The 144,179-nt window shown below is 38.0% G+C and overlaps 3 protein-coding genes and 1 long non-coding RNA gene across 7 annotated transcripts; 3 read left to right on the plus strand and 1 right to left on the minus strand.

Annotated features, from left to right (window-relative positions):
- The first annotated feature begins 866 nt into the window (after positions 1-866).
- Positions 867-14,309, plus strand: LOC100923670 (zinc finger protein 853). The gene is made up of 3 exons (XM_031962500.1): positions 867-1,661; positions 6,121-6,230; positions 9,369-14,309. Exons 2-3 carry the CDS (start codon positions 6,152-6,154, stop codon positions 10,247-10,249), a joined length of 960 nt encoding a protein of 319 aa, XP_031818360.1. The 5' UTR covers positions 867-1,661; positions 6,121-6,151; the 3' UTR covers positions 10,250-14,309.
- Positions 14,310-30,933: 16,624 nt separating this feature from the next.
- On the plus strand, positions 30,934-35,731 carry LOC116422808. The gene is made up of 2 exons (XR_004233345.1): positions 30,934-31,556; positions 34,491-35,731. It is a non-coding gene; the product is annotated as an uncharacterized LOC116422808 (long non-coding RNA).
- A 14,633-nt stretch (positions 35,732-50,364) lies between these two features.
- ZNF316 (zinc finger protein 316) lies at positions 50,365-96,864 on the plus strand. 3 transcript variants are annotated; one of them, XM_031962481.1, is made up of 7 exons: positions 50,365-50,912; positions 54,660-54,796; positions 55,827-56,616; positions 56,919-57,010; positions 59,911-60,037; positions 61,117-61,230; positions 86,434-96,864. In XM_031962481.1, the coding sequence occupies exons 3-7, from the start codon at positions 55,854-55,856 to the stop codon at positions 88,605-88,607; spliced, it is 3,270 nt and encodes a 1,089-aa protein (XP_031818341.1). In that variant the 5' UTR covers positions 50,365-50,912; positions 54,660-54,796; positions 55,827-55,853; the 3' UTR covers positions 88,608-96,864. The 3 variants fall into 3 exon arrangements, with proteins under 3 accessions (XP_031818341.1, XP_031818347.1, XP_031818334.1); XM_031962487.1 differs by having other exon boundaries at positions 54,660-54,780; XM_031962474.1 differs by lacking the exon at positions 54,660-54,796.
- Positions 96,865-107,080: 10,216 nt separating this feature from the next.
- Positions 107,081-132,337, minus strand: ZKSCAN2 (zinc finger with KRAB and SCAN domains 2). 2 transcript variants are annotated; one of them, XM_012543341.3, is made up of 7 exons: positions 130,965-132,337; positions 130,300-130,486; positions 122,354-122,445; positions 121,867-121,990; positions 120,334-121,011; positions 115,608-116,096; positions 107,081-109,866 (listed from the first exon to the last, which is right to left on the minus strand). In XM_012543341.3, exons 1-7 carry the CDS (start codon positions 131,373-131,375, stop codon positions 109,016-109,018), a joined length of 2,832 nt encoding a protein of 943 aa, XP_012398795.2. In that variant the 5' UTR covers positions 131,376-132,337; the 3' UTR covers positions 107,081-109,015. The 2 variants fall into 2 exon arrangements, with proteins under 2 accessions (XP_012398795.2, XP_012398797.2); XM_012543343.3 differs by lacking the exons at positions 121,867-121,990; positions 122,354-122,445.
- Between the last annotated feature and the right edge of the window lie 11,842 nt (positions 132,338-144,179).

Consider the following 144,179-nt stretch of genomic DNA (forward strand, 5'->3'; position numbering starts at 1 on the left):
AACTTTCTAGGGAGCTCTTTCATTAATTGCTCATCTAATTGAGAGTTAATTAACTGCCAATTTGTATCAAGAGCTTGACAATGCCTGGAGGGTATCTATTCCCTTTCACTGTGAGTTGCCCTCTGGAAAGAGAATTCAGATGAAGATGACCCAGAGTTCTAACTATAGTGTCCTGCATCACACTTCTCCCCACCCACGCACGGATTCGAATGCACACACACTTTCTGACAGACACACAAACACGCACTACACACACTGACCCGGATATGGAAAAACACAGATACACTAAAAGATATTGACGGACACATGCTAAAAAGCCCTCGGAAAGACCCGAACCAGCAGTGGATCCACCTGCACGAGGTACCGACTACACAAACTAGGCGAAGGCGCTGACAGCTCTACACAAACACTCAGACCCACACTTACACACGTGTGCATTGCATCAGAAACACACGCATCTACACTGGTGAACACATGCATAAGCACACAGCATGAGGATAGTGGGCGGGGGCCTCGAAGAGAAACTCCTACAGGCACGCCTGCCAGACACAAACTCACGGCAGACAAACACACACTCACACATCTGCCTGGCTCCCAGTCCCAGGGTTGGCCTCGAATCTCCTCGTTCCAGCTTCTAGTCTCAACCCTAGTTCTGCTCCTGGAGCCCGGCTGCCGCATTTCAGCCCCAGACCAGACTGGCAGCTAGGCTGGGGGCCTGGAGATGCGCGAGGATGCGGAGGGCGCAGGAGGGGGGGGGGCGCTAAGTGGCGCGAGGCTTCGAAGGGAGCGAGGCTGGAGTGGAGTGGGGAACACACGGGAGGGGCCTGAGAGCGTGAGGCTGCAAAGGGAGAAGGGGCGGCGCTGCAGGCGCAAGAAAGGGAGCTGGGGCGGCGCTGGAGGCGCCAGGCGGCAAGGAGAGCAAAAAGGATGCGGGAGGGGCCTGAGAGGTGCGAGGCTTAGAGGCGCATGGGAGGGGCCCGGAGGCGCGAAGCAGCGAGGGGAATAGACGGGCGCGGAAAGAGTCTGAGAGGCTCGAGGCAGTGAGGGGCTCGGGAAGGGCGCGAAGCTCTGTCAGGGCCTGGCGGGGGAGGCGCACTGGGACATGTGTCGGTTCTGGCCGTCCTGGCATTGTATAGAAACCCACTGTGTCCAGTTCGGGGTCGCGGGGCCGGGGCCATGGCCAGCTAGAGCAGCGAGGGCCTCAGTAATCCAGGCGGCAGGCTCACGGAGCCAGGCAAGGAAGGGTTAAGCCCACCGAGCTCCCGCGGCGGTGCAGCCTAGAGTGGCGGCGGCTGGGGCTGCAGCGGAGGCTGGGCCGGGCGGAGCAGGAGAAAGGGGGGGAGGTGAGGAAAGGGGGAAGTATGGAGAGGAGGGGGGACGGCTGCGGGGCCGGGGCCGGGCCGGGCGGGGACAGGATGCCGAGGGGGAACTTCCTGTTCCCCCAGCCCCCCGCCCCCCGCCCCCGGCCCGGTCCCGCCGCCGCCTCCTCCGCCCCAGCCCCGGTGCCAGTCCTGGTCCCCGCCCCGGCTCCCACTCTCCACGTTGGGGACAGACGGGGACCAGCCGCCCGCAGCCCAGCCCGGGGAAGCAGCCGAAGCCGGGGGGAGACGGGGGGAGCCCGCAGCCCGAGCCGCAGCTGCCCGTCCCCCCTCCTCTCGCCGGTGAGTTCGGGGCCCGGCGGGGGCGGGGCTGGGAGAACAGACAGCGGACACACATCACTCGGCACCGCATCACACAAAGCTCCCAGTCCCGTCTTCGCTCTCCTCCCTTCCCCCAACCTAGCTGGGTCCGGTCCGGCCTCCGCCGCCGCTGCTCTCCTCCCTAGCGGCCAGGCCTGGGCTTGTTCATTCCCCTGTGCTGGGGCGGACCTGCTTCGATCTCGTGCTGCTGCCACCTTTCCTTCTTTCAGCTTCTTCGCTCCCTTGCATATTCTCCTCCATTCCCTTTCCTCATCACCTTCTCTACTTCAATTCTTTTTTCATCCCTTCATCTATTTCCTCTCATTTCTTCATTCTATTTGCGTCTCCCACCTCTTTTTTTTCTTTATCCCTTCATCTTCTCCCCTTCTTTCCTTCATTCCCTCATCATCTTTTATCAATATAGTTTTCTTTCCTTCATCTCCCTTATTTCCCTCTCATCTTCCTCTCAATTCCTTCTTCTTCCGTTCATGTCATTCTTTCCTCCTTCATTTTCTCTATTTTTTTGCTTCCCCTTTCTTTCCTTTATCCCTTATCTAATTCTCTTCAATTTTTTTTTAACCTTTTCCCCTCCCTACTTCATATCTTGTCCTAATTCCTTTCCCTGTCTTTGATTTTCTTTCTCCTTTCTTGAGTCTCCTCTTGATTCTTTCTTTTTACCCCTTCTGATTTCTCTTTCATCCTTCAAATACTGCTGTCATTCCTGGAACTTACTTTTCATACAGGAGTTGAATTTCTCAACCTTTTAGTTCTCTCACGTCCTGTGCCATCATTTCTTCCCCTCCACCTACCTTTGTACCCTTCCTATGTATGCTCTAAGTGTGTTGTGTGTGTGTGTGTTTTGGTACTTATGTATCATTTTATTAAGTGATCAATTCCTTAAGAGAATTATCTAACTTTGTATTTCTCCTGACAAGCAAATGCATTGTAATTAATATTAAATAAAATCGTTGGTTAAACTGAATGACCATTTCCCCTTTGGTCATTTGACCACCTGTTCCACCTCTTTGCTTTGGGAATGGCCTCACTAGGTGCATACTGCTTGTACCTTCCTTCTTTGCATTTGGACCTATCCCATTGGTCTTCTTTCCTAATGGTCACCTCTTCTTCCCACGAAAACAAAAACAAGAAATTTACACAACTACCTCATTTCATCCCCATGTCCTTTCCCCTCCCCAAGCTCTTAAACCCACTTCATATTTGATTTATATTAAATTCAGTGGTCAAGGCTTCTATTGGGATTGGATGGCTGGAAGTCTTTGATGTATTAAATAGACCAAACTGGAAAGAAAGACTAAAAACTATTGGAGAAGTTGTCTAAGTCTCCATTGTAATTTAAAAAACAAAAACAAAAGCAAAACACGCTGAAGATTTATTGGGCCCAGGACATTATTAATTGTTTTTTCATGATATGGAGACATTAAATCCTAGATCTTTTAGGAGCTTACCATCCATGAAATTAAATATAAATATTTATTGAGTGCTTATCACTTAAAAAGCACTATTACTAGTGCTTAATCTTTTGAACATTCAGCTTGCTCTAAATTCTTTTCAGTATAGATTCTTTCTCTTCTACCATGTAATATGCAACAACTTCCTTATGACAAAATCCAAAAATTTGTTTCGAAACCAGTGTTTCTCTGGCTTTTTTTGTCCATGAACCTTTGAAAACTGACATTCTCAAAAAGTGCTAGAACTGATCCTCATAGAACTTGAGGTGGCTGGTGGGAGTAACTGTGAGCTACCTTAGATAATAAGGGTAACATACATGAGACTAAGCTCTGAACCCTTGGTAAAATTCCCCATGATTTCATAATGGTCCCAATCTCTATTAACTCTGTATAAAATGAGAGATCTGGATCAAATGAAGTCTATGATTCTTCCAGTTCTAAACTGGAAGACCTAACTTCTTCTAAAACCTAACTACTTGTACATTTAATATGGCCATTGGCCTAATAAATCCTTTAACCTCTGCCTTCTTTATTTGCTTCCTGATTCTATCTGTGTTTTGAGTGTCTCTCTATTGTCATAGTAAATCATAAGGTTGAAAGGGCTCTCATAATAGGCATAATAGGCAACCTATTGGGCATTGGGGAATGGCTCTCTTGGGATTCTCAGTATCTGTTTTTGGCTTCATTATGTAATTCAATAAGTCTTTATTGAGTGCTCCATATTATACAATGAATTGTTTGCTGTGGTTAATACAAAGATAATTATAATATGGTTCTTATTTTCTGGAAACTTATAATTTAGTTGTGAAATGTTTATATGGCAGTGCTAAGTGGATCTGATTAAGCACTAGAATAGATGGTATAAATAAATGGTAAGGCTATGAGAATTTAAAGAAGTTAGGGATCAGTGTGGTGATAGCATTAAGTATTCACTTTCTAGAAGAGACGGTCCTTTCTGAAAGTTTGAGTTGCCCTGTGTGCAGTAATCAGTTCTCTAGGAATATAAATCACTAGAGACACAGTTCAATATAGTAGGAAGAACAGTGAATTTAAAGTAAAGCAGGTCCAACTGATAGTCTTGACTCTGTTTCTGTGTAATACTGGACAAGTCATTTAATTTTTCTGGGCTTTAGTTTACTTATTTTTAAAATGAAGGTGTTTCACTAGATGTTTTCTAAAGCTGTCTAACATTAATATAATGTTAGATTCATATAGCCTAGGACTCTTTTTGCTAGGCCAGGACAGTTCTTGCTGCCTGCAGGGTTCTTTCCACAAAGGTATTTTATTGTCAGTGGAAATTCATTCTAGTAAAATTGAAGTATCTTTGCTTTCTGCCTTCTGTTAGCTTCCTTCATCATCTAGATTCTTATATTATTTATCTGTTGACCCTGTAATTAAGAAACATGTTTTGCCTTCATATCTTACAGCTATGTCCAGTCTTATCCATTACCATGTCTTTCTGCTTTTTGCACCAGTGTTTTATTTCTGTTCCTTCACCTTTAATTAATCATCAAAACCTTTGTCCTACTCTAATTTAGCTTCATGGATTTTAGGACCTTTGCCCTTCAGAATTTTATATTTGCCATAACCAGAATGGCCTCAGAAATGCAATTTACCCAGAATAGAGCCCTAATGTAGTTTTCCCCAGTTATTCCCAGCACCAGATCCTATGTTTAGGTGTTAGAGAACTGCATCACCCAGTACCCTTTCTATGTAACATCTTATCCTGTGTTCCAAACAGTTCTCTCAGTAATTGCTAAACAAATCTTCAAACTGTTTTTACACATATTGTTACTGTTTCTTTCCCTTTCCTTTTAAGATCCCTCCAGTCTTGTAGACTCTAATTCTATATCTTCTATGAGAACCCTTCCAACATTAGCTACTCACTGAAATTTGCAAATTCTCATTTTTATATGCATTTATACAATTTATTTTTTCTTTATATGTGTTCTATTAAATTTACATATCTCCTCTGCATTCTGTCTCCAAGAATTCTACATTCCTTGAGAATATAAACTATATCTAACTCAAATAACTAAGACAGTGTTATGCTTTTTTGTTATTTAATAAGTTTAAGTTTTTGGTGAAATCACATGTTAAGCAAAGCTTGAAATAGGAGGTTGGGGGATGGTTTCATAGAAACAGCAAGTGTGGAAGAGAGCTTTAATAGAAGAAGCCTCTTGAATATCAGTGTTTTGCAGAGAATTGAGGCAGGTAGGACAAAGAAGCAGTGTTTTGGGGGAAGAGCAATATATAGACCAGAAGGTGGATCTCTTCTATTTGTGGGTTTTTCCCAAGTCTGAAGGTCTCCAAGAAATTGTTGCATAATCCTTAGGCTCAGAAGAGACTTCAGGATTTGGAAAGCAGGGTTATAGATTACTAACTGAAAAGGCAGTGATATATATTCTCTGTTCTGATGGCTCTAATCTTACCTATTTCTTAGGATCCCACCTACTCACCTCACTTTAATTTATAGTTATATGGCACCTGAGCTTGGAGAGGAGGTGTTAACACTTTTGTGCATATTCCTTAAATAGCATCTCGACCATGCAGTGTCTGGCAGCTTCTGTTGTTCTGTGCAGAGCTCCATCATAACCTCTTCCTTCTGGCTTTTCTGAAAGTTCACTGATGAATATTGATTTTGCTTTTATGTGTCTCAGTTTGATGTGGACAAAGAGGTGGCATTTTTGTGAATTTAATGGTTCTTCTTTTGATGGATTTTTTTGGGGGGGAGGGAAATAGGGAGAGACTAGGAATAGTAATGTAGCCGGATTGCCTTTTATCAAGAGACTGACCAGTAACACATGGATTTATTAGGTCCCTTCAACAGTTGGTTTATGAGAAAGTTGGTCAGCATTTCTCCTAAGGGAATGAAAGGCCACATAAGTACTAGGATGAAGGAGCTCTTTGTTTCTTGATTCACCTCAGAGAGAGTCAGTGATTTGAGTTGTTTCCTTCCTCCCTCTGAGCAGAGCTCCCTGGAAACTCAACTTGACCTCCAAGATGGAGCGAGGGGATGAAGCATGTGTGCTGGACCTTCGGTGCTCTGAGGACAGGGATATCCCGCAAGGAGTTCATTCAGGTGAGGGAAGAAAGTAAAGAGGCCATCTCCCCCAAGCCTTTGAAACATTTCTTTGTAAGGACTGGATGATGGTCATTTTCATACAGTTCCAAGCCACTCAATGGCAGAGACAGAGAGACTTAAGGGAAATGGGAACCCATTCAGGTTAAGTTTGGGGGTCTTTAGCACAGTCTTTTCACAGGGTAGAAAGTGATGATGATACCTGCGTGACAAAGAATCAGGATATTATGGCAATGTAGATTTGGGGATGGATATTTACAGACTAGAAATAGACTAGGCTATACCAGTATATACACATATATAAGATATATTATATGTATATTACATATGTGTGTATATTATATATGTGCACATATATATGTGTATATACATGTGTACACATACACATATGTATTGATATGTGTATGTATGTGTATATATATATATATAAAATCTCAAAATTGGTAAATGCCAGTGGCTTCTATTGACTGATCAATCTATTTTGGCATTCATATATTTGCAAAGAGAGAAACTAAGACACAGAGAAAAGCATAAATTTCCCTGAAGGCATAAAGTTTTACAGATCTGGGCTCTCCTGTTTATGACTGGGGCTTCCTGGCTACCTTCTCCTAAATATGCTTGGAAGTGGAAATGTTTTTCTGTTTGGAAATAGGTTTCTTTTCATATTCCTTTCCTTTCTGTATGTGTATATATGTATGTATGTAGGGGATATGAAGAAAAAAATCTGGGTCCCTCCCATCATAGATGGGATAGATTACATCATAGATAATAGTATGTAATATAGCAACTTTCTGACAGATGCATCCTGGATAACTTGAGCATAATCTAGAAAAAAATGTCAAAATTGTCCAAAACAAAGAAAAACTTTAGAAAGAATCCTAGAAGCTCAGATTCAAATTCTAGTTGTGCTACTTCATTTGTGATTCTGAGAAAGTCACTCTAATGGGCCTCAATTTCCTCATCTTCAAAATGAGAGAGTTAGACTAGGTGTTCTCTAATCTCTCTATCATCCCTAAATTTGATCTATGTTTGCTATTTCCCTTTATTTCTATTCTTTCTTACCTATTCTTGGTCTCTACTCTTTGCCTTTCTATTTCATTCTTGCTTAATTCATAAACCCTCAGCAGTATTTCCTACATTTGTGGGCTTTTTTTTTTTAGGATTAATAGCTTTTCATTTATGATATGCTAGCTAGAACCCTGTAGTGATCATTTTAGCCAAACTTTAGTTTGCCACCCACATACTGAAGGAACAGAATTTCCTTAAGAACCCTAAATGGCATAGAGTGTAGTTAGAAAAGCTTAGTGAATGAAAAACTGCACTAGGATTTTAGTTTTGACTGTGCTGTTGAATCTTTTTGTTGCCTAGGATTCATCTTATAACTTTTTGGTGCTTTACTTTCTTCATCTGGAAAATGGGAATAAATGATACTTGCCTCTCTTTTCCTTACAGGGTTGTTGTGAAACTAAATTAGATAATCAAGTCAGCTTTCAAGTATCCACATGCAGATTATCAACTTTGTAGATTATTTATCGTGAAATTTTTCAAGGGCTATCTTCACCCTCCACACCCCATTTTGCTGTTAGTCTAAGGAAAATATAAAGAAAATTTTGCTGAAAGAAAATCACATGCAGGTATAACCAGGCTTTGGTATGCTTTATTTTATGGAAGAGAGGTTTTCCTGAAAAATTTTGCAGTTGAACAAGATTTATGTTTATCGAATGACATTTTTCCTATTGGGTTTTATCACAAAATTGAAGATATCCTTTAGGGAAAAATAATAAAAATCACATTTATGAATTTAGGAAATCTTTTACGATTATATTCTTTGAAAAAAGAAAGAATGATAATTTCTGATAAAACATCAAGTATAAGTCATAAAATATAAGATATTGTGCTAGAACTAAAATATTATACCTGAAACTGCAAGCCTATGGGAAATTACGGATGCAGAACATTTTAAAAGTATAAAGTGGTATATCCACTGGCATTACTATTATCAATTATTCTTTTGGGGTAGTCCTGAATCACAGTAAATTGTGTTGTGTTTGTTTTACCATTCTGTAATTCCAAGTTTTTAGTTCTAAATAGACTTATTTTGTCCTTAGTATCTCCTGTTATTTTTCGGCCCTTATGAGAGCTATTAGGTATTTGAAAGGGCAGTAATTTTGTTTATTTATTTATTTAGTATTCTTTGTAAGTTCTTTTTTGGTAAACGTTTCTACACAGCAATTTTTACTAACCAACTTTGAAACAATTCATTATTTTGGAAATAATTAAATTTGATTGTGGAAATAATGAACTTTCCTTATTTTTTATGAGGGATTTTCTTTATTCTAAGAATACCTATTTCAGAGCTGTCCTGATTAATTTTAATTATCATCTTGTAATTAATCCAATCCCTTCTTTCCTGTTATTTAGAATCAAAAACAGATTTGAAAGCACTTTGTGTCTTTAGCTTATCAAAGGAAAAATGGCTTGAAATGTGGAATTTTTTATTTTGTTTTGTTCTGACTTGGCCAAAGATTAATTTGAGGTAGAAATGGAAATAGCTGGATCAAGTAAAGTGAGGTGAGAGAATGGTAAAAAAAAAAAAAAAAAGTAAAGTCAGGACTATGAATTGATTTCAGAGGAGAAAAATATGTGCTTTAGCCTTCCCCTTCCCCTCCCCCAAAAAAGGATCAGGGATTGTTTTGTAGCCCTTGATCTTTCATTTCCAGACATATGGCTGACATTGTCACCCTGCCTTCCTCCTTGTGGTCCCAGAACTTTTCAGAAAATTAGCTTGTAGATGGAGGTACTTCTTTCCTTGCTTAATCCTTTGATTAAGATTTAGCCTTTGTCTACTTGAACACTCAATTTCTCCTTTCCATTACCTTACCAATGACATTTGTGTCACATTATTATTTTGAACATAGACCCACAATTATTTTATTCAGTCCCTACCCCAAAAAGGTTATTATTTTGGCATCACGTGCAGATATAGCTAGGTTGGGGCAAAGGACGAGTGGTAGAAAAAGAAGGTGGGAGGGGATGTATAGAAAGATCCCCAAATTCTCAATAGCGGACCAGACTGGTTCAGTGGTCTCGAGACTGCTAGCCGGACTCTTTCCCTCCATCCTACCCTTTCCCCTTTAGGAGTTGGGAGTGAGAATGAGGAAGAAGAGGAGGAGGGGAATGGCAGCCCACAGCCGCTCTTGGCCACAACTCCATCCGGGGATGGTGAAGAGGAAGAGGAGGAACCTGAGCTACGGCAGCCACGGTTGCTTCGTGGTGTGGGGGCTGGTCGGGGTCGGGGCCGGAAGCTGGCGCCCCCTGCTCCCTTAACCCCTGCCCGCGGCTATGAAAAGCTTAAGGAGCTGATGGTTTTGCCTCCGATGGCAGCATCAGTCGCAGCCCCTCCTAGTCCTGGCAGTGGGGAGCCCCAGATCCCACCTCGGAAACGCCGGCGGCGGAGCCGGGACCGGCCCACTATTTGTGGGGAATGTGGGAAGGGCTTCAGCCGAAGCACCGATCTAGTCAGGCACCAGGTGACGCACACAGGTGAGCGGCCCCACCGCTGTGGGGAGTGTGGCAAGGGCTTCTCGCAGCACTCCAACCTGGTCACGCACCAGCGCATCCACACGGGCGAGAAGCCCTACGGCTGTGCGTACTGCACCAAGCGCTTCGGGGAGAGCTCCGCTCTGATTCAGCACCAGCGCACGCACACAGGTGAGCGGCCCTACGCCTGTGCGGACTGCGGCAAGCGCTTCAGCGTCTCCTCCAACCTGCTTCGCCACCGGCGTACCCACTCAGGGGAGCGGCCCTATACATGCGCAGACTGCGGCGAGGGTTTCCGCCACAAAGCTCAGGCTCGGCGACACCAGCGGCAGCTCCACGGGGGAGGAGGTGGCAGCGGGTTGGGGTTAACAGGACCTTCCGTGGGACCCGGAGAGCCTGGGCCACAGCTGGTGGATGAAGAGGGGATAGGGGACATTGGGGAAGGGGGCGAGGGTAGCCCTGATGATCAAAGAAGCTGAATGAACTTTGGGAAATAAGATCTGGGGTGGGAAGGGTGGGAAAGGGCAGGCTGGCCTGGGTGGGGAAAGGGATCCCAATGGGAGGGTGCGGTGGGGAGCAGGGAGTAGTGACCATTCTAGGCTGAGGAGTAAGGGATCTGAAACTTTAAAGATAGTGGTTCTGGGACCGGAGGTTGGGTTCTCTTACTAGGGTTGTCAAGGTTCCTGAAAAGGATAGAAATGGCGACCGATCGTTAAAAGTATATTAAGGTTCTTTGGTCCGGGGTTCTTTAATGGTCTAGGGAGCAGGTACTTGGAGAAGGCAGGACTTTGGGAACTAACCCTGCAGTGATTGAGTTTGATCTCTTAAGAGGTAAGGTGTTGGGAATGTCTAAAATAGACTCAAGGGTTGGACCGGGAACACTGGGGCATAAAGATAAGGGGAAAGGGAACCTAATCTTAAAAGTTTTCCCTAATAAAGCAGTGGAGGGGTAGAGAGAGAGAGAATATAATTTATTTCCTCCGAGGTAGCACAAGATGTGGAATTTTGAGGTAAGCATTATAATTTCTTTTAGTGACTTTTATTTTGGAGGGAGAGACATTTATATTCCCCTCCTTTCCCTGAATGGTCAGGTAGAATAACTACTTTGTCCCCCGACAATCTTCTCAGAATCCACCTCCTAAAGCAAATTATGTAGAGAGGAAAGAGGTCTTGTGCTAGAGCGGGAGATCTTTAGACTTCCTAGCAGTGGATGGATTTATTCTAATGAACATTTATTAATAACTGGCAGTATGCAGACCACTTCATTAAACTTGAAAAAGATAGATAGTAAGTAAGCTATGGTCCTGCCCTTAAGGATCTTTAAGTCTGGTAGATAATACTGATGACTGAAGAGAAGACAAGCTTGTGTGAGACCAAGTCCATATTTTCTCTGAAGAAAGATTCTACCCATGGGTCTGCTCCTGTAAACTAAGAGCAAAAGGAACAGAAGGCCTTCCCACTTCCTGTTCCCCTTTTCCCCTATAAGTTCATTGTGAAAGAGGCCATGGAAAGAAGGGATCAGACTTATTGTTTGATTGGGTAGCTGGAAGGGCTGAGTCCTTGGAATGGATGAGTAGGACTTGGGGATAGTGGAAATGATCCTTGACTTTTAAAAAATGCATCGAGAATTCAGCAGCAGAATTGTGCTTAGAGCTAGTGACATTTTGAATAGGGAAGGCCCCTTTGGTGGATTTTCTTCACCTTCTGCACCCAAACACCACTCTGGCTCTCTTCCCTATTCTTTCCTTTCCTCTTCCTCTGTTACTAACCCTCTTTGCACACAACTTGTAATGTTTATACAAAAATGTTAGGCAGTGAGTAAATTTTACAAAAAGAATAAAAGTTTGAGTAAATAGAGTATCTGTCCTTGTCTTGCTGTTTCAGGATAAACCATCTCTATCTTTAGGCCCTTATCTCAATAGTCCTTGACTCTTGTTTACAATACAAAGGACTTTTCCCTGTTAAGTTGGGGGTTGGGGCAAGGAATTGAGTCTTGGTAATTTTTTTTTCCCCCGTATACAGATACTGATCTTTCAGAATCAATTGTAACTTAAGGCTCTTGGCCTGAAATATCTTAAATTTTGAGCCATATGGGATGAGCTCAGGTGGTTAGGTAGAGAAAAAACTATGTGTTGCCTGGGGGATGGGAAAGATCTAAATCCAAGTGTTTTGATATTTAAAAACAAAACCAAAAAAAACCTTCAGAACATAATGACTATTAAGTTCTGGGCTGAAATCATTCACAAAATTGGGTCCTGTTGTTCAAGGACTTATATACTCACAGCTCTAAACTGGTTTTTACCTGACCTCGGTACTACAGACCTGAAAAAAAATGGAGTAATCACTAGGGCTTGGTGAATAGTTGTAACTTGAGGATGAGGAAGAAGAAAGAAAAAAAATGATCCTAAGTTTTTAGATCTGGGTGAGTAGAAAAATGATAGTACTTTTGACATATGAGTAGGGAGAGCTGAGCTTGAGAAACTTGATGACTTATCCTTGAACATATTGAATTTGAGTTAATGGCTGGGCATTGAAATGGAAATGGACAGCAAGTAGTTGTAAATATAAGATTGCAGAAGAAAGAACAAGGCTGGAAATACATATTTGAGGATTAATTACATACATTGGACAAACATTTATTAAATATCTGCTGTGTGCCAAACATCTAATGCTAGGGATATAGAGACAAAATGACAGTTACTTCCTTCAAGAAACTCATGTCTACTTGGGGAAATTATATACACAAATACAAAATATATTTAAAATACACAATATATACAAAGTAAACACAAGATTTTATGATGGGAAATGGAATACCAGGACTTGGAAATGTCAAAATAGAGCTCATATAACAAATGGCACTTGAGTTGAATCTTAAAAGGAACTTAAGGGTTCTAAAAGGAAGTAAGAAGGGAATTCATTCTAGGCATAAAGGATAATTGATACAAAGACATGAAGATGGGAAATGAAATGTCATGGATGAAGAAAACAGACTGATTGCATTAGAATGCAAATGCATTAACCCTGGAAAGCCAGAAAGCTGGAGCCAGATTGTGAAGAGTTTTAAATGTCAGACAGAGGAGGATATATTTGAGCCTAGAGAAAATAGAGAGTTATCAAGCTTCTTGAACAGGGATAAATCAGAACTAGGCTTTAGGAATTTGAATTAGGCAATTGTGTAAAGGTTGAATTGGATGGGGGAGAGACTTGAGTCAGGCAGATGGATTAAGTAACTTTTGAAATAATACAAGTGAGAGGTGTTAGGGATCTAGATTTGCATGGCAGCCATTTTAGTGGAAAGAAGGGCATGCATTTAAGAGAAGTGGAAGTAGAATCAAGAAAACAACTACTGAATGAGGAATAGGGGAAGGAGAGAAAACAATCAGGAATGACTCAAGATTATAAACCTGGTAACTGAAAAGATGGCAGTGCCCTCAAAAGAATTAGGGAAAATGGATTGGGGAGGGATAATTGTAGTTTTGTACATGTTGAATTGGAAAAGTCTGTGGGACATCCAATTAGAGATGTTTAATAGGCGGTTTGTTGGTGATGTGGGACTGGACCTTAGAAAAGAGACTGGATTTGAATATATAAATTTTGGCATCATCTGAATAGAGATAATAATCAAACACATGGGAAGGGATGAGATTAGCAAGTACCATAGTATAAAGTGATAAAATAAGAGGGCCCAAGAGAAAACCTTGGGGGACATCCACAGGTGGTAGAATTATAATTGAACTCATGATAACTGATGAGATCACTGAGGGAGAGTGGAAAGAGAGGGGGGTCTGCTATAGAACTTTGGAGAATGCCTATAGTTTAGGGATGGGACATGCTTGGTTTCCAAGAAAGAATGAGAAGTGACAGCTAAACAAGAAGAGATCCGAGAGAGCACATGAAATCTCAGGGAACGGAGAGAATAAAGGACAATGGTCAATGGTGTCAGATGTTGCAGAGAGCATTGCAGTGATAACTGAAGACACATGAGCTCCTTGAAAAAGAAAATCTAAGCAAATACCAGAGGACAAAGATACAGGCAGCATCCAGTATGGGCTTGGGAGTTTGATAAATTGTGTTTCAAATATCAGTTGGTTATTTTGAGATCAGAAAATCTGTTCCATTGGATTCATGTTATAATGGTGACAAAGTTCCTAGTCCAGTTCACGAACCTGCTTGACTCATGATGTTACTATAGTGATAGTCTCTTATCCTGAGACTTGTCCTGCAGAGTTCTGAGGCCCAAATCATGAGTCCCTTTGAATCCTGAGCTCCAATTGAAGTCTATCTGAGCACAGATCCACTAGTCTTGACCCATTTAGTTTCTAAAGGTAACAAGTCCTGAGCTTGAGTACTGAAATTCTCCTAACTTTTAGGCTTCAATAGTTTGATGTTATGGAATATAGGTGTGATCATGGATTCAACCCATAGCAGAGCTTCCATATTCTAGGATCAGGAACCCTTGTAGTAGCAACATTCTCCCTCTCCTCCCTCCCCTTTACCCTTCCTCCCCCTCCCTTTCTGTCTCTTCCTCTCCCCTTCCTTTCCCTCCCCACTTCTCTCTCTCCCTGTCTCTCTCTGTCTCTGTCTCTGTCTGTCTTTGTCTCTGTCTCTCTCTCTCTCCCCCCCTTCTCTTTCTCCTCCCCCTTTCTCCCCTCCCCAATATGTACATATTCATGATTCATTGCTTTCCATAATGGTACTCAGTTAGGTTTGAATTTGTTCAGAGACTCTAAAGTAACCAGTGCTTGCAATTTACATTATCTCCTTTAGGTGGGGCTGGTGCTCTATTAGGTAACGTAGACTCATCAGGTATGTTTCACGACAACTAGCACACAAAGTTAAACATGTCTTTAAAAATATAAAAATAAAATTTATAAAAATTGAGTCACCCCAAGAGTTCCAATGAGGTGGCTGCTTGGCAGTGGATAGATAACCTGCCGAAAAGTTATGAGAACTTGGTTTCAAGTATGCCTCTGACAGTTGGTGGCTCCTTGTCCCCGTGTCACACTTCAGTATCCCAGGTACTTTCTTATAAATTAGTTCTGGGGGGACTGCTACTTTGCATTTTTAAGAGTTTTCTTACCAACAGTTCTCTTTACCAATGAAGTCTTGAATCTGGGTCAAAAATAAAACCGGCTTCAGTAAATAGCAGAAATATCTTGAATAACAATGAAACAATAAAAACATACATTTGAAATGCTTTATGGATGTCACTACTGCCTATTCTAGCTGTAATTGTTCACTTTATTTAAGGCTGCAACTTATCTAGAATTAATTTGGAATCTTTCTGGCTTTGTAGACTGGGTCGTGGTTTATGTACAATGGTTTATGGACTGGTCCTTCAAGCTGATGTTACTTCAACTCCCTACTTTCCTGCCATCACTCCTACCAAAAAAAAAAAAAAAAAAAAAGAGAAATCTCCCGACCAAAGGACCAACCTTTCGGGATGCTTTGACTATGAAATCTTCAAATCCATCCATAGTAATAAGACTATTTAAAATGACTTACATTCTATTGATGTGAGCTGCTAAATAGAATGTCCTTAATTAGTTTGCATAAATTATCAGAGAGTGACATAGAGATTATCTTCATTATTTGAAAGACACAGTAGCCTTTTATGGGAGAGAACATTCTTTTCTGCTTTTTTCTATAGTATCAACAGAAAACTTCCTGCTATCTCATCTGTGATACCTGTGAATCATCAAAAAAATCTCCAAAGATCATGGTTCAGCAGCATGAAAAAGAGTTTCTGAAGGAGGGATAAGTCCTCAAATCTACCATTTTTAAAGTTTCCTTTTATCTATTGGTTAATTTGCATTTTACTACTGACATTATATCTCTGAGACTGGGTTCTTGCTAGGTCCCTAGAGCAAGGGTTCTTGACTTGGGGTCTTTGAACATAAAAAAATTTAAGAGCCTCTGCTTAGGAGAAGACATTTTTTTCCTTTCTTGAATCAACTAACCAATTTGAAACATATTTGGCACATAACTGTTATTTTATCAGGCAAAGAAAGCCCTGTATAGGAACTCCCACCACTGATGTAGATTTAGAGATTGTAACTGGCCTTTGCCTTTGTAGAATGTGTCAGAAAGACGATTTGAACCTAGATCTTTCAGATTAAAAAGATTGTACACTATCCACTATGACCACTGCCTCTCATTTTTTGGCCTTAGTAGGACAGTTTTAAAATAGGAAAGTTTTTTTTTTTCCCCATCAGATCTGCATCAGATGCAGATCCATTCATCTCCCAAAGGGAGAGAATCTGAAAGAAGAAGGTAGTAGTCAGCAGATCAGATACCATACACTAGTCAGAAAAAATGAAAACTAGGTAAAAGCCACAAAAAGTTATGATTTTCAGAAGTCAAATTATAAATGAGAGCCCTTATACTTCTTTCATTGATTGTGTTCTTTTTTAGACTCTATAGACTTCTTCCAAAGTTACTCTTTTTTTCCACTCTTTCTAATCTGGAGATGTCTCTAAGGACAATTATCTTCTTTGCACAGATTGACAGGAAAGGGTTCATGGCAACTTATTGACTCTAAAAGATGGGTACATAGGAGATCAGGTTGGGTATCTAGTGCATTCATCTTATATCAAAGTTTCATATCAGCTTTTCAGGGTCAGATGGCCCTTCTTAAGTTACCAGATTCCAGGGGTACTGATTCCATACCAATTAAACTCATCACAAGTTGGTTTACAGGCTTATAGTAGAAATGATACCCATTATTAGAATTTGTTAACTTCATGAATTACCTCTCTCCATATTGGGTACCTTTTGTTTTAAAGAACTTAATTTTATTATTTTTTAATAATAGCTTTTTATTTTCAAAATACATGCAAAGAGTTTTAAACATCTACTCTTGCAAAACCTTATGTTCCAAAATTTTCTCCCTTTTTTCTCTCAATCCACCATATGGCAAGTAATCCAGTATAGGTTAAACACATATAATTCCTTTAAATATATTTCCACATTTATCATGCTGTACAAGAAAAATCCAATCAAGTTCTAATAATCTTGTGATGAAGAGAGCCATCTACACCCAGAGAGAGGACTGTGGAAACTGAGAATGGACCATTACATAGCATTGTCACTCTTTCTGTTGTTGCTTGCTTGCATTTTGTTCTCTTTCTCAGTTTTTTTTTCTTCTTGATCCAATTTTTCCATGTGCAGCAAGATAGGCATATAAATATGTATATATATATATGTTGGGTTTAACTTATATTTTAACATATTTAACATGTATTGGATTTCCTGTCATCTAGGGGAGGGAGTGGGAAGGAGGAGGGGAAAAGGTTTTGTAAGGATTAATGTTGAAAAATTACTTATGCATATGTTTTGTAAATAAAAAGCTTTAATAAAAAATAAAGAAAATGAAAAAAAAGAAAAACTCATTCAAAAAGGAGAAAAATGAAAAAAAAAAGCAAGTAAACAACAAAAAAGGCAAAAATACTATGTCGTGATCCACATTCAATCCCAGCAGTCCTCTTTCTGGATGTAGATGATTCTCTTCATCTCAAGTCTAACATAGAAAATTATAGTCATATATTATAATTTATTCAGCCATTCTCCAACTAATGGACATCTACTCAGTTTCCAGTTCCTTCCCACTACAAAAAGGGCTGTCACAAACATTTTTGCACATGTAGATCCTTTTCCCTTTTTTATGATCTCTTTAGGATACAGGCTCAGTAGAGACTGCTAGATCAAAGGGTATATATACACAGTTTGATAGCCCTTTGGACATAGAAGAACTTAATTTTATTAAGATGTAAAAAAGAACAGCATTGAAAACATCTTTTTGCCTGGATAATATAAGAGATAAATTCATATTATTTGACTCTCCCTTTTCAAGACTCCATGTTACCACTCCCTTCTGTTATTACATTCTCTTGGACTTACTATAGTACAATTGAGTACATAGCTTTCTCTAAATCAGTTGCATTCCAAGCATGTTTTTATGAGGAAACGTTGGGGTGGGGAGGGGCAGCCTGATCTCTTTGATGGAGTTTTTAGGATCTGCTCATCTTAGAAATGGAATTCAAGAATCAACATTGGAAGGGAATTTAGAGGTCATCTTGCTCAGGCTGTGGAAGTTCAAGAGATATTCACAGATCTGGTACCACTGCTGATTAATACTGTGTTGGTCCACCCTCTCTTAGGCAATCTGGTAGTCCCTCTTCTGCCCTCATTCCCTGAGTCTGACTGTATTAATGCTTCATTTAATATGGACACCTGATTTGCATAATCTATTACAAGTCAGAACTTTAAATTTGAGCTTTTAGCCTCAGCCTCCCCAGTAGATCAGATTATAAATGTATACAACCATGCCTAGCTCAGCTCATTCTTTTAAATAAAAAAGGATTGATTTTATCTTTTCCTCAGTTCTACTTATCCTTTGAAGGAAAAAGAATAGAAAATACCTTATAACAAACATGTGTCAAACAAAATAAATTCTTGTATTGGCCATATCAAAAAAAAAAAAAAAAGATTCTTATTCTTCATCTTGAGTCTACCACCCATCTCAAACTATTTTTGATCAGGTAGGATTTCAGCTTAAGTCAGCAAAAGCATTATTTCATGTTCAATGATGTGCTTGTTAATGTTTAACAACTGATTCTCAAAGAAAATGGAAAATTTGTCATTTTCTTAAAAGTTTAGACAAAAATATCAATACATTAAGCCCTCATGTGTATTGTTTGCTGAATTCTGTTAATTTTGTCAAACTGAATTTTTATCAAATTTAGATTGATTTTTTCTTTTGGAGAATATTGGGAGACATTAATTCACTGATAAAATACTCACTCTCTTGTGGAGTGGGCTATTTGTGCAACTGGCACAATTCTGTCAGTTAAAGAGGCTTTTTAAAAAACCTTGTCCCTAGAGACAGCTAGTTGGTGCAGTGGATAGAGCACCAGTCCTGAAGTCAGGAGGACCTGAGTTCAAATTTGACCTCAGACACCAACACTACTTAGCTGTGTGACCTTGGGCAAGTCACTTAACCCCAACTGCCTAAACAAAACAAAACAAAAAACCCTTGTCCCTTCAATCTTATGGAGAGTGGAGATGTTGCCATATCTTATTTTTGAAGAAGTATTGTATCTTGTATACTGACTTTTGTTGACTTGAACTTCCTGGTGAGAGCTAGGAAAATCTTTTTGATACAGAGGTAACATAATTTCTTGGCACTACAACTAAAATCTTTTGGATAAGTCTTTTCCCTATACACTAATGGAACCACATACTTTCCAGTTACATTCATCTTTATTAGGGTCCATTCTCTAGAATGGTGGGAAAGGGTCCACAGGAAGCAAAGGTTTAGTATCAGGTAAATTTTAGGACTTTTGGGGAAAGGCCTTAGGAGAGAACACATTTGTAATTTTAAGGTGACTTTGTGCTAGGCTCTAAGAGTAAGCTATCTAAGGACATTATACCATTCAGAGAACTCTTATTTTACTTATGGCTCTGAAGGAATAAGCATTAGAAACAGACTCAACTCAAATCAGCCTCCTGCAGGCGGCCTTTCCTAATAACTCAGCTGCTAGTGTCTCTCCTATTAGAACATAAACACCTTAAGAGCAGGGATTTTGGGATAATGGTATTTTTTAATACTCTTAGCACAGTGTTTGGTGCATAGTAAGCACTTCATAAATGCTTGATTAATCTTGAAGGACACCTTGAAGTCTGTAGGATATTCCCAACCTGAGAAGAGGAGGAAGAACATATAAGATGCTTTATCTGTCATTAGAGGGTCCAATAAGGTGACTAATTCCAGAGGTGCATTCATACCTGAGTAGCAAGTATGCTTCTCTGGGCTAGTTAAATGTCCTTTCAATGTGTTTTATTTTATTCATTTACATCATTGAGACTGGACATAGTGGCATACATCTATAATCCCTGTCACTAGATGACATGGAGGCTGAGTTTTGAACTGCAATAAGTATAAGGCCCATTTAGTGTCTGTACAATCTAGTGAACCTCTAGGGGTGAAGGAACACCAGGCTATCTAACAAGGGACAAACTAGCCCAAGATGGAAATTGGATGAGTCAAAACCTTTGTGTCAATCAACAATGGAGTTGGGGTTTGTGAATAGCCACTGCTCTTCCAGTCTGGGCAAGATGAGGAGACCCAGGCTCAAAAAAAAAGGTCTAGATATCTTAGGATCAAATTCAGACATTGCTTTGATGTTGCAGTGACATTTGGAAGCAACTTTTAAAGCATCAAGATTAATTTCAAGGTAAGCTTTCCACCCTGTATTTCTTTGTACTAGCAATAAGTTCCATATGTCTTAATGAAAATAATTTTGTAAAATCAATAAAGATCACCCCAGGTGGAAAGGAAGCAGGTTGTGATTCAAATATATTATATGTATACTGCATATATAATATGTACTACATAATGTACTACAATACTCTCTTGCAAAATATTTGAACATGAACATCTTTGCCCATGAGTGGAATTTTTTAAGATCAGAGAACTTGTCATTCCCTGCCATCTAGCATTGGCTAGGTAATAGTCTGTGGCTGGGTAAGTAGTAAGTAGTACTCAGTAAGTAGAATCAGAATGGGGGAAGAAGGTGCAGAGATGAGAAAATAGTGGTTAAACTGTAAGTTAGAAAGTCATCACACTAAAAAGGGTGAGAAGTGGAGTTGGAAGTAGAGTTGTCATCTACATGAGTAGGTAGCCTAGGCTAAGATGTGCATGAAGATCCAAGATAAGCTGGTTTTGGAAAAAAGCCAGGAAGTATGATTAAGCTGGAAGCTCACTCTAACAGTGAAATCAGCTTCTACTACTAGCCCACTCACCACAGTGTCTGTTCCAAACCTTTTGATTCCTCCTCAGTCCTCCTACTCCCACCCTCTCAGATGAGAACTTTGCTTCATATTTTACTAAAAAACTAGGCCCTTTGCCAAGCTGCTTCTTCTCTCCTTTTCATCTTTGTCACTCAAAGAACTTCTGTTACTATCTCCTTCACATTTGTCTCACTTGAAGAGGTGACTTTCCTTGCCAAGGCTAACTTTGTATGCACAAGTGATTCTATTCCATCTAGTTTTTTCCCCAGTAGATTTCCCCCTCTATTTATTTCTGTTTCACTAACTTTCATTCTCTCCCTTTCAGCTAGTTGTTTCCTTTCCTGCTGTCTATTGACACACCATTTTTTTCTTCCATCCTCAGAAAGCATCGTTTGATCTATTCATTTCACTAACTACTCTATTATGGCAATTCTCTCTCATGGCTAAATTGCTTAAGAAAACCATATACAATCAACATTTCTATTTTCCTCTAATTCTTTTAACTCTTTGTAGTTTGGATTCACCTGATCATTCACCTGAAATTGCTATTTCCAAAGTTAACAATAATCTCTTATTTGCCATGTCTAATGACCCTCTCTCATACTATCCTTCTTGACTTTTTTTTCAGCCTTTGTCAATCACCCTTTTCTTGATAACTCACTCTTCTCTAGGTTTTTGTGACACTATTGTCTTCTGGTGTGTCTCCTATCTATTTGGTTATTCCCTTTCATTTTTTTTTGCTAAATCTTCATCCAGAATATACCCATTAACTTAGTGAATGGCCTTATACTTATTCAAATTGCACTGTGCACTAGACTTTTGGGATACCCCATACATATTTCATTAAACCTCATCAATTCCTTTTCTTTCCATGGCCAAAAATTACCTCATCATTCAACCGAAACTTCTGTCTGCAAAATTACTAGTGATCTCTTAATTGCTCAGTCTCATGATATTTTTTTTCTCCTTATCTTTCTTGAATTCTCTGCACCTTTTGACACTTGATTATCCTCTTCTTGCTACTCTCTTAATACTCTCTTCTGGTTTATCTCCTATTTCTCTGACCTAAAATGCAGCTAAAAAAACTAAAATGACTAACCTTAGATTAAAAACACCTGTTCCAGAATTTAAACTATTCTTTGAATATTATGCAGGAGGCTAATTTGTAAAATGAAAATGAAAAGTCTTATCTAGTAGTTAGTTTTCTTGAATGAAATCAGTTATCAGAGGAAATATATATCCATCCTAAATATCACAGACAGTTCAGATACTAATACCTGACACTTATAAAGTGCTTAAAGTTTGCAAATTTTACAAATCAGATACCTGAAGTCCAGAGAAGATAATTGTCTTATAATTGTCTTGTCCCAAAGGTTGTTGTGAGGACCAAATAAGATTACTTGCCAAGTGTTCAGCCATAGTACTTGGCATAATATAGTTGGAGCTTAATATTTAAATACTTGTTCCTTTCCCCTCCTCTTCCCAGTTCACATAAGAATGTCAGAAGCAGGATGTGGATACCACATCTTTTTGATTCTGGGTTTAGCATCCTACCTTTTACTCCATGCTGCCTTTCCTACTTAAAAATCATATTAGTAGTGAGGACCAATAATTCATTGGTGATATTTCCAAGAAGAAAGCAATAAAATTCTAATGTCTGTACAACCCCCTTCTCCCACAAAACATATCTTAACAAGAAAATTCAAGTCAAGAAACATTTATTTAAACACTTAATATGGGTAAGATTGTGCTAGTTGAATGCAACTACAAAAAGGAAAAGCTGACCTTGACCTCCATAATCGTACATTTCAAAGAATGGGGAATGGTACACCATAAGAACAAATAAGTAAATACAAGATAATTTGAGGAAGGAGAGAAAGCACTAATAACCAGCATATGACATGGGAAACAGGAATCCAGAGAGTCTTCTGTGTAAAAGCACCTGAGCCAAGTCTTTAAGTAAGCTGAGGATTTTAAGAGGCAGAGTTGATGGAGTCCCTGAGCATTGGGACCAGCCTGTGTAAAGGTGTGGAAACAGGAGATAGAATGTTGAGATTGAGGAATAACAAATAAGCCAGTTTGGTTGGTACATTGAATGTATAAAGGAAAATCATGTAAGATAAGTTTGGAAAGAGAGATTGGAGTCAGACAGTGAAGGGTCTTAAATGCTAAGATGAAAAGTTTGTACTTTATTCTAGAAATGGTAGGGAAGCACTGAATTTTTGAACACAGTTGTGAAATGGTCAGACCTATGTTTTAGGAATATTATTTTGGCAGTGGTGTGGAGGATGGATTAGAATAGGGTGGGAAAGGAAAAGCTGGAAACAGGAAAACCAGGTAGGAGGCTAAGGCAATAGTTCAAATGAGAAGTGATTTAGGGAAAGATCTGTGTGAGTGGAGAGATGCTAGGGTAAATTTGATAAGATTGACAACTTAATAATCATGGGGGAGAAGGTGTAATGCAAAGTGAAGAGCTGGTTGATTAGAAGGCTGCTGATTTCCTCAACAGAAATAAGTAAATTTGGAAGAGGGATATTAGTAAGGGAGAAAATAAGTTACATTTTGGATATAGTGAATTTGAGGGGCTTACAGAACATTCACTTGTAGATATTTACCAGGCAATTGGTGATACGGTATTAGAGTTCAGAAGAAAGATTTTAGATATAAACATCCAAGAGCCACTTGAGTAGGGATGAGAAACAAAGCCCTGAGAACTCAGGAGGTCACCAAGAGAAATTGTAAAGGTAGAAGAGAAGACCTACAAAAGAACCTTGGCAGACACTCATGGTTAGGGAGTAGATTTGAATGATGATCCAACAAGGGAAACTGAGAAGAAAAGTGGTTAGACAGGTAGGAAGAGAATGAATCTGAGATAAACCAGAAGGACGAAGTAATTACTAATATTATTGATTGGCAAGATGGATCTTATGAGTGTAATACAGCTATTGATTGTTTTTTGCTTTTTTTGTTGTTGTTCATTTGTTTCAATCGTGTGCAGCTCTTTGTAACTCTTTTGGGGATTATCTCGGCAAAAATACAGGAGTGGCTTGCCATTTCCTTTTCCAGCTCATTTTGCAGACAAGAAAACTGAGGCAAACAGGATTAGCTGACTTGTTCAGGGTCATGCAGCTAGTAAATGTCTGAGGCTGAATTTGAACTCAATTGAGTCTTCCTGACTCCAGGCCTGGCACTCTATCCAGTGAGACACTTTAGTTGCCTTATTGAATAGTATGCCTTATTCCAAAGGAACAGATTAAGGGGAAAAGAAGGATGAAAGAGCATTTAATATTAGAATATACCAGTGTGAAGAAATTCAGTGGGGAAGTATGGCTGAAAGCATTTGAGTATGGTTGAATGGAGAGAGAAATATAAACAATATTGTTTTGGGAGTAAGCTCCAGATCATTTAGGAAAAGTTTGTAGAGTAGGTCATAAAACTGTCATGGAGGCATGATACATTAGTGATGGGAGATTTGGGGAATATAAATGTCCTTTTTTAACAGTAGAACATCTAATCATTTCTTGATGTGTTTTGTTAGAAGTGAGAAAGACCTGTTTTGGACTTGATTCTAATCAATATAGAGAGATTCTTTGCTTAAGTAGAAATGAGAGAAGGCTTGAGAATTTTTTCACTTCTGGAGAGACATTAAAAAACATTCACTTCCTGATTCACTGCTTTGAACTGGATAAGGAAGATGCATTGCATAATATTCCTAGGGATTCCTAGGAAGAGTTCCATCTTCTTGACTTGAGAAATTGTTTGGCTTGTTTAAATTATAAAAGCAGAGATAAAATTTTCTAGGTAAAAATGTAAGTAAATTGGATGTTTCATCTGAGATTTACATCTGGTGTCAACATTCAGGATCCTCCACAATTTGGCTTCTACTTACCTTTTCAACCTTAACACATTTTACTCCTTCACTCATACTTTATACTCTAATCAAACTGAACAACTCTTCCCTCCCAATATATTTTGCACTTTTTTGGGCTTTTATCTCTGTTTATGGTTTTTCCCATGCTTCCCTTCTTCCATCTTCATCTTTGAATTCCTGCTTATCTTTTAAAACCAGATTCAAATACCTTCTCCAGGAATTTTTCCCAGATCCCAATCTACCTCTGTCCTTTCTCTACTCCCTCCTTTCTCTACTCCCTACCAGCACCTTCAATAAGTATTTTCCTCTAGATTTCATATGCAATCTGTTCTACATCTCTTATGTCCTATTAGATAGTATAGTTATCTGTGCTTGTATTTTATCCTTCCTCTAGATTGTGAATTCCAAAAGGACAGAGGACATGTCTCTATTTTGTATTTACCTGATGGCCTAGTAAATGTTTGTTTTATTAATAAATTAGCCAATGTTTTAATTATCAATGATTATAAATATGTTTACTAATTTATTATGTTATATAATTGTTATTAATAAATCAATAAATAGAAAAATAGTTTCATCTATATCAAAATAGCCATGCCATCACAGATATGCTTCAAGCAAACTGACCCTCAACTCTGAGCTGTGAACCAAGTATATCCACAGCATATATTTTATATTGGGGGAGAAAACAAGACACAGTACTCTTAATAGTTCCCTTTTACAGTGCTGTCAGTTTTTTCCCCTTTGGTCAATACATTGATGCATGTAGAAAAACTCATTGTGGGATACTTCATCTTACATATATTCACAGCTTCACCCTTCCTAGAATCTGAAAGGTTAGTTTTATTTTCTTCCGCTAAGCCAATTTTGTTGGAAGGCAAATATGTTTTTGCAACAAATCTTACAAAACACATTAGCAATAATTATTCTTCTTAAATGCCAAAGCCAAGCCCTGTGTGTGCCTTCAGTTATATGCAGTGTAGTTCATTTTGCACATTGGAGCTCCAATGAGTTTTCCTAATTTATAATACTTTGAAGTACAGGGTCATTATATGATATCCATATTCTAAAAACATACCTGTTCCATCTTTGGAATTCGAATCAGAACTGTTTCTATTGAAAATATTGAAATAATGGGTATTGATGGAGGAAGAATCTTAGAATTTAATGTGTGATTAATGTTCCTGATGTTACTGAAAATGACAAAAATAGTCAGAAGCACTACACAGGATGCCAAGGGATTCTTGGAAGTTTTGAGGGATCTGTGTGGATACTGCTTCCACTAATGTATATTGTAGATCTTCCACACTTTTTTTTTATCTACTACCATTCAAATGAACTTTCCAACTTTGTTAATTATTCTCTTGTTAGGTTGTCAGTAAGCCTGTATTAAGCCTTTACTATGTAGTTAAGCTCTGTGCTGAATTTTGGGGAAACAAAGAAAGTCAAAAACACATTTCCCTCGTCTCAAAGAGTTTACAGTATAATGAGGGAGATAATATGCAAACAATTATGTGCATGCAACATATATTCAGAGTGAATGAACAGTAATCTCAGAGGAAAGGCACTGGGTGGAGGTGCAGGGTGAGAAACTGAGCAGAAAAGGCCTCTAATAAGTTACATTCTCAATGTTATTCATCGCTAAATAAAATATATTTTAAAAAATTTAAGTACCTTTCAAGCTGTTTACTTGTTTTCTTTCATTCTAATTAAACAACTGAAATCCTATTTTTTATGTTCATCAAGGATAGAGATTAGGATTAGACCTCAGATTTCATTGCCTTCTACAAATGTAGATCAAGACCTTCTTTGTACCTTATAGCTTTAGACTCATATAATTTAGACTCATATAATTCTTCTATATGATTTTTCCTGATTTACACAACCACATGTGCCAGAGATAGGACTTAAATGCAGGTCTTTCATCTTTCTATGTCATGCTGCCTGTCTAAGATAATATAGATCTATAATAAGATTCTTACATTCCTGTTTGACCTGTTAGTAATTTCTTGCCGCCTACTTAGACTCACCATGTGTCTTTCCATAGAGGTATGGGTTGTCTATCATTGTAATTCTTCTAAGATTTTTCTTTCATAATGGGCAGTCATCATCATGGGCAAGCAAGACTTCTGGTGTTAGAGAAAGACCTTTTCAAAATTGTGTAGTCCATTTTTCCAATGCAGTCTTGTGTAATATCTCCTTAATCACTTTGAGATCCAGTTGGTTGAGATCCAGTTTGAGATCTTCAACATCTAAGACACATTTGTAATGGAACAGTTTGATAAGTTTTATATCTAGCCGAATGTCATAATCTGGTCAACATGAATTTTGAATCATAAGAAATCTTGAATTGAAAGAAACTTTAGAATTCACCTAGTCTTTATAAATGAGGAAAGCCAGACTCAGAGATTAAGTAAATTGATCATATCATTAAGGTAGTAAGTGGTAGGGCCAAGGTTCAAACCCAGGTTTATGTTTAGTGTCCTTTTCATCATATTATGTCATACTACCTCTCACAAAACATCGTTTGTTTTTCCAGTGTTGATGGTTAAACACATTTATCTTGCATTTCTGAGTATTTTAATGAAGTATTTTTGTACTTTTCATCAGAACTTGGTGAAATTAACAGGATGTCATCTGTGAATACAAACATTTGGAGAACTTGCTAATGCCTGACACTTCGTAGGTGTTGACTGTTGACTGATTGATTGACTGAAGGTACTGTGTCTTCCATGACACTGAGAAATATATTTGTTTAATAAAATACCTCACTTACTGCTTGTATTCTTCAGATTACCAACACAAAGTAATTGCTGTAAAGTTGTGTCTTGTATCATTTTAATATACAAGATTAACTCCCTGTATCCCATTTGTGACTTGGTAAAGAGTGAGTTGAATTGACAGGAGTATATTAAACAATAACATAAAGTTGTTATCACATAGCTTCATTTTTGTTCCAAAATGTTAGCAGGAGTCAATCAAGTTATTGTATGAGGCAGGAAGGTGTTGCCAATAACTCCAACAAGGACACCAACCACTTTGTGGTTGCCTAAAGGCAGCAAATAAAAGCAGAAAGATGCTAAGCTTCTGGGTTGGTATAGAGGCTGGCCCATTATAATATAGTGGTCTAGCAGTGTGTTTTGGGAAGAAGAATAGCAAGGGAAGCAGGTGACAACTTTTTAGGACAGTATGGTAACATTTGGAGGAATCTAATTACCTAATTGACTTTCCTAGCATTTGTTTGTTGTTACTTTGGGAAAGGGTTATGTGTTAGACTTTATGTTGAACTCTACTGTAGGCTAGACACAGAATGACATCAAAGAGCTAGATAGAGAGGGCCCTGTGTTACAAGATCAGTAAGAATTACATTCTTTAATTTAAAATTTTTTTTCAATGAACAAGAATTCTATTTTCTGGCCCTCCCACTTCTTCCCCCTATTGAAAAAATAAAAGAAAAACAAAACTATTGTAACAAAAACATATTGCCAATAGTTTCATCCTTTACAACACCTAATTCCTTTCCTGTTCTTTATGCCTGTGTTTTATGTTATGGATCTTTATACCAAAATGTTTATTCTTTGCACAAAAAAGTTACCTTTAATAAAATTTAGGCATATTGCCAATAAATGGGTGATAAGATATCTCAATCATGTACACACTGCAAGACATTAAAAAAACAAAACAAAACAAAACAAACCCCAAAGCAAAACCTTTCTTAAGTTGATTGCTTATTTATTGTTTTAGCAGCTTGACATTTTGTTGTCAGCAGTATAAGTCTTGATTCTTATACCATGCTGACAGTCATCTTCAGGAGACATTAGAAAGCTTTTCTGCTGGGAACATGACTAAGAAATCTTGCCTTTGACCCCAGAGTTTTGACCTTTCATTGTTTTTTTAAATATAGGTTTTCCTAGGTAAGAAAAAAGAAAAGGAACTGAAGGAAGAAGAAAGAGAACAGAGGAGATCCTATAAATAATCTATTTAACTTTGTATCAAAATCTCCATCAAGTAGTTGAGCCTCAATTCTTATTAAGGCATGCTTGTTTGGCTTTCCAGGCTTTCCAGATTTTCTCATAGATAAAAATGTTATTTTTCCCAATTGCCTGGGATAACCTGCCAATTTGTCTATCTCTGATTCCCTTTTTCTCCTTTATACATTCAGTGATCTAGATCTAGAAGGAAACTAAGAAGATATCTAGTTCAATTTCTCTTCCTTCTTATTTTACAGATAAGGGAACTGAAGCTTAGGGAGGTGAAATGATTTATTTCAGATCAAACAGAGAATAAGCGAGATGGGATTTGAACCAAGGGCCTCACCCTTGTATGACTCTATCTTCCCCTAATTAATAAGGAGGGAACACATTTGTCAAGTCACTATATATTAAGACTGAATCTTGTTATGGGAGCAATCTGCTAGTAGCTGTTGGGGATCTACTTCTGACTAGCAGAATAGATCCCTTCACGGGAGAGGATGATAACAACACAAAGAGACTGAGAGGCAGTTGGATTCTCCAACCTCTCTCCTCTTCCCTCTTGCCTCTAATTTATTCCATTCCCAATTCACAAGCAACATGTGCATCAGTAAAGCCTGATTTGCAATTCTTTCAAGTGTGTTATGTTTTTCTCAATTAGGCTAGTCCTTCTGATCTGCTGGGCACTTTTCCCAGGAAGAGAGAGGAATTTGGACCTCAAACCACTCTTTTTTATCACCTTCCCTAGTATCTATTCATGTAGGAATAGTTCTGTCTCTCTACCCTTACATAATCTGAAATTTAAACCACTTTTGGAATCTGTTTGTATTCAATCACTCTCCTGTGCACTTGGTTCAGTTTATCCACTTGGCCCCCTGACCAGTAACCATCATACATATATGGACATCTAGTTTGCACATTGAAGACTTTATAACCTTAGATCAACTGGTAACAAAAGGTAACAAAAAGCCAAAAGGAAAAACACCTCAGTTCCTTACTTTTATCCCTTCAAAAGATCTGTTATCTGTGATCAATCTCTGTCCAGGAATAATCATTCAGAACTTCCACTGAACACCTTTCTTTCTACTGTACCTCTCTGATTTAAGCCTGAGGATCTATTATCTAGAATAGGGGTCTATGAGATAGAATACATGCAAAATGTTCATTGGGGTGGCAGGAAGAAAATACTAGAACTTCCAATTTATATTTATTTTTACTTAAAAATTATTAAGCATTATTAATGTTTATTATACTGATTGACACTGGCATCTTTATTTGTGTCAGTTGATAGATTACCTGCCCTATTGACCTTCCACCGTTTAAAATCTCTGCAACTCAATAAACCTTGAGAAACCTCAGTAACTCAGAGTGGGGAACTGAGTATGCTCAGGGGCCAGGGTTAATTTTGAGCTCATGGTAGAAAGTTTGAGTACTTTGGCAGTCAGACAATCTGGATTATTCTGGTATTAGCCTTTTTTTTTTTTTTTTTAACTACATCTCCTCAGTAATAAAGGGAGAGTGGCCTTTGCAATTCCTGCATTGGGTCTTGGACTCAACCTTCTCTCTTTTTTCATTCCCATTCCTATTTCTCCCTTCCTCTTGAAGTCCCTCAAGGCAGAGTTGGGTCTGCTGGGATACTTCTTCTGGGTTGGGTAGGGCTGAATCATATCTTTGGGGAGGAGAACTGTTGGCAAAGTGTTAAGGAGTTGTTGATCTTTTGAAGGGTGGGAGGGCTATTTGGAAGTTCTGGAAATAAATTGCTAGGTGACACCCTTGTTTTTCCTGATTTCACCCTTCCCTGGATCACTAAAGGCTCCTCTTAATTTCCCTGTCTATTGCTTCTTTTCCCAACCTCACTACCATCTCCAGTGTCCCTCCTTCACTTATGTAAAGGAATCTTGGAATAGCTGTAAAATGCAATTGCTTTCTGTTTCTGGTGAGAATTGAAGGTGTGTGTTTAATCATTAATGCAGTGAGCTGAAAGATATCAAATTCAGTCAGTAGAAATTGTATGGCGCAGAGCCCAGACTAAAATGTGTTTTTGTTTATTTGGCCCTGTTGGTGTGATCTTTCATAGTATGGCCTTTTATTTAAAAAAAAAAAAAAAGCTAGAAATTTATTTCCTGTTGTACATTGTCATTTGTTTCCTAATACACGAAGACAGGTAAGATTTGTATGATATTTGATGGGCATCACTTAGATTTCCAATTCTTTGTCACCACAGAAGACGTGCTATAAATATTTTTGTATATATGGATCTTTTTCTCTTTTTAATAATCTTTGGGACACAGATCTAGTAATTATATTGCTGGATCATCATTGTTGATATTCAGCCCTTAATGATTAGTCTTTATGTCCAATCATTTAACCAATTCCTATTCCACCAAATAGCATCAGAAACCATGTTTCTCCATCTTGTCCACAAGAATAGCATGTAAGATTTAGTCTACTGCTTTTCAAGAGGTAGAGTGGATAGAATCCCAGTCAGAAAGACTCATCTTTCCAAGTTCAACTAGTTTTATGACCCTGGGCAATTACTTAATCCTGTTTGCCTTAGTTTCCTCATCTATAAAATGAGACAGAGAAGAAAAGGGCAAGCCACTCTAGTATCTGTCCAGAAAATCCCAAATGGGGTCATGGAGAGACAGGAATGACAGAAAATTACTGAACAAATAAATCTTATGTACAATATTTCCTCTGATCTCTACTATTTTGACAAACCTGTCAAAAAAGTTTGTCATGATCTATTTTTGATAAAGCCTTACTGGGCTGTTTTTGAATACAACTTCTTTTTCTAGGCTCATTAAGAATCACTTTAATAATATGTTCTAGAATTTTGCCAGGAAATGAAGTAGTTGGGGTACATGATTAAAAGGGAATGCTAACATGCATCAAGAAACAATAATTATAGTGTATACAGAGAAGCATGGAAACTTAAATGAATGGATAATCAATGAACAAAGTCAGGAAAGCAATATATACAATGACCACAACAAGGTAAATGGAAAGAATAGGAACAAAACAATCAAAATGAAATCATATGAAATTGTAATAACCAAGTCTGTTCTCAAAAAAGAGATATTTTAAGGTATGTTTCTTGCTTCTTTGCAAAGGTCAGAAATTATGGCGATGTATCCCCCTGCACATAAGGTAAGTTTTTTGTATGTGGTGGCTAATTTAACAATTAAAAAAATTCTTTGTTATAAGGGGAGGCTTTCTGACGATAGGGTGGGAAAGAGAGGAATGCATTGGGAAAATGTGTGATTTAAAGGCAAAAGATATTAATAAAATTATTTTTTTAAAAATCTAGCGATTTTTCTGTTTCTGAATGGAACTCAAGTCAAGACCTCATATTTCTCTTTATCAAAACTGCATTTCTTTATGTTTTCAGAATTTAATTCTTGAGCTTTCTATTCCTCCTAGGCTGATTTTCTCTGTAGAGAACCTCTCAAAGCTTATTTTCTTCCTCAGAAGCTATATGTTATTTTTTCATCATTGTCCTTGTCTGTTATCTCTCCCTCCCTCAATCTGTCTTCTCTCCTTTGATTTGTTTTCATTATGCAGAAGTCAGTATTTCCTTTCAGAATTTATTTTCTTCTATGAAATCCTGACCTAATTCATTTAAATTTTTTTATTGATGCTCTTATTAAAAATTTTATCCCTGTCACTTCAGAGTGACTCCCCTTCAACCCTACAGAAACCTTGCTTTTGCAATAAACAAAAGTTGTATATTTCTTCCCAATACTTTCAAGTTGTGCATTTTTCTTTGTGTCCAGTTTCTTATTTCAATTTCTTTTTTTTTCTCTCCAAAGTTTATTAAAGCTTGTGAAGCTAGTAAGTGTTGAGAGTGGCATTAGAAACTACAAATTTTCAAATTTCTCCTTTTTTCATGTTGTTTTTGTTTCTTTTAGTACAGGGGGTTGTCACCTTTTTGTGTGTCCCTTCTGGAAATCTGCTAGCCTATGCCTCCCTTCTCAGAATAATTATTTGTTGCCTACATTTATAATTTGTCTTGTAGTTATTGTTGCTGTTTTCATTAAACTGTTCCTTGAGAGCAGGGACTGGCTTTCTCCCCTTTTCTTCCTTTCACCCCCGCTTAATTCCCTTTTGATTCTTTGTATCTCTAAAGTTTAGCAGTGTTTAGCATAGAGTAGGCACTTAATAAATACTTTTTGACTTAAGAAGAAAAGTAAATATCAAAGACTCTGGATTTTGTGGTTAGTATTGTTGACACATATTGTATCTCTTTTAAAATATAAGGCCTTAGTAGGATGCCTGAGGCACTAAAATGTTAAAGACCTTTCCCATAGGCACACAGTTAATTAGGTGGAATTTGAACCAAAATTTTCCTTACTCTCACCCCAACTTTGTAGATGCATTGTCATGGGGCCTGTGGTAAAGAAATAAACCAAGAAATTCAGATAGATATAACATTTGATACATAATAATTTATATACAGATATAGATCTCATACTAAATTTTATAAGGTATTTTATGTAATTTCATTTCATTCTCACAGTTACCCAATTATGTTTAATAGCACATTGCATTTATTTACAAAAGGTAAAACTGCAAGAAAATGATAGGTCTTAAAAGTAGTATTTGGTTAAAAAAAAAATCCCTGGAGGAACTGGAACCACCTATATTTAGTAGGGTTATTGTGAAAGCAAATGAAATAATATTTATAAAAAGTTGTTTTTAAAAAAGGTGCTAGTACATACAGATGCTTAATAAATATTTATTTCCTTCTCTTCTCCCAATTAAGTTAGAATTGAATTATGTTAAGGAAAAAAAAAAGCTTGAAAGGAAATGATGAAAAAATTCACCAAAATAGAGAATGTACTAGAAACCCCAAATTATCAATCAAATTAAGAGCAGAGTTTCTCCAGAGAATATAGCACGCAGGGATTTGAGTATGCATTGGAAGCTGAAGGATATATTCATTACCTGATTAATTTGGGGGAAACAAAAAGATCTAGAAGCAGCATATCACCTGATAAATTAGGGAACAGATCAAGGAAGGGTGACCTCAACATTTTTAGGGGCTTGGAAAACATTAACAAGGAAAGTAATTTAATAGGATAGCAAAAAGTGACCCCAAAATGATTCTCCCTATGTAGACAGGGATGTCTTCTTCCAGAGGTTCTCTTACCATAAGTGTGGGAGGGAACACATTCAAAGAATACTCATGGCTAAGGAACATACATGGAGGGACCCAAAGAACATATGATCAAAGAACATGCAGGTAGGGACAAATACAGAGATCATGTGTGATTAGAGCACAAGTATAATTGGGGCAGCTTATGTCTCCAGTGCTTCTGAACCACAGTGACCTCTAGTTATATTATCGAGTGAACATTTTTCTCCACCGAGTTAGAGTCCTCTTGATGCTCTGTTTGGTTGCTTTCTCTGTTCTTTTGGCTGGATTGCTCTCTGCTGGGTATTTCTGTTACTGCTACTATACTTTACTAACTAGATGTTGGATTGCAATTGTCATGTAGTTTCTTGGTTTCTTCTTTATTTTGGGTTGTTCTCTTGTTCCAAAAATTCATGGCAACTAAAGGTGTCATGGAGATTGAAAACAATTTCCTTATCCCATCTTCTTTGCAGTTTTGCTATATGAATTCTCTATGCTGATTTGAAAAGCACCCATTCTTCTAAACCAAGAAATATGAGAGAAGATAAAAAGGAATTTTCAACCATTGCTCAGATAAGAATGGAGACTGAAAGATTCCAGGAGAAAAAGAGTTCAAAGGACAGATTTTAAAATCCCAAAGATTATCTTTAATCTTTTGTCCTGTAGACCCTAGGGTGTCATACTCAGCCATCTAGAGTAGTCTGTAGACATTTTAAAATGTGTCCTTTGAATTGCTTCTCTCCACAAGGGTCATAGAGTATAAACTCTTATCTGAACTACAGTTGGGAATTTCTTTTATCTTCTATCATATTCCTGGTCAAGAGTATGGCTGCTCTAAATTAATTCTGGGGAATTTACCTAACAAAACTGTAAAGAAACTGTGAGGATTTTTCTGTCTTTTTTTTTTTTTTCAGCTCCCTTATGTCTCTGGTTGCCTTTAACTATAGGACAAGATTGAAAACGGACCACTTGGGGCTGGTGAAGCTGTTGACCTTTGTGTCTGTTTCCTACTGGCACCTCAAATCACTCTGTTTTTACTTCTGGGAACAAGAGAAGATCCAGAAACAAATTAGGGGAAAAAAAAGTCATTTAAAGGGATGAAGAACCGAATAGTCTTCAGAGTTAAAGTGATAAATATCTACAATAACACATACAATTAGTTAACAGTGACTGTCAAAGAAGGATAAATATAACTACAATATTATATTAGCTAAATTGCTGAAAGTTATAAAAGGACATTCCCAAAAACAAAGAAAAGAAAGGTGAAAGAGGATGGGGATACATGTATGTGGGGGAAGGTATCATAGCCATCCTAAGATGAAGCTCCTATCTTTAACAAAAGAAGAAAAGGAATCCAAGTTAATCACAAAGTTAATAGGATAAAGTACAAGAATGCTATTCAATGTTTCTTTGTTAAGTTTGGCTTAAGAATTGAAATTATAAAATATGACAGTTCATATTCTCTTTTGAGAAAGCAACTGTTTATCAAAGTATGCTTAAAATGGAATTTAACAACTGCATTATTAAATGGAAATGATTTAAACTCAATAAAAGAAAAAAGTGAATTCAATAATGTCATCTTTTTATACAAAAATACTCTAGATTTCCATTGAAAGCATAGGTTAAATTTTATTATACTGCTATAAGAGACATTGATTGGAAGTGCCTTCAATTGAGTTGATTTTAATTATAGGACATAATCTTTTTTCTGTGGTCAAGAAAGTATCTCTCAGTAGTGTGTGGAGGTATACCCAGTGATGCTTGGGGGAAAGGGATAAATCCTTACAGGGTTTCTTGGACTAGGGCTTCTTTCAAGATGATTGCCTAGCCTAAACTCAGTAGTTTGGCTTTTTGTCAGAGCATCCACCCCTTTGCTTCAACCTATGAGAGGGACAGATTACCCTCAAGCTCTTTTCATCTACTATTTTCTTCTTTTTAGATGATATACCATAGTATATTAGAAAAGATCTCTACTATGGGAAGGAGAGAAGCCCATACATTCAGTTCCCTCCCTCCCACCCTAGAAATTAGTAATCGCTTCTTTCTTGAAGCAGAAGGACAGGGTTGCATGGATTTGGTAACTGCTTTCTGAGCACAGGTCAGGACTGGAGATTTGAACTACTACAAAAGCACTTGGCAGTGGCAGCTTTTTGCTTGTCTACACAGCCTGAGAGGAGAATTATGGCTAGCGAACTGTTCCGGAACAAGAGAGGGAAGCAGCAGCTGGGGCATTAATTGAATTCTTGTAAAAGCACATGTCAGGAATAGACATGATTGCCCACCCAGCCTGAATGAGGACTTCATGGAAAGTGTTCCTGAACAGTATCCTAGAAAAAAGAAGAGGATCATTCATGTAGTGCTTGAGAGTGAAAGAGTAGAGACCCAGGATCTGGGGAAAGTAGAAGATGTGGACTTTGCTGTTCTTTCTTGTATTAGAGGAAATAGTTCAGACAGTAGTATTTATTGTAGAGCACCTAAGTGTGATTGCTTTATGGAATGAGGGGGTGGGGTAATGGATTATTTGAATGCTTTATGTATTTTTTAAATGTGTTTTCTGTATCTGTTTATGAGTTTCTGTGAGTCCTTTGAATTTTTAGCATTTTCTGCGGGGCAAAATAAAGGCTGTCATACTCCGTTTGTAGATCTGTTGTTTTGAATGATTCTATGGGAGCTAGTAATTCTATTTACTCACACGTAGAAGCTGAGACATAACCTTTGGTTAAACTATATTTGGAGATTATCCGAGAATAAACTATGGGTGTGAGCCTTAAAACCCAAGTAAAAAATGCCTCATTTAGGTAAGTCCCCAAAATCAGACCTGTATTATGCCAGTCTAGAATCTTGGGGAGTGGAGGCTTGGATCACAGGTTGGACTTAATTTAATTCATAAGAACAGCCCTGTGAGGTGGATGATATGTGTAATTACCATTTTACAAATGGGGAAACAGGTTGAGAAATGAGTGAAGTGATGACTCAGATTAGAATTTTAGTTCCAGTGCCCATTCCTGATCTCATCCTGAAGCCATGATTCAAACTGGAGAAACAGAGAGCAAAAGATGCCAAACTCACAGATACAGAAAAAACAAAACAAAAACAAGATAGAACAAATAGAAGTAAGAAGATAGTTTGAGGAGCCTAAGGTGGTAGAGTATGGAACAGCCATAAACTAGAAAACTCAGATCAAAAAGTGACACTCAGAGCTATTGTTAACTGCCAGTTTGCCAAGTTATCAGCCTGTCAATAAAGATTTAGGGGCAATCAAGTGGTGCATTAGATAGAATGTCAAGCCTGGAGTCAGGAAGAGCTGAGTTTAAATCCAGCATCAGACACTTAGTAGCTGTGTGATCCTGAAGAGGTCACTTAACTCTGTTTGCCTCAGTTTCCTCATCTGTAAAATGTAAACCTCTCCAGTATCCTTGCCAAGAAAACCTCAAATGGGGTCACAAAAAGTACGACATGACTGAAAAATTACTAAATAATAATAAACAGTCTAGGAGAATTGTCTGGGGGAACTTCAGTATATGTCAATGGCAGAACTTCAACCCAAATCTTCTTGACTTGAGCGAGTCCCTGTCTACTAAGGCATGATGCCTTTTCCTGGGTTGGGGAAATGATGATGGAAAAAAAATCACATCAGTCCCTTGCCCTCCAGGATCTTATTGTTTAGGAAAGAAATGTTGCTAGGTTATTTATTTACTTAGCACTACCATGTGTAAGACACTGTGCCAAGTTCTATGAATTAAAAACAAAACTAAACAAACAAACAAAAAAAAAACCCGAAAAGCCTCTGTCTCAAGGAATGTGCAATCTAATATGGGAAGACAGCATACAAAAGGAAGCTGAGACGGGGTAAAGGAAGAAGGTACCTGACAAAGGAATATGATTGGACCGTTCAGAGAAATACAGCTGGGTGGGAAATGAAGAAATGGTTGGTCTTGTTGCTCTCCTTAAATGGAAATTCTGGGAGGAGCTCCCCAACTCCACCCTCTCCAGTCACACGGAGGGGTCCTAGGAAAAAGAAGAACTGATGAGGTGTGAGTTCCAGAATTGGAGTGAACTTGCAAGATGATAAGGTTTCTGGGGCAAAGTCTAGAAGATCACAGCTAGGCCTCTTTTTAGAATAGAAAAGCACATTGCAACCTATACTGCCTTCTGCCCTGTGATAGAGCACTTGTCAAAAGTTGTATCCCATTAACAAAAACTCTGGTTTCTTATAACTGATAAACAAAGGATAGCCTGTTTACTTTTAATCAAACAACATTGCAGTTTTAACAAAATTCTAAATTAAACAAAGCATATTTCATTGAGCAGATTTATAAAATTAATTATACTATCTTCTGAAATCTTTTTCTTTTTTTCAAGACTCAGCTCTGGACCCACTTCTTCCCTGAAGTCTTACCTAATCTTTTTCAATTATAAATGATTCATTCTCTCTCTCTCTCTCTCTCTCTTTCTCTCTCTCTCTTTCTCCCCCTCCCTCTCTCCCCCTCCCTCTCTCCCCCCTTTGTTCCCTCCTCCAATCTCTCAGTATTCTCTCTGTTGTGCATCTCTTATGCTTTAAGTTAGATACTCTTACAACTTGGGAGACTCAGAAGGTAGATCAATAGATCTGTAGTCAAGAAGACAAGTTTAAATGTGACTTCAGACACATACCATGTGAATTGAGAAAATTACTTAACTTCTGCCTGTCTCAATTTCCTCAAGTAAGAAATGGGGATTATTATAAGCACCTACCTACCAAGGCCGTGGTATCAAAACAGATGACATGTAAAGTACTTAGCACAGAACCGTGCACTTAGCAGTGCTTAGTAATTAATTGTTTTCTTCCTAAACTATGAGAACCTGGAGGACAAGGGACTATGCTTTTTTTTTTTTTTTTTCATATTTGTTTCCCCAATCCAGGAGAAAGACATTATGCTCTAGTAGACAGGGAATCACTCTCAGTGTCAAGATTTGTGTTCAGATAACACCACTGACACATTGCAGTTCTCCTAGGCAATTTTCCAAGGCTATAAATTGCAGAACAATTGCTAATCTGCCTGTTGGTAAAGGGAGTTTCCTCACTGGGAGCTTCCTACACTGATGAAATCATAAGTCTGTCCAAAATATCATTTCCTGGGGTGGGAGGACTGCACAACAATTATTTTTTTAAAATCACCTCAGGAGAAAGTTTTTCTTAATAATTGTGACCTCAAACCTTCATGATGCTGCAACCATCTCTGGGGCAAGGAGCTCCCCTAGGAAGAATTTTGTAGGTTAGGTACCTAATAATTTGCCACTCCTATACTTGAAGTCTTTCCAGCTTGATAGCATCTGGCAATGCTTGTGCTCCATAGACATCGTTTCTGACCACCTGGCATCAACTATGTCATGGTGATCCATTAAAGTATGATTTTTAGACAATAGCACTGAATAGAGGCACTTTGTTGAATAGAATAAACAATTTACTTGATCAAATGACTTATTTGTAAAGCAATTTTAAAATTGCTATATAAATGTTGGCTGTTATTTAATTTTTAAAAGAAGTGGCTGAAACACTGGAACTGAAGTGAGGAAAACCTTAGTTCAGATCTGGCTTCATATACTTCCTACCATGTGACCCTGGGCAAGTTATTTAACTGACTTCTCTCTTCATCTATAAAATGGAGATAATAATATTACCTACATCTCAGGGTAGTTGTGAGAATTTGATGATATTTGTAAAGCATTTTGCAAATCTTAAAGCATAACATAAATGTTATTAGCTATTATTCTTCTGAGATGTTATTCCTTGAAAACTAGTGCCTGGAACCTTGCACAATGGTTTTTTGACGTATCCTGTGATTTCCTCACCTGTGTACAACTCCTGTGGAGAAATTCCCTCTGACTATGCAGGCTGGTACCTGTTTCACAACTTATAGTTTTAGGAGAATTGCCTGGACCATTGAGATTAAAGCCCTATATGTTGTAAATGCTTCATAATTGTCTATTGAATTGAATTGAAATAAAATCATCTAGTAAAATTTCACCTTTAATCCTAACTCCTTTCAACATGTGTGACCTGTCAACATATGACTGTTGCCTAATGTTTGAACTATTTTCTCTGTCAGTTCCCAGTAATTACCTAATTTAGGGTTCATGGATATATTGTCCTGCACATCAATTCTTATTTCTCTCTCCTAGTATGCTAGAATGCCATTGCTTTTCTATCTTTTGCTCAAAGTGATCTTTCAACTTCACAGACACATCCATCCATGTCTGGTCTAGTTTAAGAAGCCTGCAGAAGTTTCCAGGAGCTGTAGTGTTCACAAATCTTTCCTGCTTACCATGTGTATTCACTTTCTAAATGATCAGCTTATCTCTGGGGAGTCCAGATTTATATTCTTTATTTGCAGGTCATGCATTCTCTATACTATATATATCCATATGTATTCTGGGAAGTTGCATTCTCTATACTATATGTATTCCAGGAAGATTTCTTGTGCCTGAAATAAAGTGTTTAAATTTTCTTCCTCAAAATTCTTTGGAATCTAGATGATTCTGAGGTTCCTTCCTTTTGAACTGTCTTCATATTTTGTTTTTTCATATTCATTACTTCCCAATCTTTTCCCTAGGCATTTTCTGAGTCTCCTTCCATATACACAATGTTTTCTTCCACTTTTATCTCTAATTTCTTAATATTTTCTTTTAATTGACTGCATTAATGTTTCTATATTTTCAGGTATGATTCACAAATTGCTGAGTTTCTTCATCATTTTGTTCCTTAGCTGTATCCAGTCCCTCTCTTATTTCCTTTTGCTGATTCATTCCTTCTTTGTATATCATTGAATATGAGTAGTGGATAGAGTGCCATTCCTAGAGTCAGGAAGACATGAGTTCAAGTGTGGTCTCAGACACTTTTTAGCTGTGTAATAAGTCATTTCGCCCAGTTTACTTCAATTTCTTTATCTGTAAAATGAGCTGGAGAAGGAAATGGCAAACCACTCCAATATCTTTGTAAAGAAAAACTCCAAATGGAGTCATGAAGAGTTGGAAATGATTGAACAACAATTTTCCATTTTATTGTGTTTTTAGAAATTTCTTGTACTTCTAATACAACTGTTGATGCTATTTCAGTGCCCCTTGTCTCAGGAGCCTCTATTATGAAACTCTTTTAAAATTTTTTCATTATCATGGTAATTTTTAATTTCCTTATGAAAATCCGAGTGTTTAATTTCTTGACATTTCTTTTCTATTTTTGAGAGGATTCTTAAAGAAGTAACCTTTCTTATGGTATTTTACTTGGCCATCTTTTCAGAAGTCACTTTGTTGGTTTTTTCCTAAGCACATATGCATAGCCAAAATATTTAACTCAATTTGGACTCTATTTAATAAGCCTGAGATCACATTAGACTTGTCTTGAAAATGAATGAGTATCCTCTTATTAGAAGTGTGGAAATGGAGTTGGAAAGATCCCTTGCTGAGGATGTTGTAGGGGAAATTCCTATTTGGCTATGAGTTGGACTAGATGGCCTCTTAGGCTCTTCCAGGTTTTGAGAGTTTATAGTTACAAGTGTACACATTAATACTTATTATTGCTAATCTCTGTTGACTCAGAAATTAATAGATAAGAAATAGAGCAATACTTGGTACCAGCAGTTGACAGAAGGATATGAAGAAAAGAAATTAAGGATAGAAGTCAGAAAATGAGAAAGATAAAATTAAATTTTTCTTCTTTAACATTTCAGTAAATTAAGGCAGAAAGGAGGGGGCAGCTAGATGGCACAGTGGATAGAGCACTGGCCCTGAATTCAGGAGGACCTGAGTTCAAATTTGATCTCAGACACTTACCACTTCCTGGCTGTGCAACCCTGGGCAAGTCACTTAACCCCAATTGACTCAGCCAAAAAAAAAAAAAAAAAAAAAAAAAAAAAAAAAAAGGTGGAAAAAGGCAGGAGGAGCTGGAAAGCTAGTGGTTGAAGAGGTGGCTTTGGCCAAATAGCTAAAAAAATTTAATTAAATCATAGCTTCTTCAGAGATTATTTTGTTCAATCCCCTTATTTTACTGATAAAGAAGCCCAAGGATTAGGTAGTACAACCCCATCTTTTTTGATTATAACTTTTTGTTTAAAAAAAAACCAAAACATATGCATGGGTAATTTTTCAACATTGACCCTTGCAAAACCTTCTGTTCCAACTTTTCCCCTCCTTTCCCCTACCCCTCCCCTAGATGGCAGGTAGTCCAATACATGTAAAATATGTTAAAATATATGTTAAATCATATATACATATACATATTTATACAGTTATGTTGCTACACAAGAAAAATCAGATCTAGAAAGAAAAAAACCTGAGAAGGAAAACAAAAATGCAAGCAAACAATAGCAGAAAGAGTAGAAATGCTATGCTGTGGTCCACACTCATTTCCCATAGTTTTCTCTCTGGATGTAGCTGATTCTCTTCATTACTGAACAATTGGAACTGGTTTGAATCATCTCATTGTTGAAGAGAGTCATGTCCATCAGAATTGATCGTTGTATAGTCTTCTTGTTGCCGTGTATAATGATCTCCTGGTCCTGCTCATTTCACTCAGCATCAGTTCATGTAAGTCTCTCCAGGCCTTTCTGAAATCATTCTTCTGGTCATTTCTTACAGAACAATAATATTCCATAATATTCAAACACCACAATTTATTTAGCCATTCTCCCAGTTGATGGGCATCCATTCTGTTTCCAGTTTCTAGCCACTACCAACCCCATTATTTTACAGAAGGAGACTGACCCCAGATGTGGAAAATGAATTGTCTAAGCTCACACACAGTTGATAGTAGCATACTTGTGACTAAAACCCAGGTATCCTGCCTCCCCAACCAGTGATTTTTCTACATAGATAACATTACTTATCCCTTTATCTCCTCCATAATAGGTACCTAACAGATGTTGGTTAAATGTTGCTTGTGAAATGAATTACTGACTACAGGAATCAAAGAAGTTAGAGCAATTAACTACAGGAGTCATGGAGCTGCCTGGAAGAATAATTGAGCTTCAGGAGAAGAGCCTGAAGGACCAGTTTTAGGGGCCTTTGTTTCTCAAGATAGAAAACATCTAGGAGAATTAGGATTAAAAGTGGACCTTAACTAATATTAACAAAGAAAATGCAGACATCTTTTAAATGGGACAAACCTAGATTGTGTAACTATACTCTGTAACTATGTGGATTAGAAAAAAATTTTTTTTATAACAATTATGCATAATTAAGCAAAACAAATTCTCACATTGGCCATAGAGTTCTCTCCATATATTTTGCGTTCTTACACACACACTCACACATGTTTATATGTCTCTCTTTGTATCTTGAGTTCATTACCTCTATCAAGAAGTAAGTGATGTATATCATGAGGCCCTTGGGATCATGGTTGGTCATTACATTAATCAAATTTCTTAGTGTTTATATAATTATATTATTATAATGTTACTTATAGTGTTATTATTATTATTATACAAATGGCTCTCCTGCTTTTACTCACTTCATTCTGCATCAATTCATACAAATTTTCCCATATTTCTCTGAAATGATCTTTCATCACTTTTTACTGTAAAATAGTATTATTTCATTTACATTTACAAAGCAGTGAATTCTAAAGAACTTGTGGTTCTGGGTGCTACTCTGTCATAGGATCCTTGGCTATCTGTTGGGCAGTAAATTACAAAATGGGCTCAGATTAAGAGTCAGAGTAAATTAAAATGAGAATTGCAAAGAATTTTCAAGGGACCAACCTGCAATATGTGGAAAGCAGCCACCAGGTGGCAGCAGTAGAAAAGTATCTATAAAGTTAAAAGAAGATTTTATTTCTTCATTCCCTCTGCCCCAGAACTGGGGCAGTTGATGACTTTTGTTGATAGATAAGGAAAACAGTTGAAGAGGACAGTTCCGGCCTCTGCTGCAGCGTTGTCTGGAGAACCCTGTTTCAAAGCAGATCATATGTATAATGGATCTGGACTCAGTGGGCCTAGATAGATGAGATGGCCACTCAGATCCTGTCTAGCTCTGACATTCTATGAAATTAAAGTAAATTAGTTGGATTTTGTATAATTTACACCCGAAAAATCACCTAGTCCAGCTCCCCTGTTTTATAAAGAAAGAAATTTCAGTCCACTGAGAGAGGAAGGGATTTTTCCAGAGTCACATAGGTGGCAAGCAACAGAGCAAGGACTTGAAACCTTTTTTGGCTACAACTCCCATATCCTTTCTACTTCACATGAAAGAATTCTAGCTAGGATGTAAAATGTCATAAAGGCAAAGATATATCTATTATAAATTTCTACAGTCACTAAAACTGGAAAAATGATGTTCCCAGACTTGTAAAATAGAAATAAATTTAGATCACACATTGGGTGTGTATAGTGGAAAGAAAATTGGGAACAGAAGAGCTGGGTTCAAATTCTGAGATTTGACTTGCTATTTGACCTCAAGCAAGTACACAATCTCAGGACCAGTTTCCTCCTCAATAATATGAGGGAATGGACTAGGTGATACCAAATGACCCTTTCAACGTTAAATCTATAATATACATCAGGCTACAAAATACTATAATTTTTTTCAGCTTGTAATTTTTTCCTATGGGAAATTTCCCTACTTGAAGACTCCTTTTGCTAATGCAAATTAATATCTGGCCTGCAATTTATAGTATTAGGCAATTGTTTAGAGGTTGCAAGGTTAAGCACTTTAATAATAACAATAGCTAATATTTATATAATGCTATGGGCCAGGCACTGTGCTGAGTGCTTTAAAATTATTGTATCATTTAGTCCTACAACTCTAGAAGGAAAGTGTTATTTTTATGTCATTTTACAAATGGGGAAACTGAGGTAAACTGGTTAAATTACTTCCCCAGGGTTACATAGTTAGCAAGTGAAAAGAGACCACATTTGAACTTAGGTCTGGGACTCTACCACTATACCAACTAGCATTCCTGGTATAAATCTTACTTGGTCATAGTATATTATCTTGCTGGAAAGTTGTTTTAATTTCTTTGCTAATCTTTTATTTAAAATTTTTGCATCAGATCACAAATCTATTGATAAGCTCATCTAGTTATGTTACATGAATATTATTTGAAGGAATAGAATTCAGCATGTTGAAGGGAGGTCAGTTTAAGATTTAAGTAGAACAGAATCACAGACAATGGATAACCACATGAAAAAGTGTTTTTAAAAGCACCTCTGATCATCAGAGAAATGCTAATTTTAAAAACCCGACCTTGGATATCACTTTGCACCCATCAAATTGGCAAAAAGAATTGAAAATAATAAATGCAATGTTGGTCTTGGTGTGGGAAAACAAGTAAATATTAGTTATTTTTTGGGGAGAAAGCATTATGGAATTATACAATAAAATCTACATAATGTTCCACTATTGATTCCACCACTATGACAATGCAATAAGTATATCACTGGTGGAAAAAAAAGGACCATCTCTTCTCAAGGGAAAAAAATAGCTGCAAATAACTTTTGTCCAATGATTGAGGAACAATCTCACACACATTATGATATACTGGAATATAATGGAATACTATTGCACTATGAGAAATGACCTAATGAAGACTACAGAGAAATATGAGAAAACATATGAAGACTACAGAGAAATATGAGGAAACATAAGTGACAAGAGTAAAGAAAACCCCATCTAAAGAACTATTCATCCCTGGATCTACCAGGGATCCATGACTTCTGTGTGCAGACACTGAATCTCTGAGGTTTCCAAGGAAAGTGGGGTAGCATTGCTCATGTAGGCCCAGCCTTGGGAAAAAGCTTTCCTGGTGTTACTCTTTGTATAAAATGTCTCTTGGCCAGGAAGATGCATCTTTTGTATGTATTACAGTCCTTGCCAACAGTTATTCATTCCCAGTTTTTCAGTGAATGAACCCTAAAACAATATGATATGTATGTACTCCTTGTAGTGTGGTGCAATAGAGAGAATCTGAATATGGAGTCAGAGAATATGGGTCTGATCTGCAAATCAAAATCTCTTTGGGCCTCATCTGTGAGTTAGGATTAAGTAACTAAGTAACCACTTTAGATAAATATTAGTCTTTTAATCTCGGACAAGTCACAATGTTTCTGGACTTGTTTCCTCATCTGCAAAATGAGGGTGTTGGAATAAGTGACTTTTATAGTCTTTTCTAGATCTAAATCTATGATATTTATTCTTTCTGAGAACAATAATGGCCTATGCCTCCCTAAGAATCTATTGTTGGAAGATGATTATCTTTTCCTGCTATCTATCTGATATAAGGGAAACTCCTCTCCCACCAAAACCCTATATATTCGAATGGTTGTCATGTGAAAGAATTATTAAGACTTGTTCTTCTTGGTCCTGTTTCCTGTTAAAGAGAGGCAGATTTGTGGTCAATATGAGAGTTTCCTAATGATCAGAGGAGTGGGGACATGAAGTCTTAAATTGTCAGTGGAGGTCATCATTTGAGGAATGCTGGGTGACAACTGGTTTGGTACATTGTGGAGAGGGTATATGTTTCAGGTGTTGGTTGAACCTGATGAACTTTGAAGTTTTGTCCAACATGGTTTGTGCTATTATTTTGATTCTATGATAGGACTTATCAGGGTTAAGAAAGAATCAACAGAGAGCCTTTATTGAAATGTTTTAAGCCCTGTTTTGTTCCCAATTTTTATCCTAGTGGAGGAAAACGAAAAATTCCAAATAGATTACAAAATAATACATAAATATATCAGAGGGAAGCAAAGATCAGTGTAAGATCTGGGGACGGAGAAGGGGGTCATTAATAACTGGAGAGATCATGGAATGTTTCATGCCTTGAGGTGGCATTTGAGCTGACATTTAAAGGATGGGTAGGATTTCAACAGGAGGTGTGGGGAGTGGGAGAACATTCCAGGCATAGGGAACAGCACGAACAAAAGCATAGAGGCAGAAAAGCCTTTAGTATCATTTAGCCAGTGTGTAGAATACATGAAAAGGCATACTATAAGATAAGCCAGGAAAAATAGGGTGGCACCAGATTGTGGAGGGCCCTGAATGCCAGTAAGGAATTTGAAGTTTCTTCTGTTGGCCATGGTCCACCTTTGAAGAGTTTTTAAGCAGGTGAGTAAAATGACTAGCTCTATGTGTAAGGATAATTAATTTGTGTGTCTGAAGAATGGCTTTGAATTGAGGAGAGAATGGAGGCAGGAACCAATGAGTAGAAGACAGGCAGATTTTTGTTCAATGTGAGGAAGAACTCAATTGGAGTTGCCCAAAAATGACCACTAGAACACTTTCTTTTCACTCATGGCAACTTCATAATCCCTAACAAGATCTTCTGTTCTTGGGACTGAGGTATAGAATGTTGTAATTTCTTTATAGCACTAGAAGGTTGGTCCCCGACTATGAAAACATATGGAGCATTTAACCTGGAAATGGACAGTTTTCCCCCATGGGTCATCCCTTAAGAGGGTAGGCATCCAGTGTCATTTGTTTTTCTCTCAGAGATGAAAATAGTGTACCCCTTCCAAAGAACAAGTCCTCAAAACTTCATTCTAAGGAAGAGGTTCCATAAGTTTTTTTTTTAAATCTATTTCCTCTTCTCCAGTTAAAACAATTTCACAGTTACACTAGTTTGGGGAAGTTGGATCTTAAACAGTCCTCTGATATAAAAGAGTAGAAATAAAACCTACTAAGTTTAAAACTGCTGGTTAATTTACTATTTGTTGGACTTTGGGAAAATTAAACTCTTTAAACCCAAGTTTATTTATCTATAAGATAAATGTATTGGATTACATGATCTCTAAGATGTCTTCCAACTCTAAATGCTGTCATTCTATGTAATAGGCTATTTTGGTAATGAGTTCCTCAGCACTGAAGTTTTCAAGTGCAGGCTGGATGATCATTTGTCAGATATCATTTACAGGGGCATTCATGCTTTCAAGAAAGGGATGACTACATTATCTCTGAGGCCCCTTCCAACTTTAGAAGTCTACACAGATCTATTAGGGTCTTGTAGCAATAGCTGAAGTGATTGATAATGAGCTTTTGTACCATGGTGGTAGTGATTTTTAAAAAGAGAGAAAGCATGACAGATGTGAGACAATTCAGAGGTAGAGGTGACAGGACTTGAATTGTGGGAAGTAAAACAGGAGAAAAAGTCAAATAACAAAGTTTTGATTATGATAAGACTGGATAGATGCTAACTCACTTTTTTTTTTTTGGTGGAAGTAGAACATATTATTAGAACTTGATTATGTGCTTATTTCTTCATAATGGCTTCCTCTCTCACCTCTTTCCTCTTCTTTTTCTATTTCTTTAATTCCATGTTTTCATAAAAGAAAGATAAGCACAAATTTTAACATACTGGGTTTGAGGCACTAGTGGTACATACAAGGTGAAATTTTATAGGCAATTGTAGATATGGATCTGGAACTCTGAGGAAAATACAAGGCTGGAGACAGATTTATTTGTAATTCATCTTCTTTGAAACCACAAGAATAATGTTGTCAAGGTTGAGTGCAAAAGGAAGACAGCAAGGGACAGAATTTTGAAGAACACCTACTTCTAAGGGGTCAGGAGGTGCTACAAGAGACAAATCAGTTAGGATAACCAGAAGGATGTGAAGTCAAGGGAGAAAAAAGTTGCCCGAAGGAAAGGAGTGGTCAAATTTTATAGAAACTAAGGAGACTGAAGACTAAGAAGAAGCTTTTCCAGAGGACATTTAGGCATACCAAATAGATGAAACATACATTTGGCAACCAGGCAATTACTAGTGACCACTGAGAAAGAACTTTCAATGGAGTGTTGAGAATGAAAGCCATACTGCAAAAGGTTATGGAGATTGGATAGAAGTGTGGGTTTCTAAAAACATTTTTTTTTTTTCAAATTGTGGTAAAGGGAAAGAGAGATAGAATTAATAGTAGTTGTTGAAGGATATTGATACTAAAAAGTTAAGCGAAAGAGGATGTTTCTGTGTGTGTGATTTTTTTTGTTTGTTTTTTAAAGAGTGGGAAGACCTGACAATATTGGTAGACAATTGAGAAACATGAAAGGGAAAGGATAATTACTGAAACAAGGCCCCGGAGAAAGACAGGAGACAATGAGATTGTGGATATAAGTTGAAGTACTTTATGAAGAAGGCAGTGTTATGGGAAATTTCATCAAATTAATCGCAAATATTTTATTAGGGCACCAGCCCTACATAATCTTGTTCAGATTTTGTGCATAATTAGAATTTTTGAAGTTGGGTTGGCTGGTACCTACCGATCCTTCACTCCAAATCCATATCAGATTTTTGTGTTTTTTTTCAGGGCCAGACGCTTGGATGCTTATTATATAGGTTCTAAAGGAAACCATAGTGCCACCCTTCCATGTTGCTTTCAGTGATCTATGTTACCATAATAGTCTCACACTTTGCATAAATAATGCAGGAACATGACTTGGATGGAAAGTGTGGCTGTCTACTTTGAAATATGATTTATAGGAAATGCTCTGATAATAACTGGTTTGGGAAATTCTTAATGTACCTAAAGGCAGGCAAAATGAAAATTATGAATATAAAATAATGAGGGGATCGTTCATGGCAAGGGAAGGAGGAAGTAAAACCACCCTTTTTTCTAATGAAATATCTCTCCAATATTTGATACTCATTGGAAATTTATATTTTAGGTGGATTTTTGATTGAATATAACGAACCAAATACCTGGACTAAAAGAGTGTTGGGCTATAATTCTGAGGGGAAATACAAAGCTTAAATAAGATAAGGTCTCTACTTTGGCGGATAAGGCGAATCCACACTAATACACTATAAAACACGATGTGGATTGGGGAGGTGCGAAGATCTGAGAAAGGAAAGTCGGGGAAGTCGAGGTGAGAGCAGGTAAGACATTACTGCCGGAGGCGGGAGGTGAATCTGCCCTAGAATTCGTCCGGAGAGTTGGATTTAAAGGAGTAGGCGGTGTTCAGCAAGTGAATTGATCATTAGGCAAATGGATCATTGTGTTCAAGTCGCTTTTGGTAAACTTTGGAAAAGCCAATACACTCCCAGCCGGACGCGCCCACGCGGACTCGCGTATTTACACCCTCACGTCTAACTTTTATTGGGGAATCGTCTTTCTCGGATCCCGTCCTCGGGGGCCATGCTTCCCATGCAGGGAGGTGCACGCAAAAAGATAAGGGGCGGGAGAGGCATTCTCCCTCTCCCCGCACGCGCGGACGGAGCGTCTGCCTCGCTGCCCCCGACCCGGGCCTCGCTGCCCCCGACCCGGGCCTCGCTGCCCCCGACCCGGGCCTCGCTGCCCCCGACCCGGGCCTCGCTGCCCCCGACCCGGGCCTCGCTGCCCCCCACCCGGGCCTCGCTGCCCCCGACCCGGGCCTCGCTGCCCCCGACCCGGGCCTCGCTGCCCCCGACCCGGGCCTCGCTGCCCCCGACCCGGGCCTCGCTGCCCCCGACTCGGGCCTCGCTGCTCCCGACCCGGCCTCCCCGCCGCTTCTCAGGCGGACTGTGGCCACGCTCCTAGTCCTCCTCCTTCTCTCTCCTCGGGCCTGGGGCAATAGGGGAAAGGAGCTGACGGTCCTTGGGCCCCAGCCCCCTCCAGGCTCCCAGGGCCGGACCCAGCCGGCCTGGGCCAGGCCTTTCGGCCCCCTCCCCCCCCAGTCCGGCGCCTCAAGGAGCTCATTTCCGGCAGCCGGAGGAGAGGACCCCTCCTTCCTTCCCACCCTCCCCGCGCGCCGCGGACTGCGGGCAGCTGGCCGGCCCCAGCTGGCCCGGATCTCACACAAGGACAATAAACCCCGCGGGAGAGAGACAGGGAGAGGGCGCCTGCGTGACCGGAAGTGCCCCCCTTATCCAGCCCGAGATCCGAGGGGCGGGGGAGCCCGAAGGGAGGAGAGGCGTGGGGAGCACTAGAGAGGCTCGGCGGGCCGACAGCGCAGGCGCCCCCGCTTGGTTCCCCCTCCCGACTCCCAGCTCCCCCCTCCCCCGCCCTTCCCAGGGTGAGGAGAGGGGAGGAGCCGGGATCCGAGGCGGGCACTTCCGGTGCCCACGCGCCGCGCAGCTCCCGCGGCCGTCACTTTGTGTCTGAGCCCGGGCCCCCCCAGGAGCGCCGAGTCTGGGCTCCGGGCCCCGGGCCGTGCTTCCCCTTCCTCTCACCCCCCACCCCCACCCCCACCCCGTCCCCAGACCAGGCCTCCCCGACCCGGCCGGCCCCAGGCCCCAGGAGCTCGGGGCTTTCCAGTACCAGCCCTCTCGGAGCCCCGGCCCAGCTCTCCGGGCCCGGACCCAGGAATCCTCGTCTCCCAGCCGGACTGGGCGGCCGCCGTCAATCCCAGAGTCCGTCCGGCCGGCCTGAGGGAGGGCGCAGAGCCAGGCCCGGGACCCAGGGGATCGGGGTCGCCCAGCCCCGAGCCCCGGGGTGAGTCCGGCGGGGGCCGCCCGGGTCGGGCCGCGGCGGGGCGGGGCTCTCGGAGGGGAATCCTCTCCCTCTCGCGCACTTCGGGTGTCCCCCGGGGGAGTGGACCCAAGCCCGTGGAGGGGGCGCGGGAGCGGGGAGGCCCTGGGGAGGCGCCTTCGCTTCTTTCCCTTTCCTTTCCTAGTTGGGGACCAGCCTGGGGGAGGGTTTGGGGGGAGAGCGAGGTGTGCATGTTGTGTGTGTGGGGGGGGACCGTCATGGTGGGGATCAAGGACAAGGGAAGGGGCGCGGGCCAGCTCCAATCCTCCAGTGGGGAGGTTGGCGGGGAGTGAGGGCAAAGCAACCAGGGCCCTGGCAAAGAAGCTGCAGGTGCCCGGGCGCTCGTGGGGTTCGTGTCTAATCGTCTCCTTCCTCCCCCGGGTCTTGGAACGCCCCGAGCTCTCGGGCGAGGGCTTGGAGCTCCCCGTTGCTGTGGCCAGAGCGAGCAAGGACAGAGTGGGCCCTCTCATTTGGGGAGAGCTTTTTCCGTAGGCTGTGTAGGCCCTTTGTGAATCTGTAGGCCAGCTGCCTACCGGGGCTCCCTTTGGTGGAGTGGGAGGAACACTACTGGCTTAGGAATCGGGAGCCACTGGCACTTAAGAGCCGCCAACTCTCAGGGTCTGATTAACCTTTCTCTGGGCTTCCAGTTTCCCGGATCAGTGAAAGGGTTCTACTGCTCCGCGATAATGTTTGTAGTCCTGCCTACCTCACCCGGCACTTGTGAGGATCGCATGGGAAAATGTATTTGGAAAGCACTTGCAACAGTTAAAAACCCTATATAAATACAAAGGATTGATAATTCTAAGAGGATTATCTCGATTATGCTAACTTGTTCAACCAAAAACTCAGTAGAAGAGAATAGAGCAGACCCCACACCTTACAGCTAGGAAATAGGAAGTGCTAAAGGGCCGGAAAACTGCTGAATTTGAATTTGTGCACTGGAGTCGAAATGGATAGAGCTGACTTGGAAATTAAGGAGGCTCGAGGTGTCAGTCGAGACCCTGACACGTACTGGTTGTGTGACCTTGGCCATCCCTCAGTGCTCTAGACAGCCGTCTGCCACTGTAAAGTTGGGAGAGTGGATGTCAATCTAAATTGGTAGAGACAGTCTTCTCACTTAGGAGTATCCTGAACAAATCACAGGTCCATTCCCTATCTTTTTTCCTGTTAAACAGGTATCAAACCTAGTGGGGTAGAGAGAAGAGAATAGGATTAAAGGAATGAGAGGAGAATGGACTCAGTAAAGGTTTGGGATTAAGATCTTTTTCATGACTCAGGTAAATGAAAGTACAATTTGTTAGCCATATTCCCTACAGTTACCAAATGAATAAATTTGGGAAGGTAGGTCACCTTGGTTGCTTTTGAGGTTCTGTAATTAAATTTTGGTCAAAATTGCATAGTTATGATTTTTCATTCCATAAGCTTTCCTTGAAGGACATAGACTATGGAGGAAGGCTTGTGGACTTGGGAATGGTTTTAGGAGCGACTTGGGAAGAGAGTTTGGCATGATGAAAAATGCAGTGAATTTAGGGTTTGAGATACCTAAGTTTGAAGCCCAACATTATTATTTAATAGCCGTTTAATCACAGACAATCATTTAACCTCTTGAGACTTTAGTTTTCTTTTCAGTAAAATGAAAAGGTTAGACAAGATTTGTCTTTACATATAGCTCAAGAAAACTGATGTTTATGGAAGTGAAAGTTGCTGCATCTCTGTAATAAGTTATTAGGCTTTACATCCTAATGGTTGAGGGTACCGTCAGGGGGAATAACCTTTTAAGAGGTATTGGTAGGATCCACTAAGGCAGTTCTTAGGTTTATTATTATTATTATTATTCCAGTAGAGAAGAAAGTATTGAAGAATGGGGAACTGTATTTGTTGCATATGATCTCTGGATGCCAGCCGACTGTGGGTCCTTGATGAACACACTTTATAGAGTAGGATACATTTTCGCTGGTGGCTAGAGACAAAGAGGTGATTCAAGGTCCTAACATTCTTTTTAGGATAGATTTAAAGGAAATAGGGGAAAATGACTTGCATTCAGATGAAAACTAAGGGCATAAAGAGTCAAAGGCATGGGGATTGGTGAAAACTAGAAAGCTCTGAGTTTACCCATTCCTTGTGTTAAGATAGAGGTTTGGATAGGAAAATGGACCTTTGAGTCTCAGAAATGTGTATCCTAAGGAAAGGCCTGCAGACAAGAAAAGAAACTAGAGTCTTCTGCATTGTTTTATTTTTAGAGGAATTGATGTTCACTTCAATTTTATTGAGCACATAATGTTCCCATCACTGTACCCATCAGTATAGAGGCTACAAGAGAAGTATATAGTCCCTGACCTCAAGGATCTTACTGTCTAGATGGGTAAAGTTAACTAGATGAAGCAAGGGAGAGTATAATTAAATGTTAAAAGTGTATATATATTTTCAGACAATAAGTGCTGTAAATAAAGGAGGAAGAGGAATAGTCACTGAAGCCTCAGCATGTTAGGGAAGATTATATGTGTGATCTTGGGCAAGTTATTTAGCCCTTCTGGGCCTGTAAAATACAGAATTTGATTGAATAATTTCTAGGTTTTTTCCATGTCTAAATCCTATAGTTCTGTGACCTACAGAAAGAAATAGAACTTGTTCTGGGCTTCTACTAGATAGAGAAGAGTCAGTAGTGACCTCCGGATACCCTATTATTTAGCTCCAGAGAAGCTAATTTGGGGATGGAGTTTTTCAGTCCTTCGGGCTATTCTCTCATAGCTGAGGGGAGAGGGCAGTTGGCAGTAATAACTAAAAAAAACCCTGATTAGAATCAGAATGTTTATGTTGTCAATCGGTAGATGCCCTCTATCCATTTAACACTACATAAACCTTGACAGACAGTCTGGATTATTAGACGTTCTTCAAAGAAGTTTGAAAACAGTGATTCTCAAACTTTTTATGACACCCTACTCTGACCCGGAACTCTCAAAACTTTTTATGCAGACTCCAACAGAATCTGGAGCATTAATACTAAATGACTTTGATTTCCCATTAGTATCACAGTGAAAATAAGAAAAATTGATTTAAGATGATGAATAGTAGGTAGGAACTTGAAATGTACATTTTGCATTTAATAATCAAGGAAATTGGAAGCCAGCAAATTGATTTGGAGAGGTGAATGGTGTGCTCCAGGTTATAGATAAGAATAGACTGTTCTTTGAATTGAAGAAGGAAAAAGTTAAAGTTAAAAAAAAAAAAAAAGGGTGGGGGTAGACAAGAGCCGAGGTTGAAGATCACTGTAGGGGGGAAACATAAGAGTGGATGTTTGTTACAGAGGTAAAAAGATAGAATTTTATTAATGTAATTTATTTTAGCTCCAGAGAAGCTAATTTGGGGATGGAGTTTTTCAGTCCTTCGGGCTATTCTCTCATAGCTGAGGGGAGAGGGCAGTTGGCAGTAATAACTAAAAAAAACCCTGATTAGAATCAGAATGTTTATGTTTTCAATCGGTAGATGCCCTCTATCCATTTAACACTACATAAACCTTGATAGACAGTCTGGATTATTAGATGTTCTGGAGTCTTTGTTCTCTTTATATCTCTTCCTAACTTGCATTTCTTGGTCTCTAGGACTTTGGATTTCCATAGGATTTTCAGGTATAACCTGCTTTGAGGATCTGTTTAGCCTGGGTCCCGTTGCTCTGCCTTACCTAACTTGTTTCCTTTTTGCTTCTCTTCCTAGGATATTGGACCTTTTCCTTCTTTTAGACTACCTTATCTGAACTCCTTTAGTTTCTGATTTTGAGATGAATGTCTTGGTGTCCCAGTTAACTTTATAACGTTGTACCTCCTCCCTGGAAGTGGTACGTCTGTATTAAGGTGAACTTTAGTTTTTAGGATTCCTTCTTCCAGGCTGGGATGATAGCTGTGGGATTGACCCAAAGGTTAGCTCTGTAATGGATATGAAATTTAGGCTTATATCTGTTTTTGTCTCGACAATCCAAAGATTAATATTTGGAGTCATTCCATTTTAAAACTCCCATATTCTCCTTTGATGTTATTCCTTGCCAGCCACCATTGGAATTCTGAAGTAGCTACTTAGTGTAGAGTGGAGGCCAAGGCAGGGACACAGCTCTATTTGACTTGGCTTGGTGTCCAGTTTCAACTGGATCTCCCAGCCTGAGGCCCAGGCAAGAAAAGCCCTCCTTTAGGCATGAAGTGGGTGGAGATTGTGTAATCTTTATTAAGAGTTCAAAATGTCCTAGGCTCTGTACAGAAAATATACTTGACAAGACTCTGCCCTCTGGGAGATGACCAAGGCAATATGCCACACACATGTTATCACACTGTGGGTACTGCATAGGGCCAACAGACCCAAGGGAACAAGTTGTACCTAAAGCCTAGAGGAGGAAGCTAGAAGTTTTATTTTTTAAACCTTTGGGTGCTACATGGAACCTTAAGATTAGAAATCTAAATTGGAACAGAACATTTCAACAAATTAAATTCACACAAACTTTTATTGCGTGCTTGCTTTTTGCCCAGATACTGTGCTAGGTACTGAATTATCGGCCAGAAAGGAGGATCAGGAAAGAGGAATTTGGTCCCTGAGGGTGTAATTGATCAGTTTTTATACATAGGAATGGAGAGGAACTAGATTCTCTTTTCCTTTTTGGATTTTTTTTTTTTTTTTGTATTAATGGCATTCCCTCTCTCCCCCAGAGAACTAGACTGACTGGAATTTAAGAGCTTTATTTCTTTGGGCAAAGGGACTATGTTGGGAGTTTCTGATTGTCCCAATAGTGGTGGCCCAGAGGAAGGCCTAAATGCAGGCATAAAATTGGGTTCATCAGACATCCAAAGAAGTGTGTTGCATACATAATGTCCTGATTGGATAACCTACTTCTTCTAGGCCGAGGCATCGGAGGAGAAACAGAAGATGGCAGCTTTGCATACAGCACCAGACTCCCCAACCTCCCAGCTGGAGAGAATGGAAGTCAGGCCAGAGTGTGAAGCTGATCATGAGGAAAGGGAGGGCAGCTCAGATCTGGTTGAGGACAGCCCAGAGGAGGGTGAGGGGAGTCCAGAGCCGATGGAGGAGAGTCCAGAGGAAGGTGAGGGGAGCCCTGAGCCAATTGAGGGCAGCCCAGAGGAGGATGAGAGCAGCCCAGAGGACAACGAACACAACTCAGAGCTGATTGATGGAAGCCCAGAGGCAATTGATGACTTCCCAGAGCCAATTGAAGGCAGCCCGGGGCCCATCCTTGGAAGCCCAGAGCCCATGATGGGCAGCCCAGGGCCTATTGATGACATCCCAGAGCCCATTGATAGCATCTCAGAACCCATCATGGGCAGCCCAGAGCAGCCTATCGATAGCATTCCAGAGCCTATCATGGGCAGCCCAGAACCTATTGATAGCATTCCAGAGCCCATCATGGGTAGCCCAGAGGTAATTGAGGGCAGTCCAGAACCCAACATGGGCAGCCCAGAGGTGATCGAGGGCAGTCCAGAGCCCATTGAAGGTAGCCCAGAGCCCATCATGGGCAGCCCAGAGGTGATCGAGGGCAGCCCAGAACCCATCGAGAGTAGTCCAGAGGTGATCCAGGGCAGCCCAGAGGTGATCGAGGGCAGCCCAGAGCCAGAACCACAAGAACCATTGAATCATGACTCTAAAATGGAGTCCCCAGTTCTTCAGGAGAAGGGTAAGGAGAAACCTTCCATTTGATTATGATGAAGGGGAATCAGATAACTGGAGAGATCAAGAGCATGGGGTAGGGGGAAGGGGAATGAAGCAAGAGACATTGGAATCAAAGAAGTGATAAGTTCTAAACTCTGTAAAAACAGAATAGATAGGATTGGCCAGGCTGAATATGGGGTTGTAATGGTCTTTCCTAGTTTTAACTTTCTTAACTGTGGGGCTGGTGGTAGAAAGTGAAGGGGGAGGATACCTCTTTTAATGCATGAGCCTAGAGGAGTGATGAAGAAAACACACTTTCTTCTACAGCTGTGTCAGTTTCCTGGGTTCCAGCTATTTTAAAGAAAGAGATCATTGCTGATGATGAGACAGCAACTGACTTCCTAACTACTGAGTCTCAGGTGAGCTTTGTTCTCTGAATTTTCTTTTAGTAGCTCTGACTTTGGGCAAATCCTTCAGATCTCTGTGATCTCATTTCTCTCGTCTGTCAAATGAAGCTAATATTTAAAAACACATCTCACAATATTTTTTTTTAGGATAAAATGACATTACAGAACCATGAGTTGGAACTGAGGGATCACATATCACATATAAGATTTCCAGCATTGGAGAATCTACTGTTTCCCAAGAGAGCCTGTTCCTTTTTGGGGAAATTAGGATCCCCAGGAAGTCTTCCTTCCTATCAATCTTAAACCTGCATTTTTGCAGCTATAACCATTTCTCCTACTTCTGCCCTCTGAATTGAATGTTATTTCTATGTGACAGTCCTTAATATCTCTCCCCCTGAAGTTTTCCTTTCTCTGTGCTTAACACCCCCAATCTCGTTAACCTGGTCTTCATGAACTTGAGGCCTCTTACTGTCTTGATTGTCTTCCTTTGGAGGTTCTTCAGCTTTTCAGCGCCCTTCTAAAATGTAGCATCTATAACTGAACATGATACTTCAGATATTGTTTGGGCAGTACACTGAGTACAGTTGGATTATTACTCCTTAGTTCTGGACCTAATGCCTCTTTTTTTTTTTTAATAGCTTTTTATTTACAAGTTATATGCATGGGTAATTTTAAAGCATTGACAATTGCCAAATCTTTTGTTCCAATTTTCCCCTCCTTCCCCCCATCCCCTCCCCTAGGGGATGACCAGTAGATGTTAAATATATTGAAGTATAAATTAAATACAAGATAAGTATACATGACCAAACCGTTATTTTGCTGTACAGAAAGAATCGGACTCTGAAATATTGTACAATTAGCCTGTGAAGGAAATCCAAAATGCAGGCAGACAAAAATATAGGGATTGGGAATTCAATGTAATGGTTTTTAGTCATCTCCCAGAGTTCTTTCACTGGGTGTAACTGGTTCAGTTCATTACTGCTCCATTGGAACTGATTTGGATCATCTCATTGCTGAAGAGGGCCACATCCATCAGAATTAATCATCATATAATATTGTTGTTGAAGTAAATAATGATCTCCTGGCCCTGCTCGTTTCACTCAGCATCAGTTCTTGTAAGTCTCTCCAGGCCTTTCTGAAATCATCCTGTTGGTCATTTTTTACCGAACAATAATATTTCATAATATTCATATACCACAATTTATTCATCCATTCTCCAACTGATGGACACCTAATATGTGGGTTGTCCCTCTTGGTTTTTTGTCAACTGTCAATTTGATATAAATGCCACCTGCGTCTTCTACTCATTGAGAAAATGTTTAATGGCACAAGGTATTTTGTAATACCAAAAGGGCTATACAGAGTGTTCCTAAAGTTTGTAAGGAGTTTAAAACACTAGCTTCACTTCAATAGGACATAAAAACAATATGTAAAATGCAATAGAGATAATTTATTCATTTTTTTAATGAAAAAGAAGTGAATTTTATTATTTTGTATTTTTCCAGATAACCCTAGTAGACTAGATGGCTTCAATAGGAAAAAAAAAAGATTGTGTTTTTTAGTATCAAAAAAGTTGTAATTACGAGCATATGTTAAAACAAAAGTATGGAAAAACCTTGCTTTTAGAATGAACTTCATGATAGAATAATGTGACCAGTGCTGTAACACAATTTGAGCATTTGTTTGTGAAACTAGATGTAATGGGGAGACTAGAACTTAATCTGCTGGTCTGAATGGAGTTTGTAGAATAACCACAGAATGTAGGCTACATAGAAAACTAGAATGTGCTTTATATGCATACTGATGGTAGACATGTTGAAACTAAACTATTTTAAGATTAAATGTGCTAAATCTAGAATTAATTACCTTGGCATTATGCTTAATAGATTATTTTTTTAATCTCTTATAGAATTTAATTTTCTAACATTTTTAACTGCACTTGGACTTTAAGGACATCCTGTTTAAAGAACCAGTTATTATTACTTAATGCACTTTCTTGGCAACCTTTCTGTCTAATCTGGATTAGATGCTGTTCCGCTTAGAAGCAGAGTTTAAAAAAATTACTTTCTGGAGATCATTGCCTGTTAGTAGTTATTTAGCCAGTAAATTTCCCTTCTGGAATTTTATGCTCAGTTTTTCAAATGTAGAAGATTGAGCCCGTCCCAGGAATTTTGGTTTCCTCAGTATTAAATTCACCTCTGATTACTTCAATGCTTCAAGGCCCTCTGCTTGCTAAGATTTGGGTGTTCTAACTCTTTAATAACTCTTTTTAATTCACTCTTTAATAGAAAATCTTTGTGAGTTGATCTGGCCAAAAAAAAAATGAAGAAAAAAATCGATTACCTAAGCCCCCAAACTACTGATGATGAACCTTTCTCAAATTGGCTAGTCTGATCCTCTACTACCAGTCTGTCATCCAGCCTGTATCCGGAGATTTTGTAGTTTGATAGGATATACCAGAATTTGTGGTCTGTTGTCTCAATATTTCAGAAACCAGAGTTTCCTCTTCACCATGATTTCTTACAGAAACGTTTTAATGGAAGCTACCAAGCTGTTTCTTTCCCCTAGATTTGGGCTTCTTTTGCTTCATATACTTTTCATGTCATCTTTCAGAATAAGAGCTGTTCCCATAATATGAACTTATATGTGGATTTTTCATACATCTTATTCTCCTCTCTTTCCTCCCATCTCTCCTAAAAACATTCATCAATATTATACAGTTTAATTAACATCTATTAAGTTATACTGTCTGAGGGTTAACTTTTGTGTGACCCAGACTCAAAGAACGGACTGTTTTCTCCACTTTATCTTTCAGTATGGTTTTCAGTTGTCACTGTTGGCTTATTTCTTTATTACTCTTCCTCCTCATTTGAGACAAAATGGGGATATATTTATTACTCTTTTTTTCTAAGGGACTGGTGACATTTGAAGATGTAGCTGTATATTTCTCTTTGGAGGAGTGGGGAAGGCTAAATGAAGCTCAAAAGGATCTTTACAAGGAAGTCATGCAGGAGAACTATGGGATTCTGGTGTCTTTGGGTAAGTGCTGGTTTTCCCAGCATCTAAGAAACAGTGAGCAGAGGGATAAACTCACACACTTCCTTGGGACATCCAACTGTGATATTCTTTCTGAAACATTGTCATTCTTTAGAACCGGTGGTCTCTGACAGGTTGGGAAAAGTGCTAGACTCAATTCACACTTCCCAGAACAAAGCAGCACTCCTGGAGTAGCTCTTGAATTATAAACTTAGAGAATGCATAGAATAGCATAGAGAATTACATTGTAGCCTCAAAGCCTCTTTTAGGAAACATACAGTTTTAGATATGGCCATTGTGTAGATTAATTTTGATTGTGTTAAACTTTTTTATCCCCTGTTCCTTTGTGTTTTTAGTTAGGAGGAAGAAAGGGAAGTTAATGGAAAATGAAGTTAATTAAAAATATATGATGATGATAATGTTTTAAAGGGCAATTGTAATATTTTAAATTTACATAAGGAAAATTCAGTTATTCAGCTAGTATCATAACAAGCAAAACTACTTTGAAGTGAAAGTAGAAATATATATTTAAAGCAAGTGGTAATGAAGTAGAATTCATTTTCAGTCCTATTTTGGGGGGGGATGTTTTGATTTATATATGAAAGTTTTCTTTATGTTTGAACTTAAACAATAAATAAATAATTATAATTTAGCTTTTAAAAACAGTCTCTGTTAGCCCAAGAACCCCAAAGTATGTGTTAGGTTACATACATCTCCCAGTACTACTTGGAATCTGTTGGCTACAGATTTTACCTGCACATCCAGTGGTGTGAGGAGTCAATTGTAGTTGGAGAGATGAGAGCACTCAAACAAAAAACACTAAAATAGTGGGTATGGGAAAGGTGTGGTTAATAGAGTTGGGGGAAAATTAAGGGAAGGTCCCAAAAGAAAACTGAGTGTGAAAGAAGCTATAAATATTTGAGATGGACTGAATTAAGGAAATAACATTTGCTGGCAGAAGGCATCAGTGTCCTCCTTGGAGTGTCGGGTAGAGGCTGTTGAGATAGCATCGTTTTCATTGATAATGAACAACCTTCTGCTCACCCTCTTTCTTTTCTTTTTCTTTTCATCCTTTTTGATAGGTTATCCAATTCCTAAACCTGATGTAATCTCTCGAATGGAGCGTGGGGAAGAGTTGTGGGTCCCAGACAGTCCTGGTCCTGAAGAAGGAGATATTTTAACTGGTGTTTACACAGGTGAGAAGCGTGAGAATCAGGGATTAGAGGAAAGCAAAGGAATGGGAATTTCACAAGTGTTTCTTTTTCTACTGTTTTGCCCTCACCCTAGTCCTATAATGACCTTTAAAGCTCACTTTAATTTTCTAGTTTTATGTTGATGTTGATTGCTAACAGTTCCAAGATAGTTGCGCAATGAGGAGTAAAAAAAAAAAAAGCTGCTTAATATGGTTTCCTTTTTAAACTGGAAATTTTTTGGTCCCTGTGGCTAGCTAGTGCAACTCTCAACATCAGAACATGATTTTGAAAAATTAATTTTACTGACTATGGTGGTACTTTGTATTCTTTGGGATTTGGGATGGGTGTGTTCAGGTTGAGATTGAATCTCAAAGCTTGGTGGAAATATTTTCTGGCTAAAGACATTACTAGGCTAAGAGTCCATGGATTATATCAAACAGCTCACTGAAGTCATAGTGGATGAGAGAGAGGTTCCCTTTCAGCATCTTAAGAAGCAACTTTTTCTTCTTCTTCTTTTTTTTAAACTGGCATTCATTTATTCCATTAGAAGCTGCAAACTGCTCTTTCTACACTTATGTACTTTCTTCATTTCTTTTTTTTTTAAATTTATTTAATAGCTTTTTATTTACAGGTTATATGTATGGGTAACTTTACAGCATTAACAATTGCCAAACCTCTTGTTCCAATTTTTCACCTCTTACCCCCCACCCCCTTCCCCAGATGGCAGGATGACCAGTAGATGTTAAATATATTAAAATATAAATTAGATACACAATAAGTATACATGACCAAACCGTTATTTTGCTGTACAAAAAGAATCAGACTCTGAAATATTGTACAATTAGCTTGTGAAGGAAATCAAAAATGCAGGTGGGCATAAATATAGGGATTGGAAATTCAATGTAATGGTTTTTAGTCATCTCCCAGGGTTCTTTCTCTGGGTGTAGCTGGTTCAGTTCATTACTGCTCCATTGGAACTGATTTGGTTGATCTCATTGCTGAGGATGGCCAGGTCCATCAGAACTGGTCATCATATAGTATTGTTGCAACTTTTTCTTCTATGAATGTGTATGGTAAAGTGTTTTCTAAGCCATTCACAGTTTTTAAGAATACTGCCTTCTCAAGGATGGTGCAGGTCTATGCCAGACTTTTCTTATGGTCTCATGTGTGGTTCTTTTCTTCTTTTGGTGGAGAACCAACATGCCACAAAGCTGAAAGGCCTAATGTGTGATTCCATTGTTCTTATCAGCTTACTCTGTGTCCTGCATTTGGGCTCCTTTGACATCATAGCCTTTCATTGTTCCTAAAACTACCTTTCTTTTGTGAGTCATGTTGCATATTAAGTTATATAATGAGTGTTATATAAGCAGTGTTACTACTGGGATTATATCCCAAAGAGATTATAAAGAAGGGAAAGGGACCTGTATGTGCACGAATGTTTGTGGCAGCCCTTTTTGTAGTAGCTAGAAACTGGAAACTGAATGGATGTCCATCAGTTGGAGAATGGCTGAATAAATTGTGGTATATGAATATTATGGAATATTACTGTTCTGTAAGAAATGACCAACAGGATGATTTCAGAAAGGCCTGGAGAGACTTACACGAACTGATGCTGAGTGAAATGAACAGGACCAGGAGATCATTATATACTTCAACAACAATACTATATGATGACCAGTTCTGATGGACCTGGCCATCCTCAGCAACGAGATCAACCAAATCATTTCCAATGGAGCAGTAATGAACTGAACCAGCTGTGCCCAGAGAAAGAACTCTGGGAGATGACTAAAAACCATTACATTGAAATTCCCAATCCCTATATTTATGCCCACCTGCATTTTTGATTTCCTTCACAAGCTAATTGTACAATATTTCAGAGTCTGATTCTTTTTGTACAGCAAAATAACGTTTTGGTCATGTATACTTATTGTGTATCTAATTTATATTTTAATGTACTTAACATCTACTGGTCATCCTGCCATCTGGGGGAGGGGGTGGGGGGTAAGAGGTGAAAAATTGGAACAAGAGGTTTGGCAATTGTTAATGCTGTAAAGTTACCCATGCATATATCCTGTAAATAAAAGGCTATTAAAAAATAAATCAAAATTACAGAAATGATATTAGAAAATAAATTTTTACCAATATTTCTTTTTTTTTAAAAAACAATTTACCAATACTTCTGGTCTGGGTTCCCTTCAGTCAGCTCCATGGGGAAGAACTGGAAACTGGAAAACTAATTGGATTTGAAAGAATAGGAAGAAGAAATAGAGGTTAAAAAGGAAGGTATATGAAGCTAAAAGTTAAGGCACAGGGATTAAGTTTAGGACTAGGACTGACTGGACCTAATCAAGGCATGAAGATTATTGCAACTTTGTTGATGTTTCCTGCCACCTTCCTGCTCTTAAAAATGATTTGTAAAGTGCTTTATATTTTTCAAAGCACTTTAATATATATTACCTTGTTTAAATTTTACAAAAACCTATTAGGCAGGAAAGATAGATATTTTCTCTGTTTTATTTATGGAAAAAACCCTCAGGTCTAGAGTAGTTATGACTCATTCAATATCACATAAATGGTAAGAACAGTGTCTGGATTGGAGCCTAATTTTCTTATTATCCAGCCCAGATTTCTTCCTAACACACTTCAAAATATTATTCTTATGTGTTCATCATTTCTGTTCAACTTCCCAAACTGGGAACTCAGAAGGATTAAGTATATATGAAATATGTCACACCCATTTCCAAGAACAATTTCAAACAATGTTGTAACACTTAGAATGTATCTCAGGGGTTGCATGGATAGCTTATGGTGAGCCAGGCTTTTCCTAAGCCTTGCTTTAGTTGTTGGGACCAAAGTTCTTTCTCTTGACTCTCATGTACCCCTAACTTCAGACACAGGTGTTATGGAAATTACTAATGTGTTTTTTCCCTTATAATCCAATTGGATTAAGATCATGTGCCACCCTGTGACCAAGGACAAATGGGTCTGGCTGTACTTGCCCTCTTTCTACCTTAGTTGGGCTGGCTGTCAGCCCTTTTTACTTACCTCTGTCATTCATCATCCTCTGATTGGTCATCTTAGTCCCAGGAGACAGGGGAAATTTTGGAGAGACCATGATTCTTTATGCTATAGCACAAAATTAGAAGGGTATCATGGAATTCAGAATGATGACAGTAATTCTCTTACAGGAGTCATTATTTCATCCAAAGCAGTAGTCCTCTTTTGTACCATGTGTCTTTGGCCAGCTTAGCATTTCGTGTACTTTTATATCAGTTGAATTTCAGGACTGACTTAGAGAAAGGACAGGATTGATTTCCTCCCTGTTGTGAGTGAGGGACTTGAGGTACAGAGGGCCCAGTGACAGTGAAAAGTGCCATTGCTGCTCTGGGGCCTTGTGGCTATGCCTGACCAAGAAGTCTGAAGCTCCTGTACTATGTTGCAGAGAGCAGAGAAAGGATAACTTCCCATCAAAGAAAGATGAAGTTCAAAGGGTTAATGAAATATTCCTTAACTACTTCACATGAGAAAATGTTCTAAAATAAAAAGCCCTAAAATCCAAATAGGAAGCTACAATAACAGCATTAGTTCTAGAATACAAAAAGATGGTAAATTCAGGGACTCCTAGAACAGTCAGTATCAGCTTATTTCCTTAGTATCTCTAGACACATAAAATGGTCTTATTTGCTATTTTGGAAAACTCTAATTTCATCTTTCACAATATTTTCTCTCTTGCTCTCATTCTCACTCTCGTTCTCACTCTGACTCTCTCTCGTTCTCATTCTCACTCTCACTCTCTTGATCTCTTGCTCTTTCTCCCTGTCCCTCCCCCTCTCTATTTGTTTATCATCCATCTATTTATTTATTACTATTTCAAAGTTTCCCACTGCTTTAATATGATTTATTCTTGAGATTTGGGAAAACTAAGAAGAACAGGCTGGTTAAAAATAAAACAGAATCAAGAGCTCCTCTACCATTAGGATCCTCAGTTTCTGTTATTTTATGTTAAAAAGAACCAGGTATTCTTTCCTGGTTCTGTCAAAGAAAGAATCATTTTAATGCAGATCCATGAGACTGATAAGGAAGAGTAAGGAGGGATTAGAACAGAGAAGAGGAGAGAGGTGCTAACTATGTTAGGAGGCAAGTCTGAATCTTAAACATTCTTGGCTCATTTCCTAGCATATAGAGCCTAGAGCTTGAGGCTAGAGAGGAAGGTCCAAGTAATGGGTTGGAAAAGGAAGAAGGTATGTTGTAGCTTGGGGGTTTTGTGTATATTGAGCCACATGCTCTTACTCATGACTTTTCTGTACTCCAGAGGAGAATTTTAATCTCTCTGCCATCTAAAGAGTTGAAGGAGGCCTCAGGACATCTAGTCTAGTCCTCTCACTGGAATTGCCTTTGTGGCATTCCCAATAAGTGGTCATTCATCCTTCACTTGAAGGTTGTTTGAAGCGATCCTGATTTTGTTGACTAGTTAAAATGAAAGTAGCCCCTTTGAGATGCTGTTGCTGTTTCCTTTCTTAGCCTCTTGGCTTTGTACATCTCCTAGCTGTAAATGAGACCAGGATGCATTTTTCTAGGCAGTCTTATTCATGGGTTGGTCTTTACTGGAAAACAGTGGGGAAATTTTCTGTTGTTTGACAGGGAATTCCCATTTTTCTTATTATATTGTCTCCTGATAACAACCCCCCCCCTTAAAAAAAAACCTCTCCCTAGATAGGAGGGAGATCTCTGGAAGTTGTTTTTTTTTATTTTTTTTTTTTTTATAAAACACAAAAATGAATGAACTTGGGAAATATTTTCTAACATTTCCAGTATTTCATTATGATTGGACATCTGCACAATTGACAGCAAGTGCAGCACTAGACAGTAACATTTTCATTTTTAATCACATTTCACTAGCTTACTGCCTGTTTATTTCTGGGGCCTGGGCTTGTGGTTTCTTGCCAGAATTAAAGGGACTGAAACTAAGAGGGAGGGGGGAAACCTTGAAACATTGAGGTTAAATGAAGTGCCTAGGGTCATAAAATGAGTCAGTTGGCAGAGTCAGGATTCGAATTGCATTGTTTTGACTGAGTAGCTGAGTCATCCATCTGTGGTGACTGACTTGGGTTGGGAACTAGCCCAAAATAAAAATAACATTGTATGTGGCATTTACAGTTTACAGAGAACTTTCGAATTCATTAACTCTTAGGTTCTTCACAGCAGAGAGTAGATTGGTCAGGTCCTATCATCTCCTTTTGGCAGGAAAGAAAACTAGTCCTGGGATGTAGTAATTTGTCCAGAATGACTCCAATAATAATTAGCAGAGCTGGAACAATCTGGAATCTTTTACTCCTGGTTTAGTGAACAAAAGGTCTTTATTACATATTGCCAAATCAGAATATAACAACTACTATATCAATTTTTTATATCAGTAAGAAAATTCTAAAGAATGAAGTTGAGAGTTGGGAATAAAGAAAGTTCTTGAAATTGGTAGTGTCTCAAAAACTTGGCAGCAAGGTTACACAGTACATACCTAGAGTGCTAGTTCTAGAATCAGGAAGACCTGAGTTCAAATGTGGCCTCAGATACCTACTACTTATGTGACTTTGGGCAAATCACTTAACCCCTGCCTCCATTTCCTCCGTTGTAAAATGGGGATAATAATAGTATCTTTCCCATGGGGATTTGTAAGGATCAAATTAGCTGTTTGTTAAGTATTTAGTGCCTGACACATAATAGTCAACAGACAATCAGTAAATATCTATTAAGCACCTACTTTATGCCAGGCACTGAGCTCTAAGCACTAGGAATGCAAAAAATAATGAAGAAGATAGTTTAATAAGTTATATAAATATATAATATATAATCACCTTATGGCCAATGATGAGACTCTTCAGTTCCAGCTAGGCTAGTCCTCAGATTCATTGTCTGCTTGTCTCAACTGCCTGTTGATTCAGTACTTTTATTCTTTTTAGCTTGATAAGAATTACTAGAGCTTGTGCTCTGATTGTATCACTTTTGAGAGTTCAGGATGACCTCTTTGGCATAATGGTGCAGTGGAAGAGGAGAATGGAGAAGTTAAATCAAGCCATAAAAATATATGAAGATAATGTAAAAAGGACATGGCAGCAGTGAGCCAATTTTTTTAAAATTTTAATTTAATTTTTTTTGAGCCAGTGGTTCTAGAAAGAGAGGGAAAATCAGAGAAGTAAATAAGCTTCATTTAAATAAGGATTTGGAGTATAAAGGGGTTATTCCATTTACCAGTCATAGTTAAATATATTTGGATCAAATCTTGATGACTATAACTTGAAAAGAGTTAATCTACCAAGACTTGCAGTATCAAGTATTCATGGGAAATAGAACCCAATCTTTAGTGAGGGTACCTTGTAGCTCCTGATCCTACTTCAGAGGTAACTTTAGGAACAGGAATGATTTGTAAGCTCATCTGGCTGTGTTCATCTTCGTGTTGCTAATAGGAAACTCTATTTAATCTAGGCCCCAATTGTACTACTCCTCAGACTATCTATTTCCTCTCCTTCATCCCTTCAGTGAAAAAGGCATTCCTATGGAGATTATTGACATAGTGTGGAGGAATTGAGATCGAAGCTCTTTTTTGATTTGCCTTTGAGAAGAACTAAAGGGCAAAAACAATGGTTTTCCCCTTTCTTGAATAAATTCAGTTCATGGTTTTCCTGAACTAAAATTGGTTGCATGTTCATTCGTGTCATAAAGTGGCCCTTGACCATCCAGCATTAGTTGGTTAATATGAACTTTGCCTTGCCCTAACCAATTGGCTTTTCATAAGAATCATGTTGTAATTTACTGATAACTTATAGCAGAAGGCCTTACTCTTAGCATAACACCCAGTAATAATGCTACTGGATTCCTCAAAACCTTGTCTTCATGGAGTAAGACGATACAGTTGAACTTTACTACATCCCAAACTCTGAGCAATTTTATATTCAGAATTTGGAATCAGAAATTAAATTTACTTATCTGTAGCACTTTTAAGATTTACGACATACTTACCTCATGACAGTCTTATGAGATAGGTAGAACAAATATTTTCTTCTTTTTGCAGATAAGTAAACTGAGGTGCAGACCATTATTTAGCTTATCTATAATTTACATAGTGCTTTAAGGTTATTTGTGTTTTACTGTATTTGTTCTATCCTTTGAAGTAGAGGCTATTCTATTTGTGTTTTACTGTATTTGTTCTATCCTTTGAGGTAGAGACTGATAAATAAATTGAAGCACAGAAAATTTGACTTGCCCAAGTTCACACATCTAGCATGTGTCTAAAGCAGGATTTGAATTTAAGTATTCCTAACTTAATACCCATGATCACATAGAAAATGGCAGAGTTGGAACATGTTTTCCAAATCCAATATTCTTTTTGCTATGCCATGCAATTTTTATATGATCAATTTATTTAACCACAAAACTTTCAGGTGCTCCACACACTGCTTGGAAATTTATTTAGGAAGTTCTAGGTACTTCCTTTCTCATTTTTTGTAGTTTAACCTCTCAGTCATGTAGGATCAAAATAGCTTTTAGCTGGGCGAGATCTTAGAAATAATAATCTAAGCCTTTCATTTTATAACTGAAGAAACTCAGGTTAACTGCAATCAGGTGACTTAAAATCATTTATCTATTGAGTAGAATTGCAGAGGCAGAATTTGAACCTAGGTCCTCTATTTTTAATACTTTCCAATATTTTCCTACTGTACCATATTATTATTTCCATTTTAACTTTCAGTTATTAGTGTATTTTCCCCATAATCCAGACTGTCCTCTTTTCTTCAAAAGTATTCCTCTGACAATAATTAATAAAAATTCAAAATTACAAACTGAATTCTTCTAAGTAGAGGATCCTTGTGACCCAGCTAAGTTCATAGGACTTCCTTTGAGTAACCTGGCTAACCAGTTTTTTCCCCTGAAAGTCGAAGGGGAATTTAGTATCAATTAATAGCATGATAATTTCTGCATCTAAAACCAGAGAAATCTTGGAAAATGGGGTGTTCATCTCTCTGAATTCCATCTTTTCAGAGAGAGATTATTCAAATGCATACTTGGTTTCCAAAGAATAATGTGCCAACATCCAGAAATTTAGATCTTTGCTCCCACTTTGCATACTCCCCTAGGTGTGGATAGTATCTGACCCATCTTCTCTTTCAATAATCATCTCTTGTGGATAGTATCTGACCCATCTTCTCTTTCAATAATCATCTCTCATATTTGCATAAAAGATTTCCTTAAAACAACTTGATGAGATAATGGACATATAAGTTTTATCCCCATTTTACAGAAGAGGATACTGAAGTGACATGTTCATATCATCAAGTGAAAAATAGGAATAAGTTCAGATGGGAAGGGGAAGGGAATATGCATTTATTAAGTGCCTTTTGTGTGCTGGGTACTGTGCTAAGTTCTTTACAATTATTATATCCTTTGGGGTAGCTAGGTGGTCCAGTGGATAGAGCATCAGCCCTGAAGTCAGGAGGACCTGAGTTCAAATCTGGTCTCAGATATTTAACACTTCCTTGCTGTGTGATCCTGGGCAAGTCACTTATCCCTAATTGCCTCAGCATAAAAAAATTATTATATCCTTTGACTCTCATAACAACCTTGAGAGGTTGGTACTGTTATTATACCCATTTTATGTTTAAGGAAATGGAGGCAGACATAGGTAAAGTGAGTTTTCCCAGTCATACAGGTTAATCAGTGTCTGAGGCTGAATTTGACCTCAAATCCTGTTGACTCCAGGCCCAGTATTCTTGCTGTTGCTCAACCAACTCTTCCCAAAAGTAATACAAGATATAATACTTTACAACTCCTTTGTGTTTTAAGGTAAACTAAAGGACTTTTATCTTGACAGCCTTGTAAAAGAGTATGTTCAGATTCTGATCCCTCTTAAGCTGGGAGAAGGTGAGTATTCTTCATAGCCTTTGAAGGTTTATAAAGCACTTGCCTCACAATCTTTGAGTGAGAAAGTGTTGTATGTTTTATCCTTAGGTCCCAGAGGTTTAGTGACTTGCCCTAATTAGTATCAATCCAGGATCTGAACTCAGGTTTCCTAATTCTATGTCCAGAGTTCTTTCTGTTCCACCACAGAATGTTTTTAAAGGGTATGCTTTTTGCAAGTGTAATTGCTATTCTGGGAAAGGAATTATTTTTGTTGTTGGAGCTGGAAGGGACATGACCTTTCATGTACTCTTTCACCTAGAATACAGGTAATGATTGGTTTCCAGGCAGTCCTAGGACTGTCCCCTGCCTTTATTCATTAATTCTCTAGATAGACAATTGAATCCTAAAAAGCAAATCAAAAAAGAGGGATCGTTGTGCTTATTTCCTATTCTTAGTCTTTTCCTAAATTTGTTTTTTCCTGAATTTTAGCCATGTCCAGCCTTTTTGGTCCTAGGAATGGAATTTTGTGGCCAAGCTATACTCAAGGGAAACAGAAGCTTCTTCTAGTCCCTCATAATCTATACTTTAGCTAACCAAGTAAAATTTTAATCCCTGAGCCCAGGGCTTTGACTTTAAAGGAATTTGGCTGACTGAGTCCCATATGAGGCATTTACTATGTGCTTTGGTCTCCACCTTATCAACCATTGATTAACCTTCATTAGAACACATTAGTCTCAAGTAACTTATTTTTTGAAAGAGAATTTTATTTTCAATTATGGCTTTTGTACTTACCTCTCCCTCTTTCACCCTGAGAAAGCAAGAAAAACAAAAGTCATTACACACGTATATAGTCATGTATGTAAAACAAATTCTTGTATTAGTCATGTCCAAAGTAAGATAAAATATGCTTGAGTGTGCTTGGAGTCCACCAGCTTTCTATATAGTTATGAATAGCATATTTGATCATTAGTCCTTTGAAATTATGATCATTTATTTACCAAGCTTTTCAGAAATGATCATTTTCAGAGTATTGTTTCTGTAGAAATTATTCTCCTGATTTTACTTAATTCACCTTGCATCAGGTCATATAACTTTTCCCAAGTTATTAATCATTTCTTACAGCACAAATATATTCATATACTGTAACTTGTACTACCGCAAAAAGCAGCTGCTGTAAATATTTTTGTACGCACAGGCCTGTTTCCTTTCATTGATCTCTTTGCAGTATAGATCTAGAAGTGGCAGTATCACTAGAGCAAAGGGTAGGCATACTCTAATAGCTTTTTGAGCACAATTCTATGTTGCTTTCCAGAATGGTCTGTCAGGTTCACGCTACTACAAGAGTGCATTAACGTACCTATTTTTAACCATAGTCCCTCCAGCATTTGTCATTTTAATTTTTTTTTTGTCAACTTAAGCTAATCCAGTTGATATGAAATGGTACCTCAGAGTTGTTTTAATTGAAATTTCTCTAATTATTAGTGATTGAGAGAATTTTCTCATATGTCTGTTCTTATTTCTGATTTCTTCTTCTGAAAACTATCTGTTCATATTCTTTGACCAAATCAATTGGGGGATAGCTTTTATTAAAAATGCCTCATTTCTCATTAGAAATGTAGTCTCAAGTGATTTTAAATAGTTCTGGAAATAATTCCAAGAAGTACCTCATGTATATTTTTCAACATCACGACAGGCTTTCTTTGGGTGTCTTTGGGTCTCAGAAAACAGAGAGGTTACCTTTGGACCCAGGGATACCTGTTTTCATCAGTAGAATGCACTCTGTATTCAAAGACCAATAAAATCAGACAGTAAATGGGCTATTGGAATCTTTTGGATTCTATTGGTTGTATCACTTAATTAGAGTTGTTTTTTAATCTTTGTTTTCTTCAGTCATGTCTGACTCATTTGGGGTTTTCTTAGCAGAGATTCTGAACTGTTTTGCCATTGCCTTCTCCAACTCATTTTACAGATGAGAGAACTAAGGTAGACAGGATTCAGTGACTTGCTCAGGGTCACATAGCTATTAAGTGTCTGAGGCTGGACTTGAACTTATGAAGATGAGTCTTCTTGACTCCAGTTTCAGTGCTCTGTGCACTATGGCACCCCTGTCCACTGTCCTTTAGTTAGACACCTTTTGTCTGTTTGTGGATTGTTAAGCTGTAACTCTGGGAGAAAAGTTTTGAGAATGGGAATGGGAAAGCAGATTCTGAGTTGGGAGGACAAGCAGGAGAGAAGCTCCTTTCTTTGAACAAGCACCAACTGTGTGCTTGGCAAGTCATTTAACTTTTCTTCACCTTAGTTTCCTCACTTACAGCTTTGGATCTGTGGTCTCGTTATCCAGACTTTTATTTAGCACCCTTTACACAGAAAGCCCTCTGCTAGAGAGACATTAAAAGGTCAATCATCCTTGAGTTGCCATCAAAAAGCTTAAAAGTTCAATGGGAGATAAGACATGTACACTAATAACTAGAATATAAGGTAAAATTAGTGTTAAGAGTTATATAATTCTAAGCAAAAGGTTTAGGGAGGCCCAGTGTCTAATCTGACTGTTCTCAAGCAGTATTTTCCCTTTGATGGATTTTTTTTTAGTACTTCATACTTCTCTAAATATGGTATTAGCAGAATTCCAGAGGCAGAGTGCAGGTGGCCTTAGAGCCCATTTGTGATTGAAGTACTTGGCACAGAATAGATAGGTGCTTCATCAGTGCTAGGTAAATTAGATTAATTGACCACTATTCTTAGTATATCCCAAAGGAACATCTGACCCTCATATCTAACAAAAATAGGAGCTTAGTTATGGAGACCTCTGTTGCTACCCAGGAGTTTACCTTTCAGAAGATTTCATATCCTAGAGGGGAGATAGTTTCTCTGTTTTTATTTTTATGAGGGGAAAGAGAAGACTGTAGGATGGGACCATTATCGTAAATCTTTTGAGTGGCTATCATATGAAGAGAGTGGACCTTTTGTGCACAGCTCTAGAATATTGGCCTAGGAAAATTCACTGGGTAGAAGTTACAAGAAATCAGTTTCAACTCAGTAGAAGATCAATTTGTAAAAATAAAAGTAGCATCAAAAAAGGAATGTACTGCCTCATTAAAGAGAGAATTTCCTGTCACTAGAGAGCTTTGTTAGGGACCTAATTATAGATCATCTGGGTAAAAGGACTTGCAAACCAACTTTAATTCTCTCCAGTGACATACACCCATAAAATTCTTTGATTCATTTGGCATCAGTTCAGTGTTCAGTAGATAGCCTTTCTTATTTGACTGAAAAACAGTTTCTTCTGTTAATAATAACTAATACTTATATAGCATTTTAAGCTTTGGAAGATTTGCTTGAGCTCACATAACTAGTAAGTATCAGAAAAGAGTTTATATTTTAAATTATTTAAATTGTTTTAGTTTATAACTTTTGTCTTATATTATCTTTATTTCCATCTATAGCCCTTTACTCACCCCCCACTCCATCCAGAGGGATAGAGAGAGAAAGAGAGGGAAAACAGGGAGAGGGCCAGAGAGAGAAATAGAAACAGAGACAGAGAAGCATTTTACCAAAACTAGCATGGAGTATGCAGTATTTTATACCCAGAATGGGATTTCATTCAGAACTATGTGGCACAGTGAAAGATTACTTACTAGTGCTAAAGAACGGGCTTTAAAATTATAACTCTATTTTTTATTCCTTCTATAACCACTGACAAGTCATTTTACTTGTTAGCTCTCAGTTTTCTGAACTATAAAATGAGAAGATAGGATAGTTCTTGGAGGATCTTTTGTTCTCTAAGTCTATGAAAGGACTCCAAGCACAACTCTGCCCTGTGCTGTCCTGTACTACTTTTCAGTCCTTTGAGTGTCTGTGAATTCAGTTCTTAGGCATATCTTTACATGGAATTTGTTGGGCAGTTACCCGTATTCCCTCCAACTCGAGAACTTAAAACATTTGGGTTCATAAGATAATCAAGTTGAAAGAGACTTTAGCTTTAAGCCAACCTTCTACTAAGAATTCTAAGTTGGTCTTATAACTACTGTTACAAGTATTACTAATACTGTTGTAGTTTTGACCTTGATCCTGGTAGTTATAGCTACAATAGTTGCACTACATTAGCTGGCAAACATTGTTCAGTAAAAAAATTATTGATCTATTTTGTTTTCATGCTGTGCTCATTTCCAAAGGAGTTAATTTATTTTTAAATATGAGGAAACCCTGGTCACTTGCTATCCAGGGATTAGTTCTGCTGATGGATCTTCTTTTACAGTTATATAGATTCCTTCCTGCCTTTCTCCATTATCAAGTCCTATACTGAAGTTCTAGTATTTTTGCTTCTTGGTCTGAACCTTGAAAGTATACTTGAGAGTGAAGAGACAATGTAGCATAATGGAAAGGACGTACTAAATTTTGAGTCTGAAGATCTATATTCATATTCTTGTGTTCATGTTCTGTTACTTGTATGATCTAGTAATGGAACAAGCTGTCACCATTCTGAGAATTACCTGTAAAATAAAGGGTCAGGCTATATTATATCTAAGATTCTTTTTAGCCTAAAATCCTGTGATTCAGAGACTAGATCCCCATGAGGTTCTTAGTTACTCTGGAGAAGAGATCTAAGTTTCTTCTCTCGTTAATTATGTCCTTTGGAAACCTAATGAACAAAAAATGTTTCCAAAACTCTGAAAAGCATGATAAAAATAAGTTTACTGGTAAATAAGGAGACTTTATAGAAAGAGAAATCATACTTGACTACTCTTATTTGGAGGGGTAACTATTCATGTCATGGAAACAAAAGAGAAAACATCCTACATTGTTGTTATTGCTAAAATAAAAAACCTCACATTTCTATATTACTTTAAGTTTTGTAAACTTCTTTTTTCAGAACAATTCTGTGTGGTAGACAGTATCAGTATAATTATTTCTACTTTTCAGATGAAGGCTAAAAAGAGGCTGTGACTTCTCTAAGCTCATACAATTAGGTTCAGATCTAGAATTCAGCTCTAGATCTTCTGACTCCTAAGTCTAGTGCCTAGTAATGCTTGCAGCTTATAGAGACTCTATTATCCATTTCAAAGTTATGGACTGTGATTCAAAGGAAGGAGAGACAGTTAGATGTTGGGAGATATTCAAATGTTGAGGGAAATCACCCCTTAAATGGGACTTTGTACATAATGTCACCACTCTTGGCAATGAGAATACTCCTGATGAAGAAGACTGTGTAGAAAGAAAAGGAGGTGGTGGTAGTGGGATATTTGATCAAATGACATAAAAAAATAGATCTGTAGTAACCTTGGGGTGGCATATATTCACTTATTTGTCAAGTGCAAGAATCTAGGTCTCAAAGCATAAGCAAATTTGAATGTTGAGGTAAGAAGAACTATTGATCAGTGTGTCTATGGATATGTATGATCATTGACATGGAGATGCCTAATAGGTTATTTAAATGTAGTCTCCTAATTTTGGAGGCTTAAGGTCTTTAAGCTGGTTGTCTGAGATACAGTTGCTTTCACATGAATGACAAAAATCAAATGTTTGTTAAGTTACCTGTCTTATGCAAAGCATTACTTAATATTAGATACTGAGTAAGATACAAAGACTAAGTAGATATGGTAACTGCCCTCAAGGAACTTACATCATTATGGTGGTAGGAGGTATTTAATAAATACTTGACTAATACAAAGTAAGACATGAGTGCATAAATGAGTTATAGTGGGAATACCCTGAAAGTCCTGGGGAGGAGAGATCACTTTCATCTCGGAAAATCTCTTTATTAAGAGTTTCATGAAGGTGTTGGCAATCATTGGGATTGGATCATAAAAACTCAGGGATAAGCAGAATTGCATGTGATGATAAATTATGAAAGAGGAAGATTTTTAGTATTGGGACCCTTTGGGAGACAGTCTATTCAGATTGTCCTAACAGAGAAACACATATCCCTTTTATAATCCAGATATTAGAAAAAAATGGATGTTTCTTTAAAAATTGGGCTTAGTAGGAAAACAAAAAGGATATGAAAGTTGGAGGGTGAAAGAATGTCACCAAAGGAGGAAGAAGGGGAAAAGGTCAAAGAACATTTTAAATTATTAAATTGAAAAAAGCCCCAAACCAACACCCCCCCCCAAACAAAACAAAACAAAACAAAAACACCAAACTTGAGATCCTTTCTGAAAAGGAAGTTGGTGCTTATGCTTTAAGGAATGAAAAAGTGCTGCCAAATGTGTTAGGTGAGAGATCATCCAGAAAGTAGCAGGGAGTGCGGGGGAGGGGGGGAAGAAGAAGGAACAGACATTTACTAAGTATCGGTTATATGCCAGATATTGTATTAAGTACTTTGCAAATTATCTTTGTTGATACACAACAATCCCGTGACTTGCTTTAATGGCCCCAATTTTTCATTGAGGAAATGAAGGCAGAATCCAGGATTACACAGCTAGTAAATCTGGATTTGAATTTAGGGCTTTCTGATTCCAGGCCCCAGCACTCTTATCCACTGCTCTCCTTAGCTGCTCTGAGGCAGAAGAAGAGAGAAGTTGTGGTGCCACTGAAAGAAATATAGAAAGCATTGCTAAGGATGACAAAATATTGAGCAACAAAAAACACACTAAATTGCATATAACCTTTGAGTTTGTGATATCACACTAGGCACATACCTCCAAAAAATGGAAGAAGAAAAGAATAAAAAGATTTATAACAGCTCTTTTCATAGGAAAAAACTGGAAATGTAAGGGACTATCCACCTATTGTGAAACACTCAACAAATTATGCTATCTATGTACAGGTAATGGAATATTAATATGCCATAAAAATGTTAGAATGGACAGTTTCAGAGTACACTGGGAAGATCTGTATGAATTGATATAAAATGAAGTGAGTAGAATCAGGAAAACTATACAAAAACAACAGTCTGAAACAAAAACGCTGAAAGACTAGAATTTTGAGATTACAGTGATAAACCATGATCCCAGAGGAACAGAGATGAAACACAATACCTATTTCTTTACTTAACCATTTATTAAGTGACTTCTATATGTCAGGCTCTGTCTTTATAAAGTGCTTTATAAATATTATTTCATTTGATCCTCTCAACAAATTTGAGAGGTATTAGTGTCCTCATTTTTCAGATGTTTAAATTGAGGCATACAGAAGTTAAATGACTTACCCAGAGTCACATAACTAGTAAGTGTCTAAGGATGCATTTGAACTGAGGTTTTCCTGACTTCAGGCCCAGCATTCTAGCTACTGTGTCACTCAGCTGCCTTACTTAGAGGGGGTAATATACTTTTTTGGACATGGCCATTAAGATTTTCTTTTCACTTGACTATTTATAATGATTACAAGGGTTTTCCTTATGGGAAATGTAAAGGAGGGAAAATAAATGCTTTTTAATTGGAAAAGTAAAACAGCTTCCCATCTCCCCCCAAAAAGATTTTGGTCAAGAAACTGAAGAGCTTAAAAGGCACAGATGATGTCTTTATTACAATTTCTATTATAATTTCAGAAAACAAAAACAGATTTGGGAAGTGAAGTTAAGAAAATGGTATTATATGAATATAATTACTATTTCTGGACCACAGTTTAAAGCATCGTAATGAAGAACTGGATGGAGATAGAATATACCAAAATGGTGGCATGAAAAATTATAGAGGAAATTAGCTCTCAGCAATCATCTAGAAAGGACATCAGATCCATAATGACTAAGAAATTCAAAGAGAAATTTAAGTAAGCTCCTTAATCTAGCCATGTACAAAAAGAGAGCTAGAAGATGTGGGTATGAAATAGATGTCCTACCAAAGAATCCAGAATGAGGACAGATGAAAAAACTAGAAATCTCAGCAATGTCCAGACCAAACATTTTTTGGGGAGGATGGATAGCTATATACAGTTCTCCTCTGGGGATCCCTGAGGGATGACAGAAGCTTTCTGAGACAACCTTCTTCTGGTGGGCTGGAAGATCACTGAAATGTCTTATTTAGGGACAGCAAATTACCGTTGGCACATTGAAGCCTGCCAGTATCCTGAGAATAGACATTAAAATGAGTGGAAACTGCTCCTAGAAAGAAATCAAAGGACCAAGCATGGCCTAAAGCCCTATCTAAGAGGGCAGAAAGGGGCAGAGTTTTACCTTACCATAAATTCCCAAATTAGGAACTGAGGCTGGAGATTTGATGAAACAGAAACAAATACTGATAACTTTGAGTCAGGAAGTGCCTCAAAGGTCACTCTAGAAGAATAAAGTGCAATGATAATTAGTATATAACAAGTACAATCAGAGCCTGGGGTGGGGAATAATTTAGCCACATACACAACAAAAGTATCTGGACGAAACAAAGCAAAAATGAAATAAGAGCTCTGGAAGAAAAAAACATGAGAAAAAATAAATAGAACAGAAAGTAAAAAACTTATTGAAGGAGTGGAGTCCTTTCAAATAAAAATAAGCCACACAGATTACTTCATTAGATAAGAAAAAATATTAGAATAAAACCAAAAGGTTGAAAAAATAGAAGAAAATGAAAGATATGAAAAAAACTGACCTGGAAAAAAGAAGCCTCAATCCCATAATTTGAAAATCCACAAACAAAATCTTTATATATTTGTTAAAACCAGATGACAAAGTGAAAATATAATCTACCAGTCACTTCTTAAAATGATTATCATAGGAATATATTCAAAATTGAGAGTTTCTAGGTAAAAGAAAAAAATTTATTGAAAGCATCCTGAAAGAAAGCATTCAAAGTTCCAAAGAATTACCTTCATAATCTTGCATGACTTCTTAGTAATAATTTATGGGAAAGAAAATCTTGTTAAAAAAGGCTTACATTTTATCTTTTACCATTGAGTATAACATTTTTGGATAAAATTGGGCCTTTGTTAGGAGAGAAAACTATCATTCCTGGTGAAAATAGCAGATTTGAATAGAAATTTTGAATTGCAAACACAAGAGTAAAGAGAACCCTTGAAAGGACCAATTGATGAAATATTTATATTTAATGAAAGAGAAGAGACGTGTCCCTTCAGAATATGTCTTCAAAGGTCACAGAAAAATAAATAAAGGGATTGGAAGATCTAGAGGCAGTTTTCCATTTTGATAATTTTTAGAGCAAAGAAGATTCATCTAGGTAATGAAGTGGATAAAACACTCAGTCTATATTCAGAGAGATGCGAATTCAAATCTAGCCTCAGACACTTGTTATATAACCCTGGGCAAGTCATTTAATTCTGTTAATTCAGGCTCCTCATCTGTAAAATGATCTGGAGAAGGAAATGGCAAATCACTCCAGTATGTTTGTCAAGAAAACCCCAAATAAGGTCACAAAGAATTGGTTGTAACTGCAAATGGCAGAACCACAATAATTAGAACAAAGAAAAGGGAAGAAAAAAGAACCACACTAGGGCAGAAATAAAGTAGGAAATGAAAATTAATATTTTTGTCAGTTGGAGGGCTACAAGAGAAGAGTTTATGAACATGGAGAAAGGGGTGAGTGGAATGGGTATAACATGAACTTCACTCCAGAACTGGTTAGAGTGGGGTAAATATACACATGCATATTCACAGAGGTTAGTGTAGAAACAGATTAAATTTAAAAAAGAAATTGAGATGGATGTAAGAGGAAAGATAGCTAGTGTCAAGGGAGCAATAGTCACAAGCAAAATAGAGCAAAATAGCTTCAGAGGCGTAATTATAAAGAGAGGATTGAAAAACAAAGTATAAAGTGGGCCAGTGATTTTGGTAAGAGCCAGGGGCAGACAGGAAGAACAGGATTGCTTTAGTTATATAAAACTAATCATATTCTTTGCTTTTTCATCAACACCTGCTTTGTACAGAGAAAAGCAAAGAGAAAAGAGACCAAATGAAGGGAAATGCACAAAATTATAACCATGAAGGAAGATGTAATGAGCTCAAATACAACTGAAGAGGAGAGCAGATTGGATTAGAAAAGTGCTTTGCAAATCTTAAAGTGTTATATAAACATTTGTCTCAGACAAGGCAACAGTAAAAATAGATATGGTTAGAAGAGTAAAGAAGGGAACTACATTATTCTTAAAAGCATAGTAGACAATAATACAACAACAATAATCCGTCCATCCATCCATTCATCTATCATCTTGGATAGCATAACATCAACATACTTTAAAAGTTAACTAGCTTTAGGGACCTCAAGCAGTTTTGGGAGGGTGGGAGTCAAGAAAGGTTTCTTGCAGGAGATCAGGATTGACATGAATCTTAGAAGAAAGGAGGCCCCTTTGATATGGAGATAAGGTGTAAGGGATACCCAGAACAACGGTGTGGAGATAAGAGAATGGAATGCCATTTTGTGAGGAACAAAGATATTTTGGTTGAATCCCAGAATGTATGTCCAAAGAGGTTGCAAAGATAGGTAAAATTTGTGTAGGGCTTTAAAAACTGAAGAGGAAGGATTGTATTTTGTTCTAGAGAAATAGGAAGCTTTGGGACTTGCTTGAATAAGGGAGTCATGGCTGGTTCTATACATGAGGAAAGTTAGTGTGGCAGCAGTTTAGAAAGGGCTGTTGGGGACTGATTGGAGGTATGCTATTGCAGAAAAAACCTGGGAAGTGATGAGGACCTGAACTAAGGTGGTAGCTCTGTAAATAGAGAGAGGATCAGATGTGAGGGATATGAAGATAGAAAAGGCAAGATTTGTTTCTTGATTAGATATGTGAGATGAAATGGTGTGAAAGGCCAGAATAGTCCTGACATAATGAAACAGACACTGGAAGAATGGTAGGGTCTTCAGCAGAAATAGGGAAATTTAGAAGAGGGGAGTGTTTTGCAGGGAGAGACAATGACTTTAATTTAGATTTTACCTTTAAGAATTCTTTGGACATTCAATTTGAAATGTTCAGAAGGCAATTGTGGATTTAGGATTAAAGCATAGGGGAAAGATAGGCTAGCTCTATAGATCTTTGAGTCCTCTGCATAAAGATGATGATTAAATCTATAGGAGCAGATGAAGTTACTGAAAGAGAGAAAATAGAGGGATTAGATAATAGGAAGGAAAGAAGCAAGCATTTATTAAGCACCAACTACATGCCAACTACTGTGCTAAATGCTTTACAAATATCTCTTGATTTTCACAACAATCCTGGAAGTAGATACTATTATTATCCACATTCTACAGTGGAGGAAACTGAAGCAAATGGATTCCATGGCTGGCCCAGAGATGATCACAGAGCTGTTAAGTATCTGAAGCAAGATGTGAACTGAGGCTTGGGACTGTATCCATTATACTCTCTAGCTACCTCAGTGTAGTCCACAACAAAATCTTAGAGAAATCCTAAAGCACATGTGCATAGATGTGCATAATGAACTAGCGAAACAGACTGAAAATTAGTTGTCAGCTAGGGTCACAAAACACCAGGGAAAAGAGAATCTAGGAAGATGGGATTGTCAGCAGTGTCTGAAGTTGAGGAAGATTAAGTTGGAGAAAAAGTATCAGATGTGGAAATGCAGAAATTATTGCTCACTTTGGAGAGAGTAATTTCTTTTCAGTGAGGTTGCCAATTTAATTACAAAGGTTTGAATGGTGAGAGGAGAGGATGTGAAGAAAATGTAAGTAACTTGTTCAAGGAATGTAGGATAGAGGATACTTGGACATATTGGAAGGCAGTTGGAAAGCCAATTTATAGGGAGATAAGAATTTAAGAGAAGAGTGTGATGACTGAGGATACAGTCTACTAGTAAAAACAGAAGGGGATGGGACAAATGCACATGTAGAAGGGTGGCAAAGAGAAGGGTCATGTCTTTGTCAGACTCTGAGGGGAAGGAGGAGGCTCTATAGATGATGTTATAAAGTGAGTGGAAGAAAAAAGGATACTCATGTTAAAATAGCTTTTATCTCTTATTTTCAGTAGAGGCAAAGTCCTCAGCTGAGAGAGAGGTGAGAAAACAAGCTTTGGAATAGCTTCTGTGAGAATAGATATAGAGTAAAGAAAACTAATTTCTTGCTACAGTGAGGACTCATTTGACACTGAATATCATAAATTTGTAATGTATCAAATCAGTATAGTTGTAAGGCTTATTCCAGTTGTATTTAGCACTTGTGAATAGAAATTCAGAGCTGATCCAAGAGAATAGCAATGATAAATGGTTCACTGAGGGAGCAGATAATTCTAAGAGAATTAACTTGAGAAGTTTAGTGACTTGTCCAGTATGGGGCTTTAACTCCTGTCTTCCCAATGTCATATTATACTCTCTACTCGGCCATGATAAATAGATGCCCAAAGGTAGTCACCTCTCTAAAAAAATGATAAAATTGTTGTGTAGGTGCCGAACTACACTGATAGAGGGCATTTCTTCATGGAGAGTTTTCTATACTAAGGCATAACAGGTTTGTGACTAATCTGAATCTGTGTAAGATGTACTCAGATGAAATTGAAGATCATTCATGTGTTGAAATAATGTTTAAAAAACTACAAACTTGGTACAGATTAAGAAACTTCACCTACTAAACAAATTTTTGAGACCTCTTTGTCATTAACTCTGGCTTTTTTTTCATTTCTAGGAACTCCTTTACTTTCACTTATCCACCTTTTAAACACTCAAGTCTCTTGAGAATCCTCAGACTATGGAGATCTTTTTACCTTCTTGCCTTAAGCTATTTAAACTTCTTATAAGAGCCTTTCTTGCAGCTTATATTTACAAGGTGCAGTTGATGTATGTAGGCTATCTCTGGAAAGGTAGCAAGGGTTGCTTTGTTAATAATTTCAGGGAAAACCTTAAAGCTACATTTTTCCTTTTTTTTCTTGATCTTTTTTGTCCCAGGTCAGAAAGGTCATATTTGTTTCACAGCTTAGTTTCAGGTATATGTAGATATGCCCATTATGTGATGTATTTTCCTGGATTCATTTTCTAATAAGATCTCCCTCTCTTATCAATTAGCACTGAATCTCTTTTTTTGTTAACTTTATTAAGTTGTTCAGGTCAACTTGTTTCTTAAAGAGACCCAAACTTGTTTGTTTCTTTCTAAACATTTTAACATATTTGAGCAAAATAGAAAGATCTTTGAATTAATTATATAATGGGTTCTTCATATACATCATGAAAGTTAAATGGATCCAAGATCAGGTTGTAAGTGGAGTATTATATCCAGTTCTGGGGTTACATTTAAGGCATTTATTCAGGCTAGAGAAATCATGAAGAGGATGACCATCTTGGAGAGAAGATTTGAAACCATGTCCTGGAAAATAGTCTTTTAACCTCTATAGGCCTTGATTTTCTCATCTGTAAAATTATAGGGTTGGACTATGATTTTTGAGAAGTCTTCAAATGCTAAATCTGTGATAATCTAAGGAATTATTTAAGTAAATGATCTTGTTTAATTTGTAGAAGAAAACTTGTTATGTGTGGTGCAATAATAGCTGTTTTCAGATATTGGAAGAAAGGATTAGACATATTTTATCTGGTCCTCGGACAAAAGCAGTGGGTGGGAGTAGCTAGAGGTCGATTTTATTTTTATGTCTTACTATGTACACACATACATGTATGCTTATATTCATCAATATATATGTATATGTAGACATATATACATAGTACACATATATACATAAGCTACATTATACAGACACACACACACATATACATATACATATACACAATAAAATGTCTAACCAGTAAAACTGTCAGTGCCTTGGGGCATGCCCAGTCACTCATTGGAGGTATTCAGTTGGAGACTGGGTGACCATTTGTCAGGGGTGTTGGATGTAGTATTCCTCCTTTTGCTAGTGCCTTGAACAGAAGTCCCTTTCAGACCTGAAACTGTATTTCTATGGAATCCGATTGATTTAAATGAGCATTTATTGAAAACACTTCATTAAAAGGCTCCTTGCTAAATGATAATAGTAGCAGACTTTTCTTTTGACTTCCCATTCCAGAGTCCTACCTTTCATCTCATTGTTCTTTATTTGTTCTTTAACAATGACTTTGCTACAACCTAGAGGAAGACTTGCTACTTAGAATTATAGTTAATGTGATAATATCTTAAATTCATAAAGGGTTTTGCTGTATCCAAATGCTTTTCAAATCTATTACTTTGCTCAGTCTTGACAACACACCCAGGAGGTAGTCCGTATAGTATTATTGTCCTTACTTTACAAGTAAGAAAGTAAACTCTGAGATTTAAGTGGCATGTCTGAAAACCACATCAAACTAGTGGTAGAACTGGTCTCCTCACATATTTTTTTCTTTTCAGAACAATATCTCAAAGAAACAAAGGCTCTAGAAGTGGACGAAAGGACATTTTATTTTATTTTATTTATTTATTTATTTATTTTTTCACTTTTATTTATTTATTTATTTATTTTTTATTTAATAGCCTTTTATTTACAGGATTTATACATGGGTAACTTTACAGCATTAACAATTGCCAAACCTCTTGTTCCAATTTTTCACCTCTTACCCCCCCCACCCCCTCCCCTAGATGGGCAGGATGACCAGTAGATGTTAAATATATTAAAATATAACTTAGATACACAATAAGTATACATGACCAAAACATTATTTTGCTGTACAAAAAGAATCAGACTCTGAATTATTGTACAATTAGCTTGTGAAGGAAATCAAAAATGCATGTGTGCATAAATATAGGGATTGGGGATTTAATGTAATGGTTTTTAGTCATCTCCCAGAGTTATTTTTCTGGGCATAGCTAGCTCAGTTCATTACTGCTCCATTAGAAATGATTTGGTTGATCTCGTTGCTGAGGATGGCCTGATCCATCAGAACTGGTCATCATCTAGTATTGTTGTTGACGTATATAATGATCCCCTGGTCCTGCTCATTTCACTCAGCATCAGTTCGTGTAAGTCTCTCCAGGCCCGAAAGGACATTTTAATCTTCATTCAGCCCCTTCATTTTTCAGACATATAAACTGAGGCTAAATGACTTGCTCTAGATCACATAGGTAGAAATTAGCAGATTTGGGCTTGGAAATCAGGTCTTTAGATTCCCATTTCCGGAAATTTTCCCACTGTATCACAATGCCTGCCTCTCTGTAGTTGAGGCAGATATTTTTCTAAAAAGATAGGTATCAGATCCTTCTTGTCATTAACTTTGTGAATTCCTATACCGAAGGGAAGATGAAGAAAATGTGTAGTAGTTTCATAGTGAATTGTAGCTTTAGATTTCTTTCAAGAGTCAGCCCAAGGAAAAGACCTCTCAAGAATTGTGTCATATGAGCATTCAGGGAAGTATTGATAATGGAAAATGAATCCTAAAATATCCTTTAGCAGTAGGAACTGGAATAGTTTATTAAGTTAAACAATTGCTTTTGTTATCCGCTTTGTATTTAGACCTGGTCTAACATAGTGTAGTTGGCCAGTCACCATAATGACTTGGGAGAAGAATTTTCAGGTGATGGAGCTGTGAGATGTGGCCTGTGTTAAGGAGCCTCTAAAGAAAAGACTTAGTTTTCCAGAACCCCTACTCTGCCTGAATGTTATTGGTGATTAAGTGCTCAGTTAATGTTTGTTGACCAACTAATTTTGATGTTAATAAGCAAAATAAGCCTTCTAAAAACTTTCATTGCAGGGAGCATAGTTTTCTTTAGACCTTTCCTGTTTTTTGTTTGTTTTTTTTTTAAACCTTTTTGCTTTTATTTTTGGAAGAAATTGTCATTATATACGTTTTCCTGAAAGCATTCTTTTTTTTTTTTTTTGGTCTTTTTGATTTTGAACAATGGACACCATTTATTGTTGTGGTTTTGGTTGAATGATCTGATTTTCTTGGTGAGGATATTCCCACCATCAGTGTAGATCACAAACCCTCTTTGCCTTATTAGATGGTTTTTAAGAATCATTATGTCTGAATCATTACTCGGAAGCCAGTTTTGTTTTGAACTTCTTTCAGATTATTGAGATTAGTCCTTACATGATAACTCACAGTTGTCACCAGACTTAAAACATCTTTCTAATTTGGATGGACCTACTAGAATTTGTATTCTTCTGAAATACAGCCTTTGGGAACTCAGTATCATCTTCACAGCATAATGAGGCACAGGAGAAAGAGAATAGAATAATAATCAAAGCAACTCCTACTTCTCTAGAATTTACAGATCATTTTCCTCATAATAATGCTATGAAGTTGGGAGTGCAAGTTTTATTATCCTCATTTTGTAGATGAGCCAAGAAAGATTAAACATCTTCCCTGGATTCTTACTTGTACTGCCAGTCTGTGTTAGAGTTGGAACTCAGACCAAGCTTTTATCGCTCTAAAATGAATGCTTTTTTTTTTTTAAACTATACCACACTCTTTTTCAAGGACCTGGTTTATACAAGATGCCTCTTCCTATCTTTTCTGTTTTTCTTTTCTAGGTGGTTGGTTCTGGAATGAGGATGAGGAGGATGAAGATGAAGATGAAGAAGAAGGTCCTTTGGAGAACCCTGAAGAATCAGAACCACCGGGAGTATGGTCAGCAGCCTATGGTGTAGGAGACGTCCCTGGAACCTGGGGACCTGATGATTCCATCCAGGTCCAGCCATCCGACTTGTGGGGAGGAGACCCTGCAAATTTGGGGATGGTCCCTGAAGGACAAGAGATGAAGCCCATTCTTCATAGTGGGGAAGGAGGTGCCCCACTCCTGCCTCCCTGGGCCTTCTCAGCAGTGGTGGAAGCAGCCGGGGGCAGGCCAGAGACAACATGTGATGTGTGTGGGAAGGTGTTTCCTCATCGGTCAGGGCTGGCCAAACACCGTCGCTACCACGCAGCTGTGAAGCCTTTTGGTTGTGAAGAGTGTGGGAAGGGCTTTGTTTACCGTTCTCACCTGGCTATTCACCAGCGTACACACACAGGAGAGAAGCCCTTCCCCTGCCCGGACTGTGGCAAGCGTTTTGTCTATAAGTCCCACCTGGTAACCCACCGACGCATCCACACAGGTGAGCGGCCCTATCGCTGCTCCTTCTGTGGGGCTGGCTTTGGCCGCCGCTCCTACCTGGTGACACACCAGCGCACCCACACAGGTGAGCGGCCCTACCCTTGTCCCCAGTGTGGCCGCAGCTTCAGTCAGAGCTCGGCCCTCGCCCGTCACCAGGCTGTCCACACTGCAGAGAAACCTCACTGTTGCCCTGATTGTGGACGGGCCTTTAGACTTCGAGCAGATTTCCAGCGTCATCGAAGGGGTGGGAAGTGCTCTGATCTTAGAGAAGAGGCAAGAAGAGAAGAGAGTGAGGGACCTGAGTTGGGTGGGGAGAGTCTGGACCCTGTAAATGAAAGCCCTGTTATAGATAGAAATTACCCTGAATTGGGGAATGGCTTTGGGGAAGGGGAAGGTCCTTCTCACCCTCTTGACTTCCACTTCCCCCTGCCACCCAAATCTTGGCTTCATGGAGAGAATCTCCCCATGTTAGCTCTTCAGGATTTTGGAGAAAGGGTGGCCCATGAGTTGGTCGATGCCCCACCTATCCCTAGTCATTTAGGGAGTCAGATCTCTCTAATTGATGGGACAGCAATGCCTTGCGACCCCTGTGCCCCTGGACTGCTATCTTTCGGACCTTCAGTGGGGAGCCTTCTTTCCGATCCCCAGCCTTCTTCCATGTTGGAAGAAGAAACTCCATGGATATGCTCTGACTGTGGAAAGACCTTTGGGCGTCGGGCGGCTCTGGCTAAGCACCAGCGCTACCATGCTGGTGACCGGCCACACCGCTGTGCAGACTGTGGGAAGAGCTTTGTGTATGGGTCTCACCTGGCTCGGCACCGGCGCACACACACAGGTGAACGTCCTTTCCCCTGTCCAGAGTGTGGGGCCCGTTTTGCCCGTGGCTCTCACTTGGCTGCCCATGTGCGTGGCCACACTGGGGAGAAGCCCTTTGTGTGTGGGGTGTGTGGGGCTGGATTTAGCCGGAGGGCTCACCTGACGGCCCACGGACGGGCACACACGGGAGAACGACCCTATGCCTGTGGGGAGTGTGGGCGGCGTTTTGGGCAGAGCGCGGCCTTGACTCGGCACCAATGGGCGCACGCGGAAGAGAAGCCACACCGGTGTCCCGACTGTGGCAAGGGCTTTGGCCATAGTTCAGACTTTAAGAGGCATCGAAGAACCCACACTGGGGAAAAGCCCTTCCGTTGTGCGGACTGTGGTCGGGGTTTTGCCCAGCGCTCCAATCTGGCCAAGCACCGGCGGGGTCACACAGGTGAGCGGCCCTTCCCCTGCCCCGAGTGTGGGAAGAGGTTCTCACAGCGGTCGGTGCTGGTCACCCACCAGCGAACGCATACGGGGGAGAGGCCATATGCGTGTGCAGCCTGTGGCCGCAGGTTTTCTCAGAGCTCCCATCTCCTCACCCATATGAAGACTCATCGTGGAACAACAACAACTGGGCCAGCGGCAAAAGCAGAAGGGGCAGGGCAGAACCAAGCCAGTAGGCCTTCAGGGGAAAAGGAGGACAATAGTAACCCCAAGGTGGAATTTGGGGGAAACTCTAGTAGCTTTGCATCTGAGGAACCTACCATGTTCCCTGGCCCCTCCTGCTCTTATGAGGAGACCCTCATGTGAGGTGGGTGAGGAGGGAGCTGGGAGGAGGCATATCCCAAGAGACCGTTTGTCTCTTCCCTTTATAACTCCCCTTGCACAGGGAGCTGAGTATAGGGAATAACCCCTGTGAGGTCTCCTGGGGGTCACCTGACTTCATGCTCCCTCCTCCTTCTCTCTCCAGACAGTGACCCAGGCAGGAGGGAGTTGGGCTTAAGTTGCTTTCTCTGAAGCCCCAGGCACTTCCCCAGCCCCTCACAGTTGCGATTCTCTCTGGCTCCAGTTCTCTAGTAGGAAGCTGCCTTTCTGAAGGGGCCTAGCTGGTACCCAAGAGGTGGCCTTGGGGCAGAGCGGGTGAGAGCTGGAATTTGGGAAAGATTGAAGAGAGAGAAAAGATGCAGAAGAGTGAAGGTTGGCATCACAGCGTCCTGGAATATGATTCCACTCGGGGTTTAAATAGTAGAGCAAACCAATAGTCAGGAATGGTGATGTTATTTATTTTACTCTGATGCAGAATTGGGTGGGGAAAACGCTTTCTTCTCTGAAAGCCTGGGTTTGAGCAAGAGAAAGGAGGTTCTTGCTTGGTAGCATGGGACTAGATAGGGGGAGCAGGGCCATCTGTGAATCAAAGCTCAAGCCTGGGTGACAGGTGCAGTGGGTGGAGCAGAGTGACTTTTAACTTGCAGGTATGGAATTCCCCCTTCCCTCCTTCTCACTTACCTAGCTTTGTAAAAAATGTTTGGTTAATGGGTGACTTCAATCAATTCAGTTCATTTTAATATTGATTAGGAAGTGGTGTAAGAACCTGGTAATTTCTATTGATGTCAACTGGCATTAGCCTGGCAACTTCAGTCACTATTCTAGAGTTAAAACTAGATGATTTCTAAGGTCCCTTCCATCTCTAATATTCTCTATTCTATGTTCTAAAGTCCTTTCCAGTTATGGTATTCTGTGTTTTAAGGTCCTGTTCACTTCTGACATTCTATTTTTAATGTTTTAAGGTTCCTTCCAAATTCAGTTTTCTGTGTTCTAAGGCCCCTTCCACTGCTAACATCTTCTGTTCTAAGGTCTCTTCCAGTTCTGACATTCTGTGTCCTAAGGAACCTCCTTAGCTCTGTCATTTTTATGTTCTGTATTTTTGTGGATCAGTGGATAAGAAAACTTAGAGGAATTCCAAAGAGATTGGCTCTATGTTCCTAGCCTAAGGGAATTGAAATGGAACTGAGAAAACTTTTTTGTGATCATGCTTTGAAGTTGAATCATAGTACCAACTGATGGAATCAGTAGTCAAGAATGTTAATCACTGTCTCCTCTGCTGGAAATCCTAAGTATTGTGGAGGGAGGATGGATCGGCTGGGAAAGGTTGGGTCGTTTGAGGCCTCCTGCTTCAAAAGTGAATGTGTTTCTCTAGGCACCACGATCCCCGGCTACATTTCTTGGCTGCCTGATGGCAGTCTTAGTCAGATGGGCCAGTTTGCCTCGTCATCACCCACAGGTAGCATGTCTTTGACAATAATAGTCAAGAGGGTTCTCATTCCAGTCATCTCCCCAGAAGTCTCGGCTGTCTCTACCTCTGCTTGGGAGCCAGAGGCAAAAGACTTCATTGCACAAAGGGGCCTGTGGAAAACCACACATTTATGTGAACCGTAAGGCTGCTTCTAGTGAGTTCTATGAGCCGTGTGGATTCCCTTTCTTGTGAGTTAGAGTGAAATAGATTACTGTTCATTGTTTCCACATAAACTCACCCGGAGGTGAAAGTCACTGGGAAAAGGTTCTGCTGCTTCCCAGTCTTCCCTGCAGCCAGGGACCCTCTGCACTAGTGTCTTCCCACAGACTGGTCAGACTGTCTCAGGAAGCCAGTGTGGTTCACTTAGCACCTTTCTTCTGAACTTTTAACACTTGATAGACTTTCAGTATAATTAAGCACTGCTGGGAGTGATGGACTGAAGGAGGTCATAGAATCTCTTTCTTAGAGGTCTTTAGGAATAGGATAGAGGCCGGGGAACGGGCTAGATGACCTCTGGAGGCCTTTTCCAGTTCTTTTTCTATAGTTAGTTCATTACTAGGGGTGAGTCATATTTCTGTTTACAAGCATTACTCCCATAGAAGAGTAGCATTCCTGTTTCGTGGAGCAGGGAATGGAGACACTAAGAAGTTAAGTAATTTGCACAAGAATGATGGTGAATTAATGACCAAGTTAGGATTCAGAACAACCAATATTTGTTGAATGCCTATTATGTGCAAAGTACTCGAGTTTAAACTGCACAATTAGTTTAAAGAGCAGCGAAGGGCATCTTGGGAAATAACCAGCAAACCATTTTGTTTCTTTGCCAGTCTGAACGGTACCAAAAATTGCCATTTTGAATCCAGTTTCATTCATTACAACTACAATTCACTTGCTATAATGTAGGCATGGCATTGAGGGCCAGGAGGGAGAGAGGCAGGGCTGCTGAGGGTCTTTGTGGGAATTGGGGTTGGGAAGCACAAGTAGTTGGTGGGATTGGGAGGTGGGCCTTAGAAAGGGGGGAGGGGGGTTGGGAAATTCTACTTAGAAGGGAAGGGTTAAAAATCGATATGGGGATGGGGGTGAATAGGAGGGGAGGGGGACAAAGGGGGTATGTGGTGATGCAGAGGGGATTAGCAATGTTTGGGGAAATTACCGTATTGATCACTTATGCAGCATTATCTTGGCTCTTGGCTCAGTCATACCTGGGCAAGAAAGATATGGTGCCTGAGCTATGGGCAGTGTCCTACATAGCAATTTCTGCCCTTACCCTAGGAGGAATAGAAGCCCCAGAAATGGGGTGTCAGGGAGGGAAGTGGGTTTGTGTGCTGCGTTCCTGGAGAGCAAAGGAGCTGCGGAAACCACAGACGTTTTTGGTAGCAGTGCCGGGATCCAGATGCCATCCCTTTCCACATCTGGCATGTCTCTTCACGTGCATGTCTTGTGTTCCCTTTGGCCCCTCTTCTTGCCTCCCCTCTCCCCTAAATGCATCCATCCCATACTCACCCTTGTCAGCTGGAGAACCTAGCTTTAATAAAAGAATGGAGAAATCGAGCTTGACTTGACTCCCTTGCTGTCGACAACTTGGGTCCTTCATCAAAGGAATTTTCCATGATGAATGAGAGGCCTAGTTCTTTTTATTTTATTTGGTTTTATAAGTTTTCCAGGTGAAGTGGCAATGTTTTACATTTTGAGGGGGGTTTTCTTACTGTATACTGCATTAACATATTCTCTACTTTAAAGGAGTCATTTGGTAAGAAAGATGAAGTCTGCAGGGTCTCCTGCGATTGATCCCAGTGCTTGCTTTTCATTTGATGGCTCAGTTAGTTTTCACTCAGATTTACACGTTAGGCTTACTAATACTAGGTTACAGGGTTTGGACTAATGTGGAGGGTGGGATGTTAGCTTTTGGCACATAAAACCATAAAATCATGACTCTTAAAGTCATTGACAATAGTCAATTTTTGACTTAACAGTATAGTTGTTAAATGAAAGATCCTATCTATTCCTCTTGTTGCCATTCAGTGAGATGCACAATTTGTTCCCTAGCAAGATAATAATATTGGACAAAAGCTGTGTCTCACCAATTTTCTGGCTATCTCTAGTAAGTACCATATGGAAATGATATTACTCTGTTCAGAGTGCTGCGGTCTTGAGCAGAATTCACCAGTGGGACCCCATTATTTCTGTCTCTTTGAGACTTTGAAGGTTTGATAAGAACAAATCCATTTGTTCTTAAAAGGTTTCCAGTAATTTTTTGGTTCCTGTTTTTTCCCACTAGGACCCAAAGATTTTTTTTTTAAAAGTACCCTCAATTTTATTAAAGGTAGATAGAAGGCTGAAAATAATGAACTGAATGTTAGCTTTAGATGTGACCTTTTGCCATTATGAAATGAAGCAGCCCTACTCTAAAGATAAAGCAGTTAGATGGTTTTTGAATCTAAAAGTACACTCCTAGGAATAACTTCTAAATGAGTTAATAATTTAGAGTTTCTAAAGTAAATTTCTAAAACCTAAATCACTGCTTCACACAGTACAGAACTTCTATAGGAAAAATAAACTTTTATTTCAGAAATATACTTTGAAGATTGAACATTAAAAGCAAAGCAAACTGCTTCCCAGTGAAGAAAGGACTTCTGAAGAGCTATTCAGAACATCCAGGTAATAATTTGCTCTGGTATGACAGTCTAAGTAAAGAATAGGGTGTGACAGAGAAATAAGCTCACTAATCACACTAAACATCTTGAACTTCCCTCTTGTATCTCCCTCTCCTTGTCTCAGTCCTCTCCTTTTCTCTCCCAGAATCCACTCATCTCTTTTTCTTCCTGTAATTTTTTTTCTGTCAGTTATTCATGTTTTTACTGTTCTCTTACTTCCTCCCCCTTTTTTGTGTCTCCCTTAATTATAAAAACTCATATTTTAATAACACTTTGTACTTTTCCCTCAACACAGGTGGGTGTAGTGCATTTATATTCCTATTTTATAGATGCAGAATCAGACTGGGATGTGGAATGACGTGCCCAAAGTCACACAGCTAGTAAGTGTGACTCCCAGGATTCAAACCTGGAAATACTTTTTGGTGGTTCTTTCTTATTATTATTATAAATTGGATGTTTCCAATTCTTAATTTAAAAATGAAAGCAAGTTATTGCTGTCACCTGTCTTGGGGTGACAAAACTTAAAATAAATTGCTCTTTGTAGCCCTTATTGATTTTTGTGGATAGAAATTGTTGGTTAAAAAAATATTCCCATTTCTGGTTCACTGTTAATTTTATTGTTTAAAATTTTAAAAAATGTTCCCATGCACATAAAATTCACTCCATCTGTGCCATTTTCCACTGACAGAACTCCAGTTTAGCATGGAGACCATATGGGAGACTACATTCCTTGGCTTGAATGATTCTGGTACTTGTTGATTTTGGGGAAGGAGTAGATATTAAGAGGCACCGGTGGTGAGTGGGACACTCCCATTAGGGCTCCCAGCTGCTTTTGCTCAGGTACTCAGATTGCCTTATGGTACTCGGTGGGAACTACCTTTCTTTTGACTCCTCATATCCCCTGACTCCTCATGTGAACTTCCCAGTTCCCTCAAACATCTCTCTTTTGCTATCTTCTAACTTCCCCTTGTCTCTCTTTTCCTTTTTCTTGTCTTGGGTTGACTCCTTTCCTGGCTTTTTCTAACCACCTAGGTTGTGCTTTCTGGTTACCTGTTGCAACATTCCCCAGCTCTGAGTGTATTGGGAGACTTATTGAGTCCTCTGGGGAGCTGCACAAGTGATAAAATCCAGTCCACTGTGGAATCTCAGGGACTATGTACATCTGGCAAATTTTGTAGCTTGTGGTATGGAAGTTTTTCTTTCAGCCTACACAGAAGAGGGATGAGAGATGACATGGTGTAAATGTGTGCTAAGGAGAACCAACCTTAAATTGGTGTAAGCTGTAAATGCAAACACCTGTTAGTTCCTTCCTAATGTAAAACCTCATTTCCACATAACTACACAGAAAGCAGTGTACAGGTAGGTATTCTTTTATTTACATGTGTTCCTGCACAATTCAATTCTAATAAATGTTATTTACTTGTCTATTATGTGTAAGGCATTGTGTTCTAGGTTCTGAATGTATAAAGATGAGTACCACCAAGGCTTTGCCCTTAAGGAATTTGTTATCTCCTGGGGATAGAGATAGAACTTCAGCACAAGTAACTGATGCAAGGGAGAATGTAATAAATATAGAGGAGCAGTCCAAACTGATAAAAGGACCCTGAAGGAGTCCTTTTGGCAGGCTCTGGGAACATCCCTTGTAGGGCCCAAAAATGGATTTCCACATCAGATGGACTTTGGTTACACAATAAGGAATGTTTCCCCTTTATCTCTTATCTCCTCAGATAACCTGCCTTCTACTCCTCCCTCCCCACCCCCCAAGAAGAGTTTAAACTTTTGGCCCCGAAGTCTACCCCCTTCACTCCACCCATCCACGTACACTTTCCATTTTCTTAATATTCTATTTGTAGCTTTACAATGCAGTTTTCCTGCCCCACCCCTTGGAATCCCTTCTTTTCTTCAAAGATTAGCAGAAAAAGCACTTTCAACGTGATGCTACTTCCCCTCTCCTGCTCCTGGCTAATTTCTCCCAGTAAATTTCTACATAAGTTACTTTGTATTTTTGGATGTGTATATGTTCTTTCCTTATATGGAATGTTGGTTCCCTAAGGGTAGGGACTTACACTTTTTATCCCCAGGACCTATCAATCAGTGCCTGACACATGTTAAATACCATTTTCATAGCTGGTTTCTATTTCAACCTCTTCACTTTAGGCATGAGGAAACGGAATCAGTGGTTAAGCAGCTTATCTAAGGTAAAATGAAAGAGCCATAATTCAGATTCAGTATTCTTTTCATTATACCACTACCCATCTGTCTATTTGGGATTTATATATCTCTTGTTTTCAAAAATGACATGAGGCAACTTATAATGTGGTCACAGAGGAAACTCATCAACTTAGATTTTTTTTTTTTTTAAAGGTAATATACATAAGATGGAAGCAAAGGCACGTAATAGACTGAATACAAAAGCATGATATGGTCTTGTAAAAAAAATTAGTGCCAAGGTGTTAAAGCCCAGTATGATAAGGTTGTTGGGGTAAGCTTGTAACAACAAAAAGGGTTTTTCCCCCCATCAGTCTTAAAGCTATATGGGGGAAGGAAGATAAAAATGGGTAGGCCCATTGGACAGGGTGGATAGAATGATGATAACCTGACAGGAGGGAGAAAGGGTGAACTTGTTTAACTCTTATTTTGCTTTTTTTTTTTTTTTTTTTTTTAATTGGCTTAATGAGAATGTTTGAACTGAAAATGAGAGGAAAATATCTCTAAAAGGTAATTGACCTCTAAGAAAAGTAAGGAAAATTAAGAGAAAACAAGATTGCCTTTGATAAGTTCAGATCACCTGGCCTAAATGAGCAACCGCTTAAGGAAGGACTGGATAATATTTGACCTGAATGACTGAGAGTAAATTTTGAAAGACTAGAGAATCGAAGCAGTACTGCAGAAGCAAAGAAGGCTAAATGTCCTCATTTCCCTGCCTTTCCCTTCCAGGAAGAAAATGGAGTAGGAAAACCTGAGGGGCAGTGACTTAGATTTGGATTCCTAGGAAAATTCTAGAAAGTTTAAAGAGGTTGGGAATCCTTCATGTAAGGACTGATCTGGTTTTGTTTGCTGAGGGACTTGCTCCCCATGCAGGCAGGACAGGGAAACACAGGTAGATTATTACCAATGCTTACATGATGCCTGCCTCCTACTGCCATGATACATATGGAGTTGGCTAAAAATTTAAAATCCAAAACAATTTTTCATACATTATTTCATAAATTTATCACAATTGGCTTGTATTCTCATTTCCTATTAGGATTTTTATCACCTTCCAAAATTTGTAAACTAAATAAAAGTACAATTGCATTATTGGAGTAGAATATGTTTATAGTCTGAAATTCAGATTAAGAAGGAGTTTAGGATTGAAAAAGATAAAAGTATTAAACTCTTGGCAGCACTCATTCTGATGAAGACCTGATAAACTCCATTTTCCTTGATTCTGGGCTTCAAATGACTATTCTCAGTGTACTCCAGTCAAAATTTAGGGATGTTTATTCCCTGAGCTCCACTTTCACCTGAGGAAAGTGGAGGAAAAGTCTAACCCAGGATCAATTGTAAGTAGAGATTACATAGTGCAGTGATTACACTGAGGTGCAGAGGCTGTCTCAGTTCCAGCTGTCTCCCTCATCTCTTGCTCCATCCCTTCCCCATGAATCTCCACTCAATTCTCTAATGTGTGTCTTCTCATGTTGGGCTCCTAAAAGTTTCAGTGGCGTCTCTGCTGTCCTCACAGTCCTGACTTCCAATACCTGATGCCTAGGAGAGAGAGAGAGACAGACAGACAGATACAGACACACACACATACAGAGGGAGGGAGAGATGGAGAACCCCATGCTTCTGTATCAAAGGCAAATGGACTTCAATCTGAAATTTCCCAGAGGCTAAAGCCTCAGTGTGCCTTTGCAGTGAGAGTTGTGCCAAAAAATCTCTCAAGGTCTTAGTGTTTTAATGACCTATTCAGCACAACCATTTGTGACCTTTTGTGATAGTCTCAATACACCCTGAGTTTGAGTGTAATTTTCTTTGGCTCCCATGCATTTTTATGTCCCCTTAATGGTTTCATCTGAGTGTAGCTACAGGGACATTCAAAGAAAAAAAAAAAGGCTGATTAAACATCTGCTTTATTAAGGGGATGGTTAATAAATATTTAGAAAAGGAAGTTATGAGGACAAATAACCAGCATTGCTTCATCTTGACAGACAAGAACATCTGGCTCCAACTAATAAAATTTGATGGGGAAAATGAAAATTCTTAGATTTGGATTCAGAAAGTGAGTTTCATGGCTATAAGATACGGATTGTGGCTGCAGGCCCCTAAAAAATCTGGAACTTTTAGTGGACTATGGGCACACTGTCAAGCAACACATTGGCATGGTAGCCAAACAAGATGATTTTAGGCTGTATAAAAAGAAGCCGCCTATCCCAAACTAAAGAAACGAGAGTCCTGATGAACTTTGTCCTGATCAGATCCCATCTGGAGAATTGCGTTTAGTTTTCAATGCCATATTTTAGGAAATATACAAACTAGAGCATGTTTTGAGCAAGATAATCAGCAGGATTAAAGGACCTCAAGTTCATAATATTTGAATATAGGTTGAAAGAACAGGTTATGTTTAACCTGAAGATAAGATATAGGACTTGTTCCGAGAGAAGCAGTGGGTGGAAAGTGCAGAAATAGGTTTTAATTTGATATAAGGAAAAACAGCCTTATGCCTCGAGCTGTCCAGGAGTGGAATGGATTATGTTTAAATGTAGTGCATTTCCCATTCACAAAAGTCTTTTTGCAGAGGCTATATGACCACTTGTTATGTTACATTATAGAGGGAATTATCCTTCAAGTACATGTTACACTTGATCGCCTGTGTCCCCTTTCACTTTAGAGATTGAGATACTAGATGAAGTAAGACGCTTAAAGCAGCTTACAACAAAGACAACAAAACCCAGGTGAAAGGAGCAAAGAAAGAAATGTTACCGGGCATTAGTGATAAATTAATTTCTGCAACTGAATTCTGAATTTAACTGACCTTCTTGACAACTAAGACAAAAAAAAAATGGTGGAGATGGGAAGTACTTTGGATTATGTATAATTTTTGCCTTAATTGAAGAATGAACAACTCAGGGACAGCATTAAGAGGTAGAGGTTAGAAGAGTTACATTAAGTATAAGAAGAAAATGAAATAAATTATCATTTTCATCCTGACCTTGAATATTCACTTCAAGGATATGGAAAAACAATGAATCTCTGACTAATAAATAACAACTCTGGTTCTTTAGTTAGAGATGTAATTAAAATTTCTCTTAGATTTATCCTACTTGTGACCTTTTAGCATTATTAGATTATGATAATAAATTATAACACTTCTTATAGTACTGTTCATAAATTGCTTTCCTTACAACAATTCTGTGAGGTCTGTAGAAAAAGTATTATCCTTTTTTTTAAAAAATAGATTAGGAAATTAGATTCAGAGAAGGTAAGGGATTTATGGATACATAACTACTGTGTTTAGGATTTGAATCCATATCCCCTGTGTCCAGATCTAGCACTCATACTCAGTTTGACCAGGCAGTGTCTTTGATTCAGGCAAGCATTCTTGGGGAAATGGTTTAGAAGGAGGCAACATTCCTAATTTGAATTTCTTACACGGGAGAATCTGACAAATCCATTGAAAATCCTGGCAAAGTTCCTAAAATGATCTTGTTAACTAATATACACCTAAAAAACGGAACATTTAGAAGACTGGAAAATTGAGAAATTTTTGCAACTGAGGAAGGGTTAGTTTGCACATTACTGTCAAGGATATATACATCAAGTGTATTGGAAACATAACTGACAATATTTGCCAGAGACATTTACAGAGAGAAGAGAGGGGGATTTTACTTTCACAGATAACTAATCACACACATTGCAGGAACTTGTAATAAACAGTGGAATAAGCTCCAGATTTGGAGGCAAAAAGTCTGTGGACTAGAGGACTAACCATTCCATTTATCAGCCATGTGACCTTGATCTGAGCCTCAGTTTTCTTAGATAAAAAATTCATATAATAATATTTGTATTATCTACTTCGTATTGTTGAGGAGAGCAAAAGGTGTGCTTTTGGATCTCTGAGAATACTGAACCTACTGACTATTGAGCTAATAACAGTAATAGAACAATTCCAGATTAAACTTTTATGTATCCATTTGAAGTTTTAGTGTTTTTTTTTAAAATAAATCATTTCCTGACCGACAACTCTATCATTGAATTTTTCCTTGTAATAGGGGGAAAATTATTAGATAAAAATTTGTCTAGTTTCCTCTCCACAGATATGAGAGAAATGTCCCCCCCCCCCGCCCCAGGCCTGTTGATTGGTCATTGGATTTATTTTGAGTTCACTTGCTGTGTTTTTGTTTATATTTATGCTGTTATTGTCTGTTTTTTGTTGTGTGTGTGTGTATTATATTTCTGATTTTGCTTACTTCACTTTTATCAAACTGAAAATATAAAAACCTTATGTTTATTTGAATTTTTCATACTTATTTCCTATGGTACAATAATATTCTATTGCACTCATACATCCCAGTTCAGTTCTTCCTTGATCAATGGGAATTTAACTTTATTTCCAAGTTTTTGTTTTTGTTTTTTGGCTATCACCACAAGTGTTGTTACAAATAGTAGAGAATAATTTCTTTCTTTATGTCATTCATCTGGTTGAGGGTAGGTGCCCAGTTATGAGATAAATGGATCAAAGAACATGAACATTTTAATGTTATCTCACATAATTTAAAATGTTCCAGAATAGTTGGAGCAATTCAGAGCTCTATCAACAGAGCATTAGTATGCCTATCTTCTTACAGTCCATCTAACATTCACTATTTTTGTCATATCATCTATGCCACTTTGAGGGATGTGAGGTGAAGAGTTATTTTAATTTACATTTTCTTATTGTGATTTAGAGTATTTTTCAACATGGTTGTTGATAGTTGCAATTCTTTTAAAAATTGTTCATAGCTCTTTGGCTGGAGAAGGGAGGGAGGGAATATTTATAAAGCATCTATTGTGTGCCAGGTATAAATATTATCTCATTTGAGCCATTATCTGTGGGGAAATGGTTATTAGTCATATTATATCAATTTTCTCTGTAGCTTGGATGTAACTTTCTTTTAATTTTTTTTTTTTTTTTTTTTGGCAAGGCAGTTGAATTAAGCAACTTGCCCAGTGTCACAGAGCTAGTAAGTGTTAAGTATTTGAATCTGAATTTGAACTCAGGTCCTCCTGACTTCAGGGCCTGTGCTATATCTACTGCGCCATCTACCTGCCTCTTGGTTTTCTTCAGTTTTATGGAAAAAAATTTTTTTTTCCTCCCTGATGTAATAGTTTGTTTTTAAATTCCAGTTGCATTGATTTTGTTCATGTGGAGGGCTTTTCAATTTATATGATTTGTATGATTTCAATTTATATGATCTAATATTTAATCTTTGATAAACACCTCTATCTTTTGTTTAGTTAAGAATGGTTCTTTTTTTCCCCCTAATTTTATTTTTATATTATTAAACATATAACATTCCATTTTTACACATTATTTCCATATGAGTCAGGTTGGGAGAGAGAAATCAGAACAAAAGAGAAAAATACATGAGAAAGAAAAGAGTAAAAAAAGGTGAAAATTGTGTGTGTTAATCCACATTCAGTTTCCATAGATTTCTTTCTGGATGTGGATGGCATTTTCCATTCAAAATTCATTGGGAGTTGCCTTGGATGACTGGATTATTGAGAAGAATGAAATCTATCACAGTTAACAGTTTTGTTGGTAGTGTTACAATGTTTTCCTGGTTCTGCTTGCTTCAGTTAGCATCAGTTCACGTAAATCTTTTCAAGCTTTTCTAAAATCAGCCTGTTCATTTTTTAAAATAAAAAGCTAGTATTCCATTACTTTTCATATACCAAAACTTATTCAGCCATTCCTCAATTGATGGTCATCTACTCAATTTCCAATTCCTTGACACTACAAAAAGGGCTGCTACAAACATTTTTTGCACAAGTGGGTCCTTTTCCATTTTTTAATAATCTTTTTGAGATACAGTCCCAGTAGAGATACTACTGGATCAAAGGGTATGCAGTTTTATAGACCTTTGGGCATAATTCCAAATTGCTTTCCAGCATGGATGAATAATTTCACAACTACACCAAGGATGCATTAGTGTCCCAGTTTTCCCACATCCCCTTCAACATTTATCATTATCTTTTCCTGTCATCTTAGTCAATCTTATAGGTGTGAGGTAGTTTTAATTTGTATTTGTCTAATCAATAGTGATTTAAAGTATTTTTATATGACTATAGATGACTTTAATCTCTTCATCTGAAAATTGTTCATATCCTTTGATCATTTACCAATTTTATCAATTTATCATTTGGGGAATTACATGTAAAGAACAGTTCTTTGAAACAAATCTGAAATATTGCTACTTTCATTTTTCTGTAATCTTTTTAGATGCTGTGACCTTTTATATTTAGGTTGTGTTTTCATTTGGAACTTATTGTGATACATTGTGTAAGATGCTGATCCTAACACTATTTTCTGCCATATTGCTTTCCAATTTTTTCCAGAAGTTCTTGTATAACAAAAAAAAGAGTCCTTTCCTAAGTAGTTTGTGGTCTTGGGTTTTTTTGAATGCTGGGCTATTGTATTCATTTATTTCTGTATCTTGCTTATCTTGATAATTTCATTGATCTACTTTTATATTTTTAATCAACACCAGATAGTTTTTAATGCTGACTGATTTATATAATATAATTTGAGATATGTTAATGCTGGGTCTTCATTTCTTTGTGCTTCTACTAATTTACTTGTGATTCTATGCCTTTATCTTTCAAATGAAATTTGTTATTATTTTGTGTCTTTCTATAAGGTAACTCCTTGGTAAATTGATTGCTATAGCATTAAAGATACAAATTAATTTAGGTATAGTTTATATTTATATTGTATCTAATATTATTAATATGAATTGTAATTTTCCCTTCAAAATATGATTTAAAAATATTTTATGCATTCTTCACTGAGAATTTTTCTAAAATAAATTTTTTCCTATGGGATTCTGCCTCTTATTTTACAAATCTTTTATAATCGATTTTATATCCTATTTAGCTGAGAGTGTTGCCCAAACCAGATTAAAATGCAATTAGGAAATATTTAACAAAATAACTAAAAATACAATATAGATAATATTAATTTCTGGTTTTCTAATCCACCCACAAATTAACCTTATATTGCTTCTATTTAAATTTGACATCACTCAGCTAAGTTTGACCCTAAAGGTCATTAGGATCTTTTTCAGCTTTAAATAAATGATACAAGAATAGGATTCAAAAATTTAGATTATAGGGGCATCTAGGAGGTGCAGTGGATGGAGCAGCCTTGAAGTCGGGAGGACCTGAGTTCAAATCTGATCTCAGAAACTTAACACTTCCCAGTTGTGTGACCCTGGGCAAATCACTTAACTCCAATTGCCTTAGCCAATATATATATAAGCAATATATAAGCAAAATAATGAATTTATGTAAAATAATCCAAACTCTACTTAGAATAATTTTTAAGGTTATACATATACAACAATCCTTTTAAACATTTCCACATTTGTCATGTTGTACAAGAAAAATCATTCTAAAAAAGGGAAAAGACTTTGAGAAAGAAAAAGCAACCCCCCCCCAAAAAGGTGAAAATAATGTTTCGATCAATATTTAGTTTCCATAGTTTTTTGGATGTGATGGCATTTTCCATTCCATCTATTGGAATTGTCTTGGATCACTGGATTATTGAGAAGAACTAAGTCTATCATAGTTGATCAAAAATTGTGTACAATATTTTCCTGGTCCTGTGGGGAAATAATGTACTTTCTTTTATATGGGGTTATTGTGAGGAAAGTGCTTGTAAGTCTTAATATGCTGTAGAAATGAGAAGTACTAGAGAACTGGAGTCAGAGTCAGTGTCAGGGATGTGAAATCTTGAGCGAGTCACTTCTCTGGACTGTTTCCTTATTAGCAGAATAAAGCAACATCTTCCTACGACCTTGAAGTTCCTCAAAGGGAAGACTGCTTGCTTTAGAGTTAAGGGGCCGGGTTACTTCCTCACCCTAAGGTCCTCAGTTTCCTTATTTGTAAAATGAGGGAGTTGGATCTCGGAGGCCCCTTCTAACATTCAATCTAGGAACTTACAAATCCTATTGAGTATTTCCGAGCTTGTGTAGTTGCTCAAGACATACGCTGCTTTGTCGCCACCTGGCGGTAACTGCAAATGTTACATGGTCTAGCCCTCAGAAAGAGAAATTCCCTTTCCAAGGTACTGAAATCAAGGGTGCGGTGGGGGACTAAGAAGCTGCAAATCATGACTGATAATGGCGATGTTAACTAGGGTTCACACACATATATGGAGATATCGGTTACTTAGGTCATCATTCTCACGACAGCACGGTGTTGCAGGCAATGTGGGTAGGACTGCTAGTCAAAGGATATATAAGAAATAGAGGAAAATACAAACCAAACATTCATAACCATAAATGTGAATTGTATTAACCTAATAAAATGAAAGAATGGATAAAATGCAACAATTTGCTGCATATGAAAATATATCTAAAAGAAAAGCTGCAAAATGAAAATGAGCTAGAGCAAAATTTGTCATTTTTTTCAGCGGAGTCCAGCTCTTCATGTCCCTAATTTTTTTTTTTGTTGTTGTTGTTTTTGCAGGAATACTCGAGTGGTTTGCTATTTCCTTCTTTGGCTCATTCTACAGGTGAATAAACTGAAGCAGAGTTAAATGGCTTGCCTAGGGTCTCACAGTTGGTGTTTGAGGCTGGGTCTTCCTGACTCCAGCCCCAGCACTCTTATCTACTGGGCCACCTAAATACAATTATGTCTTTACAATGACTTTAAAACAGTATATGGGAATTACTATCATTTTGATGGATTTGTGATTTCATCAGTGCAGATTCCAACTCAACCACATCATCTTATCCCATATATAATTCTTATTTGTGTCTTTTTATAGAATAGCCACTCCATGTTCATAACCAAAGCCCTTCTTTTGATATTTCTAACATTTTATGGATATAATACACTGTTTACTTCTACCTAGCTTTCTCCTTCAGTCTCTTTGTATGAGTAGCCTACTTCCTCTTCTGATTGTTTTATGTTGTTTTTCATTTGCAGTCATTATTAGCAATATGTTGTTACCTACATTCAACAACCATATGAAATTCATTGCCCTTTGCATCCCCTGAAATTTTGATTCTTCATAATGAATAATATTCTATTATTTGCAGTGATCTAGAATCACTGGGCTTGTCCGGCAAAGAGTGTAGTGCTTTGCATGTAGTTGGCAGTTAAATGTCTGTCAGAATGAACTGGGATAATAATGATAACATTGACAATATTTGACATTTACACAGTGCTTTCATACTTTTATTTGAGCCTCACAATGACTTCATGGAGTACAGATTTATAATACAGACAGACACCACTATCTCTATCTTGTAAATGTGAAGACACTCTCAAAGAGATTAAATGACTTGTTTATTAATGAATGTCAGATAAAGGATTTGAATCTAGGTCTTGATTCCAAGTCCAGTGCTCTATCCATTATGTGAAAAGATGGGCAATGAACTTGGCTTGGGATCAAATGAGAACATGTTGGGATGGATTGTACTTGGCAAAATTTAGCATTTTTTCAATGGAATACAATCCTATTTTACTTAAAAAAATCACAATTAGCTGTGATTTAATTGATCCAATGGTGTGAACCATAATATGTCCTCTGCCCATCATATATGAATTTTGTCCAAGTCTTCCCATAAGGCCATCACAAGGGGGTCCATCCAACATGCTGGAAGTCTTCATCCCTTAATTTTTCCTGATATGAGAATAACTGCAGATATTCAGGGTGTCCATCTGTCATTTCTCACTCCTGCCATGAACCTAGCCCATCTTTTCTCCTTTTGTACATTTGTCTGATGATAACATTTTAAACTTCTGTTCTTTAAACTCCAAAAGCAGCTTGGAGCCATTTGGAGAATGTTAACATTTCCCAAAGGTAATTCAGTCCACTCTCCTAGAGGGTTAGAGTGAGTAATAGGCCCTGACAAGATTTGGTTCAAGACTAAATATGATTTCCAAAGTCTCATACAGTATCTGTTGGCGCAAGGCTCAAACTTCCCAACTTTCAGAAGGAATGTAACATTTTAGAGTTTGATTATCTGAGATATAAGTAGATTCGTGTGATATAGGAAAGCAAAAGAGGCCTCATAAAAGGTCTGATAATGAAAAATGATCAGAGAAGCAGCAAGGCTTGCAGATAGTTGGCTTACAATAAGAACTGGTTTCAAATCTTGCCTTGAACACAATAGCCAGGTGACTTTAGCAAGTCATTTAACCTCAGCATGACTCTCTAAGACTTTTAGTTACAGATAGTCGGCTGAGTATGTTGTATAGAGTGAGTTCCCACATTAGGAATTTCCCACACCAATGAAATCATACACTTATTGTGCCTAGAAATAAAAGCTAGATTGGAAAGCTAATTTGAAAGCTATATTTTCTTATAAATTTAAACGTTATGCTAATTGGTGCCTATATTTATTAATGATTCAGTGTATATGCCTTTAAGCAAAAATTTGTTCCCACTCTTATCTTTCTCATCATTATGACATTTTATGACAATTGCAACTTATGGGTTTTTTTTTCCTGAAATCATCTGAAGCATAGCAAATTTTGTTCTAGCTCATTTTCATTTTGCAGCTTTTCTTTTAGATATATTTTCATATGCAGACAATTGTTGCATTTTATCCATTCTTTCATTTTATTAGGTTAATACAATTCACGTTTAGGGTTATGAATGTTTGGTTTGTATTTTCCTCTATTTCTTATATATCCTTTGACTAGCAGTCCTACTTGCAGAAAACCTACAGCAGGATGTCTCACCTGAATTTCGAACTCATCAATCTCTCCAAAATATCAACCCTTTTTCTTAATTCCCATATTTATGTTAATGGCAACATAATTTCCCTTTCCAACTTTGCTCAATTTGGGGAGTCTTTTTTGAGGCTTTCTTCTTTCTCAGGCTGCAGTTCAATCAGGTGGTAAGCTTTGCATCTGCCACCTATTCAATAATCTCTCAAATGCAGTATTTTCTTTCTTACAGTCACCAGCCTATTTTAAGCCCTAATTACCATAACATCTTTCTAACCTCTTAATTTTCCTACTTCTAGTCTTTTCCATTTCGAATGAATTCTTCACGTCATTGTCAGAATAGTTTTCCTGACATAAATTTCCTAATTTTCCTAGTGATAGATCCAGTGATACCATTTCCCTACTCTGGAACCTTTTGTGAAACCCCAACACTGAGTTCATGATGATGAGAACATTGCATTTTAAATAGAAGGGCTGGCTCTGAATCTTTGTGTAGCCTTGCACAAATTCTTTAACCTCATCTGTAAAATGAAATTAGATGACCTCTTAGGTACCTTTTAGCTCAAAATCCTAAATCTGCATTTAGCATAGCCCTTTGCATATAGATATTTGGCATTTTCTTTTACTTAGCATTTATATAGTATTTTAAGATTTACAAAATGCTTAATATCTCCTTTTATTTTTGCTATAATACTGTGAAGTAGGATTATCCCTCCTTACCACCCTCAAGTGAGCAAACCAAGATAGTTTGGCTTTTTCCAGGGTTACACAGTCAATAAAAGGTCTGTGGTCACATCTGAATTCCTACTTTCCCAAGACCAGGTCAACAGTGCTATCCACTGTGCAATTTATGTTCCTCTAGGTGTTAAATCAGTATCATTTCTCCTGTTCAAAAGCATCCAGGAGCTCTCTTATCTCACAGTGCAAGTTCCTGAACTTGACATACAAAGTTCTCCAAGATCTGGTTCCAACAAATCTTCATTCTCTAATCTGTTATCATTTTTCTCTATGTAGCCTATATTTCAGTCAAGCTTTACTATTCTTTCTTCTTCCCCTTCTGAACTTTCCTGCCTCCTTGCCTTTGCTTACATGTTCTCTGTCTAGAATGTCCCTCCACTTAATCTCCAGTTATTGAAATGCTATTAATCTTCCAAAGCACTTTTGTGGCATTTATTTATGCTTAATTAGAATTAGAAAAGCCCTTCAAAGTCATCCAGTTCATCTGGATATAACAGTGGTATTGGGAAACTAGTACTGGATTTGTTATTCCAGGGGTCCTCAAACTACGGGCTGCGGGCCAGATGCGGCAGCTGAGGACGATTATCCCCCTCACCTAGGGCTATGAAGTTTATTTAAAGGCCCACAAAAACAAAGTTTTTGTTTTTACTATATTCTGACCCTCCAATAGTCTGAGGGACAGTGAACTGGCCCCCTATTTAAAAAGTTTGAGGACCCCTGTAAAATCTTGCATCTATCATTGCCAATGGTCATGGGGAAGACAGGTTCTCACAATAGTTTGATAATTAGGGAGTCCAACTACAATTCTGCTAAGATACAGGACCACTGAGCTTTACAATTTGCATAGGTACTGTAAAACACACCAAACCTTAACTGCCCTACTATTATACCTTCTTGATACCACGTTGGGGACTATCTGCCCTGTCATTGCACTTTGAGGTCCACTGGGTTTTCCTATTTGCTTTGCAGCTAAACCCTCCTACATATGTTATCTCCCCCAATTAGAATGAGAGCTTTCTGAGAATGGGGACTGTGTTGACTTGCCTTTGATTAGCAATTGATGGAGTGAGGACTCGAACCTAGGTCTCTAAGTCTTAACACTCTTTTCAGAGAAGTCCAAAAAGAAGGTTCCTCATTTGCCCCATGACATGTACCACATCTAGGATCATCTTCCACCCCAAATAAAATATCTAATCTGCTTTTCTTGGTATTAAATTCTTCAATTCTTCCTCAGTCTAATAATTTTTTTCCCCTAAGGAGTTTTCCCTCTAAAATCAGAGAATCTGGACTTTTGGATTTTATTTTTTATCCACGGAGTTTCAATGTTCCCGTTCTCAGTTTTCTCTGAACTCCTCTCAAGTGCATAAAATAGGGCTAACCAGTCAAATCCCTAGGGTTTTGATTTGATGTTCTCTTATAGCTTTTTTAGATTTTTTGATATCCTATGACTAGGTAGGAAGAAATTAGGAAATTTGGGTTTCTTGATAGGAAACTACTGGCGTTGTAGAGACTTAGAAATTATTCAGTGTGTTATAGGCAGATTAATGTCTTGGAAAACCTCACTCACCTATTCAATATATTATTGTATTAAGTACAAGCTAAAGTAAAGTGCCACTTAGGCACTGGGGATTCAAGACCTTACTTTGGATAAAATGTTCACTGACAAACCAAGGTATTATTTTAACAAGAAAAATTATTGGGTAGAACTATAAGGTATTTGAATTTTATTTTATTCTAAGGGTAATATATAACAGAAGCATGCATTCTATTTAATCCAAGATGGGTATGAAAATTCAGAAATTTTAAACAACAGTAAGAATTTAAAAGAGTAAGAATTACTCTTTTACAAGAGTTAAGAATGAAAAAGAATTAGGACAATTCCTAATTGTCCTACAATTACAGGAATTAAAAAGAAATAGGACTTTTCCTTGACAAGGCTAAGGGAATTTAATCTCCAATTATATATTACACAAAGAAGGTGACCAGTTTCTTTCTTTCTCTCAGGGACAGAAGGACCAGAACAATGACCTTAAAATGCAGTACAGGAACAGTTAATCATCTATTTAGGATGCTTTAGATACAATTCTGGGGAGAGGTTCTTGAAAGTCCCTTTCAGACCCAAGATTCTGATATACTAATGAGCCCAAGTTCATTTGGGGATTGTTATGTGATTATGTTTAGCATTTCCCATTTCCTTAAAGAAACATCTTTCAACTGATAGCGATGGAAACAATAATCCAGTATAATCAGCCATAAAATACAGAACAGATTAACATAGTTAAGTAAGACACTATGTTTTCACCACTTTTTTAAAAAAAGGAGGCATCAAATCATAGAATCAGGGGAAGATTCAAGTTGAGACAAATAGGAGCTTGATCCATGCTGCCTGAATATCAACACTTCCTGGCTATCTTAAGAATTATTTTTTATGATAAATACAGAATTGATTCCAGGACTGTGACAGATTATTTTATGAATGAGGATGAGGAATGCAAATTATTTTTTTTAGAATGTCCAAAGGGACATTTAATTAGAAGATGACCTCTATCAAAAAGTCTTTCCAAACTCATCAGCCCTGTCTGTCTAAGTTTTCTGGGGTACAATCAGATTTAAGTTGTGATACAAGCTTTTCTCTCCCAGTGTTTAGTAAGAGCTGAGCTTTTGCTGAAGCTTTTACTACAGTGAGAACATTCATAGGATTTTTCTCCTGTGTGAGTTCTCTGATGTTCTCTAAGTTGGGTACAGTTGCTAAAACTTTTTTCACAATCCACACATTTATAAGGATTCTCTCCTGTGTGTATTCGACGATGGGCACTAAAGTGAGAGCTGTTGGTGAAGCTTTTCCCACACTCGTCACACTGATAAGGCTTCTCTCCTGTGTGAGTTCTTTGATGTATTATAAGGCTTGAGCTCTGACTGAAACATTTTCCACACATATTACATTTATAGGGTTTCTCTCCTGTGTGGATTCTCTGGTGAGCACCAAAGTTTGAGGAGTCATTGAAGCTTTTCCCACACTCAGCACATTTAAAGGGTTTTTCTCCTGTGTGGATTCTTTGGTGTTTAATAAGGTTCCTGCTTCTACCAAAGCACTTTCCACACATATTACATTTGTAAGGATTTTCTTTCTGATAAGCTGTCTGACACATAAGAAGATGTGAGCTCTGAAGAAAACTTCTCCCATATTTGAAAAATCTATAAGGTCTCCGTCCCATGAAAGGTCTCCAATGACCTGTGACCTTTCCTAAATCTCTCTGCTGGATAATGAATTTTCCTTGTCTATCTCTTGGGAGGAAATTTCTCCACTGTCTTTTGAACTTGTACTCCATTGTGTGATCTTTTCCTGGATCACTATCATGGGGAATGCCATCTTTAGATTTTCCTGGTAATGTTGAATGTAGTTCTACTTTCTCATAAATTTGTGTTGGCTCTTCCTTATTCCTACTACTCATCTCAAAACCTGGAAAAAAAAGAAAATAAAAATGTGATTTTGTGCCAAAGCAATAGGAGTAAGTGTGAGTTACTATGCTAGTTTCTAGAGATTACAAAAGAAAAAAATCTGACTCTGCCCTAAAGGGGCTTATAATCTATTAGGGGTAACATATACATCCAATAAAGTACAAAATAAAATACAAAATTGAATTTGATGGAAGAAAGGGAAGACCCAAAATCTGAGAAAGAAAAATACCTTTTAGCTGAGGGAAGGAGGGAAGGAAATTAAGGAAAGACTGATGAAGAATTAGTACTTGAGCTGAGTCTTCAAAGAAGAGGATTGCTGTAGGTAAAGATGGGAAGGGAGGGTATTCTAGACATGGCAGATGGGAGCTATTTGCATGAATGAAAAGAAGCAGGAGAATGTAGGACAAGAACAAGTAACAATTAGTTGTCCAATTTGGTTTACATATAAACCAAGAAGGAGAATAAATCTGGAAAAGTAGGTTGGAGCCAGATTGTGGATGGTCTTAAATGTCATGTTAAAGAGTTTGTACTTTTGCCTTATAACAAGGAACCACTAAAAGTTTTTAAATAGAGTAGTCAAATGGCAAGAACTGTATATTAGGAAAATTATTTTGGCAGCTATGAAAAGGGCTGAATGGAAGAGAGAGTAAAAAAATTAAAATGCGATTAATAAGATCAAAGTAGGGCAAATGTAATTTAAATTTTCAGAAAGAAAATTCTTCAAGCTATCAGCCAATTTGATTCTGATTCCTGGAAAAATTTCAGCACTGATTATTCAAAGCAGGTTTATAAACAACTAAAAAAAGCAGTAATTATAAAGAAAGATCTAGCTAGAAGGAGACAAAGGCATATAATAGATGATAATCTATATTGTGGATCAGGAACCAGTTGAATGGCTGATCTCAAAAAATTTTTAATGGCTCGATGTCATCTTGGCAGGTTGCTGGTAAGGTGCCCCAGATATCTAAGCTTGGCCCTGTGCCATTCGGCATTTTTATTAATGACTAAGGTTAGTATAGTTAGTATACTCATCAAATTGACACAAAACACTCAGTGACAAAAATCTAAAAAGATCTCAAGAGACCAGAGGATGTGATGGAATCTAAAAATATGAAATTTTAATAGGAACAATTGTAAAGTCTTAAAATTGAACCCAAATTAAAACTGAGATAAAATCAGTTTCACAAGTATAGGACAGGAGAGGTGTGGCCAAGAACAATCTGGAAAACATTGGGTGGCTTTAGTGAACTGCAAGCTCAAGATGAGTTAGTGGTATGATGTGGAAGCCTAAATAACTGAGATCATAGGTACACTGATAAACACAGGTTCCAAGAATAAGAAGATGATAATCTCATTGTAACTTGTCCCTATCAAGACTGTATCTGGAGGATTATATTTAGTTCTACATATCAAAGTTTAAGAAAAACATTAAAATTTGTTCAGTGTCCAAAGGAGAGCAACCAGGACAGTGAAGGGCCTTAAATTCTTGTCATGAGAAAACTGAAGACACTGGGGATAATTAGTTGGGGGAAATAAGGGAGATGATATCAGTATTCAAGTTTTTGAAGCACTGTCATATGGAAGAGAGATTAGACTTGTTCTCTTTGGTCCTTGACCACAGAACCTCTTTATGGAAAATGTAAAGAGGCAAATTTAGGCTTGACATTAGGAAAAAACTAACAAAGCTTTCATAAAGTAGAATAAGTTGCTTTGGGTTTAGTTGATCCCTAATCAATGAAAAGCTCTGAAACAGAGGCTAGATGATCACTTGTTAGATGAATGTTATTGTGGGGATTTCTTCCCAGTATGGGCTGAATCAGAAGGGTGTTAAGGTTTCTTCCAACTCTTAAAATTTTTTGATTCTGACTCAATTCATTAAACTTTTATTCAATGCCTCTGATGTGCAAATCTAGGCATTAGGCATTAGGCATCTACTAGGCATTAGGAACATAGAACTGAAAAACAATGCAATTCTTACCTTAATGACATTCATAATTTAATAGAGGAAATAAAAGAAGTACAGAAACAACTATAGTAAAAGTGAGACTACATGTAAGGGATCAAAGAAAGTAACAAGATTTGAAGAGAGAGCACTGCCAGGTAAAGAAAAAGTGAAGGCATCACTGAAGAAGTCATTGAGTTTTAAGAAAAAGTGCTTTTAACAGGTAGAGATGTGGGAGTTCTAGGCACAGGGAAAGGTATGTGCAAATCCAGAGACAGAAAGGACAGGAAGAAATAAAGGAGTAGTGAATGAGTGAATAGTACAATATAGCTAGACTGTAATTGGTAAATGTAAGAAATACAACTGGTAAAGTAGGTTAAAGGTAGATTACAGAGAGCCTTGAAAACAGGTTAATTTTAATGAATGATGTGGAGTCACTGAAGAATTTTTAAAAAGGGCAACATGATATATGTTTGATGGAAAGTTTACTTCCGTGGAAATATAAAGGACAGATTTGAGAAAGGTATATAGAAACTGATTAGTTAAGAAACAACTCAAGTGAAGGCTTAAAAGGATGACTGTGAAATATATTTTAGAGGTAAACTGACAGGACATAATAAAACTGTTAGGCAACTGGAAATGTGAGCCTGGGGCTCAGGAGAGAATTTGGTAGCAGAGAATCATTTGCAACAGAATCATCCAAATCATGGATGTGGTTGAGATCACCAAGAAACAGCCAATAGTGAGAAAAGAGCAGATTTTTGGGATGTACAAACTTTAGGAATGGGAGGAGAAAGAATAATCACATAAAAAGAGTGCAGAGCCAAAGAGACAGAAGAAGAAGACAACAATATCATTGATGTCAAGAAAGAAGAGAATACTAAGGAAAAGATAAATTATATCAAATGTTGCACACATAGATAAGGAATAAGTACTAAGGTCACTGATTTGACAATTACATCATTAATAACCTTAGGGAGAGAAGTTGGAGTGCTGATGACAGTGAGGAAGTAGAGGCAATACCTTATTCTTTTAAATTTTAATTTTAGCATGAAAGTAGATGATAGCTCAAAGGGACAAGATCAATGGAAGTTTTTTATAAGCCTAGGGCAGATTTGATGATTAATTTTGAAACAATTTTTCATACTCTCAACCCCTACACAATCTTTTAAGTAGATCTCTTCAGAGTAGGCCAAATAATATTCATGAAGTTAGGTCATAAAAATAATTTAAAAATGGTTCCCAAATTCTCTATTTCAGAAAGAAAATGTAAAACAAAAACATGTTAAAGTGTTATATGTAGTCTAGAGTTTCCAGTATTTCTTGCATTACTGACAATGGGTCTTAGATTTTGTTAATCTCATTTTTTTTAAGATTCCTCAGACTGTTTTTTCCAGTATTAGAAAATGCACCTGTATTTTATTCCCAGCATTGCCACTAGCCAGCTACGTGACTCTGAGTAAGTCATGTATCCTCTCTGGGCCCTATTGTTCTCATCTGTAAATTAAGAGGTTGGACCAGAAGTCCTTTAAAATCCCTTTCTGCTCTAACATTCTATAACTTCATGAATATTAATATTATAAATAATTCACACTTGAAGGTTTAAAACTCTTTCCTCACAACCATTCCGTGAAGTAGGTTAATAAATTATTATCCTAATTTTGGAAATAAAGACACTGAAATATTAAATAACTTGCCCATGGTCACTTAGGAAATGTTTGATGAGTACTTTATTCAATTCAATTAAACAAACAAACATTTATTAAACACTTAGCAGCTGAAGATGCAAGTTTCTACTCTCAAACAACTTATAAAATACCCAAGCATCTCCCATTTACTAATATGATAATAACTTAATAGCTAACATTTATCTAGAATTCAACATGTGCTAGGTACTGTATTAAGTGCTCTATAATCATTACTGTAAAATCTAGATATTGCACAGAAAGTACTATCCAGCCCTGCTAGAGGGAGTTTCCTCATCTGGTAGTTCCTCCTGTCTTTAGTGAACATGATTTGAAGACATATGATCGAAGCATAGACTTATTAAATTAAGTTGCTTCATCTCTTTGATAGATAAGCATTTTGTCTACTCTCTCGGGCACTGCTCACTCTATAGGTGAGATATCCTGAAGCAAAAGCTGAAGGTGAAAAATGCAGCCTCTCACAGAGATGTCATAGCTACTGGGCACAGGAGGGAGTTCACACACAGTTCCAAGTTAGTAGAATGGGGCAGGGACCTATAGCTAAAAAGCATCCATTTTTCTAACTTTTGTTTTTTCCAATTCTAAGCTATTTTCTATGTTCAACGATTAGAATGCCAGGCTTCCAAAAAATACCACCACCCTCCTCACTACCTGCCCCAATCCATTCCTAATCAAGATATCCTTAGTGTGCTGCTTAAGTGAAGACCTCCTGCTAGTTGCAAGAAGAGAGATTTGAGACCAGAGTTGGATTCCATTCCCAGCTTTGCCTTTAACTTGCTCTGTGACCAGGGGTAAGACACTTCCTCTATGGGCTTCAGTATCTACAGGTACCAAATGAGCACAGTCAGACCATATCTCTCCTATCCCTAAGGGTCTGTGATTATGTCTACTGCTACCTCTTTGTTTGGCTTACCTATCTCCCACAAGGCCTTCCATTATGCAATATAATTTCCATTCTAATGAGGCTGCCTTTCTCTCAACTTTCCCCTGTGTTCAGTGATTCTCCTTTGTACTTTGCTTGACATTCTTTGACTCACATTCTCTTTTGTATTACACTTATATATAAGAATGATACCTCCATTAGATGGTGAGCTTCTTGAGAAAAAGGATTGAGTAATTTTTCCCATCTTTATATTTCTAGAACACAGTACCTTGAACACAGTAGGTGCTTAATAAATGTTTGTTGAATTAAACAAGTTTTGATATTCCTTAAGTTTACCAAGTATGGAAGGGAAAGTCCTTAATCTGGATTTCCAAAAGTTTCCTTTGGAACCTTTTGCAGGGTTAGAGTTATGTTGACATTAAGCCAGCTTTCTGGCATGGTTGACTATTTTAAACTTCTAGTCAACATTCCTACAATTTCACTTGATTTCCTTTAGAAATTTTTTATTCAATAAAAAACTCACTAATTGTTTATTATATATGTGCACTTAGCTCCATATGGACACCTATTTCGGTGATTTAATTTTTTTTTTCATTATAGTTTTTTATTCACAAGATATATGCATGGGTAATTTTACAGCACTGACAATTGCCAAACCTTTTGTTCCAATTTTTTCCCTCCTTCCCCCTATCCCCTCCCCCATCTGGCAGGTTGACCAATACATGTTAAATATGTTAAAGTATAAATTAAATACAATATAAGTATTCGGTGATTTAATTTAAATACACTACACACTACTTTGACTTTTGCTTGGAAATTTCCTACCTTAATACAGAGTGGTTTATTTTCATTCTTCAACACTTGCCTATTGTTTAACTCTTTTCAGTTGGGCTTCTGCACCTACCACTCCATCAGATGATCTCTTCTTTATCTTCATTCTTGCTGACTCCTTGAGGTGCACCCCTGCTCTCCTGCCTTGGCTCCTGACTCAGTAATACTCCAGTTCTGTATCTCTCTCCACTAGCTCTGCTGCTCATCCTCTAAGGGTGGGTGTTCCTGACCTCAGGCCCTCCACTTTCCTCTTTAGATAAACATCTTTTTAGGAGATTTCTCACCTACTTCAATTGTCACTGGCCTCTCCCCTCTAGAGCCAGCGACTAGGCTCGACATTCTCCCTTTTAGGCTGTGACCTCATTGAGGAAGGTTCTTACCGCTTAGGTTCTGACCCAAAGTTGGAGTGCACTGGGATCCAGGTTCCTCTATCAGTTCCTTGGTACAAATTCTTTGGCTTTCATAGTGCTCCACCACAGCTGCTTGTAAGGACTCTTCATGTTTCCAGTCTCTCTGCTCTTGGGGTTCGATGTCAGTACCATTTTCTTCTTGCACCAGAGACTTTATTTCTTTCAGGGTAGCAGTGGGGGCAGCAGAAGCCTTGGTATTCATCAGGGCATCCAACTCCTTATAGAAGGCACATGATTCTAGCATACTGCCACTCCGTACTTTGCGGTAACTCTTCTGAAGACTTTTGAACTTGGTCCGGCACTGTTCTGGTGTCCGAAGGAAGCCACATTCTCGAAGCTGCTCAGCCACTGCCCCATATACTTTGCTCTTTCGATGACAGGCTTGAAGGGCTTCATAAAACCGAGACTCACTAAGAATGTCAAGGAAAGTCTTAGTTTCCTCATAGCCCCAGTGTACACCTGCCATCAGAGCACAAAGTTAAGAAATAAGACCATATGCATAGTAGAATCTAGAGCCAACAGCAACACAGGATGAACTATTGATTTTCTGTAAAAATTTTCTGAGTTATCAGAAATTACCCTTTCATCAGTCTACCATAAAAAATATTCAATCATATTACTTAAATTGTGACCCAGAAATACAGCTCCAAAGTGTTTTACATTCCAAAAGAGCTCAAAGAAAGAAAAAAAGGACCCATATTTTGTGATATTATTCTTTTTGTAGTAGCAAAGAATTAGAAACTATGTGGCTATCTATCAACTGAACAAATTATGGTATATAAGTGTGATGGAATGCTACTGTGTTGTAAAAATGTGAAGAGGATCATTTCAAAAGACCTGTATGAAATGATGTGGAATAAAGTGAGCCGAACAAGAATTATTTATACAATAACAACAATATTGTAAAGACAAATGTCTGAAAGATGTGAGAACTATAATCAATACAATGATCAGGTACAATTTCAGAAATGTTATGAGAAAACATGCTTCTTACCTCCTGACAAGGAAGTGATGTATTCAAGGTGTAGATTGAGAATATATATTTTTGGACATAACCAAATTTGTTTTGAATGACTATACATATTTGTTCTAAGGATTTTATTTTTCTTTCTTGGAGGGGGGTAGGGAGGAAAGAAAGGTTGATTTTCATTAATTTTTAAAAATAAAAATTTAAAAATTCAATAAAATATTTTAATACTTTAAAAAGTATAATATTAAGAGCTGATATATTTTAAAATTCATCAAGAGAGCATTATATGTAATAGTATTTATCCAAATTTCATAGAATCACAGGATGTTAAAACTGGAATTGATTTTAGAGATCATATAGTCAAAACCTCTCATTTAAAAACCTGAATGTCATGAAGGATAAGAATTGATTTAGAATGGATTTTAAAGCTCAATATCCTTAGCCTTGATTCAGGAGAAGTATGAATATTATAGAGTCAGGAAAGCAAAATCTTTTTTGTCACTGTGTAGAGACTATGGAGTCAAATTCAAATAGAAATTGATCCTTGCCATATTACTGACATAGGAAACCATAAATTAATATTATCTACACATTATTGTTTTTATTTATTTTGTTAAACACTTCTCAATTACATTTAAATTTGGTTCCAGCCAAATTTAAAAGTTTTGTGGACTGTGAATTTGACATCTTTGATATAGACGGCATACCTGTATGAAATAGAGAATTTAATGAAGTGGAGTAAATAAGAAATATAATAACTTATACTTATATGGTACTTAAAATGCTTACAAAACGCTATTACAACAATCTTAAAGGATAGATAGTACAAAAATTGTTACTCCCATTTTACAGAGGAAGCTGAGGCTGAGAGCTGACGTAAAGAGAAGTTGTGAAGAGGTCAATTTAGACTTTAGATTCTAACTGAATCCCCTATCAGACAGCAGAATAAAGAAGGGACAGTTGTGATCTGCGTTGGTAAAAAAAAAAAAGTACCCATGCTAACGAAAAGCCAGATCTATATAAGTATCAAATTCAATCATTCCTAGGACTTTATATTAATTATACACAGTTCATTTTTCATACTGAACTGTAGTGAAGTCCTTCTTTTATTCACACCACAGTTCTAAGTCTAAACACTGCACTCTCATGGAAGAGATCCTATCATAAAGGACTCTCATTGGAGACCGAAATTTTTATTATCTATATAGTACTGAAACCTGCTACTGAATTAGCGTAGTGTCACCTCTGGACAATTCCATAGGTAGTTAGAAATTTGGTTTTGTTCCCATATCATCCTTAAGGATTTTTAGCATACACTTTACCAAAGCATCAAATGAATGCCCCCCAAAAGATCATTCAGATGTCTACTAACTGTGCCTTTTACTTCTGTTTATTCCTTCTATGTGTTCTAATCTGGGAATATAATTTCTTTTCAAGAATTTAATTACTACCCTAAATTTAAACTACTTTACTTCTATCTAAACATTTTTCATATTTTAAGTGTTTTTAAAATGGTCTGTTTATTTTAAAGGGATTAGGTCTCTTTCTTAAACAATTAGTGGGTTGTCAAGTTAAATTGATAGTTGATGAGAATACTATTGTCTGTATGGAGGAAGGTTATATGAAACTGAGGAGAGGGAGTAAGTCTTTATAAAAAAGGAAAAAACCCAAAGGGATATATCTTTTTTTGACCAGAGAGGGTTCCACTGCTTATCAGTGGCATCTATCGTGTTGCTTTCTACTTTTTCTTTTGGTAGGAGAGGCAGGAAGAACTAAGGGGTAGGGAAGATGAAAGGACATGTTTTATCTTTAGGTATTTGGTAACTGTATGAGAAGAATGGGGGCAAGGCTCTGACAACTGGAAAAGGTGCTGAAACGTTCTCACAAACCTGTAACCATGGCATCACTGCTCTGTTGGAAGCATATCCTAAATACAGGCAAAGTAGAACTACAGAGTCTCTTTATGGCAGTACTAACCTCATAAAGCAACACTATCTTTAGGTAATTCACACATACTGATTTCTGAATTCTCTCATTTTACTATACCTAAAGAATGCTCAATTGCAGAATACCTTTGACAAGCTATTTCACTACTGACTCAAAAGGATCATGAAGAAGCTATAGCTTTTCAGCTTCTGTTAGTATTCTGCTGGGGCCAACATGTTCCTCATAATGGGCAACATCATCGTTCTCTAACATCTTGAGTAAGCAATGTTGATGTAATTTTCAACTCATTTCCCATTATAACATTTTTACTGCCAAATCCTGTCACTTCTTCCCCTACAGTGTAGCTTGGAATCAGACACAAAACCCTATTCAATCCACAACACTCCTGAATGTGGCCCAAACCAAATTAAATGTAACTGGGAATATTTAATAAAATAAATAAAAATACAATAACACATAGGAAATATCACCTTTTAAAACTAAATTCATATATGGCCCAAGGCATGCTTCTGTATGGATTTGTGGCCCTGCTGCATCTTGAGTTTGTCATCAATGCCCTAGATAACTACAAGCAATTCCTCCTTCTTAATGGCTTTGCTGCGTTCAGTGCCATACTCCTCTCTAACCTTTCCATTTGTGTCAACATTTCCTTTTTTGTCTATTACCTTGACCATAATGTTCCCTCTTTCTCCAAAGAGTTCTTTTATAACTGTAGAAACAGATGTACAAAGTTGAGAAACCATTTGGCAATAGTACAATTAATATAACTAGTGGCATAGTCTGTACTAGTTGTACATTTTAGCAAATACGCTAATGAAGGGAATGTCAATAAAGAGTGTCACTGGTTTATCCTTGAGGTGTATGGATCAAGACCAACACTAACCACTCAAGTCTGGAATCACCACAGATTGGCCCTAAATGTTTAAATTAGATAGACAAGGCTGATGTATAATATATTTATTCTAAGGGAATGGGAGGGAGTACAAAGTCATCTAGGATTCTCTGTTACTTTCTTAATGCACCAGAGCTGCTAGATCCAGCCTCATTATTCAAGTTTTCAAGTTCAGACTTAGAAAAGAACCATTTGCAAAGCCATAGATCCCTATGGTCTGAGACATTTAAGGTCAAGGTCCTAAAAAGTTCAAATTCATCTTGAGTTTTAAGCTGGAGGAAATTCCACTGTGATAATGTGATTTTAATTAGATTTACCCTGCTATTAGGAACACCAAATGTCCTTTTATTTTTGATTGTTACTGATATCACTGTGAACAGATAGCGTATAAGAGCAATCCATCAATAAATCAAAAAGTATCTAACATGCTAGGGCATAAGGATACAAAGGCAAATATGAAATAGCTACTGCCATCAAGAGGCTTATAATTTACTGAAATAATATATATATACAGACAAATCTATATAAAATATAAAAAACATATTCAAATAAATATACCCCCCTCCCCCAAAAAGTAACAGGATAAGAAATATATTTTGAGTTACTTTCAAAAACTTCAAAATATCTATGTGATTTCATTATGGAATTCACAAAATAAAGATAATGTAATTTCAGCAGGGAGGCAATAGTAGCTGGAAGGATCATGAAAGACCTCATAGAGAAGATAGGGATTAAGTTTTGGAGGAAGTTAGAGATTCTATAGGAAGATTTATGATATACAATTATATTGTAATCTTGATTTAGTCACTTCTAATACAATGACTTCCCTCCACACCAGACAACACTACATTTATTTGTATGACAAAATAAGGTGAAAAAAATCTTACCACTTAAGTTTTGGAAGAAGGCTGGAGTCCCAGAGATCTCAGGCTTTTGGGTAAACTCAATGCCCATTTCATCACTATCAGATTCTTCTGTAGCTTCCCCCTGCTCCCATCTGTTCTGTTCTTCAGCTTTGGGAATGACATCCCCCTGCCTTTGAGGAGAGTCAGTCTCTTTTAGGATGTCAGTAGTTGTGGCATTGGGTCCAGGATTCAATAGGGCATCCATCTCTTCATAGAAGGCACAGGGCTCCAGCATGTGGCCATTCCTTACTTTTCGGTAGCTCTTTTGGAGACTTTTAAACTTGGTCCTACATTGCTCTGGTGTCCGGAGAAAGCCACATTCTCGTAACCATTCAGCCACAGCTCCATATATCTGGCTATTTCGAGGACAAGCCCGAAGTGTTTCATAAAACCGAGACTCTCTGAGAATTGCCAGAAAGGTCTTTGTTTCCTCATAGCTCCAATGTACCCCAGCAATCCTTTCATCTTCCAAGACCCATGGCTGCTGCTCTCTCCAGGTTTTTCCATTCCGTTTTGCCAGTACCTGGATGGGTCCCCGCTTCTCTCCTGTATGGATGCCTCGGAGGACATGTCTCTTACTAGAGCCTTGGAGGGCTAAGACCCATGGCTTTTTTCCTCGAGTTAGTTGGGACACTTTCTTAGCTGTTGAAATTGGAATTCCTTTTGGAAGAATATATTTTATATTTGTCAAAGAAAGTACACCCCAAAATCAATTCTTCTTTAATGCATTTTTTCTTTCCACATTACTTCTGCATAGAATGCTTTTCTATATATTCAAAATCTACCTTCAAAGTTCAATTAAAGACTAATTCCTATTATGTCAGTTCCATATAACACCTCCTCCATAATCCTAGTGCATTTATGTATCAGCCAGTTACTTGGCATAATAATGTAATGCCTTGTATTATTATTTAATTTTTACCAAACTTATAACTCTACCAAATAAACTGGGAGCACTGTGAGGGATGGTATCAGGCTTTATGTTCCTTTAAAAAATTTTTTTCCTATCACCTAGCATTGCACTAAACAGATAATAGGTACTCAATGAAATTCAAATATTCATGCCTATTATATGAAGGCAAAATGCTATGGGAATTAGGAGGTAAAAGATGTGATGAATGAATGAATTTAAAATCTATTTATCTTTTAAGGATATCATGGATCATAAGTAAAGAATTCTGGGAAAATTTTGTCTGTATTAAAAAAAAAGGAGGAAGGAATAAGAAATGGAAACAAATATTTAGATACAGAATGAGAATTAGTTCGTTTATAGCTCTGCAGAGAATAGTGTATCCTCTGAGGAGAAAGTCTTTGCCTGGAAACCAGAACTAAAAGTTTCTTGTCTCTATATCCTGACGTAACATTAATTAAAGTTCTTGTTAGAAGGCCTTAGAGGGTGAGAATTTATTTTCATCCATGGAAAAAGTGGAAGTAGGGATACTCCTACTATCTTGAAGTCCAAAAGAAAGAGATAATTTTATTATTAGCAGAACTGAACAGGAAAGAAGTCCTTACCTAGTGAAACCATGTTCCTATAATTCTCCTTAATGATACCCCTGCAGAAGTTCTTGTGAGCAGGATTCGGATGTTCCCACTTTTTATAGGAGAGATTTCTGGACATTCCTGAACATATAGGTTCCTGTAACAACACTGACATCTAGTACCAACAAGAAAACCATCATTGCTCTTTCCTGAATGAATGACTGAGAATGAAACACAGAGGGTCCTTGAGGTGAGAAATATGATAAAGGGCCTTGAGATAGGTTATTTGTTGGTGAAGGAGAGAATCTTTGCAGGATAGCCATTACATAAGGGAGATTTGCCAACATTATAAATAAAAAGCCGAGTCCAGTTTCTTCCAGAAAATAAAACACAGGAACTCTACCAACCATCTCAATGTGGGTGCAAAAGATGGCAAAGAACAAAAGGAAGCAATTAGAAAGGTAGGTGGCAAAGAGATCTTATGATTTCTGAGAAGTCAGAGAAAAGAGCTACAATGTACCTGGGACCCAGCAGTAAGAAGGGGCATAGCCATTACTTCCTGTTGTCTAGTGTTCCTCTTTTCAGGAAAGTCAGGAACCCAAGGAGGAAAAGCTGAGGGAAGAGAAAGAAGCTATTAGTGCACTGGGCTTTTTAGTCTTTTAATTATTGCCTCTTCTCTATTTTAAGGACTTACATTTTTGTCTTTGTATTCCCAGGGCTTTTAATGTGTTTTTAATATGTGTTTATATGTATACCTAGAAGGATAGAAAGATAAAACCTAGCTTTGTAATTGTAATATGTGTACATTACATGTAATGTAAAGGGCTAAGCTTAACCCTGGGAACAAGTTGAGAAAAAGCATTTCCTTTCCTTCTTTGCAGAGGCAAGAGTACTACAGGTGTAGAATACTGCATTTATTGTCAAACAAGGTTTATGTGTTGGTTAATTTTGCTAGACTGAATTTTTTTCTTTCTTTTTTATTTCAAGGAATAGTTTCCTAGGATGGGGGAGTGATAGTTATGAAAATGAAGGTGATACAAACCCCAAACATACCAATAAACTTAAAGAAAATATGATTCTTTAACTGAATTAGTTTATACAATATGCCACCATTACTATAAGGAGATGAAGAGATAAAGAGACAGCTCAAGCAATGGACTACTTTTACCCTGAAATCCAACATTCTAAGAGAGATATGTATCTCTCTTAGATATATATAATGAAATAGCTTACTTGGATCTCTAGACTTTTGAGTTTGTTCTACTTTTAAATCTCTTTTGTTGAAACATATCCTCTCTTAGGTGTACAATCATAAGGCTGCATTTCTCCCTTTGGAACCAATCTCCTTTATAAAACATCCTCCAGGCAAATCAATGTACCAAAATAGTACAAATATCTTAAAACCAGGAATTCCTTTTGGGATACCACCATTCTGAGACAATTCCAAATGAATTAATACAACAGGAAGTAAAGTCACTCCAGGTTAGAAATAACAATACATATAAGTTAAGGCCTGTAATCAATAGTAAACTAATATCATTCAGAATGATATCAGTCACATTTGGTTATGCAATAAATAGGATATTCTTTTGGGTAGTCACAGATTTATTTTCCTAACAGTTTCTTATTTGTTTATTAAAATTAGTTGATATTCTTTGAAGGATTATGAACTATTACATGGGGGGGGGGAGAGAGGAAGGTGATCTAGCCAGAGATTTAAAAACTGTTAAGAAAAATCTGTTTACTAATTACTAATCTCTATACAAACTAATCTTTCCCCTTTAAGAGTCACTTGGAATAAAGACTTAAAGGAATGAGTTATCTGAGAAAAAAAAGATACAGGTTCTCTTTAACAAATTTAAGTTTTATAAATTTAATTTTAAATTTAACTATTCCTCCTCCTCCTCAGAGAGCCTAAGGGATTCAATAGTATTGGTGTGGGTGAATGCAGATACTAGGTGATAATAGGTACCAAAGAGTTGGGGTTCTGTCATGTGAAGAATTCACAATGGCCATTCTCTTTGGCAAAAGGTAGATTTATTTAGGGAAGAGGTTAGTGACAAAATGAAGGTGAATTGGATAAACTGAGTGAATACTTCAAATGGGAATGTGGCTTTAAACTGTGCCCTAATTGTGACTTGAGTTTTTGCAATAACAAGTTGAGCTATAGTCAAAAAGCTGCAGTGTTCGATTGTCTTAGATGACCATTTCCCCTCCTGTCCCCCCCTTCCCCCCTTCCCCCTTAATTAGCATTTAAGTATTTCTTTTAAAGGTGATGCTGGCTTTGGGAATTCTCTCATCCAAGAATATCTACTTGTATAATAGTTCTCTAGGGAAATTCAAATTGAGTTTTACTTGTATTCTTTTGTTTCTGGGATAGATTTCTGAGTGTAAGCTTGAACTCCCCCAGACAATGGGAAAAAAGGTCAGGGCTGGTGGTGGGGGCTTCTTCCTTCAGAGTCTATTTAATCTTGTGTTTTGCACTCCTCTACTGACCCCTTGTCTAGTGGGAATTTCCCTTTCTTGTGAGATAGTAATAAATCCTTTTTTTTTTGGGGGGGGGAGGCTTCTTACCTTGAATCTCTGATTTTAATTTGGATGAGGGTCACTGTCCCACACAAAGGGTTAAAATAGACCCTGGGAATGGTAAATATGAAATAGAATTGGGAGAGCACATAAAAGACAAATTCCTCAGTGGAACTCCCAATTAAGAGAAAGAAAACACCCCAGGAGGTTGGGGCATGTCCTTAGCTGCCAGGCTAAATCCTGAAAGGGACCTAGCACCCTAAATGTTAGCTGTAAGCAGGAGAAGTGGAGTTGGGAAGCATAGTGCATAGAGATACACATAGCATGGGGGGTGGGGAAGAGTAAGGGGAAAGACATCTCCAAAACAGAATGTGGTAGACTGATCCAAAGGAAGGCAGCAGCCATGGGAGGGTCCATAGGTGGATTTTATAGGGAAAATTAACCTCAGGGACATAACTGGGTTTCTGACAGGATATGGCCAGGTGAGGCTGCTTGAAACTCTGCAGAGGATGGGTCTTAGGAGTTCGACATAATTTGAATTTCAGATTGGATGACCTCTCACCCTCAGGGGAGGTCACCTTCCAATCTCAGTTTCCATTTTCTTTTTCTTACCAAGGTTTTGCTCCCTAGGCAGCCTAGGATGGTTTCTGACTGTAATAGAGAGAATTTTCTGAACATTGCAACCAATTAGACAATTCTTTACTTTTTTTTACATAATCCATGTGGAGTTACTATGGAGGATAAAAAGCTGTACAGGACTCATTCTTAAGAAGACCCTAAGTGGACTTTAAGGTGTCATTACTACTTTTCCTAAGTATTTATGAACCATTTGCTTAGTAAAGCTCTTTGGAACTTTTGCCAATAATGATATATATTAAGCTCATTAATCAAATATGAGAAATAATACATACATATAGAAAAATAATATAAGGAAGTATTATAATAACTAAATAAGTAGAAGAAAATACATGCTACAGGAGTTCAGAGAAGAAAAGATCACTGTGCACTGGGATGATCAGAAAGTGATTCAGAGAAAATATGGGACTTGAAGAAGGCTGCTGTGGCCACTATTATTGCCATTTTTTAGAAATGTTTTGATAGGGAGAAGATGTTACATAAATTAATTCAAACCCTTCATTTTATAGAGGAAGAAACTCAGGTCCAAAGAGTCCAAGCTAAAGTCATGTTTGTTCTGAGCTAAATGTGGGGAAGTAAGGAGTTAAATGAAAATTGTTTCAACCACTAATTGCTCTCCATAAACTCACTGGATTCCATTCTCAAGTCCAAGGATTCAGATCATCTGGATCAACTCAAATGCAATTAAATTCAATTTCAAATCATTCTGTTCTAAAGAAGTTCCAGAAATATGTGAATTCTGGAAATATGGAAGGAATTTGGATCTAATACCTAGAACCATTTTTGTCATTTCTCTGCTTAAATTTCCCTAGGATAATTACTAATTGGAAGCATTTAGGTAGTGTAGTGGATAGAATTCTAGGTCTGAAGTCAGGAAGACAAATTCAAATTTAGCCTCAGACACTTACTAGCTATGTATAACCCTGCATGAGCTACTTAACATGTTTGACATAATTTCCTTATGTGTAAAATGGGAATAATAACAGTACCTACCTTGTAAAGTGATGTCAGGATTAATTGAGATGCCTTTCCTTCCCCTAAATCTTTTAGACCATATTTTGGCAGTATTTCTAAATATTCTTGCCTTACTCTCCTGGATTAAAAGATAGTTTAACTTCAGGTTCTTAATATATAGTCAGGAAAACTTTAGTCCAGGATAGTTCAGGAGCATATCTAGAGTTGGACAAAAATTAGAAAATGGAATTGGATGGCCAGGGTTTAATTTCAGCTTTCTAGTTCTATATAAAATAGAAAATGATCCACAGATAAAGGGCGAGGACCATGGGAAAGGATGCTTTCAGGATATGAACAAAGTTAAATATTCCTAATATACATGGAAGATTTCTATTTTACTTTTAGTATTGGAGTATTAGAAAAAGAAAAGGAAAATTTCTTCCTTGTATATAGCATGTCCTTCCTTTCTCCATACTAAACTACATTTCTGTCCTCCTTTAAACACATTGTACGGAACTCATTTCAATGAGGTCTTTCCAGATTAGCTGCACCTAACTTTAGTCACAGTAATAAAGTGTGTAAACTACCTGTGATTTGTCATGACTTTTTTCCTGTTGTTAAACAAAATGCATTTTTATGTGTCCTTTATATCCTTTTTTAGATTGTATACTTTATATTATAAATTCCCCCAACACTGACTGGTATGCTCTGAACATTGAGGGACCAAGTGATGCTGGTGGAAGAAGAGTGGAAAAGTGAGGAAAAGGGTTCTAGTCACAGATTCAGGGCATGACATATTGTTGCTCTAATCAACATTTTAGTTAGACTTTCTTAGCCAGAGTTGGATCTTAAAAACAGCAACTAATGTAGTATTATCCAGAGCAGGGACTAGATATTTGTAGTACATGAAATAATTTGGAGTCAGTTCACAAAACAGGGGAACATGGAACCAGGGGAATACAAAGATGTGTGTAGAATGAGAAAAAAGGAGAAGTGAGAGTTTGTTGCATCCTCTCCTCCTTAATGTGAGATTTCTACTCCTACCTTGGTTTTCCCCAAATCTGACTTGGACAAATAACCAAAAATATGCCCCAGGAATTTGGCCCATGCATCTTCTGAAGGGCTTGGCTAGGCTAACTGGAAAGATCAATCTATTGAAATGATCACACATAGGTAGGACTATTCTATACTCTGGGATACTTTACTTTTCAGAAACTTCTCAGAAGATATTTTTAGTGGGGTGATAAAAAAGAGGCCATTTTTTTCCTCTCCTTTATTCTTGAAGGAAATAGGCAAGAATTTGGGCTATAAACATTAAATTGTATTTATAATCATGTGAAACCTCAGAGTGAATAAATGAAGACTTTGCATAGCCCTTTAGGGAAGGTGCTACTCTGGTCTAGACCAACATGATGGGATGGAAATTTCTTAAGAATCATTATATCTTATCTTTAATGCTTTGTGGCTACAAAGTACATTAAATAATATAATTTCTTGTAATAGAACAATCTTATGAAGTAGGTATTTTAAATATTATTATTTATATTTAACAAAGAGGAAACTGAGATTTAGAGAAGCTGATCTACTCTACTTGGCTTAGGGTCAGATCTAGAATTAGCCCAGAGCTGGAATCAAAAAAATCAAACACACATATATAAAATCATAGAGACATAGTTAGAGAACAGTTTTTATCAAAATGATCTGAGAAATTTAGCAGACTGCAACCTCAATATGAGACAGCAGTATGATGTGGCAGTCAAGAAACTAATGAAATGTTGGCTGCATTAAGCTAAATGGTATCCGAGGTGAAAACTCTGCTGTACTTTGTCCTAGTCAGACCACCTTTGGACTACTGTGTTCATCCCAGGGAGCAACATTTTTGGAAAGATAATAATAAAGGGAGAACATCTACAGGAGGGCAATCAGGATAAGGCTCTGAGGTAATGTTGTATCAGAATGAGTTGAAGGAACTGGGCATATCTGCCTAAAGAAGAGATTTAGAAAAAACACCCTACTGAAAGTATTTGAAAGATTATAATGAAGAAGAATTAGATTTTTTTTTCTCATTAGTTCCATGAAGCAGAACTAGGGGCAACAGATTCTTGGGAGTTGCAGAAAAAGATTTTATTTTGATATAAAGAAAAATCTCCTAACAAATAAAGCTGTGTAAAACGAAATTAACTTGACCTCAGGAGGTAATGGATTTCTCCTCACTATGGGTCTCTAAACTAAAGCTGCATCAAAGAAATGTATTCTGGTCCTGATTAGACCACATATAAAATACTATGTTCATTTCAAGGCCTCACATTTTAAAAATGGCATTAATAAGCTGGAAGAGCATGGGTTCACTGAGGAGCAAGGATGGTGAAGAGCCTAAAGATAATTTGACAAGAAGACAGGCTGAAAGATCTGGTAATGTTTAGAGAAAGCTCAAATTTGACAGCTGCCTTCATAAATCTAAAGGCTATTATGTAGAAGAAGGTTTACACTTGTTCTGCTTGGCATCAGAGGAAGGAATAAAAAGAGTGAAAAGTGCCTTTAAGCTTGAGGTTATGTATCCAAAAGTAGAACGAGCTGCCCTGGGAAGTGGGTTCTCTTTTCTTGGGCATCCATTACACAAAAGAAGGAATGATCATTTATCCATTGTGTTGTAGAGGGAATTCCTGCTTAGATATAGTTTCGACTAGAGGGCTTCTGATGTCTCTTTCAATTTTGAGATTCTGCAAATTATTAGGAAATCTGATAAAATGCCTTCATTATTAGAGTATTTATAACTTTTACAGGGAACTCATTTGGTTTCTGGACGGCTTTTAAAAAAATAAATTAAGCAATTGTTTCAATTTTTCTTAAATCCATCCTCACATGTACTTATTCCCTCTCTCTCACACAAAGTTCCACTCCTAAGTTTCTTTTAATAAAGAGTTGGTTAGATTCTAATGAGAGTACTGCTTCGAGTGAGGAGCTCCTTAATGTCAGGAAAATGTGAAGAACCTAGAGAAAGTCTGAAAAATCACAAAAATGACGAGTTGAAAAGAAGACACATACAAAAGGGAATTGGAATAATTTAGTCTGAGGGTAGACTTTAAGTATATAAATTGCAACTATGAAATAATATGACTAATTAACAAACCTAACAGAACTCATAGATCCAAAATGAGTGCTGTCTCCTCAGGAGATTATATACTTATTCCAACAATTCTACTACTGCTTCAAATGTTTTTTGGAATTCCACTTTGGGAATTGCCTTTAGAACTTTTAACACATTCTTTTCAATATCCTCAGTAATGGCTTATCTTCATTCTCTGAGGGTCAATTTGATTTTGGGGAACAGAAGTCATCCTGAGCCACATCTGATGAATAAGGTAGCTGACCAATCTGTGAAATAAATTTTTTTGGGGGGAGGAAGTCATTAAAAAATAAAGCATAATTATAAAATAACAAAAATAGAATTTTATTACTATTAACTGCATCTGAATAAAATTTCCCTCTAAAATCAAAATGACACCTATCTGAATGTAAGACACAGGCAATTCCAAAAGAGAAACACAAATAAGTTTGGGGCAATGAAAAGATTTCTAGAATAAGCATATATTCTATCAAAGCAATATTCAAAGAACAACATTCATTTGGGCATATGTGCTCTTGAATGTATGTTAGGAAATGACAAATTTCTTGTCTATCTTGAGGATAGGAAAAAAAAACTGCAGTAATTAACAGCAGATACACTTGCACTTTTAACTTTTCAGGACATGTCCACAGATGTTAAATACTAAAACTTGTTAATGATGTGGGATAAGGAGTCCTCTTCTGTAGAGATCTTTTAGAAGAATAACTACTTCTCTGTTCTTTGAATAGATACTTAATTTGGTGCAGTTCTGTCCAGGAGCCTAGAGGTAGAATTGTCTGGATCACTATTTTTTTTAACCTGTGGGTTTAGAAATGAGGTGCAAAGAGCATTGTGATCTGTAGCAAGATGTTCCAGATAATGGTGATAGGACCTTGAGAATCCAGTAAAACTGGGTGATATGTAATTACGTTCCTGGCTGCCTGGCATACCTCATAATTAAGTTTTCTATCATCCAATGAGACAAAATCTGTTCCCTTAAAGCTTTTCCATTAGCTAGCCAAATAGCTGATCTACATTATTAGTCATCATCATGATGAACAATGAATGTGTAGAACTGATTGTCAGAATGCTGTGCCATAAAGCAAAAAACAGATATGATGACTAGAAAATGGAAAATGATATTAAATTCTCACTTAGGTGATTTTTGGAAGCCTTGACAAATCTAAGACTTCAAGCCTGATCAAGACTTCCTAATCTACTCAAGACAGGCATTTGCTTCTTACCATTTTTTTGTAAGGGTTGTGACTCCCCTTTATGGTTTAGTTGTCCCTGAAGTCCTAAATGTAGTTTCCCAGCCTTCTCCTCTGTTACCATCTTAGGCTGGCCCTCTACTTGTTCCATTTGAAAGCTTGGTACTTCCCATGCTGCTCCAAGGGACAGTGTCTTCTCTAAGTGCACATGATTTGTAACCTGGCAAATAATATCCATCATCACAAATGAAAATGGGGGAAAAGAAGGGTAGGAATCAGGGTTAAAAATCCCTCAAGATAATATTATTTAAGGATACAGGGAATAGAGAAGGAATCAGAACTGCGTTGTTTTGGGGCAAGAAAAAGCAGCCTGGAATGCTTTGAGAGTTAAGTTAACATACATCCAGGAAGAAGGCAAAAAGTATAGGTGGGCTTGATTCTCTTAAAAAGAAAAAGAAGAAAAAAGCCTATTCAGACACAAAACTTTACATGTTCCCCAGAGAAAGACTTCAGACAGCTACATAAGAAATCTCCTGACTCTTGACACTGCCCAAGCATTACCCATGAAAGCAAGTATACATTTAGACACTAATAGTGAAGTAATATGCACTAATTTATCCCCACTCTTTTATAACTGTCTTTCTGTTCCTTATTCCCATTTCTTTCTAATTACATAGATCTGTATTTCCTCTTCTCACCTGCTGCCTCAGTCTTCCAGGTTCTTTTTCCAACTCTGCAATTAGAGCTACAGCTTCTTCACCACTCTCTGGACACTGTTTCCAAGCCCAGGTCTGAATCTCCTTGGGCAAAATGGTCAGGAACTGCTCAAGTACCAATAATTCAAGGATTTGCCCTTTGGAATGCACTTCTGGCTTCAGCCACTGGCAGCAAAGTTTCCAGAGTTGGCTGAAAGCTTCGTAGGGTCCAGATACATCCTCATAACGGAACTGCCTAAAGTTCTTGCGCAAGGTCTCAGAATCAGAGTCCTTCCCTTGATAGGTTGATTCAGAAGCCCATGAAGCGTCCTTTTCCACCTTTATCAGGTGTCCCTCTAGCTCCAAAGGAGTCTTTACTGGAGGGCAAAGAGCCGCAGCCATCATTGACTTCATCCAGCTAGAAGCTGAGTCACAAATCTTGGTCTCCTGGTAAGAGGAATTTCTCTGAGGTGGCAGAAAGAAAGTCAAGAGAAAGAATACAGGGCAGACATACTAACTTGATTCAGCTTCTTGTCTCTAATTCGAAAGACAAAGGGCATTTATACATCCATTGGTTTATAAACTCTGCTTTATATTCCACAAGCGTTGGAGGAAATTGGTTTTTCTGAATACTTTTCCCTCAGCTTTGAGAGGGCTTTGAGAAGGAGCCAGAGGAAGAAACTAGTAGGGTATAACAACAAATCACTATCTGAATGTAAGACACAGGCAATTCCAAATGAAAATGGGGGAAAAGAAGGGTAGGAATCAGGGTTAAAAATCCCTCAAGAAAATATTATTTAAGGATACAGGGAATAGAGTTTGGGGCAATGAAAAGATTTCTAGAATAAGCATATATTCTACCAAAGAATATATGGTAGAACTAAGGAACTAAGCTCTAGACCTAGATTTGCAATTAACCTGCTGAGTGACTTTATTGGGAAAGTTGTATCACCTCTACTGTGTGTTTGTTTTCACCTCTGTAAAATCAGTTTAGACTCCACGATCTGAGGTGTCTTCTCACATCCATCTATGACTTTCTAAGTTTTAAGCTCCCTTCCAACGCTGACATTTGATCCTAAGGTCTTCTTCCCTCTAACACACTGGGTTCCAAAGTTCCATCTAATTCTGATATTCCAAGTTCTAATGGGCCCAGTTCTTAAATCTCTTTCGGTCCTGCCATCTGCCGCATATTCTCCTGCCCTTCCAGTTCTAGAGTTTCTTACAGTGCTGCTCTCACGCCTTGTCCCTACAAGCCCTAACATCCCGGGTTCTAGGTCTCCTTCCGCCCCGCCCTCCCGGGTTCTAGGGCTCCTTCCGCCCCGCCCTCCCGGGTTCTAGGTCTCCTTCCGCCCCGCCCTCCCGGGTTCTAGGGCTCCTTCCGCCCCGCCCTCCCGGGTTCTAGGGCTCCTTCCGCCCCGCCCTCCCGGGTTCTAGGGCTCCTTCCGCCCCGCCCTCCCGGGTTCGCACGCTCTTTCTTGCCCCGTGCAGGGCCCGGCCGGGGGCAGAGCAGGGGGTCGGCTCGCGGCCCTCTCCTCCCTTTGTCTCTGGACGCCGGCGCTCCCGAGGAGAGAGGGTGTCCCAGGGCCGGCCCGGGTCGGTTTTCTGGGTCCCCCCGCCCTCCCCGCGGCGGTCTCCATAGAGACCAGGCCCCGCCCCACCCGCTCCGCCAGCCGTTCTCCAGCACACGCCCACCCACCGCGCTGCCGACGCACCCCGGGCAGCCCCACAGCCGGGCTCGCCCCCGCGGCCCGGCCGGCGTCTTCCTAATGACTCACCCCCGGCCCCGCCGGTCCCGCCCCGCCTCAGACGCCACACCTGCCAAGCGAGCGACCCGAGGGAAGAACGCCGGGAACAGCGCATGCGCCGATCCCAGTGCGCATGTGCGAATCCGAGCGTGGGGTGGCCGTGGAGGTGTGTTTCCATACCTGAGCCCCTCCCCCAGCCTGCCTGCTGGTCCTTGACAAAGGGGCGGGGCCGCTTTTCCTGCGGGACTGGGCGCTTCCTCTGAGTCTCAGGGCGTCCCCCAGCTGAGGCCCGCGAAGCTTTTAGAGTAGCTGGTTACTATTTCAGTGTAATTAGTTCCTTTTGTAATTCTGAGAAGGCCCCCCCCCCCCCCCCCCCCCCCGATGGCCGCAGAGTTCCTGGGCCCACTGAAAGGGGAGGCTTGCCCTCGGAGAAGGAACGTCCAGATTGGCCGGGCAGGTTTTCCCTCGAACACTGTGACCTCGCACAAACAGCTTTCCTCCCTGGGCTGCGTTGTCCTTAACAAAAAAACGAGCTTTAAGTCTCTACGAGCTTCTCGCGGACCCCCCTTTCACACCCGTGATCTCGTTAGCCCCTCCTCCCGGCCATTTCCCCTGAAATCACGGGAGTCTCGGGGAAAAGGGACAGGGAAAACCGCGGAATCTCAGAGGGGGAAGAGACCTCAGGGCAACTCGCGTAACCCACCCTGTCCCGAGATAATCCGCACGATTCCCGCAGTCAGCCCGGCTCTGCCTGGACAACGGCATAGCAAAGAGGAGGAGCCCCTCTTGGGGAAGGGGCTTGTGATTCCCCATCTCCTCTGACACCGCGCCAGTCCTGCACAGCAAAGGAAAAATCCTGCCAGTCAGCCGAGACCATCGCCTTCCAGACTCCTAAGGCCTCCATGCTGTAATAAGGTCTCCTTACCATAGGAGTTTTATTCAGGGTACGGCTGTAATAGCAGTCTCACCTGCCCCCAAACTGGATGAAAGATGCTGATTGTGGAGACCACGACACAAAACTGGAAGCCAATCCATGAAATAGATCCGTCCGTCCCTCTGTTAGTCTGCCCATCTATCTCAGGCACTGCTGATGAGAATGAACTGGGCTAAGGATTAAAGAAGAGGGGAGATGGCATAGAAGTTGGGAAAATACAGTTGTATTTTTTTTTAAAGCAGTGCCAAATTGTTCTCTGCCCCCCCAAACCCACCTTTCAAATAAAACACACACGATGATGGTTGCAAATCTGGCAATAGCACATGGTCTGAGGAGATCTATAGTGAGTGGAAGTTGGCAGAGATCATTTTTCCAATGATAACTTATGTATGAGAGATGACATAAGGGAAATCATTCAGGAAACATGATCAGAAGAGGAGATAAGTCTAATGCACTTTCTTTGAACAAACAGCCCAAATATTAATCTTCCTATCTATGTCAGCCGTCGTTTGGGGGCTATACAATGTGTTTGCTTAGATTCAGTTTTTATTCTTTACTTACATATACCAGAAGACTTTGTAGTTACTCCAAGAGCTTTGGGCAGTATTATTATTTTTGTACATTTTGTATTTCGTACATTACATGTGAAATCTAAATGCTTTATAACAATTCCATTGATGTGCTCCAATTTCTGCTTCCCCTGTAACATTAGTTTGGCTTCAAGTGAGTTAAATTCAATGCTTTAATGATTGTCTTTTCCTTTTGGCCACATTTCTATTTTATCATCTTCTTATTAAACCCAATTGGCTCAAGGATATGCAATTTAATTTTACTGATAGCATACTTTCTGGAAGAAATATGAGATTTCCTGTCATATTTTGCCATGTTAGATGCTCAGTTTGTTTTGTTCCTCTGTAGAAAGTGTTATAATTTCTGAATGAAATTCAGAATTGCAAATGTAGGTTTAGAGCTTAGTTCCTTTTGGTGGTTTGTTATTATACCACACTAGTTTCTTCCTCTGGCTCTTTCTCAAAGCCGAGGGAAAGTATTCAGAAAAACCAATTTCCTCCAACCCTTGTGGGATATAAAGCAGAATTTATAAACCAATGGATGTATAAATGCCCTTTGTCTTTAGAATTAGAGACAAGAAGCTGAATCAAGTTAGTATGTCTGCCCTGTATTATAACAGATAAATAAAATAGACCATCTGCAACCAAGTTGCCTTTCTTGAATTATACATTATATTATATGGTAGATTAGAACTTAGTTTCTAACATATGAGAGTTAGTTCTTTTCTTGGACATACTTAGGCCACAGGTGTTCATTCTGTTCACATTGATTTTTGAAAAGTGTCTAGTTAAATTATCCTGATAAGTTCCCTTAAGGTAGTTCCAGTGACTGACTTCATTGATCCATGAGCTTGAATTTTTCCAGTATCTTAAGAGGAAACTGAATGGCATCTTGGAACAGAACTTTGAAGGGGGGGAGGGGCTGATTTGATAAGATCTTCCCTCATATAGTCTTCAACACAGAACATGGTAGGCTAACTTTATTTAGTTTCTTCATACAATTCTCTTCAATGGCTCCCTCTCCTCTCCTCTCCCCCCTGCCCCCCTTTTTTTTCTTTCTTGATCCATTTTTTATCAGGTTCAATTAACTTTGAGGTAGATGCTGGGAGGCTATTCCTACTTTTTATTCAACTGTAGTCCATCATAATAATAATTTACTAATCCTCCCCCTAATCCTGAGACAATGTAACCTAGTTCAGGTATCCTTGTTACTGGTTTATTTATCAGTGCTTTCTTTGATCCTTTCCTAGCCCTTTGACCATCTCTGGAAAGCTTTTTACCCTTTTCTTGGGTTATGTTTAGGAACTGAAAGAGAAAGGTACTCAAGAGTTCAATCCTCTTATGGTAATTAGAAGCCTGGGGCATTCATGTTCTCTTAACAGATGGGTTTTCCATTTTTAAAGTAAGTTACTCATAAAATGCAGATGCTTTAGGCCCTCTAGCAGTTGTTCTCACTTTTCAGTGTCTGACACCTGCCATTCTTTTGTTTTTGTTTTTTCCACCTGCTACTTATAGCATTTCAGCAGCATAAGCCTGCTGGAGTTCAGATTTCTTCAGTGTCTCCTTATAGGAGTTTTATTCAGGGTACAGTTGTAACTGCCCAAAGACTTATGTTCTGACTTCTGGTGACATAACCATGTATGAAATTGTGTGTTTTGTTATACATGAAATTGTTTCTATTTTGTTGGGAGAAAATGAATCTCTCCCACAACAACATTAACAGCTATTCATTTGACCATTTAAGGTTTGCAAAGGAATTTACATATATATCTTGATTTTCACAACAAACCCAAGACATAGATTCTATTATTATCCTCATTTTAAAGATGAGAAAACTGTGGCAGATAGAGATTAAGTGGTATATAGTAGTATTTAATAAATACTTATTTATTGAGTCTGAAAAAATTTAAATGACTTGTCCAGGTGTACACGAGGAGTAAGTTTGTGAGGCAAGATTTGAGGAATTCAGTGTTTAAGGTGTGAGGTGTCTTTTTCACATGCCTTTCCTCCTGAGATATTGATCCCGGAAATTTGAAAGGCTTTATTACCTCAAAAAATTTATACAAGGGCAGCATTTTCATTGCCTTCTTTTCTGAACATCTTAGTAGTCTGTGCTACCTAGAGACTCCCAAAGCAGCCTGTAGGGTCTTTTCAATAGTTTTACAATTTATTTCAGTTTATTCAATTTAGTACCTTTTTGGGGTCTATGTAATTAATATACCAATTACTTCTTGCGTTTCTGGAAAAATGCTCCTGTCAACTGAACTGGACCTAGAACAGGAATTAAGAGCATGTCAAGAGATGTAATGGATAATCAGCTTCTATCTGTCAGATCCCTGGGAAATCTGGGGAGCTCTCTCAGTGAACGCCTGGGTATTATCAAAGCAATACATTTTGTCAAAGAACCTAGTAGTGATATTGATGGGTCAAAGAGTATACACAGCTTTATATTCCTTTGGACATACTTCCAAATTCTTCTCCAGAATTGTTGGATCACTTCACAATTCTACCAACAATGGATTACTGTCCCAATTTTTCCACATTCTCTCCAACATTTTCATTTTCATTTTGTCATATTAGCCAATCTGATAGGTGTGAGGTGGTACCTCATAGTTGTTTTAATTTGTATTTCTCTAGTCAACAGTGATTTAGAATATTTATTTCATATGACTATAGATAGCTTTGTTTGAAAACTGCCTGTTCATATCCTTTTATCAACTGGAGAATGACTCATATTTTACAAATTTGACCCAGTTCTCTATATATTTGAGAAATAAAGTCTTTCTTTATTAGAGAAATTTGCTAAGAATTCCACAATTTCTTGCTTTTTTCTAATCTTGATTGCATTGGTTTTGTGTAAAACCTTTTTAACTTAATGTTATCAAAATTATCTATTTTATATCCCATAATACTCTATTTCTTGTTTGGTCATAAATTCTTCCCTTATTCTTAGATTTGACAGATAAAATTTTCCATGCTCCCCTAATTTGCTTATGATAAAACCCTTTATGCCTAAATCATGTGCCCATTTTGACCTTATTTTGGTATATGATGTGAAATATTGGTCTATACTTACTTTTTGCCAACTGCTTTCTGATTTTCCCTTTAATTTTATCAAATAGTGAGTTCTTGTCCCAAAAGCTTGGGATTTTGAGTTTGTCAAACACTAAATTATTATGGTCATTTTATATTTATGAGGGAATTGAGGAGATTAGGACAGCAAGTGGTTAATTGTGGAAATTGAATGAACCATACTGATTCCATCTTCTAACTCAATTCTGAAGCTAGTACAGTTCCCTTTATTGATCTAGTATAATATCTATCCAGTAAGAAAACTTGATTCATATGTGAGAATTGGGAGAAAACCTTATTATATTGTTTGAACAAAGCCATGGCTGGGAAGCTGGACCACCTCTACATGCTGCTTAGAGACCCTTAACTAAGGACCTAGCTTATGCTGACCAGAAACTCAATCAGATCCAAAGACTGATGCAAAGAATTTTCTTTTAGTTACATATTTCAAGTAACTCATATGTTTTAATTGAAAACTGGCCCTCAAGTAATCCATTATTTTTTCCATGTCCATCTGATTGTTTACTGACACTTGGTAGGAGTGGGACATCTCTTTTTTCTGATTTCAGGGAATTGCATTTGTTTGCTTTCCTCCTAGTAACTTGAAAAGTCCCTAATCTTTCCTCCAATTAGAAATCAAATTGCTTAATGTTGTATTGCTTACTTTTAACTAACTGACCTAATTTGATTGTTTTTAAGATATAAAAGTTCCTCTCTTCTTTTATTTGGGGTCCAGCCCTAAGCTGAGGAGGTATAGTTCCATTTTGCTGAGCAATTGGCATTCATGCTTAATAAAGCAATATGCTCAGTAGATTGATCTACTGTTTTGTCAGTCATTTCATCTTTAACCTGCCACACTAAATATATTTGCTGATACATCACTCTATTTCTTAATTAATACCAGATTGTTTTGATGATTATTTGTTAATTTTTTTTATTAAAGCTTTTTATTTTCAAAACATTTGCATGGATAATTTTTCAACATTGATCCTTGCAAAAACTTGTGTTCCAAATTTTTCTCCCCCTTCCCCCATCCCCTCCTCTAGATAGCAAGTAATCCAATATATGTTAAACATGTTAAAATTTGTAAAATCCAATATATATATATATATATTTATACAATTTTGATGATTATGTGTGATGTAGTTTGAAGTCTGTTATTACTATTACTATTGTGAGGCCAAATATGATATTTGAGCCATAAAAGGAATTTGGTAGGATTCTTTCTTTGCTTATTTTCCTAAATAGTTTGTATTTTATTTCAATAACTGATCTTTAAATGTTTGGTAGAATTCACTTGTGGATTTATCTGGTACTGGAAATTTTTTCTTGGGAAAAATTTAATTTTATCTTCATTGGTGATATTCATCCTTTTCATTTTTGGTAATGATAATTTGTTTTTTTTCTTTGTAAAATCAAATTAACAATTTTTTATTTTATTTTATTGCCTCTTCTCCAAAAAAATCAGATCTCAGTTTTATTTATAAGTTCAATTTTTTTTAACTTTCACGTTTATTAATCACTCCTTTGGTTTTCAAGATTTCTAATTTGGTGTTTAATTGGGAATTTAAAATTTGTTCTTTATCTAGTTTTTAAAAAAAAAATTGTATATCCAATTCACTTGTCTACTCTTTTTGTATTTTATTGATGTAAGCCTTTGGAGTACTATTTTGGGTATGTCACATTAATTTTGTCATTATTTTAAAGAAATTATTAATTGTATGATTTGTTTTTTGATCTATTCATTCTTTAGGATTAGATCATTTACTTAATATTTAATTTTAAATCTATATTTCCATTGCTATTATTGAATGCAATTTTTATTGTATCATGGTCTGAAAAGGAGGCATTTAATGTTTCTGTTTTTCTGCATTGTTTGGGGGAGGTTTTAATGACATGATAAATTTTTGTGAAGGTACCATTTATAATTGAGAAAAAGGTATATGCTTCTTTATTTTTCATTCAGTTTTCTTTAGAGAATTCTTTTCTAGAATTCTATTCATCTCTTTAACTTCTTATTTATTTTATGGTTAGATTTATCTAGTTCTGAGCAGGGAAAGTTGAGATTCCCCACTTGTTTATTTCCTCCTGTAAGTAATTTAACATTTCATTTTAGAATTTGGGATTATTAAGTGGTGCAGTGGATAGAGTATTGGTCCTGGGGTAGGGAGGACCTGAGTTCAAATGTGACTTCAGATACTTGACACTTGCTAGTTATCTGACTCTGGGCAAGCCCTTTAACTCCATTGCCATTGTTACCAGTGGGTAATACACACACACACACACACACACACACACACAAGAATTTGGGTATACTGCCATTCAATTCATATATGAATAGTATTGATATTCTTTCACTATCTGTGGTATTTTTTAGCAAGATGTACTTTCCCCACTGATCTCTTTTAATTAGGTCTTTAAGAGGGACGGCCGGGGGCATTCGTATTGTGCCGCTAGAGGTGAAATTCTTGGACCGGCGCAAGACGGACCAGAGCGAAAGCATTTGCCAAGAATGTTTTCATTAATCAAGAACGAAAGTCGGAGGTGGAAGAGAATTGGTGATAGCAATGTGTGCAGCTGAGTCAAGAAGCTAGCTAGACCAGCAGCCACATGACCAGCAGCTAGGTGTATCGAACCCAGGCCCAATCTCCCCCGCTTCTCTTCCTGTCTCTCTCTGCCTCCACCCACCAAAATCGTCATTTCCTATACAACACATCAGGACTTGCACAGAGAGTGGCCAGGGACCATTCTTTATCCAATCATGTATATTAATAGAATATAGCCCAATTACTATTTAGCCTCACGTACTTGGGACCTCAGTGCATCAACTCAAACCTCAGCCCATTACAAGGTCTGTTTTGGCTACTTCTATAATGAAGGGAGTAGGTACATTTTCTGTACTCTTCCCAGGCCAGGCTTGGTCTCTGTATTAAGTTTTATTTTATTGATGAATGCATTTTTAAAATGAAAATAAGTCTCAGTAATTGAATTTTTTCCTTACTACTTTACATTATGACTTACCATGGGTTATAAAAGTTGTCATAAAGAAGTTAACCTTAAAAAAAGATATTTATCAGTTTATTTTTTCATTATTATTATCATATTTAATTATATGTGAATTTGAATCCCACTCACCTCTTTGTAGGAGAACTCCTGTTTCTGTTTTCTTTTGGATGAATTTCTGAATGTTTTCTCCTAAGTAAAAGAATATCACAAATCCAGTCAAGTTGATCCCCTAATGTAAAGTCGTGTATTATCATAGAACAAAGTTCTAATTTGCAGTTAGTTATAAGATTTGGGTTTTTGTTGCAACTTCAGCAATTGTTTAATGTTTGACATTTGCTAAATTAATCTCTAGGGACTTCAATTCTTACATCTTGGAGAAGAGAGAGTTGGACTAGATGAACTCTGAGGTAATTTTTACATCTAGACCTAGGACTCTATGATCACCTCTTTCAGCCTGTTTACTTCTTTACAAAATGGAGATCACAATATTTATATTATTGGCACCAGTAGGCTGTTACATGGAAAGTACCTCGTAAATGTAAGTTGTTCTCTGGCTTATCAGGGAAAATGTGTTCCAGGATTGTAAGCAATCTAGTGGAGCTTCCAAACTTCACTGAAACATTTTCACACTTTCCATTTTCCCAAAATTTGATTATGAACTAATAGGAACTTTGAAACATCTGGTTCTGTTATTAATAAAAGCAAATTCCATTTAAACCAGAATTTCTCTCTTTTAACAACCAAATAGAACAAAAAGATCATTCCAGATTTGACTTGAGATGATTCTGAGAGGATGTATTGAGGACTTACCATGACCTGGGCCTCCTGCTATCCTTATTGGTGAAAATGGTCATGGTCATATCTTGAGACTGGCTCTACCCTTGCTTCACTTTATTCCCCTAGCATTTTCCTGCCAGCTATGTTTCCTTTTTTCCCTTCTCCATCTTCTTCTTCTTCTCCTCCCTCTCAGACTTTGCTTTTTACTACTGGAATTGCAACAATCAACATGACCACATGCTAAGGGCATGTAAACCTACTCAGTATCCCAAAGCAAAATATCTATTCCTGGCCACCACTTCCCTCTATAGGTTGTTCTCTCCTTATCTCCTTCAAATCAGGGACTACCTTTACTTTTCTATTTTTATCCCTAGTGCTTAATAAATGCTTTTTCATTCATTCATACAAAGAGAAATTATTTAATTGCAAACATATTAAGCTTTTAGTTCAGGACACTATTCTAGTTACTAAAGGGAGTACAGTGAATTATTAAAAAAATTCAACAAAACATTTATTAGATCCTACCATGTTCAAGGCACAAAGCTAGAAGACTGGGATATAAATATGAAAAAGAAAAACTTGTGATTCTTAAAGAAGTCTAGCAGGTGAATAACATATATAAGAATATCATTAAATCCATAAGACTTGTAGAAATGAGGGAAGTGAAAGATTTGATGAGGAAGAGATGACTTCTTGCTAATGGTTTCATGGGTTTCATGGAAGAGGTCGTACCTGAGCTGGTCCTTGAAGGAAGATAAGATTAACAAAAGGTGAAAATGTTAGGGTGAAGGGGAGGTATCAGTTATGAGTATGAAGTATAAAGTTCAGCATAAAGTCAGGAAATAGGAGGATATCATTAGACAGATGTATTAGAGCAATAGCATCGAACTTAAATAGAATTTGACATATTGATGCATATTTTCCAAATACATGCAAAAATAGTTTTCAACATTCACCTTTGCAAAACTTTGTGTTCAAATTTTCTTTCCTCCTCCTTGCCTAGACAGTGAGCAATCCAATATGTGTTAAGCCTGTATAAATCTTCTAAAGACATTTCCATATCTATCATGCTGCATAAGAGAAATCAGATCAAAAGGAGGAAAAACATAAGAAAAAAAACCTGAAGCAAGCAAACAACAACAACAACAACTACAAGATGAAAATACTATGCTTTGATCCACATTCAGTTTCCACAGTTCTCTCTCTGGATGCATATGGCTCTTTCCATTACAAGTTTATTGGAATTGCCCTGAATAACTCCATTGTTGAAAATAACCAAGTCCATTACAGTTGATCATCATATAATCTTGTTGCTGTGTACAATGTTCTTTTGGTTCTACTCACTTCACTTAGTATCAGTTCATGTAAGTCTTTCCATGCTTTTCTGAAATTAGCATGAATATCATTTCTTATAGAACAACAACATTCCATTACATTCATATACCATAACTTATTTAGTCATTCCCTAACTGATGGGCATCCACTCAGTTTTCAGTTCCTTGCCACTACAAAAAGGGCTGCCACAAACATTTTTGCATATCACATATGGTTTCAAGAAACTATAGCTGCCATAACAGGTAAAACAATCTTAGAAGATGAACTAAATCATATTGAAGGTAACTAATAAATCAACAACCTAATTTGTTGGTGATTTAGGGGGATGTTTACTTCAGCATATGAATTTCTTTTTTTAAAAAATTTGTTTACTGGTTATGCCTGTCAGAATTGGTATTTCGATTCAAATCTTTTGGTTTTCAGTCCTGTGCTCTTTGTGTTCTTGTTATGATGAACAATATGATTTAGAAATAGGAGAACCTTGCTACGGACATTCTTTTTCTTTTTGGATTCTATATAGCCATCAACTTATTTGTCAATGCCCCTTCTAAAATGTTCTGTCCAGAACTGCCCAGAACTCCAGACGTGGTCTGTCCATTGCAGAGAACAGTCATGCATTCACCTTCTTTATGTCCTGTAGGCTTTGCTTCCATTAAGTCAGCTCAAGATTGCATCAGCTTCCTTGGCTGCCACTTCACACAACTGACTCATATTAAGTTTTACATATTCTCTGGCTTAGAGCTTCTTTTTTAATTAGGAAAGCAAATTAACACCCAATTCATAGCAGCTTTTTCATAATTTGAAAATATAGTAGGTGAGTTTATAATTCTCTTTTGCTAATGAGGAAAGGTCAGATTTGAAGTACCACAAAAGGAGTGAAATTAAAATTCAAGAAAAGCTCAAAGTCTATGATTACATCTATTGTAGATGGTATGAAAATAATCAGCTGAAATATGAAAACAATAAGTCCATTTGTAGTTCTGGGAACCATGGTCAACTATGTTGGCTTCTTTTTTACATTCATGAAACCTTGTAGGTTGCTTGCTAAAGAAGGACCTTTTATTTGTTTGGGTCAATCCTTTAACAACCAGTGCAGAAAGCCACTGACATCTGAGTCTTATTTTCCATCCCATTCCTCCCTGAAGTGTACCATGTCCTCTTTTCTACACATTACAATCTTGTCTGTTCCCTGATTTTTTTTGCCTTTCTTTGTATCCCCAGTGCTCAGCAGAGATTCTGATACGCAGCAAGTCCTTAAGGAAAGCTTCTTGACTGACTTAAGTAAAGATGAATTCTTGGCTGGCCTGAGTCTAGTCTGTCTTGCAGTGGTTAGACTTAAGACATCAGTACACAGTATGGTCCTTTAATGGGGCCTCCTTTTTAAAAATGCCTAGGGTTGATTAGACTACCCTGTCCTAGGCTAGTGATTGAAATTCCTAGGTAAGCTGGTGACGCATCTCATGGGGAAAGGATGGGTTCCTTACAACTGTCAGACCTTGGGTTGCTTAGGTCTTACATTAGTGTTTGTCATTGATTTCTTTCAGTCAGCTTTGACTCTTTGTGACCCCATTTGGGATTTTCTTGGCGAAGATACTGGTATGGTTTGTCATTTTCTTCTCCAGCTTATTTTACAGATGAACAAACTGAGGTTAAATAATGTGTCCAAGATCACATAGCTAGTGAGTGTCTGAAGACAGATTTGAGAGTGGAGACTATGTGAATAATTAGATACATACAAGATATATACGTAGTAGATGGAAGGTTTATATAGTTCCTGACT

This window comes from Sarcophilus harrisii, chromosome 1, assembly GCF_902635505.1.
Source record: "Sarcophilus harrisii chromosome 1, mSarHar1.11, whole genome shotgun sequence".
Lineage (NCBI taxonomy): Eukaryota > Metazoa > Chordata > Mammalia > Dasyuromorphia > Dasyuridae > Sarcophilus > Sarcophilus harrisii.

What these genes read in the sequence shown, in the direction of transcription:
- LOC100923670 (XM_031962500.1), top strand. Translation starts at nt 6,152, where the DNA reads ATGGAGCGAGGGGATGAAGCATGTGTGCTGGACCTTCGGTGCTCTGAG. An exon ending in CCCGCAAGGAGTTCATTCAG is followed by an intron (nt 6,231 to 9,368) that starts GTGAGGGAAGAA and finishes TTTCCCCTTTAG; the next exon opens with GAGTTGGGAGTGAGAATGAG.
- ZNF316 (XM_031962481.1), top strand. Translation starts at nt 55,854, where the DNA reads ATGGCAGCTTTGCATACAGCACCAGACTCCCCAACCTCCCAGCTGGAG. An exon ending in CCCAGTTCTTCAGGAGAAGG is followed by an intron (nt 56,617 to 56,918) that starts GTAAGGAGAAAC and finishes TTTCTTCTACAG; the next exon opens with CTGTGTCAGTTTCCTGGGTT. An exon ending in TCCTAACTACTGAGTCTCAG is followed by an intron (nt 57,011 to 59,910) that starts GTGAGCTTTGTT and finishes TTTTTTTCTAAG; the next exon opens with GGACTGGTGACATTTGAAGA.
- ZKSCAN2 (XM_012543341.3), bottom strand. Translation starts at nt 131,375, where the DNA reads ATGAAGTCAATGATGGCTGCGGCTCTTTGCCCTCCAGTAAAGACTCCT. An exon ending in TAGGAACATGGTTTCACTAG is followed by an intron (nt 121,012 to 121,866) that starts GTAAGGACTTCT and finishes TTCTTCCAAAAG; the next exon opens with GAATTCCAATTTCAACAGCT. An exon ending in CTTCTTCCAAAACTTAAGTG is followed by an intron (nt 116,097 to 120,333) that starts GTAAGATTTTTT and finishes CTCTGATGGCAG; the next exon opens with GTGTACACTGGGGCTATGAG.